This window comes from Gymnoscopelus braueri, assembly GCF_963280865.1.
Source record: "Gymnoscopelus braueri genome assembly, chromosome: 9".
In the NCBI taxonomy this organism is placed as follows: domain Eukaryota; kingdom Metazoa; phylum Chordata; class Actinopteri; order Myctophiformes; family Myctophidae; genus Gymnoscopelus; species Gymnoscopelus braueri.
The window spans coordinates 33,508,810-33,619,165 of NC_137610.1; the positions used below are offsets into that span (position 1 = coordinate 33,508,810).

The 110,356-nt window shown below is 41.9% G+C and overlaps 5 protein-coding genes across 5 annotated transcripts; 1 reads left to right on the forward strand and 4 right to left on the reverse strand.

The window, feature by feature from the left end:
* Positions 1-4,344: 4,344 nt before the first annotated feature.
* On the forward strand, positions 4,345-48,302 carry cep290 (centrosomal protein 290). The gene is made up of 49 exons (XM_080437507.1): positions 4,345-4,416; positions 4,546-4,592; positions 5,236-5,379; positions 6,323-6,376; positions 9,425-9,571; positions 10,125-10,307; positions 10,989-11,078; positions 11,682-11,804; positions 12,258-12,381; positions 14,713-14,885; positions 15,765-15,927; positions 16,111-16,211; positions 16,324-16,390; positions 17,254-17,351; positions 17,747-17,831; positions 18,015-18,145; positions 19,131-19,295; positions 19,874-19,978; positions 20,360-20,463; positions 21,609-21,711; positions 22,140-22,370; positions 24,746-24,919; positions 25,305-25,416; positions 25,736-25,944; positions 26,167-26,318; positions 27,060-27,171; positions 30,397-30,852; positions 31,110-31,274; positions 32,738-32,845; positions 33,256-33,390; positions 33,702-33,971; positions 35,086-35,193; positions 36,109-36,308; positions 36,835-37,048; positions 39,288-39,425; positions 40,263-40,484; positions 41,049-41,180; positions 41,316-41,458; positions 41,765-41,920; positions 42,104-42,227; positions 44,339-44,473; positions 44,754-44,840; positions 45,096-45,260; positions 45,375-45,413; positions 45,661-45,782; positions 46,341-46,482; positions 46,673-46,746; positions 47,415-47,506; positions 47,656-48,302. The coding sequence occupies exons 3-49, from the start codon at positions 5,236-5,238 to the stop codon at positions 47,898-47,900; spliced, it is 6,822 nt and encodes a 2,273-aa protein (XP_080293633.1). The 5' UTR covers positions 4,345-4,416; positions 4,546-4,592; the 3' UTR covers positions 47,901-48,302.
* Positions 48,303-48,379: 77 nt separating this feature from the next.
* Positions 48,380-54,890, reverse strand: rlig1 (RNA 5'-phosphate and 3'-OH ligase 1). The gene is made up of 7 exons (XM_080437868.1): positions 54,695-54,890; positions 52,744-52,861; positions 52,227-52,322; positions 51,957-52,073; positions 50,719-50,916; positions 49,911-50,080; positions 48,380-49,052 (listed from the first exon to the last, which is right to left on the reverse strand). The coding sequence occupies exons 1-7, from the start codon at positions 54,788-54,790 to the stop codon at positions 48,864-48,866; spliced, it is 984 nt and encodes a 327-aa protein (XP_080293994.1). The 5' UTR covers positions 54,791-54,890; the 3' UTR covers positions 48,380-48,863.
* A 1,985-nt stretch (positions 54,891-56,875) lies between these two features.
* On the reverse strand, positions 56,876-63,991 carry LOC308092285 (uncharacterized protein; the record flags this gene model as incomplete). Its single annotated transcript, XM_080438133.1, has 5 exons — positions 56,876-56,946; positions 58,726-58,804; positions 59,427-60,369; positions 60,979-61,118; positions 63,954-63,991. 4 exons carry the CDS (start codon positions 63,989-63,991, stop codon positions 58,795-58,797), a joined length of 1,131 nt encoding a protein of 376 aa, XP_080294259.1. The 3' UTR covers positions 56,876-56,946; positions 58,726-58,794.
* Positions 63,992-77,519: 13,528 nt separating this feature from the next.
* Positions 77,520-89,001, reverse strand: drc1 (dynein regulatory complex subunit 1 homolog (Chlamydomonas); the record flags this gene model as incomplete). Its single annotated transcript, XM_080438134.1, has 16 exons — positions 77,520-77,653; positions 78,494-78,596; positions 79,321-79,470; positions 79,682-79,791; positions 80,482-80,568; positions 81,526-81,615; positions 82,230-82,662; positions 83,030-83,164; positions 83,492-83,631; positions 84,146-84,268; positions 84,836-84,922; positions 86,098-86,235; positions 87,210-87,393; positions 87,543-87,655; positions 87,837-87,924; positions 88,865-89,001. 16 exons carry the CDS (start codon positions 88,999-89,001, stop codon positions 77,597-77,599), a joined length of 2,175 nt encoding a protein of 724 aa, XP_080294260.1. The 3' UTR covers positions 77,520-77,596.
* Positions 89,002-89,959: 958 nt separating this feature from the next.
* On the reverse strand, positions 89,960-97,202 carry LOC308091922 (enhancer of mRNA-decapping protein 3-like). Its single transcript, XM_080437677.1, has 7 exons — positions 97,066-97,202; positions 96,456-96,623; positions 95,181-95,410; positions 94,522-94,863; positions 94,253-94,406; positions 93,414-93,631; positions 89,960-92,625 (listed from the first exon to the last, which is right to left on the reverse strand). The coding sequence occupies exons 2-7, from the start codon at positions 96,617-96,619 to the stop codon at positions 92,291-92,293; spliced, it is 1,443 nt and encodes a 480-aa protein (XP_080293803.1). The 5' UTR covers positions 96,620-96,623; positions 97,066-97,202; the 3' UTR covers positions 89,960-92,290.
* Positions 97,203-110,356: the final 13,154 nt, after the last annotated feature.

The following is a 110,356-nucleotide window of genomic DNA, read 5'->3' on the forward strand; positions in this document are numbered from 1 at the left end:
CCTGCAACATACTAGTGTCATGTCCAGGTGTTGTACTTGTACATCAAGCTGCCTCATGCTAAAGAAACAGGACATAGGCTCCTGTCCTGATCTATGTGCCACATGGCTACTTACTTACAGTACTTACTTACACACGGAGCTATACAAATTAGAATGCTGCTGAGATGAATCCCTCCATGAAAGTGCATTGCATGTTCTATGGCAGTGGTTCTCAAATGTTTTAGCTTCAGACCAAGAGAAATTTGATGTCTCCCCGGGATCCAAACTAGTGAAAATAGCAGATCTACAAGCTCACAACACGTTCAGCGCGTTGTTAATTTTTAAAAATCTTTTGAATTAATATTTCTTTTCGTGACCCACACCGTGACCTAATCGGTCCGTGACCCACAAATGGGTCCTGACCCACTGTTTGGGAAACAGTGTTCTATCGTTGTATATGAAATGCATGCAATGTATGCGGTATCAGCCATTCTCGGGCTATACCTGTACCACTGCATACTGGGACAAGCTTGATCTGGACAATGCCCTGTTCGTTCCTCTCAAACAATTGCATTTATCAACACTGTCTGTGTTGATAATGAGATTGTTCTGCATAAATGCACTTTATCCCTCTACAGTCAATTACATATTAACTTGGGTTCCGCGCATATAAACTAGATACATTTACTTTGTTGTTTTGTGGTTATCTTAAGTGAATCAGAATCAGAATCAGAATCAGTTTTATTGTCACATCACAGGTTTACAAGGTAAAAAAGTGGGTGAAATTCTTTTTTGTACATCGTTCCCATCGCAACGTTAGTTTCCATAGAAAGAAGAGGGGGGGGGGGGGGGAGAAGAAGAGGGTGGGGGGCAGGTGGGAAGGAGATCAAAAACAAGAGAGCAACAGAAGGCCAGACAAGTTATCTACATATTTACAAATTACCTGAGATAATAAAAAAACTAAAAAACTAAACTAAGGTGCCTGAGCATAGCAGCAATGTATTGTATACTGTGCATGTTATACTTATACTGTGCATGATAGACAAAGGACGTTAAGGTGCTTAGAGGAAAAGGAGCACAATAAAAAGACCCAAAAAAAGTCAGTGCGTTATACAAGGGATTAAGGTGCAAAAGGTCAGTGCGTGTCCACCTAGAGTGGACTGACCCTAGTATAATCCGCATGTAGCTCCATGAGGGAGTGCAACAAAAGTCATTTGTACCTGGTGTAGTCCACAGGTGTGTCCGAGGGGGGGCTAAAGTCCAAGTAATTGTCCCTGGTATAATCCACAGGTGTGTTCAGGAAGAGCCAGAAAAGTCTGCGCCGCCTGCTGTCAGGCTGCTGAACTCATCCAGGCTTATGCCCCATTCAGCATTCTGACAGCGGCTGGATTGAAACTACACCAAAATCTGGTGGTGGAACTCTTGATACTGCGGTAGAGCCCCTTGCCCGGTCGCGGTCGTTGTAGGGGGTTGAACAGTCTGTGACTTGGGTGGTGCTTGTCCTTGATGATGCGCTTGGCTTTGACCACGCACCGCTTTTTGTACAGTTCCTGGAGCGCTGGGAGCTCGATTCCCATTATCCGCTCTGCCGATCGCACTACTCGTTGTAGGCTGACCTTTTCTCGGGCAGTGCAGTTCCCGTACCAGGCCGTGACACAGCCTGTTAGGATGCCTTCAACAGAACTGTTGTAGTACAGCCTAAGGATGCGACGTCCTACTCCGAGCTTCTTCAGGCGGCGGAGCCAGTACAGTCGCTGCTGAGCCTTTTTCCTCACGTGTGTGGAGTGCGTCTCCCATTTGAGGTCCTCCTCGATGTGTACTCCGAGGAACTTGAACTCGCTGACCCTTTCCACTGCAGCACCGTCGATGAGGATGGGCGCATGGTCTCTCCGCGGCCTCCTGAAGTCCACGATCAGTTCTTTGGTCTTGTCGACGTTGAGAGAGAGGTTGTTCTCACGGCACCAGTGTGCCAGTGATTTGATCTCCTCTCTGTAGTCAGACTCGTCGTTGTTGACGATTCGGCCTATCACTGTCGTGTCGTCCGCGTACTTTATGATGGTGTTGGAGACATGTGTGGCTATGCAGTCATACGTGTACAGGGAGTAGAGGAGAGGGCTCAGCACGCATCCCTGGGGTGCTCCAGTGTTGAGGGTCAGGGGGTCGGATGTGATGCTGCCCATTCTCACCACCTGATGTCGGTTGGACAAGAAGTCCTGTATCCAGTCGCACATGCTTGGGTGTAGCCCTAGGTGTCTGAGCTTTTTGTCAAGTATTGCTGGGACAATGGTGTTGAATGCTGAGCTGTAGTCCACGAACAGCATACGTACATATTTGTCCTTCAGCAGCTTGTTGTCCATGTGCGAGAGGACGGTGTGGAGAGCCATGGCAATAGCGTCGTCGGTGGATCTGTTTTTGCGGTATGCATACTGCCACGGATCCAGCGAGGCAGGTAGCGTGGAGCTGATGTATTCCCTCACCAGTTTCTCGAAACACTTGCTGACGATCGGGGTGAGAGCAACAGGTCTCCAGTCGTTCAGGCATGTCACTTTGGCCTTTTTGGGAATGGGCACAATGGTTGACATTTTGAACCCTGCAGGGACCACAGCCAGGGAGAGGGAGAGGTTAAAGATGTCAGCGAAGACACCCGCCAGCTGGTCTGCACATGTCTTAAGGACCCGGCCTGGAATCCCATCAGGTCCGGCTGCCTTGTGGATGTTGACCCGTGTGAAGGCTGTACGCACTTCTCTCTCCGAGATGGTTAGAGGAGGGTTCTCCTCTGCTGGTGCTGCTGATGGCCCCGCTTGGCTGCCGCGGTTGGAGCTGATCTCAAACCGGCCGTAGAAAGTGTTCAGTTCGTTGGGGAGGGAGGCAGGCGGGTTCACCTCGCTTCTGGTTCTTGTTTTGCAGTCTGTCAAGGTGTGTACTGCCTGCCATGTGCTCCTGATGTCGCCACTGCTGAGTTTGTCTTGCATCTTTCTTGTGTAGGCCTTTTTCGCCTTCCTGATGGCGCTGTTTAGGGCCGCGCGCGTCGTGTTGCGCGTTTCCACGTCGCCAGATTTGAAACCAGCGTCCCGTTCATGCAGATGTGCACGTACTCCGCTGTCCATCCATGGTTTCTGATTGGGATAGATCCGAACTGTCTTTTTTGGGACTATGTCATCTATGCACTTGCTGATAAAGCCAGTGACTGAGTCTGAGAGTTCGTTGATGTTATTCCCAGCGGCGTTCTTAAACATCCCCCAGTCAGTCTGGTAGAAGCAGGATTGTAGCATAGCGTCTGTGTCCTCAGACCAGATTCGGATTTCCTTCTCAACGACCGGCTCCCTTTTTAGCCTCTGTTTGTAGGCAGGTAGCAGCTGGATGGCGTCGTGGTCAGAGCTTCCTAGCGGTGGGCGGCGGAGAGCTTTGTATCCATCCTTGAAGGGCGTGTAGCAGTGGTCAAGAATATTGTCACCACGGGTACTGCAGGCGACATGCTGGTGGAATTTGGGAAAGACCTTTTTTAAGTCTGTCCGGTTGAAGTCGCCTAGGCAGATGACTGCGCAGTCCGGGTGGCGATTTTCTTGTGCACTGATCGCCTGGTGTAATTCCCTCATAGCTGTGTCCTTATTAGCTCCAGGATGAATGTAAACAACGGCTACAATCACGATGCTGAAGTCGCGTGGTAGGTAGAAAGGACGGCAGGCTATGATTAAAAGTTCAAGGTCTGGTGAGCAGTGACTGTCTAGGATTTTAACATCTTTGCACCAGAAATAAGACCAAAGTAAGTTCACCCAATTTTCACAGTTAACTATGCAACTCTTTGCAGGTTGAAGAACGGGAGCTGAACGATAAATCCTCAGAGCAAATGATCCAACTCTTCAGAGTTACTCGGGCCCTGCTGAAGGTGTTGTATCTCATTTTCAAAGTGAATAATTTAGGGTCAAAGAAGCAAAGCTCCACAGGAAGTGGAACCCTATTGATTTTGTTCAAGTCCCCACTTCAATCTTCTCAATCACCCAAAACGTATCTACAGACTTCACTGATCTTTTGTTGTTAAAGAAATTCAATCTGTTTCAATTATAGAGGCCAACACATTTTTCTTATTTTCCACAACAATTGAAGTGATGTGAAACACATCTTCTCTGAAGGTCATGAGCTACAACAAATGTTTCTCAAAGGAGATTTGTATTTCTCAACAGCATCATTCTAGTGATGACCATGATTAATTAAGAAAATCAAGAGCTTTCCTTCTTGTCAATTAAGAAACAAGCATCCAAATGTTCACAATCTGCTTGGACCATATATTTATTCAAATATTAACTTTGTACATGGTGACAGTAATGCTTGATCATTTCACCCACCCCCTCTCCTTTTCTCTCTCTCAGAAGAAGGATCGGGAAGTTGCCCTAGCCTATGATTTCCTTGATAAAACAGGCTTAGAGCAAGCGCAAACTGGTTAGTGGAGAGAAATCTTTTAATTTACCAAACTACACATTCTCTGTTAATTTGTTTGTTTGTTTTTTCAAATCAGCTTTTTTTTTTTAAATCAGCTGCAGTCAAAATATGTTTGTATGTGCTTTGTAGAAAATGAATTGCGCACCAAGGTGTCAAAGCTGGAAGAAGAACTGGAGGTAACACTCAGCCTGTTTCTCTCTCTGCCCTTTTCTCTCTCCTTTCTCTGATACAACAATAACTGTGAGATAAAAAATCATCCGCTGACCAATTAACCTTGACCAATAGAGTGCTACATAGATTATGTCTTTTTGTAGGCCAACCTGGTAGCTGTCGCCACTATGGGTTCCCACCGCACATTTCTAATAATAATAATTGTGTGTTTTGCTAATTATTTGGGGGCCCACATGCAATATCTTCACGGCCCAGCAGTGGGCCCCGGCCCACAGTTTGAGAACCACTGCTCTATTCAACTTGGACAGTAGATTACAGATTACAGCTCACATATGTCTGGTAACAGTGCTTTGAGCCAATGGTGGAATGAATCTTCAGCTGCAAAGGAGATTGGGTGTCCTTAAGAAGATTACAGCTAATTCCTTGTATGCACACAGCCATTTGTCGTAGTTACAACTTTTCTTTTTTTCCATTTCTATTCTTCCCACAGAAGTTTCTAATATGAAATTGGTTTCCACTGCATAGAAGAATGGGGCTTTTATCAATTAAGAATGCATGCACAAGCTAGCGTTGTAAACAGATGGACATGAAGGGCGACTGAGAGTTCTTCTTACGTTGTGTTGTTTATTTGCCTTGCTTCAGGTCCAGATGGCTCAGCGCACAGGCACCGGGAGAGACACTCGCTTCATGCGTGATGAACTTCGGCAGCTCGAGAGCCAACTGGAGCAACGGGAAAAGGAATACTCTCAGTTGAAGAGGGAGATGAGTAAGGAGAAGAAGACCAGTGAGGAGGTATGACCCATTGTTATCCATCATTTAGCTGCATGCTCTCCGTTTCATGGTATTCCACATGCAGGGATGGCAGCATCTAGGGGTGCAACAGTTAATCAAACTAGTACTAGTACGGACGGTACCGTACTAGAATTATTAAAAAGTATCGATAATTTAAATTGTAGGTGAAGATTTTCCCAAAATCTAAAAAAGAAAGTGAAGATAGACGGTCTACAGTACATAGCTCACAACATGTCTTAATGTGATGCATTGTCAGCTTGTAGATCGACCTTTTTCACAATTTCTGCAAAACACTGTTGTGCAACAGTCGATTTGTTGATATATACAAAATATATCAAAATTAGCTTTTCGATTCATCAAAAAAGTAATTGATAGAATAATTGCTAAGAAAATGATCGATAGTTGCAGCCCTAGTAGAATCGGATGACTCTCTTTAAGAATATTTCACATTCTTGCTGTTATGAATTTGATTTGATCCCCAAAATGTTTTACATTGCAAGTGATTTGACTCATTAATTATATCTTTAACATTTTATCAAATGAATTCTTATGGTTGTTTTATGGTATTAGACATCCCAATAAATAAAATTTGCCCTGTGTAACAAGATTATTTAAACCTTTATTAATCCCGGAGGGGAGGGGGGGATTGGTAATCTGGTCATTTCAGTGGCCAAAGAAACTCATCTCAATACAAGATTCAATAAAACAGAAAAAAACAAGAAAAAAGGTGTAAGGCCCCTGACTGAACATGACTTAAATCTGTGATGTTTATAACATGGAAATATTGTTTTCCTCCATTTAAGCTCGCATTAAATCTTTAGGGACACAGTAATGTATGTCTCTCACGTACCGTCCGTACTAGTGTGTCCTTAAAGTTCAAGCACAGTCATCTCTACCTACAGGTTTTTATTAACCCTCGTCTATTTCCACCGTGTTCTCTCAGTTGGTTGTGCGAGCGGAGGAGGCCGAAGATGAAGTCAGGAAGCTCAAAAGAGAGGTTTGTTGCCCGTGAACACATCATACAATTCATAAATCTTTCTTAAACCATGACATGGTGTCCGCGGGTTAGTCAAATGTATTAGAAGGTAATAAATCAATTTAGAAAAGATCGATTTTGTATTTTGAATTTGCATATTTATTCCTTAAGGCGACGTGGTTGTACGGCAATATTGCATGAATGTGTTTTAGCGCTTGTGGGATTTCTGTCTGTGGGGTGGATTTAATCAAGTTGTGAAGATACAGCTGTAGGCCGCAACAAGAAAGGAATGGAAGTTAATCAACCCAAAAATGTAAATAATCATTGTTTACGTTATTTTTTGGGTTGATTCACTTTCATACATTTCTTGATGTGGCTTACAGCTGTATCTACACAACTTAAACTGTTGGATGTGGACTGATCTCATCACAAGACTACATTTGGGCTCTGAAAACATGTGACAAACTTGTTTGTTTGGTTAGAGGCACCCTTTAAAGGTACTGATGTAACCAGTTAGAATTCGAAGTGGCATAAAGGTCTTAAAGTTAAAATATATTGAAAGGGTCTTAAAAATGTATATTGAATTAAGTTTGCTGATACCTGCAGATACTCTGTCATGAAGCTCTGTGCTGTCTTTGGGTGATGTACTGTCACTGTGCCTTCCTTCACTGTACTGTCACCACTGTATGTACCTTCCTTCACTGTACTGTAACTAACATTTCACTACAGTGTTCTGTCATTCTTTGTGCTGTCCATATTAATCTTTTCCTTTCATTTTCCTTTCATCTCTTTCTGTTCCGTCGATATAGAATAAAAAGCTTAATAAAAAGGTAAGAGGCAGTCAGTGTAGTTTAGAAGTATTTGTAAGATTTCTGAAGTAAGTCTCCATCAGGTAGTATTTGAACTGTAGTAGAATTGGGTTGTAAGTGAGACGGGGTAGACTGTTGATCGTGTGGACCTTCAGACATATTTTAGAGATGTTGTGAACTTGTGAAGCACCATCTAGTAGCTGCTTCCGTGTGTTATAATGTCTGACAGACTGACCTGGGTCAAATGCCATTCAAAAACATTTGTACGTTAAAACCCACTGTCATATGTTTTTAAAGGATACTTCATTTAATTTAGCCACATGAACCTCATTATCTGCATTATACAATTGGAATTGAAATATACCTATTTTTGGTGTGTTTCAGAGGCGACAGTGTGTGAGGCAAAGCAAATGTCTTTGCATGCAGAAGTCTATTCAAAATATCCCTGAGGTTAGATATAACTTCAGAGGGGTTGTCCTGTACCACACAGGGGACAGACGGTTCATGACCTTGAAAAGTGCAGCAGTACCTAAGAAATATTCTCACCACTTTCAACCCCTATCTTGTTGACGGAATATTTCACACGTTACATTATATTGCTTAACACGGAAGATAATGCTTTTACATTGTTATTTTGAGAGGGCAAAGTAAATCTTTACCATCTGACTCATACGTATTAATTTCCTTGGACTTACAGTATGTCATAAGAATGAAATTACCCCTTATTTTTATCAGTCACATTATTGTATAGGCGTATGACATGGCTCCTACTAACACAGTATGCTTGTCTGAGCAAATATGGGAAATTGTTAAAAGTACACAATGGGGTATTATTACAATTTCACTCTTTACCACACAAATCGTTACCTCCATGAGTCATGTAACAGTGTAATTATAAAACGTCCTTATATGTCCTTGTAAGACGTGGGCAGCTACAACTGAAACATAACACAACACCACAATGAGATATAAGAATGAAAATTATGGGGGGAAAAAAGCTATATTGTATTATTTCCCTTATTCCCTGCAACTTGTTGTCTTACTCATTGTAAATTCCAGTTTTATGGAATGATGACTAATCATTCCATAACATTTCATTTAGCTGTAACTACTTTTAATGTATTTATTAAAAATTTAGAGTAGCAAATGTTTTAGTTTAGTCATTATGCCAATCATGCCAGTCGTGATACAGTTTTGTGATTTGTTACTGCTCTTTATCCCCACTGGCTGCCTGCCATTGGCTCGCCTGCCAGTGATCCAATTCAACACCCCCCGTAGACAAGCGCCATCCCAGCCCATAGGTCCATAGACTGCCCTTATTCCCGCCCTGCTTCCCTCCCACGAACACAGCCAATTCTGTTCGTATGGATGTCCGGCCAAGCCTGAGGCACTGCAGAGGATGCAAACCCGTAGTCTCCATGGTGGTTAGGCGTGTACTTTATTCCTGCGCAACCCGAGCAACACCAGCAAAATACTGGTCAGGTGTCACTGTTTAAAGTAACATCTGCTTGTCTGCTGTCTGCCACAGGACGATGAATTGTCTCCACCATTCATAAGCTGGAGAAGTAAAACAATGCAATATATTTGCAAATGCCATTTGACCCAGGTCTTGTGTGAGCGTGCATGTGTGAGCACATGAATACACAATAAAGAAATTAGATGACTGCTTCATTATGTAGTGTTGTTTTAGAGCTGGGCAATATATATCAAAGTCTCCAATATAATGGATATATTTTGATTTCAAAGATACTGTATCAATGAGGTTCCTATTTGCATTGTAACTTTCAACAGTAAGGCAAAAGTTATCACAGTAATCAACTAATCATCACCTCTTTGTGTGTGTGATGCTGCCATTTTAACCTGTGTTATCTAAAGTAGTACATACTTTGTTTATAGAAAGTTTAAAGAAAACCTGACAATGTCGAGACGTATCTAATATCAACTTTGGATCCATAATTATCATGATAACAGTTTTAGCTCGTCTAGACCAGTGGTTCTCAAAGTGTAGTCAATGGTCCATTAGGGTTCCTTAGGGGGGTTCCAAAATGGACCTTTACAGATCTGTAACTCTGAGAATGTACAAATGGAACCAAATGGACCCTTATGGGTCCATTTGGTTCCATTTGTACACTCTCAGAGTGATGGGGGTCCTTGAAATATTTGTTGGCCAGTGGCCTAGACAAGTGGTGCAGTCTTAGATGACTCGGGCTGGGTTCAGTTCCTCTCCTCTAACTTCCCTCTGTCCTTCCTGGCTGGTCAGAACGAGCAGCTACAGCAGGATGTTGACTTCTACCACAGAGAGCTGGCCCAGAAGGAGCCTCTGTCCTCCAGGGATGAGAGCAGTGAGACCCAACGAAGGCTCATCTCAGCCAACCGTGAACTGTACCAGTGCATGGAGGACCTGCAGGTAGGCCGACTCTCACTAGTGGGTACATACTGGAAAAGGGATTTGCCTCAGCTCAACTCAAAACAATGTGACAATTTAGCACAGGGCTTCCAACACGGTACATGATAATAATACATATTAACACGCTTTATTTATAGAGCACTTTGTAAACAACGTTAGGAAGTGCATCAATCCAATCAAATAAAATAAAAAAACTGGGAAAAAAACATGACAATGTATGCAAAAGATGCAGTGTGAAGACACTCAACAAAAGCAAGCAATAGCAAGATTGCAACGCAACTAAACAACACCCACATGAACATAACACGACTGCCATTAGTGCAATGTCACATTGCAGAACCTACAGACAGTGAATCAGATCAGACAGTGGACATACTGTACTATACAGTAACAGTGTATATGATCATCTGTGGTGAGGATAATGTACTGTAACGGTACTAGACGTAGCCATAATCAATGGCATATATTGATGCACTGAGCACACTGCCAGATTCTGTAACATTAGCCAAGTTCATATCAAAGTCATGTCACTGTACATGTCCGTGTCTGACAGCGTGCTGAGGACGAAGTCCTCGAGCTGAAGACGCAGAACGAACAGATGCGACAGAACCTGGAGGAGTCGGTGGTGGACATGGACAGGATGACGGACGAGTACAACAAGATGAAGATCGTGGTGCAGCAGACCGACTCCATCATGGACCAGCTCAGGAAAGAAAGGGACCAAGCAAAGCTACAGGTTTGAAAAAGACTTAAAATAAATGTAAAAAAAGGCCCACAGTGAATCTTGATCTTGTCCAGAGTTAGATCTTACTCTTTAACCCTGTGGTAAACGCTGAGTCAGTCCGTGGTTTGTGATAATCTTTGTGCTCCCCAACTGTGCTATATTACCTGAGACCGCTCAATCAGCCGTTTGTCTGGCTTACACATGCTTACAGTAACATAGACTGTATTTTGAAGGGATTGGTGTGTGTGTGTGTGTGTGTGTGTGTGTGTGTGTGTGTGTGTGTGTGTGTGTGTGTGTGTGTGTGTGTGTGTGTGTGTGTGTGTGTGTGTGTGTGTGTGTGTGTGTGTGTGTGTGTGTGTGTGTGTGTGTGTGTGTGTGTGTGTGTGTGTGTGTGTGTGTGTTTATGTGACTAGTGAGTGTTGTGTGTCCTTGACTCCTTGTAGCCAGCAATATGCGTTTTCTCTGTCATTTTTTATTTAGCCATCTGCTGGTGAGTGTTTACATGCATTTGTGGGTATGAGGATAATGTGTCAACTGTGCATGTCTGAGTGCCTTGGAGGTGCATGTGCGCACAGAGTACAAAGGCCCAAAGTGTCCTGCCCCGAAGCATCAGTGAAACATCTGTGCCATTGCGTGTGTGCGTGCGTGCATGCATGTGCATATGCGTATCATAAGTGTGTGTTCCATCTGCAGGTCAGAGAGTTATCAGAGCAGATCCACAGCAGGTCGGAGGAAGATGACCAGGTCATGGTCTTGGTCAACACCAAGGTGGAGGAGTGGAAGGTAGACATTATTTCAAAAACACATTTTCATTTGACTTTCTTTCACAATTTACCTGTTTAGCTGATGGTCTTATCCAGTGGGACTTGCAAAGAGCCCAGCAAAGAAACAGCTAAATGAGCTTGAAATCCTACAGTAGATCAGCAGAGCAGACAAGGAGTCTAGCAAAACCTGGGCATCACAGCTTCACGGATATCTGCATTCAGGAGAGAATGGCAGTTTGCCTTTATTTGCTGACACCATTGTAGGATAAAGTATAAAATAGACCTCAAGTGGTTAGTCAGACTAATCGATTTAGTTGAATATGAAATAATCAATCATAAAAATAATATGCTAGAATAATCGCTAAGAAAATAATAATTGCAGCCCTAAAGGAGTCTAGCAAAAGCTGGGCATCATGGCTTTGAGGATCCTGGGATATCTGCACTCAGGATAGTTTGCCTTAATTTGTCTTCATGCTAATTTAAATAATAGTGATCTGTCGTTATAGTATGTATCCATAGCTCTGGATACAAGGACAAATTGAGGTGGGATGTTTTTTTATTTTCTAATATTCTGCCTGCTATCTTGCCATCATGTCAGAGTCTTAACACTTTCCACCCGCAGAGACTGTTTGCTGCTAAAGATGAAGAAATCGTGGAGTACCAGCAGACCGTCCGCGAGCTCAGAGACAAGCTTCGCTCAGCCCAAATGGACTCGGACAAAAGCATGATTATTGCTCTGCAGCAGGTGTGTGTGTGTGTGTGTGTGTGTGTGTGTGTGTGTGTGTGTGTGTGTGTGTGTGTGTGTGTGTGTGTGTGTGTGTGTGTGTGTGTGTGTGTGTGTGTGTGTGTGTGTGTGCGCATGCGCATGTTTATGGGCCTGTGTGTGTCTTTGTGGCCAGCAGCGTGTGTTTTGTCTGCCATTTTTGTCCTGCTCTGTTTCTCTTCATCTGCTGTGCCCTTTCATCACCTTCTCCTTTCTTCTGTCCTCAACCATCTGCGCCATGTGACTCCAGGTCATTTATGAACTCTGTGCCGTAAGTTTCCTCTGTCCAACACATACCTCTTTTTTTGCTGTGTTTTCTATCCATTGCCACTTCTTTTGCTGCACGCGCTCCCATTTTCATCTATATATGATCGGTCCTACTCACATGAGGTGATGACCGATCACGTAGAGCGTTTTATCTGTTTCTACCTCCAGGCAGTCCAGGAGAGGGATGATCAAATCAAGTTGCTAAGTGACAAGGTGGAACAGCACACAGAGGACATGGACAAGAACACAATGCTCCTGGAAGAGCTGAAGAAGCCCATTAAGAGGGACAGAGGTGAGTGGTGTAGGGAGCGTACCTGTGTTCCCCAGGACACACAGAGGGAGCGCTCGTTTTGGTCCACACGATAACCTATTCCATCCATCACGGCTTGCCAACTCAGACGACACACGCTATACGGTGTGTGAGAGCATCGGCTTCTCCACCTGCGCACTCACTCGCCTGGCAGCTTGCTTGGCCGTGCCTCATGAGCCTCAAGGCTTTTGTTGAGTGGACAAAAACGAGTGCTCCCCCCAAAAAAATATTGGCTTAACCCTGAGAAACATATGGCCCAGGGAACATAGGGAGGACCCCTGTAAAGACCCCTGTAAAGTGCTCACAAAAGGATGGGAAGGACTGGATGTTGTTAACCCTCTGGCGTCTCACATTTTGTTTTATATTGCAATTTTAATGGGTTCTTCCTGGGTCATGGGTGGGGATGGGCCGACATGGAAGGATTCAACTTTTTTACGATGAACAGCGGTGGTCTGCGCTAGGTTGACGTTCAACATGAACCATCCTTGTTATCTGACGCCAAATCTGTCATGTATAACCCCATGGATTTATATTTAACCATGACACATTAAATCCTTTTATTTATTTTCATTTTTTCGTGACACATAACTGATTACATGTTAAACATATGTTTAACATGAACTGTACATTTTAATAGGCAATACTTTGGAGGTTGGAAAGGGCTGTGATGATGATAAATGATAAACACCTGTACAACATCTTTATTATGTGATGGATCACTAGACAAAATAACTCTCTCTTGAAGTATTTATTGGACTACAGTATGTGAGTATCAGCAACATGTTTCGGCCTCTGCTTAAATCCTAGCATCCCAATTCTGGGCATAATAGGTGAACATTTGGCAAAAATAAGCAAACATTCTGCAAAGATTGCAGATCTGCAAGCTCACACCCCTTTGCAGCAAGATGTGTTGTGAGCTTAGAGATTGGCTATTCTCAGCACATTTTTGGAGTAGAGGGGAAAAAGGAAGGAGCCAAATATAGACACCTCTGGGGGACCCTAGTCAACGAATAATATTAATAGGGTTTAAGTGATTAATTTAATTAGGAAAAATAGTCAATTACAGATATGAAATAAAAATGTATATCCATTATTTTCATAGTCCAGTACATTTCAAGAAAATCATCATTATTATCCTCATCATTTTCTTTATGGCTTATTCATACCAAATAGTTTTTGGGGGTGCCCATGGTCTACCTACACATACTGTATGTAAATGGAAGAGACAACTAGGCTACCTTCTGACAAAGGCATTCTTGATATTTCACATAATTATTTCCTTTTTGAACATGATGATGAGTGATAACTATACCTAGAAGTTGTATGGAATTTCCAGTATGTTGGCTGGAACAATCCTTGATTCACAACAAAAAAAATCCCGTCTTTGAAAATATTGCTCTATAAAAAAAGATTTTTGGACGATATCTTTGTCACCAAGCACCAAACAGAGACTCCAAGCTTTTGTGTAGGCTCATATTGACCCGAATCTTTCATTCAATCCAATAACTATGTTTTTTTTATTGCAAGAGAGAAGTACAGGATGCGGTCTTCCCTTTACTAGTCAGTTACACACCCAATGACCTGCACATTTTATGAGTGTGCATTCTTTATTTAATTTAATTTCTATTTGATGGAACACGTTCAGCTAGAGCCAAATCTGCCATGTAAATCTGTCAAATAACATGAATTATGAGTGTGTTTCATTAATCTTATTACCTACAGCCGCTATTTCTATTTGGTAGTGTCAAAAGTCTATACACATCACAGAAATAAAACTCCTTGACAGTCTCTTGGATGCACTAAAAACATGTTGAAACATACAAAGTACAATGGAGCGGCAGCGGCTCAGTAGGTAGAGGGGCAGCTTGGGAAAAGGAAAGTTCCCAGTTTGAAGAGTTGGTGTCTGAACCCCTAATTGCCCCCGATGAGCTGGTTGGTGCCTTGTATGGTTTCCTCCACCGTTGGTGTGTGAATGTGTGTGTGAATGGGTGAATGCGAAGTTCATTGTAAAGCGCTTTGGAGAAAAGCACTATATAAATACAGTTAATTTACCATTTACCATTTCTGCCATGGTTTGAGAGAGAATCTCAAGAAGAGTTTGTTCATAGATTGTGTTATGAAACAAAGTGGCTGGGGAATTAGGGATCATTGGCATTAATTTCAATAAACTGACCTACTTCATTACCGTGGCAGCTAATCAAGCATCTTGACTTTGCATCATTTATTTGGCTGATGGGAAGTAGTGGCTAGTAAGCTATAGAAACCACCAATCACTATGGTTTAAGATGCATGGATTTCCTCCGCTCTCTCCAGGCCTAACGTCAACCATCCAACAGAGGAAGTTGGAGGAGATGCAGTCTAAGCTGCTGGCGGTAGAGACCCGTGCAATGGAGGCGGAGCGAACAGCCGAGCTGGCAGAGGCCGACGCCAAAGAGAAGGACATAGAACTCAGCGAGGCCCTGAACCACTTGAGGATGTATGAATCTGTGAGTATGAATCACTCACACACCTCTCTGCTTCCCACTCTTATCACTGTGTTTAAAGTGGCTATATGAAGAGTCTGCAAGGTCACCCTTTCTCTCTCTTTGTGTCTTCTGGCACCAAACAAAATGGCTCTCTTAATAAAGAAAATCCCCCCTCCCCCTGTTGGATCAATTAAGTGCATTCAATCAATCAATCAATCAATGTATATCTCCCATCTGTGATTGATTAAATATTTTTGATCAATGTTAAGAAACGTGTATGTCAACTTGTATTTTGCTTTTTAATTTTCTTGCTCTCTCTCTCTCTCTCTCTCTCTCTCTCTCTCTCTCTCTCTCTCTCTCTCTCTCTCTCTCTCTCATCTGTCTCTCATTAATGTACAAAGCAGGCAATTGCGGGCTTTCATCAAAGGTTTAGTTGTGTTTTTACATTTTAGCCAAAATCACTCAATATCTCATTCCCGAGGCATTTATTTGATTGGCTGACAGTTAACCTACGATAATTACAATAGCCTTTTCATTTCAGTTTTTGTTGTGAGAGAGCAAAATATAAACACAGCCTATGTTTTTTGGATTTTATTTGGTAAGTGGTCATGGTATGAGCATGGTAATGCACTCCGAGTGGAGGGTCATCTATTGTTCTCCTATTACAGACCTCATGTGTATTATGAAATACGTGTCCAACTTTTATTTTGAAAAAGAGCCAATGAAACGACTGTATGGCTCTGGTTCGATTGACTCCAGTCTGTGTCCACAAAGACTTGGATTTGATTATCCTTCATGTCACGCCACACGGCAAACATAGTTCCCCCAAAACACCTTCAGCTGGTGACAAAGCAGGAACCCTGTTGACTCTTTGGGTAATTGGGTAACTTTACACCACAGGGCACTGATGGACTTGAAGCAGCCATTGCAGAGATCAAACAGTGCAAAAATCAAATAAGGCTCCGTGACCACAACGTAGAGACCATGACTAAAGAGATCAATCAGCTGGAGATGCGGATGAACGACCTGATGGATGAAAACGAGGACTTCAGAGAAAGGCTGGGTCAGCTTGTTTTTTCAAAGCTTTTTGTCAAATCAAATTTATAGTGACTCATTTTGTATTCAGTTGAAAATGCACCTCTAGCTGAGATGTTGTACTGCCGCCTGTTGACACTTTTTAATTTTGTTGTGTGTACTTGCTAAACATGATGACAATAAATGAATTGAATTGAATTGATTACCCCAGGTCTGGAGCCCAGAGAAGAAGTGGATCTGACGGAGTTCAGGCGGACCAAAGAACTCAGACAGCGGCAGTACAAAGCAGAGAATAAGGTCCTCACCAAAGAGGTAACATCAGAGTGATGGGGGCTTCAGAGGTTATCATGGCTGCTCTTGAATTATCCTTTTACAAACTTAACCTCTCCACTTGAACTTGATCTCTCCACTTGAACTTGTACAGATTGAATGGCTGGAAGAGGAGAGGTTGGAGCTGAAGAAACAGATCAGACGAATGGTGAAGGAGAGAGGTAACGCAAAACCACTCTTTGAATAGCATGACACCTATTATTATTATTTATTAAAATGTCTTATATCAAATAATGTGTTTTTCCTTAATAAAGTGATAGTGATGTGGGTAAGCCACCACATGATTAAAGGAATCCAAAAATAATAATATTTAGAATGCAGTAGCAATAGGTTGATCTTAACGTTATAGCAGCCATGGGATGGTTTGGTTTTTTTGTGCAAAAGGAACACTTTGTTCTGTTGTCAATAACTGAGATATCTCAACTCCGAGGGGGTTTAACTTAGCTTTGAGAAACGGGTCAACACATTTAAGCTATAGAAATTCTTTACAGTAAAGTGTGTCGGCCCTTTGGGTGCACTGCTGCATTTGCTGTTAGCACCTTTCATGAGCGCTACTCTGTAGCATCATTTGCATATGGGCTTCCCTCATGCTTGTGACGGTTACATGCTGTATATTTTGCCTTTCCTTGTTCATTTGCCTCAAAAGTGAAGTATTTCCAAACAGCAGTCCTTCTGTTTAGAGAGAGAGAGAGAGAGCGCATCTGGTATCGAGAGTGCAGAAAATGAGTATTGAAGTCGTTTCAAATATTTTTCAGATTGATCTCCAAAATACATTTCACCACTAACACACATCTATTTTAGTCACAAATGCAAGGGGAATGGTTGCACTGTCAAGCCATGATTATTATAATATATTTTCTTTTTTTAATCTCATTCAATTTTTGTATAACCCTTACACCCCGTATGTGTTTTTAGAACTATATTCTGACCAGGCCTAAACAAATATTACAAACTAACTGCTCGTGCCCCTTATGTCCTTCTTTGTCTTTGTGTCAAATTATTTTCTAACCACTTCTCTCCTTAGGAGTGACTGTGTCCAGCTCACTGTTGGAGGATGATGCCAGGCCTAGCCGTCCAGTTCAGCAGAGGACCAGCTATGCGGAGGAGGACCTCAGACGCAAGGTCAGCTACAGTACACAATAACTGCAATCATTTTAGCATGGATGAGAATGAAACCCTCATTTGTTGGAAGAAAGTACTGTTCTGCTTTGCGTGCATGGTCATTTATCTCTTTACATTTTACGTTAGAGCTGGATGCTCTCTTATCCAAAAGACTGAATTAGACTGAGCGTAAACTCTTTCAACATTACATGCAGTCATCATAATCGTCATAATCATCTTATTGATGCAGAAGGTGCACTGGTAGCTTAATGGTTAATGCGCAGACCACATGGTCAATAAGTCCCTGGCTCAATTGCAGCTGGAGACATGTGTTGCGTGTCATGTCCTGCCTCTCTTCACTTTCCTGTCAGAATAAAGCAAAAACTCCCGCCAGTGATGAATGTTTGTTTTTGCAGAATGAATACTTTCAGATGGAAGTGAACAATAAAGAGATAGAGCTAGAGCTTCAGCGGGCTCAGTCAGCTCAGTTGCAGATCAAATGTGAGTACTGTGCAGACCCAGGGGCAGTGGCCCCTCAAGAATGTCATTGTAAAACCCCCCCTTTAAAGCAGACCCTCCAGGTCCACTCATGATATTTGTGTCTTGATGTGACTCGTGCCTTAAGGGCAAGATGTTTGAGGTTTGACAAGTCACTGTTCCCCCTCCTGCTCCATGTCTCCATAGTGGATGAGCTGTCAACAGTGAAAACTGACCTGGAGGCTGCGTTGACAGATATCCTTAAAACCATGCGGGTCAACCAAGTGTCATCACCATCTCAATCTGTGCTCATCCCCAGCCTGGAGAGGCTGGTCAATGTAAGGGAAGCAATTCATTAGCACCAGTCCGATATATCAGCCATTATTTGACTTTTATGACGACATCGTTATTTGCAAATATGCAGTCGATGTGTACCGATTTCTAACCACTTTCGACTTGGTGTCTCTATTTTGAGCATGTCATAATAGGCAAAAATGAAGTCTTCACAAATAGCAGATCTACCAGCTTACAACATGTTGCATTGTGAGGTTGTAAATCAGCTATTTTCTTTTTATAGAGTTTAAGTGGTTAAATAAAATTATTTTAATTTATTTGTTTGCTTATATGTTAAATATTCTCAAATAGAAACTTTATCGGGATCAGCATCGGTCTAGACTGCCCCAACGCTCCGGATTTCGTGTATAGAGGGGCGGGGGTATAGAGCCGGCGAGAGATTGCGGCTGATCCCATTGGTTCACCGATCTGTCCGTCAACCCCCGCCCCGTTAACACAACATTACGAGCGACGCCCACTGCACTCTGGTTGGTTGGGAAGTGAAACACTTCCTCATACCCAGTACAGGCTATGGTTGGGCCAGGCTTTTATTTTTTAGCAAAACTAAACAATAAAAGTCTGGAGATCGAGGCTAGCATCGGTCAGGCTCTACAATTCATAGCCATCATCTTCAGGTTTTAGCACACAGATGTACATAGGTTTTAGCACACAGATGGACATAGGTTTTAGCACACAGATGTACATAGGTTTTAGCACACAGATGTACGTAGGTTTTAGCACACAGATGGACATAGGTTTTAGCACACAGATGTCCATAGGTTTTAGCACACAGATGGACATAGGTTTTAGCACACAGATGTACATAGGTTTTAGCACACAGATGTACATAGGTTTTAGCACACAGATGTACATAGGTTTTAGCACACAGATGTACATAGGTTTTAGCACACAGATGTTCATAGGTTGTAGCACACAGACAAACTATTCTGACACCAGTTTACCTCGCCTTCTCCTCTTCCCACATCCCAGGCGATAGAAATAAAAAACTCAGGTGGGCTGGCTGATGTCAGCCTCCACCTCAAGGCACAGGTCGACCAGCTGACGGGGAGAAACCACGAGCTCAGGCAGGAAATGAGGTTGGCTCGGGGGGAAGCAGCCAGCACCTTGAGTCAGCTCGTCCAAGCCAAAGAAAAGGTACGTGAGTTTGTTGTTTGTTTTTTACCAAACAGACAAAGACATAAGACAAAGTGATATCTTATGATAATCCCAGAGAGTGCGCGTCCTTCACTTCCTAAAGCTCCACATTAATTAACTTTTTTAAATTTAAATGTATTTAAATTGTATTTTTAACCGTTTTATTCCTTTGTCCATGTGATTAGATTGTTTTATCAAGATGGTGCGTACGTGCACACGCACGTGTGGTTGTTTATGTGATAACATGCTCACGGTAAAGCAGTTGCAATTCAGCGTCTAGGGAAAATGCTCATTATTAGTTTTAGCTTTGCTGTCAATTATATCCACTTATACAAGAATGAGATCATGTCTAATAATAAGCCCAAAAAATATGATTGTTGGAAGTCAGCATTGCTTGACATTTGGTGGTCATTCTTTACTTAGTTGATGCATCATCTTTGTTCCAATAACCTCAGTGAAGAACAGCAGATTTTTTTTTAATCTCTGAAATGAGGCTCACGATTCTGTTTTCTTTTTTAAAGTGCCACCTGAAATGTCTTAAATGCTAAACTACATTTTCTCTCACCTCTGCTGGTCAGTTGAGTCGTTTGGAGGGTGAAGTAGCGAAGCTGCCTGATGGCCTGGCTCCCTCCAGCACGGAGGCCAGCAGCTCCCTCAACGAGTACGCCACGCAACTGCTGCAGGTTAGAGGCTCTCTCCACAAAGCTGGATAGAACTTTTATTTCCTTTTCCTTTAATTTAATCATTTACTGAGTTTTTTTTCCAAACTTGTAAACATAAAAAAAAATAGTTTGAGGTGGAACAGGGGTAAGTATCTCCACCAAACGTTGAGGCCGGTGTTCGATTCCTCCACAGTGCCTCCGGCATGGTTGGGTGCTCTGACAAACAGAATTGGCTAATTGAGGCAATTGGGGGTTGACAGTCACAGAGACTGTGTAGTTAGTTATGTCATTGTTCAAAGGGAACTGTAATAAAAATGTGAACTATTATTGATGCTTATGCTGTTAAGTTTTTGTATTTTTGTCTGTAAAACTCAAATAAACACAAATTAATATGTACTGTAGGAACTCAGAAACAAGGAGGAGTCAACCAGTGAACTTATCACGTTGCTGGAGGAGTACAAGGGGAAGGTTGCTGTACTTATCCACCAGCAGGAAGAGCACCAAAGGTACAGCCGAGGGCTTCCCATACTTTGTTGTGTGTAATGTATTTTCACATTTCAGTATGTAATTCATCATTGGCCAATGCAGTTGTATGCCAAATTGGCCTCATTGATTGACGTTTTTATTGACAAAAATGCATATACATGAACATAATATTTACATATCTGTCAATAGGATAAAACACAATGAAGCTTGATAATTTCCATTGCAGTCCTTTGAGTGCAAAAGTACCATGTGTTGGGGGATGGGGGGGGGTAGTCTAGCAGGCTGTTGGAACGATAAATGTAGTCTCGTCATGAACCATGAATTCATAAGCAACATTGTGATGAAAGCCTGTTAACAATATGTATTACAGTTTCAAGCACTTTGTTTTATTCAGTCTCTCTCCCTGTTTTACTTCTGCTGTACTCGTCTTCCTTTGTAGTTTTCTGTTACTTTGTATAGCCCTTTTACGACTCCTATGAAAGTTATCATGGAGAATATAAACTGTCATCAGTATTGTCTACTGTTGAGTCAGTGGTTCTCAAAGTGGGGTCCAGGGACCCTCAGGGTTTCTTGAGGGGGTTCCAAGGGGACCTTTTATAGGTCCATTTGGTTCCATTTGTACACTCTCACACATTTGTACACATTTGTGGGAGTCCTTGAAATAAAAAAAATTGAGAACCACTGTTTTAACTCATTCAGTGCCAATGAAATTTAAAAAAATATTGTGAACTGTGCCAGCAATTTTTCAATTTTCTTATACCTTTTTCAAGTAGTCACAGAATATTTATCTCCAGTATAATCGATCCCCTGATGGGTGCTAATCACTGAGGGTTGCACTGTGTGGTTTCACAAATGTCAACGAGGTCATTGGACCTTGTTGACATTAATTGTCTGCCTTTTGAAAATAACATAATAACATTGAAAAATACATAGTAAAAAAATCTCTGCTCAGGAGCCGAGATACAGCCTTTTTCAGTAATAAGTTAAACAAGAAGTGAATGGAGCAAAAAATCTTCAAATGATGATATATATATATATTTTTAAACTTTTTTTCAAAAACACGTCAAACACGTCATTGGCACGTTGCGCCAGTGCGGTAAAACACGTGAAACACGTCAATGGCACTCAATGAGTTAAGTCATCATGTCACTGTGTGTTTGCCCAGTGAGGAAGAGTCATGGCAGAAGGAGAGAGACGTTTTTGAAGAGATGAGGAACAAGCTGGAGGAGCAGAACGAAGCTGATGCGATCAAAATCCAAGATTTCCATGTGAGTCTGTTCAGTGCCATTTAAACATACTCTAGACAAGTGGTGAAAATAGACTCTCAGTCAAAACAAAAGGCCACATGGCGGAGGACCAATCAAGCAGGTTTGTTTTGCCACTACTACAGTATGACTCTTTATACAATGTTTCACAAACATTTTGGAGTCATGGTCCCCTTTATAGCTATAGAATGTTTCTGAGGAGCCCCTTTGCAGGAAATGTGTGGACTACAGTATGTACCCGATGTGGGGGGAAATATTGCATTGGCCTGCCTAGTATAATTTATCAACATGTGTTGAAATAACATGTGCTCAGTGAAGTGGAGCCTACCGTTAATGTAAAGGATGGACCTGCGCTTTGTACTGCAAAGAACATGTGTTAACTTAAGTGTTTATCAGGTTTAGTAATTTCTCCATCCTTATCAACACAACAGACCCTGCTGGACACGTTACAGATGGACCCCGAGGAGATACGGAGGAGGGTGGGCGAGGCAGTGCGCAAGCTGACGGTGCTGCGCGTGAACGAGAAGGTTCTGACGCGACGCTACACCATCCTGCTGGAACAGGAGCAGCATCTCCGCAAGGAGAACAGCAGGCTGAAGGATGACAGCATCCGCATGCAGGCCTCTGTCACAGAGAGGATGGGTTACCTCCAGAGATACAAGGTAGAGGGACATTCTTCGTGAGAATAGTTATATATAATAAATATATTATTTCATTTCAGGTAGTCCCTAAAAATATAGAAATTCCTAAAATGTGTTAGATTTGAGATATCTTTTTACTTAAAGGAGTAGTTCACCCAAAAAATTACTTATTTTCCATCAATTGCACACTCCATGAAGCCTTAAATCCATGGATTTATTTTTGTTTTTGTGGCATTCCTTAGCCAATAATTTGATTCCCGTCTCCTACCGGCTAATGTATCCGGTAGGAGACACAAAGTAGATTATTTGTGTCTCCTACCGGATACACACCCTGTCATCAAATTATTGGCTTAGGAATGCCACAAAAACAAAAATAAATCCATGAATTCAAGGCTTCATGGGGTGTGCAATTGATAGAAAATAAGTCATTTTCTGGGTGAACTCCTCCTTTAACATTATTTCCTCATTTGGTTAAGTGATTTGTTTATTTTTTCCTGTGTGAAGGTCCTTACACACTGGGGGTGTTTATTTTGTGTAGTTAATTCGCACAAAATGTTCAAATGGCTACATCCACACAGAACGCGGATATTATGCAGCGATATAGCGAGGCAATTTGTGTTCAGAAGATCTATTTTTCACCACAAATAAAGGCATCAACCTTGATCAATGAGGCATCAACTATATGAATAGTTTTGAACATACTCTGCAGCGATTTTCGCATTGTTTACGCACAACAGAAAAAGAACATCTCTTTTGAAACTTTTGATACTTCTCCTTTCAAGCTTGCTACATACATCTATCGATCCTTACTCTAAAGTCTGTCTGGCTAGACTTTGTGCCATTTTATATTTTTGGAAAAAACAATTTTGGACATTTCCTCCTAAACTGTTGGTCCAATTGCTACCACATTTTCTGTGGATCATTATTGAACCAAACTCTTTCAAAAACCACTTGAACCCTAGCATCCCTATTTAACATTAGTATTGTCTATCCGCTATTTTCAGCAGATATTTGGGGTAGAGGGGGGCGGGTGGACCAAGACACAGAGTACAGAGCCAATTCAGGTCAAGTTTACTAAGTATATTGGGTTTAAAGTGGTTTTAAAGAGCGGCTTGTCCAAGGGAGCAGCCTCATGACATGATGATCTGCTGATTTAAATGGCACACTAGACACTTAAAACAGGAAACATAAAAGAGAATAGTTCCCATGTACCACATAAAAAGCCCAGAGTAACCACTTACTTATTTATTATCCCTTTTATCCTGCATTTTATCCTGTTTCCTGTAAATCGCTTTGAATCTTTGTTTTGATGAACTACACAAACAAAGTTCATTAGGCCGTACAGGCCTGAAGGGCCGAAACCCTATTGTTTTGTGCTCATTTTTCTGTGGTTTTGCTAATTCCCGTGAGATGGTAAATGGTAAGTGGAACCAACGGTTCCAGAGCCATTTGGCTCATACTGTAAGTAAGGAGCCTATCTCCCGTTTCCATAGCGTGAGGCAGCTTGATGTACAAGTACATCCCCTGGACATGACGCTAGTATGCAGGGACGGACCCCCAATCCAACCCTTGATGCCGAGTGCCAAGCAGGGAGGCACTGCCACTGGGTACCACTTTTAGTCTTTGGTATGACTCGGCGGGTATGGTATGAACCCCGACCTCCCAGTCTCAGGCGGACACTCTTAACTGCAAGGCCACTGAGCTGGTTATTGTAAATGGTAGAGAAGTGATATTATCACCATTGATTGGAAATTGTGTGCATTACTTGCTCAACAAATATGACCTCAATTGGTCTGATTGGGTGCTATAATTAAAGGTGAACATTTTAAAATCTTTAAAAAGTCAACTCCATGAAACATGCTACTTACACCCACCTACCCTCACTCTGCCAATTTGCCTCAAGAGCTACAGTACTAAAGACCATCTGGACTAGTTTTTCTGAAAAACACTTTGACATCTCCCAAACCGTAGGTCCGATTGCTACCAAATTGTCTGTGGATCATAATTGGACCAATCTCTTTTTCAAGAGGAGCTTGTCCAAAGGAGTAGCATCATGACACAGCTATTGCCTTCATTCATCTGCTGATTTGACTTACATGTAAATTGCACACTGCACAGCCAAAAAGCCAGGCAGGCACTCTGCATGCAGTCTGTACTCAAATGCCCTAACCTGGACTAAAACAGGAAACATGAAATACAATAACTCCCATGTACCACATAAAAAGACCAGCGGAACCACTGACATGAACAGACATGTGTGTGACTGATCAGTGTAACAGCTACCGCTTTTGGGGGGAATGATGCTTTCCTTCTGTTTCTAGGAAATGGAAAACTGAATTTCAAACTGGTTTCTTGCTTGGGGAATGAGACACATGATGCTTTCCTTCTGTTTCTAGGAAATGGCCGCCCATAAGATTACAGCCCTGCAGAAGGCCTTGGAGGACAGTGTCCCCTCAGTGGACCTGGAGAGAGCTAACAAACAGTACAACGAGCTGACAGTGAAATACAGAGACACGCTGCAGAGAGACAACCTCCTCGTCCGCAGGACTAGTCACCTTGAACATCTAGAGGTATTAAAGCACTGTATCTGAATGAGCGTCTGTCTGCTTGCCGTAAAACCTTTGACCTTTGACAGATGTTGGAAACTGTCAACGGTACTCTAGAGACCCCTCGCAACTTTAATTTTCTATCAGTCTGTCTGTGTTTGTTTGAACCCTGAATCGCTGGTATGTGGCTATTTATTGTTATTGTCATAAAATTGGAGTCAACTACACACTTTGGCTTGAGGACAAAATCTCTTTTCCAGCACTGAGATAAAGGAAATAACTTCTTGATTTATATGGATAAATATCTAATTATGTACAGTACACTGTTATTGGCACATTAACAGATCAGATATTCTCAAGCTGCACAAATACTTTGATCATTGCATCTTTGCTTCTATTCCACTTTCAGAATGAGAACAGTTCTCTCCATGAGCGAATCTCGGGCCTAAATAAAGAGCTGGAGATCACCAAGGAGAAACTGCATACTTTAGAGCAAGCGTGGGAGCACATTAATTCAGTTGGTAAGCAAAAAGTCTGTTTTATTGTTGCATCGTGTTTCAGTATTTCAGATTTCGTCACACAACAAAGTAGATAGATAGATACATACATACATACATACATACATACATACATACATACATACATACATACATACATACATACATACATACATACATACATACATACATACATACATACATACCATACATACCATGCATACATGCATACCGGTACACGCATACATACATATACCTTTTATTACATTTTTTGGTGGGTGAGCAGCTCATTAGTTCTTGAACTCTTTAAAAGTGCTCGCCATGTCTTTCCCCTGACCATCAGGTGTTAGTAGGGACACCCTGGATAAGGCAGACAAGGCCATGGCAAACAGCGAGATCGTGTCAGCCTCCAGACGGATAACCACCCTGGAGATGAAGGAGCTGAATGAGAGGCAGAGGGCCGAGCATGCTCACAACATGTACGAGCACACCAGGAACTCCCTCAGACAGGTGGAAGAGCGGAACCTGGAGCTGGAAGCCAAAATTACAGAGGTAGGTCAGTCAGCACATACTGTAAACAGTAGATATGCAAAGCTCACAACGTGTCGCGATGGGACGCGTTGCAAGCGTGTAAATGTGCAGTTTTTCATTATTTGTGAAAATCTATTATTTTATTACAATTGATATTTTTTTCGATTCAATCAATTAGTTAAATTAACTGTTGCAGACCTCGATTACATACTGTAAAATGATTTTGTCCTTCTGGTTTGTCAGCTGATGACGCTGAACGTTGGGGCCCAGAGGGTGGAGAGAGAGCTGAGAGATGAACTGGCGGACAGCGTGAGCAAAGCCACGAGCGACGCTGACCGCGCCAGGGTGGCAGAGTTGGAAAAAGCAGAATCAGAGCTCCGCATGGAGGCATCAAAGTATGTCTAGAAGTGTTAACCACTTTCATTATAGGTGAAAATGTTCAATTCTTCATGATGCATCAGTATGTTAACCACTTAAGCCCTGTTTTATACTTATCATATGACAGTGTAGCTCTGCAAAAAAAAGAAAGGCATAAATAGCCATTCTACAAGCTCAATGCAACACATTGTGTGCTTGTTTTCTATCTTTTAGTTTTATTTTCGGGAATTTTGGGGATTTCTTTTTATGTTTCACCTATAATCAGTATAATGACATGCCCAAAATAGGGACACCAGAGTTAATGTGGTTAAGTTAGGTAAAAATTCTCATTCCATTAGAGCTGCAATCCGTGGTTTTTATGTCCTACCCGGGTTTCAAACCCAGGTCTTCTGCTTGAGAGACCAAACATCTAGCCCTCACCCAAGAGGCAATACCCGCTTGGCTGGGGGAGATATTGCACTTGAGCTTGTACTATTTGTGAACCAGTAGGTGTCCCACCCGACACGAGTCTAAACGTCTCAATGGAAGAGTAGGTAGACCACCTCCAACCACTGCAGATGTGCTAATTATATAATATTAACATATTCTACCAGTAGTTCTCAAACATTTTCATGCAAAATAGAAAGTTCAGCTATTTTTGGCGAAGAGATTTGGTGTAGACGGTAAAAGGCGGTCCAAGTACAGAGCCAACTCGGGTCCAGTTTACTAAAGCTAGAGGGTTTAAGTGAGTAACCTCTAACCTGTGCTTATTTCTGCAGACTACGGGAGGTGTCAGACGTGGCGAAGATGCAGGTGTGTGCTCTGGAGGCCAGACAGCAGTCCAGAGAAAAGGAGGTGGATGCTCTGAGGAGACAGGTCCAGGATTACCAGGTAATGAACCTACAGTAAACATTGTACATGTCAGCAATTCCACTGACCTAGAAGAACAAGATTGAATTTCTAGTTCACATTCCTAGGTTATGTGCAGAAAAAATGTATCTGCGGACCCCCATCTGAAAGGATTTTCTGCCAGATTACAGGCATAGTAAATTTACGTCAGATTGTACTGTAAGCTCAGTCTTATGCAGACTGCCATGTTTTGACCAGCCTAAGGTTTCATTACATTAAATGGTGTTATACATTAGTATAATATTTAACAATTTCTGTCCAAACTCCCAAATGTCTTCTGATCTACATCACGTTTTGGCATGCCTTCGCTGTATCAACGCACGCTCCTAGACCAAGATGCAGTTGTATATATCTAGTCTCATATGGTCAGAATCACAAGTCAGCATGTCCGGGTTTTGACAGATTAAAGTCCAGGGAATCCTCTGATTGGCTGGGCTGTAACGGAAGTCCATGGTTAGTCCATACAGTAGTTGGTCTAAGGAGGTCTGTGGTTGCTCGTTCATATGTCTGTCACACATTAGTGTCCTTGTCCACGTTTCAATAGTTGTGTCCTAGATGTTCCATATCTGTCAAATTGGCTGGCTGCTGTGAAGCTATTTCATGCTTGAAGTACTGCATACTGTTCTTTACCAAACCTCATAGATTAGACACTAGTCTTTCTGCATTTGATGAAGCTACAGATTTGATAAAGCTACGGATTATTCATAATTTTGAAATGTTTTACTTGCAATGTGTAATTGTTCTATGCTATTCACAAAACCAAGGAGGGTCTTATGTTTGTGGGAAATGTAAACGAGATATAAAATATTTACTAGGAAATGTATTGAAACATTTTAATATACATTGTTTTATTCTTGTTGACGGTGCGTTCATGCTCATATACCACTGTATGTTGAGGTTGCATGCAAGGCCCAAGGTCACTACTGTAACCTTAAGAGGTTTAAATAGGGATATTAACTGTATAAAGAGCTTAATTATTCTGAGCTAGACCTCAAATCCTGGAGGTGTGTGTGTGTGTGTGTGTGTGTGTGTGTGTGTGTGTGTGTGTGTGTGTGTGTGTGTGTGTGTGTGTGTGTGTGTGTGTGTGTGTGTGTGTGTGTGTGTGTGTGTGTGTGTGTGTGTGTGTGTAATGTGAGTAATGTGACACCTAGCACCACTAATAAAAAGTTCAACATTATATTGGTTCTTCTCTTGGCTAAGTCTGTTGATGTTTTTAATCATACAGCAAGGTCAAAAGGTTAGTGGTGGAGGGGGTAAATCTGTCATCATGCCTTTAACTTTATACTGTAAGCTGGAATGTATCACCTGGACACGATAGATCTCTGTGTGACTGACTGGTATGTTCAAGTTCAAGTATGGTACCGCCATACACTTCAGATTCAAATCAGAACTGGATCAAATAGTAGGATTATTGGGCTTGTCTGGTTTCCTTTTTGTAGTTTTTTTGTAGTGTAAGTCCACTCATTCTGTAAATCAATAACTGCCAGATATTATCAAAGAATAAAAAGGAGAGTTATCCTGTTCGATTTTAATAATATGGACAATAAATATTAAAGAGGTGGTGCCATGGTTTTGCACTTTTTCTGTTTTTCATGTGTCTATGAGGTTGATAGAACTTCATTAAGCCCCCCGGTGGTGTTTTTATGGTGTTTTATGTCTTCTCTGACTATTTGGAGTTTCTTCCTGGAGGCTGAAACCTTGAGGGTCAAACGTGCCAATAGAGAAACAGAGGCATTGTGACATCACAATGCCATACCCTCCCCCTCATTATCATAACACAACAGGTGTGGGCATGAGGAGGAGGAGGGACTAGGACAGGTGGGTGGTGCTAAGGTGGTAGAGGAGGTGCTAAGGTGAGAACCAGGTATACTTAATGAACTGGAGGCGTGTCCACATAAAAACAACATTTTACACTTACTGTACACTTTTATTTTTTTTGAAAAAAATCCTTACATAATAATAATACCTTATGATCAGGTTTTAAGGTTGAAAAATATCATGGCACCCCATCTTTAAGGAGGCTGAACACGTCATTTATTTTTAGCCATTTCATCCATTTTATTATCCGCGATAACAGCAGCACATAAATAACTTGAAAAGTGCGATCCTCGGAACACAAATCCCCACTAGGCTAGGTTGCCTACTCAGGGCTGTGCTGCAACCTGTTATAGCGCCACCATGAGGCCGATTTGAAACATCTGGTGCCAATTGGACACTGCGTTCATGATTTGTGCTATTTTGTGCAAAATGGGCCCATCCCGCAAACTTTGAAAGCCAATGGCTGCCAAACGGAATGGAATCTGAAAAATCTGGCAGAGACATCTTGATTACATGACTATAAAGATAAGATGTACCAATTTCTGTGTGAGGTTTGGACAAAATCTGTAGGAGAGGCAGCAAAAAATGTGTTTAGTCTCATGGTGGCTCTATAACAGGCCAATGTGAAAAATGTGGAGGCTTTAAAGTACCAATCATAAAAGAAAAATGTGGAGGCTCTTCCTTGGCCTACTGGGAGTGTGCGTGCAAAGTTTCATGCCGATCGGTCCAACTGTGCCCAAGATTAACTGTTCACAGACGGCCGGACGGACAGACGGCCGGAAGGACAGATGGACGGGGTCACACGACTGCAGGGATTATAATATACTTTTGAGCATACTGCATACACTCGTGAAGTTTCTATATTTCTGCATAAATATGAACTAAAACATCACTAGAAGTTATACAAGTAGATACAGAGAACTCAAAAACACATACACACAAATAGAGTAATAGGTAATTTATTTATTGAGAAACATTATCCAATATTACATTGAGTATCAGTATACTACTCCAGTGAAGTTTCACCGTGGCCAACAATGTAAGACTGGCTGTAATGGGCAGCTCCCAGTTGTGAATGTGTAACTGTATGACTGTGAAGCAGGTGGTGCTGAAAAATAGCATTTGTACTCAGTGAACCTACATGGATAAGGTAAAAAGGTAAAAAAATTATAAATAGAAATGATGTAAAAATAAATATATATTCTTTTGTTCTAACAAAAAGTACACACATTATGTTGGGGTGGAACGCAATTACGGAAATGTTAAAATACTGGTTCTGCTTGGAACGAACCGATTGAAAAAATATTCCACTTTTCAAGCCCTGATTCCATCTATCTGACATTACCTCCTATGTCATCTTCAATATCCACTGTTTTACTTCTTCCTCAGTCCCACTCAGACGAGAAGGCCCTGATCGCCAAGCTCCACCAGCAGATCTTGGCGCTGCAGCTCAGCGAGGCGGCCGCTCTGCGCAAGCTAGAGGCCGCCGCCACTCGAGTCCAGCAGCTGGAGGCCTACAATCTCCGTGCCGAGCAGCGTCTGGACGCTGGGGAGCGGGCACTGTACCTCGCCCGTCAGGAGGGCAGGAACCGAGCCAAACACCTCCGGCAGACCATCCAGGCGCTACGCAGGCAGTTCGCCGGGGCTGTGCCGCTAGACCAGCAGGAGCGCTTCTCCCTGACCATGATGAGCATGCAGGAGGACAGGGCAAAGGCCCAGGAGGAGAAGAGGAAATCGCAGGAGGAGAGGAGGAGGGCAGAGGGGAAGGCGGAGGAGCTGGAGCTCAAGCTGAGAGGGCTGCATGAGCTGATCTCCACACTCAAGGATGGGAAAGGAGCTCAGAAAGTGGGTGGGGAGGGGTGTAGCTATTAGCATGACTGGGTTCATCATCTTGTGGATTGTGATTGGCTGACTTACTGGCTCTCTGACATGTTGACTTTATTGACAAAAAAATATTTTATTGACAAAATGTCACGATTATTTGAAAATATAGAAACTTGGACAAAAACAGAAAAAAGTTTAAAAAATATATATATTGGCTATTAATAGTCCCAGCTTTCTTGTTGGCGACCTTTCGTAACACATTATGTCACGACCAACAGGTGAACGAGTGGCACAAGAAGATGGAGGAGACTCGGCTGCATGAGATGAGGAGGGGCAGGGAGCTGACGGTGCAGAAGGAGGAGGTCAGATACCTGAAGAAGCTGGTGGAGGAGCAGGAACGCACTCTCTGCTCTCTGGAAGAGGACGTCACCCAGAAAAACACTGTGAGCTTTTTGAAATCCACCCACACACACACATGAACACACCTGTTTACAAGCAGCTGGTTTCAAACTCAACCAATTTTAGGACCTCAATTTGAGGACCTAGTTTGTCATTCTCATCTATGTCGCTCCACAGATTTAAAAGCTGTATGGGTAAGGAGGACTAAAGGCGGTTACACACCGGCGAATATGCGAATATACGCAAAATTTTGACTCGTTCCGAATAATTAAAAGACGCTTTTTTCGCTCCGCGAAACTGGTGTGGAAGCTTGCATTGACTTTATAAGGTTTTTAAAAAAAACGTATTATTCGCATGAAAAGAATCGCCCCGGTGTGTAAGGACCTTAAGGAGTCGCTTTTATACTCCTGCGAGCCTTTTTTGACAGATATGTACTAATCTGGATATCACCAGATGTATCAGTAAGCGGAGATCTGTCATTGTCTCGACGACATAATAATACAGAGCAGAGAGTGCTGAATGCTCGGGCGCTGGGGAGAGTGAGTGTCATTCATAGAAATGCATGACAGACAAGGCGCTGGTAGCTAAACAAAAACACGTACTGTGGACACGGCCCCTAAGACTAAAAGAAAGACAGAGTCAACAGTTTCATCTGTCGTTTATCACTGCATTATGTTCCCCACCACTGACCTGATGCTAAAATTACGTGAACGGAAGTGTGGAGAAAGGTCTGGCTGTGAATTTGAAAAGGCTCCCAAGAACGTGCAGTCTTGCAAAACACAGGAGGTGCATATGTTCACCATGTTCACTTCAATAGCTCCATTTGGAAATCATTTATCACTCTAGCAATGATTAGGGTGATTATTAGAGGGGGGAAATAAGGCAATGGTTCAGTACTCTGATAGACCCAACATGTGTGCGTGCTAGACCAGTTACCAAGAAATCGTTAAATCATTATGTTATTTATCAGATGGTCTTTATTGTTTTTCTTCCAGATTAGTCATGAAAACGTTTTTTTGAAGAATTTCAAAAAAAGATTATTTTTTGTACTGCTTCTTTGCCTTAGCTAACCTTTGCAAAGTCACTACCGCACGTGTAAATTGCAATGTCGTTGCTGAAACAATATATTGTGCAGGCCTACCCCAGTCTGACACGGAACAGTATTTTTGTGAATTGTGTCAAAATCATGCTAGGTTTTGGGGGTGCAGGATTAACACAATTGGCCACATTCTCAGGTGGGCAGGTCGATATCTGTTGCTGCACTCGCAACTTCTACAGGTTGGTCAGGGCACCTGTTCAGCAGGGAAAAGAACTAGGCTGGTCAACGTGGTCCTCCGCATGTGTTACCTCACACATGACCAATTGTATAGGGGTCAGCAGTGACAGGGGCTACTCATGTGTGGGTAAACTTGGGAGAAAAGGGTGTGAGTGGGGGGACAAAACAAAAACATGTTGTGTTTTGTTTCTTAGCTGATACTCAGAGATACGCTCTTTGTCTTTCTCTTAGCTTTACGAAGAGCGCCAGCTGGCTTGGGATCAGCGAGAGGTGGACCTGGATCACCAACTGGAACACTATGAAAAGCAACAGAATGAAATTCTGGGCACTTCCCAAAAGGTGCCTGCTTACAGATTTAAAGGTCGTTATCTGGTACTGAAATTGGTTTTAGACCATCTAGCACTGCCTTCTCTAGATATATACTTTTGAGCTTAAAGTAAAATGACACTTTGGTAGAGTTTGGGTTGTGTCAGTTACCTTGCCATGATGTAACTGATAACTCTGGTGAGATATCTTCAATAGTTTATCAGGTGATTAGGAATTGATATTCCAAAATGGTCTCCTTATTGACTTGCATTACACAGTGAAACAGATCTCAAAGTCATCCTTTTAGTACATAAAGAAACACAAGCAAAGCAGATATGGAAATAATTGACCAATTTGAGAATACATTTTGTGCTGCCTTGGCAGAGGTCTACTAGGTGTTTTGTATTTGAGTTCTGTTTCTTATTTGTACCCTTTTCTTGTAGTTTGAGGAGGCTGCCGGTGCCCTGCCAGACCCGAGTCTGCCCCTGGCCCATCAGCTGGAGTCTGCCTTGCGGAAAATCAAGGAAAAGTCCCGCACCATCCTGGAGACGCAGGCTACATGTAAAACCCTAGATGAGGTACAGTACAGTGTGTTTTCTCCCTGTTGATGTCACTCATTCAGATGCATCTAAATATGCTGTGTGTGTGTGTGTGTGTGTGTGTGTGTGTGTGTGTGTGTGTGTGTGTGTGTGTGTGTGTGTGTGTGTGTGTGTGTGTGTGTGTGTGTGTGTGTGTGTGTGTGTGTGTGTGTGTGTGTGGCGTGCGCCACCCACCCAATTTGTGAATAGTGGCAATTGCAGCCACAAGCATCAGTGTCACTTGGACAAACTCCTGTACATTTAGAAAATGACCTGTCTTTAAAGTATTCCAACTCTCTTCCATCATGCAGAAGCTGAAGGAGAAGGAAGCGTCCCTATGGAGGGCGGAGCAGAATATTATGTCCAGGGACAGGGTGATCAATGAACTGCGTCTTCGTCTCCCTGCATCCGCCGACAGGGAGCGCCTCCTGGCTGACCTCACCAGCCACGAGGAGTTGCAGACGGAGAGCCAGCCAGCCCTTAAGGTCGCACACCAAACCATCATCAACCTGCAGGGACGCCTAGACCAGAAGGAGGATGTACTTAAGAAATGCCAGAACCTCCTGAGCCGGGCCAGACAGGTACGATGGCTATTGTAAATCCATAGACACAGTGAACATGGTTAATTTCACAGGATGAAAGAGTTGTTTCATTCAACCTTTATTTATTTTCTCGGGATGCATTGAGGGCAGAGCCCTCATTTTCAATGATGCCGAGATTACAAAAGCATAATACAACAGTGTAAATAATAGTGATGAATAAAAACAACAGGATAAACAAGTTATGTATGTGAAAATAGCAAAACAACAGAATAAAACAGTGATAAAGACAGCTTAATTAAAACAGTGACAATCTAAAACAACAAGATTAGCTAGTAAGTTTTTTAATTGACCCAGTGAGACCATGGAATCCATTTTTAAAGTGCGTTGTAATTCGTTCCAAGTGAAGGGAGCGCTAAACCTGAAAGCTGTTTTGCCTAGCTCGGTGTTGGCCTTGGGGATCAGTAATGGGATGTATTCCTGAGAGCGTGTTTGATGGGTGGAAGTATTTGGTTTTAATAGTGATGAAATATATGTTGGTAATTTATTTAATAGAGCTTTATAAATATAGATGTACCAATGATGGTCTCGTCTCATGGAGAGAGAGGGCCATCCAACTGTAGTATATAAAGTGCAATGATGTGTGTTAAATGGATCACCTGTGAGTTGTAGTTTTCACATTCACAGTTTGTACTCAAGTGACATCACTGTGGTAAACTTTTCAGCACATCTGCGTTATTTCAGAGAGACGCAGAGGACTGCTTAGTTGTATGGCTGGTAATGGAACGTTAGCTTAAAATCATCATAGTGTCCCATTAACTCAGAAAACAGAGATCAGTGAAATTGGCTGCTGTAGTATTTGGTGGTACTGTAGTGTTTTTGTCTGGCATAATATGATTGGACACCATTTTACTAATAATAACACCAACAATGAAGATTACCCGCACACTGCCACTTGCACGGTACATAAAGGATTTATTAAGCAACATTTCGGTCACACACAACCTTCCTCAGGCATGTAATAATAATAATATGTGACATAAACTGAAATGAACTGTTTATATGCAAGGCATAACATTAAAATGCACAGTAGGAGAGGTATGCAGGAGTATAGATTTTGTTCTATCTCTTGACACCTTATTACTGGTCCTCCCAGGAACAGGAGGAGATGACCAGGAGACACGAGGAGGAGGTGAGAACGCTACATCAGAAAGTTGACTTGCTTACGGACACCTCCCTGGACCGCTTCAAACGCACCACACTGGTACGCCCCCTGTCTTTCATTTTCAGCTGTCAGTTTGTCGTCTGTGTCATAGTATTTTCTGTTCAGTCAGACTGTGTTGTGTGCAGTGTTGTCTGTTTAGTCTGTGTTCTAGTACTGTCTGTTTAGTCTGTGTCCTAGTATTGTCTGTTTAGTCTGTGTCCTAGTATTGTCTGTTTAGTCTGTGTCCTAGTAGTCTATGTCATAGTATTGTCTGTTTAGTCTGTGTCATAGTATTGTCTGTTTAGTCTGTGTCCTAGTATTGTCTGTTTAGTCTGTGTCCTATAGTATTGTCTGTTTATGTCATAGTATCGTCTGTTTAGGCTTTCTGGAAGTGGGCTAAAGTCTCATTTATATTTAGCTGCACAATGAACCAAATGGTTCCACAGAGAACCTACCATAAATGAATTGAGCTATGGAATCTTTTGAGTCGCACTCAGAACCATTGCCTGGTAAGCATAACTAGTCAATCCTGGTCAATGTTGGTAAATAGTTGTATAATGTGGCCTGCCTAGTATATCACTATCCACTAGGGGCAGGGGGCTAGTGAGCAACCTGTCAATCATAATAGGATTTACATGTGCACAGTCCAGGATACACAATGTTTGGACAGCTGAAATGTATGTGGCGATAGATTCATGAGCCCCCTATCATGTGTTTATTATGTGTTTTATTGTTGTTTGGGGATGTGATAGATGTGTGTACAGGATGTGTGTGTTTGTGTCTATGTTTGTTTGTGTCTGCAGTTCCCCAAAGCTCAACACCCCCCCTTCACTCTCTCTCCTCCTCCTCTCTCATTTCTCCCTGACGTTTTCACACCATCCATATATAACTACTTTTGTAATCCAGCCAAGGTTTGTTCGACTGTCAAATAGAGTCAATAGAGGGCCAACTAACATGCAAATGTCAAATGTCCAGGAGCTGATGAAGAAGCCCTGTATCAGCGTGACAACCTCCAAGCATCTGGAACGTCTGGCTGAGATGGAGCAGACGGTGGCAGAACAGGACAGCTCACTGTCTTCCCTCACAGACAGGCTGAATGCTGCTACCGCAGAGCTGGGGCGACAGAGGGACGCAATGGCATCGCAGGAGAAAGACCACGCCCAGGAGTGGATAAAGTGAGCATTTATTCACAATGTTATTCACATTGTCATTGAAGCAAGTATTTCTTTATTTCTGTGTATATCTGAGGGTATAAGCACAGTGTATGGCGCTGGATTTCTCTCAAAGAAGGTCTTCAATTAAGCATGACCATTCTGTGATATTCTTCGAAGAATTTAATATCGGGGGGTAATCTGGGATCCGACCCCAAAGTTTGAAAGATCTGTATCAAACCACGCGACCCCCAATGAAGACAAAATATCGCCTCAATTGCTTCAAAGAAACTAGAATGCTAGGAAAACCTCAACCTTGTGTCTGTCTAAACAACATGCTATCTAAATAACATTCTTAACATTGTGGTGAAGCAAAAACAAATATAAATGACAAAAACAATCCAACACAGTACAAGGGTTTACAACAAACACCACATCATGTGTCAGATGGAGGAATGTGAGAACCAAGTGGTTTTTTGGTTTTAGTTTTTTTGTCTCAATCGTTTTTTGGGGCACCAACCGGAGCCTTAACAGAGCTGATGTGATGCAGGCTTGAGGAGCGCCATGTGGCCCAGGTGAAGGCTCTGTCCGGGGAGGTGGAGGAGCAGCGGATCCAGAGGGCCCAGATGGAGAAAGAGCTGCAGTATCTACGTGTGGAGCTGGAGGCACAGAAGGAGGCCAACACGCGCTCCCCCAGCAACACCATGAAGAACCTGGTGGAGCGACTGAAGGCACAGCTCAACCAGAAAGAGAAACAGCTCAAGGTTGACCATTCTTTTTATTGTGTTGATTTGAGGTTGATATTTGATTGGCATTTTGGATAAGCTTGTCAACATTACAAGTAACCAATCATGAGGAATGTGAGGTTCAAAGTTACAGCACAGAGGCAGCAGACGTAGCCTGGCATGGCCAGACTAATATCACTGCATAGGTATTAGTCTGGAATCTAGTATGTGTGGAACCTGCATTTCCAAGGGCCTTTTTTTAAAAGAAATGCCTCTGGTGATAAACCTGCCCCATATTCCAGGCTACAGCAGACGTAACAAATAATAATGTGTGCTTTGACTCTGATAAAGAGCTGCCAGGTAAAGAAACAATAGCTAGGCACTTTAGAACACATACTGATGTTTTATGTTTTTGCAAGGATAGGTGAAAGTTCAATTGTAGGGGGATTTCTTTTTCTTTTTCCCATTTTCCCAAACATTGTGTACTCAAAACCTTGGCAGCAGGCCTACAATAAAATAGTTGGACCAACATTGATATATGCTCTGTTTTATATTTGGATTAAAGCTGACACATGGTAAACATCATGAGTGAGATTTAAGCCGGTTGACTTCAAACACTGCATTCAACGTCCGGTGGAGATCTTCCAAAAAAGAGTGAGCTCTCGAGAGACATAACGCATCAGGAAGTGCTATTGTATGTCAGATGTCAGATGTTTCTGACTGAGTAATCCTATGTATTACATGTGTGTTTGTCTGCACCAATGCCAAATCATATTCCTCGGCTGTTCTTGCACATCCTGTGTGTGAGTTAATACAATGTGTCAGAGATCTGAGCCCTTTTGACATTTGTATAGCCATAATGGATAACATGTCCAAGGTCCAACATACACAATAGATGTTCATGGGTGGGAAGCCGGCAGGGGAGGTCAATCTCTGTCACTGCAATAGCGACTCCTACAGGTTGGTCAGCAGGAGGTGGAACTGGGAAGGGATGGTGTGTTCCTCCACATGCGATAAGCTCTCCTGGTGCAACTGGCAAGTCCAATGTGTATCGGACCAGTGACCATAACACATTTTATTCTGTGAAGATTTTTTTTTTTGAAAACCGCAAAACAAAAGGTATTAATTAAATAGATTATGTCATATATATATATATATATATATATTCAAAGATTTTTGTTCACAGAATCAAATGTTTTATGGTCATGATTCACCAGGAGCCTGGATGGCTTGATTCTAGGCTTAAAATAATTTATATCAATATTTTTGGAAATCTCTATGGGAAAAACGAATGGCTGCCACTGCTATGCCCTATATAGACTGTGGGGAATTGGCAATGACTAAATGGAAGGGGGAAAAAAGAAAAACCAATGCTCAATTGCATAATTTTTCTGGGCTGCATCTAAGATGAATCAGAATCAGCTTTTTTGGCACATCACAGGTTTACAGAAGTAAAAAAAAGTGGGTGAAATTCGTTTTCGTGCATAGTTCCCATCGTATCGTTATTTCCATAGCAAAAAAAGAAAGGGAAGGAGGGGGGGGGGCAAGGGGGAAAGGAGATCAAACAAGAGAACAAAAAACAAACAAGTTATCTACATATTTACACATGGTACCTGAGATAAGATATAAAGGTGCGTGAGCATAGCAGCAGATGTATACTGTGCATGATATACTTATGGACGTTAGTCAAGGTGCTAGAAAAACACACAATAAAAAATACAAAAGTCAGTGCGTTGTACGTGGGATTAAGGTGCAAAATGGCAGTGCGTGTTGACCGCATAATCCACATAAGGTAGACTGACACTGGTATAATCCGCAAGTAGGTCCATGAGGAAGAGCAACAAAAAAAAAGAAGAGACTTATATGCATTGCACAGCCAAGCATTCAACAGCTGGCGCCAATGCTGTGTACATCTCTAGTCTCGTGTACAGTAGGCCCCTTTATCTTTCCTGTGTGAGACCCGAATGCATGTGTCTAAAAGAGACATGACTTGCACGCTAACAGGGTCTAGACACATGTATTTTGACGCAGTAGTGGAAAAATATGACCCACACACTAAAATACTCAAGACTTATTCATTCCAGCAGTGGACATTTAATTAATTTCATTTAATTTAATGCTCTGTACATCAATGTCGACACTGTGTTCTGTGTTTTACATGTCAGTGTGTCTGCACCAATGCCAAATTGTATTCCTTGCCTGTTCTCATATATGGCAATAACGTGTGTCAGAGCTCAGAGCGCTTTGTCTTACATCTGTCTGTGTCTGTGACCCTCAGGCTCTCAGTAAGGCGCTGTTAGAGCTGAGAGCTGAGATGACGGCTCACGCTGAACAGCAAATAATCACCGGCGCTGCACAGAGAGAAGAGAGCCTCAATATCCAAGTGCTGATAGATAGGCACACCAAAGATCTAAAGGTAAGGAAATTCATAAATCCTCCACTTGTTCTTCCACATGCATTATCCATGTCGTTGCCCTACTTCTAGAATTTTTCCATCACCACAATAGAGCGGTTTGGGTTTAAGTACCTTATCCAAGAGCAGGCCCGCCAAAAAGGTTGACGGTACAGATACCCATGATGAAACGAGCACGTTTTGACATTTTGGCCTTACGAAGGCCAGAAGATCGAAAGGCATCTGTGTCTGTGTGGATGATCCTTTGATATACACAAACATTCCATGATGACGACATGTTATTTCGGAGCATCTGCCACTGACCTTTAACCTGTGCACCTATGAGCCATGCGGCGCATGTATTCATTCTAGAATCTGCTTATCTGTCATCGTTGTGCTGCTGAGGTCAAGAACGTAGTTACTGTATTATTCAGTGTTGATGTTTAACAGTGTACTGTTTCAACCACATTAATCTTTGTGACAGTTTAGTCAGTTTCGTCGACGATAGCAGATCTGCAAGCTCACAACACCGTTTCCTGGCGTTGTGAGCTTGTAATGATAATAATACATACAATTAATATGGCGCTTTTCTAAGTACTCAAAGACGCTTAGATTGCCTATTTTCTGCAAAGAGATTTGGTGTAGAGACAAAACGGGAGAGGACCACCAAGTATAGACCGCCGGGGGACCCTTTATTGGGTTTAAGACAGTTAAATGGCAGACAGTAATAAAGGCATTTTGTGAGGTCCACATGGGGGTGCAACTTTGTTATTTTGCCCTGACTATGTGAATGAGGGGGGGCCTAATGGCGGGAAAGCTCAAGAGTACCAACGTGTAACAGGAGATCTCTCTCCTCTACAGGCCCGCATGCAGGAGCTTAATGAGGAACTCCACGCTGCCAAAGAGTCTGTCAAGGGAGCCAGGGGCCGGGAGACGGCCATCAAGGAGGAGGTGGAGGTCCTGAATCAGGACTTCCAGCGGAGTCAGAAAGCCCAGAGCCGGATGCAGGGGGAGAAGGAGGAGAGGGAGAAGGAGATCCAGGATCTCAAACAGCGAATCAAGAGGCTCAGCGGTGGCCTGCAGGTAAGGGGGGTCACTCACAGACACCCATGTCCATCTACTGTATGTTCTGCTGCTTCATGGGGGCCAATATACAGTCAAATCCATGGGTATATTACATACAGTATATCAGTGTATTGGGTATTATTTTACAGTTACAAATTACATGACCTTCTCCTAGACTCAAAAACAGAAGACCCTCCCTCGGCCTCAAATAAAAAAAAAAAGCTTAAACCTCCCCTCTTTTCATCCATTGACCCCCTCCCATAAATATGTCCCTTAGCTTTTTTTTGTAGTTTCATTAGTATTTAAAACCATTACTGTCAGTGTCAACAATAGCACATGTTTCCAAACTGTGAATATCACAAATGGATTCTTGATAAGTTAGATGCTTCTAAAAATGCTTAAACGTTCCTTATAATCGAACAATTGCTTATTACTTCATTTATACTAGGTCGTCCAACAGAGTTGCGTGCCGCAAATAGTAGATCTACAAGCTTGTTCGAGCTTGTAGATCGGCTATTTCCGGCACGCAACACCATCGTACGAATAAGTATAAAACAGGCTTATCTGTATTTTTGCACGCAGAAACAATCGGAGCTTGATGGTAAGGGACCCACAGTAGAGGCTCTGCAGAAGAAAATCAGGAAGTTAGAGGCTGAACTTGAGACGAGAGCTCTGTCTGAGCCATCAGAACAGAAGAGTATCAAAGATGACAAGGTATTCCAAATTAATATCTGCATCTTCATGTTATTTGCATTAGAACCATCCACTAAATGTGAAATCTTTATTTTTACAAGTTGAAGTCAAAAGTGGTTCAAGAGTGAATATGTTTATGTTTATTCCAACTCCCAGCCAAAAGATGATGTTGTGCGATGGGAAGAGGGCAAGAAATGGCAGGCCAAGATGGAGAAGATGCGGAATGAGTTGAAGGAAAAGGAGAGGGAGGCCGATGGTCTTTCTAAGAGGCTCGCCACTCTCAAAGACCTCTATGCCAGGTACTCAAAGACCTCTACGCCAGACCCTCCCAGGGTCTTATACACTGTGTCGGAAGATCAGGGTTTTTTAAATCCCATAGTACGTTAAATGTGCAAGAACTGGGCATGGTGATGCTGATGATGCAGAGACATACTGTATACTGATAACTTAGGGCCTAGACGGTGACACCGTACTGACATTCATGGTGGAAGTTCCTGTATTTGTGAGTTTGTCTATGAGGGTTTGTGTGTGCGTGTGCCGTGCGTGCATGTCATGGATGGTTACAGCTCTATTAATCTGGCTCTTTTCAATGTCGCTTTGTGCAGACTAGAGCAGGAGAAGGTCGCCTTGCAGAAGAAGCTGAGTCGTCGTGGGGTTACTGCAGACCAGGTGGTGGGGGAGAGGTCAGCTGAGACCCAGAGGGAAATGGACGAGCTGAGACGAAGGAACGCTGAGCTGGAGACAGAAATACACAATATAAAGTATGTCCTGATAAGACGACTTCTGTCTGTTTTATAAATACTAATAATAACTACAGTACATTGGATCCATTGGAACACAGGTTATTTTTCCATTTCCTGAAAAGTAACAGTTTTGGACATTCAAGGTTTCCACCTGTCAGTGATCTACAGTAACTCTAACCTATTCCCTTATTGCACTTCCAGGCAACAGCAGGCCTTGCCTCGAGATGCTGTCATGGAGGACCTGACCCTAAGAAACCATTTTCTTGAGGAGAGACTTCACTCTCTGGAGAGCCTGATGGCAAAAGAGGAACTGTCAAGACCTTCTGTAAGTCCTGGAAGGCCTGTATAATATCCGTTTCACTGTTTACTTCATATAGACACAAACTGGACAGGACACCAATGTTTTCATTTACAGTACCTGATGCAGTAGTTGGTGATTTACAAAATCTGCCAGCCACGTTGAGTGTGTCTTGTAAAATACATGACAACCTCTGAACAAAGGTTAGTTAGAAAGATCAACCAGTCCATACAAAAACTTCATCATACAGTATGTAGTCATTTCCAACCCTGGACACAATATACAGCAATGTAGCTTATGGTCTCAATTCTTTTCATTCTGCAGTACAGTATGTTTCTCTTAAATACCCAAATTCAAAACAGACCAGTGTCAAATGGTACTCAGAAATAACTGTGTTTTAGCATGTTTGTAGTATCAGGAAAATTCAGAATTAAACATCAATCACACAAAAGTATATTGACATTTAAATTATTTACTGTGATTGTCAGAATGTTCTAGTAGGCTGTAAGTCTGTAAGACAAATCATGAATAGCATTTACTAATGCTATTTATCTTGTGCTCCTCTTGGCACCAAAAATGTTTCTCTCTCTTAAGTTTTGTTTTCATGCTTTCTCCACCTCTCTTTTCAATGCCTCTCATTTCTCACTGGACTTCATTTCATTCTATACATATGAAGGGGGAAAGCACCTTTCTGAGGGGGATTCACTCCGGTACCTTTGATGTTGAGGATAAACCCGGGAAAGGGAACACAGAACCCTGTTTTATCATGAACCGTCAGTCAGTGATTGTAGTAGACCACCCTGGCATGCAGAGGGCGGTAAAGCAAAAGCTTTGCCGCCAAAAGGAAACTCATGCCAGCTTTGAACAAATAGTGGCAGAGGAACAGCCACTGAGCTCAACAGAAACCCCAGAGACAAGCGAAGTAGACGAGACAAACAGCTGTAGCACAGAATATACTGAACTTTTAGATGCAAGAGATGAGGGAGACCCTGAATCAGACTGTGGAGGTGCTGAGCAGCAGAGTATAAAACATGCTGTGGGGAAGGGAGAATTCGGTACATCGTCTCCAGAGCAAGTCAAAGTGACTGACAGTGAAATGGAGGTGAATCCAGAACATGCTGTGGCAGAGAGAGATGGTGGACTGCAGGACACAAAAGAATTAGGAACTTCATCTCCAGAACAAGTCGAAGTGACAGGCAACGAAACGGAGGTGAATCCAGAAGAGCCGGGAAGTAGAGATCCAAATGATGGTGGACCGCAGGACCCAAAAGAATTAGGTGCATCATCTCCAGTGCAAGTTGAAGTGACAGGCAACGAAACAGAGGTGAATCCAGAACAACCGGAAGATAGAGATCCAAATGATGTTGTGGGAGATGGGACAAAAACCCCACCAGAAGCTGAGGAAAAGGTGGAGCTGAGAGATGAAGCTCAAAACGTTAATACGGAGATGGCTGTTGAAGGGTTCCTCTTACCTGAGCTGGATGTGGACCCCAGAGCCATCTTAAACGAAGACCCTGATGAAGTCATTGTGGCAGAACCTGACATGGCCTTGATCGCAGAGAGAGAAGTTGAAATTACAGAGAGACTTTCCCCTAAATTTGGGTCTAAGGTCTTTACCAAGGCCTGTGTGCAAAAAGGAAAATCAAAACCTCCAAGCCATTTGAAGGTACTCTCAAGGCGTTCACTGCCGTTATCCGTGGAGGTGGTAGTGTCAGACAGTAGTGCTAGCAGATCCACATCCAACAGCAGTGATTGGTTTTGTGTGTACTGTGTACTCCTTGAGTGTACTCCTTCCTGCAGTTTGTGTCTGTGTCGTTGTCGTTGTTGGTATGACCTTGCCTGTCCCGTCCATCTCTTCAGCTGAAGCCTTCAGATAAAGAATAAGTCAAGTGAATCTTTTATAAATTATAAACCCAGTCCAAATAATTTGGTCACTTTAAGTGTACAACCTGTAGTGTCCACGACCGAACACAATACTGTACTTTAATTTAGTCTTTTGATGATGAACCTTGGAAACATTAAACCAATTAAAACTAATAGTAATATTATTCTTGACTGAAGGCTTCATTTTAATCAGCTCTTGCCAATTGTGGCTGCATGCTGTTCATGACAACATTTTGCTCTTTGCCTTCCGATAGACGTCAGGACGAGGCACTGGCACCCCATCACAGAAAGATCAGGACCTCTGGAGAGAAAACCTCAGGCTTTCCTCTGAGAACCTGGAGCTTCGCTTTCAGCTGGAGCAGACAAACAAAGACTTGCCCAGACTAAAGGTACAAACAATCGTGCACATACAATAAAGTCGCTCTCTCCACTGTTAATATTTTGTAAATGTTTTATTTAGCATTTCTATAGCCTTTGAACAGCATATGGGAGGTATACACATATCACATTACAGTAAGGCTCCCAAAAGGTCACAATAGTTTCATAAGGAAAGGTGGAAAGCCACTTATATATATATAGCATTGAAAAAAAGATGATCATGTGCGTTGGAATGTATGACGTGAGTGTGTGAAGAGGTGTTTAATTCTCGTACGTTGTGTTCTTTGACAGGATCAAGTAGCGCACCTCAGAGAGATGTGCAGTGTCTTGAAAAAGGAGAAGGTGGAGGTGGAGAAAAGGCTGTCACTCATACGTGGAGTATGTCGACTCAACCTCACCCTCGACCTTTTACACAGAATACAAGTTTCCATTTTTATCAATTTGCACATACTGTATAAGGAAGGGGTGGATTCAGAATTAACAACTTGAGATGCCAGTGCTAAACCTGCACTGTAAATATACTTTTTAACCCCTCACCTGTTGAGGCCTGTCACAGATAGAAAACACAAACATAAGAAAACAACCCCACTCGTGATTGTAGCTCAAACTCACTTTTAACCCTTTACCATCCAGGATGGTCATAGCGGTAAAACCGTACCTGAACTTGAGAAGGTCATTGCTCTGATGAAGAAGGTGGTGGATAGGGTGCAGCGGGAGAATGAGATGCTGAAGAAAGCTTCTGCGACTGGCTTCCAGGAAAGGTTCTCTACCCTTCAGCAGGAACATGAGAAACTCAAGGTTAACACATAAACTAGAAACATATTTCATATAATTAGTTTGTAACACAAGATTATTAAATATTTCCACTCTCTCACCGGGTCCAACTTTTGTCCTACTGTATGTTCCCTTAAGACCGACCATGAAAAACTGAGGAAGCAAACTGAAGCAGAGGTGAACTCCAGGCTTGAATCCAAAACCAAAGGAATGGAGAGGATTTCAATGGAGAACGAACGCTTACGAAGGGAGATAAAAAGGGCAAGTTAAATACCATTGGGTAGCCAATATATTAATTTATTCATTCATTTATATTTCCATCACATTTTTGTTTCCCTCATTTTCATGGATCACTTCTTTTCCTTTTTTTCTACAGGAAATGGCGGCTTCCGAGAGGTTGAAGGTGAAAAAGACCAGCCTGGAGGTGACCAATGAGAGGCTGGAGGCTGAGCTGGAAGAAACAAAGGAGAGGATACGTGCTGCCTATTCCCGTACCATCCCAGAGGGGGCAGACAGCAAGACTTGGAAGGCTTCTGTTGTAACAAGGTCAGCCAATGGAAATTACTCTGGGAAATGCGCTCAGTAGAGCACAGTCCTCCGCCAAGGAGTAAAGTTTTGGCCAATATTCCTTCATGACCAGTTAAACAGTTCTTACTTTTCTCAAAGTATTGTGGTGTTAATGTTATTCTGCTCATAAGTTATGTGCATTTTGTGACATGTCATGCCTACTGCCACAACCGCTTTTGGCAAATCATTGTAAATCAGCTCCTCGTTAGCCCCCAACCAACCTTTTCACCAAGTTTTGTGCAAATCCCTACTCCCTAACTGCTAGAAATATCCTACTGACAGACATGTGAAAACATGACCTCCCTGACTTTGGTATATGAAAACATGGCATTATTTAAGATTAAGTCACATTTACCAAATCCACAGGATGTGACATAACGATCCATTGTTCCAAATACCATCTACTATTAAAATTCTTAAACGACGAATGTGAATAAATCCCTGTCACTTTAGGAGGTCAAGTAAAACTCAAGATGGTGTCTTCAGGACAGAGTACATTATAAAGGGTGTAAATCAGCCATGTTTGCTGGTCCTCAGGATGTTTGAGAACAAGATGAGGGAACTAGAGAAGGAGCTCTCCCAGAAGACGTCCAGTGTCTCGGAGCTCAAACAACAGCTTAAGGATCTCAGCGACAGGGAGGAGAGAACTCTTGAGACTGTACAGCAGCTTGAAGATCAGGTACAACCTTACTTAATATATTTTAGTTATTTTTCTGTTTCACCTTATTGATCTCATCAACCACACTACACAGCAGGATCAGTTTAATCACTTAAGGCCTATTTTGTTGTATGACAGTGTTGTGCAAAAATAGCTATTCTACAAGCTCACAATCATGGTGAATCATGTGTTTATGGTTTACATTCTCCAGGTTGAGATGTTGAAGAAACCCCCTACCAGGGGAATGACGGAATCAGGCCTCACTACTGAGCTCCAGTCACTACGGTAACACTGTGTTCTTGTACTGACAAACATCATGTGGGGATGGAACTGTTTTGTTCCACAGTTTGTTAAAGCTCAGAATTCACCAAATACACAATGTAACCACTTTGTATAGTACTGTGTAGACCCACTAGATGAATATTACTAAAGCCTGAAACATACTCCACTCAAGTACGCAAATGACACCACCTTGTGCCCAGCCAGCACAAACCGGCATCCCTGGTGCACATACTCAAACATGTGCCCTTATGTACCGGAGGAGGTAATAATAGTTACATTTGAAACTGCTACAGTATATTATGAAAGAGAGAGCAGAACATATATAATACAAGCACAAATATAATAAGACCGCTTCATTCTATTGTTGCTTGGCTGCTATAGAAACTCTTGCTCCAAGCATGTCATGCTTGTATGCCGTTACAATTTTGAGGTGACCCATAACAGAATGCAACAACACGTGAAAACGATTTTGCGTAGCGTGTCCGCATTCAGCATTCTTGCGTGGAGTATGTTTGAGGCTTCATGGTGGTGTTTATCGGCTAGCATTTCACTCTTGAGCTGCTGGTTTCCCTCATTCTTTTCATGTTCTTTTCCTGCCTCTGCAGTGCATTTAAATAGTTTAAAATACATTTGCATATTGTAATAGAAACATTTCCCTTTTGTGTATGAAGATTGGCCAACCGTAAGCTGGAGCAGGAAAAACTGGAACTTAAACAGAGGCTTAGCAATCACATCGAACATGGAGAAATGTCCTCTCAACCAGGTGAGGTTGCCATTTAGCAAAATGCTCCTGTGTTTTAGTGTACTGTAGGTTCTCTTTGATTGTTAGCCATTTTACCGTAAAGAAAATACAAAATCATACACGATTTGGTAAAGAATCATCTGTAACACGATACTGCTCTGGATTCTCAGGTTACGGTGAACTTAAAACCTTTCTGAATTCATCCAAGAGGGAGAACACACAGTTACAAACTGAGGTCAAAAGGCTAAAAAAGGAACTTGAGAACTTCGACCCCACATTTTTTGAGGAGATCGAAGACCTGAAATTTAACTACAATTTGGAGGTGAAGAAAAACATTCTGCTGGAGGAGCGACTGAAAAAAGTGTGTCAACGGTTTGGTGTGGCAGCTGATATTCCCAGCGTGTCAATCAGTTAACTACTGCGAAAATGTCTTTTCAGTACCTGTGTTAACAGTGTAATGGCCATCAGCCAAATTCTGATCAATTTTGACTGTGGCTCATGATCAATACCTCGGTAGGTATAACCAGCCCTAGTTTAGATTTTGTTTTAGGTTATTTTTATTCTAAAATAATTTTACTATTTAAAGGTTTTGGAGATCCCAATACCCGGTTGTCAGAAATTGGTTGTTACTCTTATGAACCAGTGATTTGCTTGAAACCTTTCACTAAAGGGGTCACTAGAGGTGAGCATTATTAGTGAGCCATATAGCTGTGACTTAGACCATAAAGAATGTAATGCTTCTTCTCAAAGGCAGCTGCTTTTTATACCAAGTTCAGGCGAGGTAGCCGTTTTTTAAAGGATATATTTACAGTATGAGATTCCTGCTATCTGTATGCCAATAAAACAATTTCATGCAACCTTCCGTCTCTCTAAATATTATGTACATAAAACAAATCTCTTTACAGTCTCGTTTATTTGTGTCCACCTACAAATATAACATCTGGAATACCATATTTACAATATATTGTATGCAACATTTCTTTGTAATTTAAAGTTCAACCATTTGGTCACTTAGTTTACAATATCACTATAAACACTTCAACTTACCAAATTGAATACAGTCTTCACCCTTCGCTTCATTCTGATGCTAATGATAAACAAAATTATAAGCCTATAGTATAGAACAGAGCAGTGCAGTATACCTCTTTTGCATACTGGTATATTTGTCCAACATTAGTTGAGCTTTGAATTGCTTTTAAATGAGAACTTCAACATACTCCAAAGGGATAATTAATGGCAAAACCAGGTATGGCAAAGTCAAAGAGGAATTGGCAAATTTTCAAATCCCAACTATGTAAACACAAACCGTATACTTCACAGCAGCCTGGAGGCTTTAAGGAAAAGGAATGTTGCCCCCCTTCTCAAAGTCTGACTGGATTTAAGAGTCAAAATGGACGTCCAGCAGCCGGCTGAAGCGCTGTCCGTTCAGCCTGGAGAAGGATGTGAACAAGTCCTTGGTGCCAACATCGTATTCCTCCACTGTTCCTTCAACATGAATGACCAGAGGCCTGCTGCCGAGCGACGTGTTCCCATCTGGCCACCCAATTCCCAGGTGGTGACGATGAACCTAGAAAGGTCATCCAACCAAAACGTTAATTTCTTGAATTGTAATATTCAGAAATGCATGTAAGACGATGAGTGGAACTTTTTTCATGACTTAGTCAGCTAGGTACATTTAAAATGGCAGGGTAGTCAACAAAGGCAAATATTTGGAAAAAAATTTAAAGCTTGAGAAAAGAATTGTCTGCATTTTCTACTCTAAACCACAGAGATCATAGTTGCAGGATTCAGCTAGACTTCACATTTAGGTTTTTTTTCTCAGTATTGTGCTTCTTAATTTTGTATTGCACATTCTTACCTTAATTTAGTGCTAGGTTATAATAATATCAACATTTTAGTGACGTCTTAATATTGTCATGTTTCCTCCTAACATAGTTATACAGCTCAACAATGTATCTCTGTATTACATACTGAAATCACCTCAATAACAAAATATAAAGGAAACTTTCAATAGAATATAAGGCATAGATTCACTTATTCTCTAGTAGAGATAGTGGACAGGATTACTATTAAGGGCAAGACAACTTAGAGGCCAAGAGGAGAAGATTGTTTAACTATTTTCAATAGTTTGTCATTACTTTTTTTTGACAATGTTTGTCACATAACTTTATCTCCATAACCACTAAGCCCTACAGTATACTTTATCGTTAAAAAAAATAGGGAGAAATTGTTGATAGATTTACAAGCTCAACGTGTTGCGATGTGTTGTGAGCTAGATTTACAAGCTCAACGTGTTGCGATGTGTTGTGAGCTTTTAGATATTCTAATTTCACTAATTCAAAATGTCTGTATGTATAAAGACATGCCCAAAATAGGAACGGCAGGTTCAAAGTGGTTAATCACAATATCCATATCAGAAGCATACCTTAACCATAGTGCCATTATTACAGTGCCACACGATGCCCTCAACACATCCTTCTGGACTGTTCTGGAACCAGGAACACAACTGATGGAAGTCCACAGGCGGAGGGTTTCTCACACACACACTTCCATGAGACACCAGGACATGGATGGGCTGCTTCTTACTTCCCATTCCTCTCAGGAGGAAAAAAAAATTATAGTTTATTAATTTGCACTATTCTGAAAAACAGATACATATACAGTAGACACCAAACTATAGAATAGATGCATACACTCATTCTCACACGCAGGAGTGCAAGCACTCTGCCAAATACAATATGCATACGCACACGCTTACAAAAATACACGCCCCTGCAGGAGTGTCAGTAATGATGTTGATACTAGTTTAATAAGATGGGTAATAAGAGATAATAATATTCTACTCCATCTCTTTCGTGATGGGATATTGTAACTGAAGGCACTCTAATTTACATTCAGGTACCGTCATCCTTACTACTAGAATGTTTTCAGATATGATTTGGGTTTGAGAGGTGGGTGATGACGGGCCTATGTTGCCGTTGTTGAGTTGGCAAAGGCCTTGGATTTATTACCAGGTATTATGCACCAGAGTTGGCATTCATCATATATTTGCAAACTGTTCATGATGTGACAGACAATGTAATTATGAATGCAGCATCAGCCTTCCTGCAAGACTGCAGGAACATCTGATGGATTTTACAATGACCGTGGGCTAAAGAAGGCACATGCTGAAAAGTCATTGACAGACTTTATGACACTTACCATAGGAAGACGTTATACTGTATGACACTTACCATAGGGGTTCCCATTGATGTTGGTTCCAATTAGCTCCAGTGTCTGTTCCAGCAGATCAGCCAGTGGAACCAAAGTGATTTCCAACAGGTCTTCATTCTCAGAGCTGGGCCTCAGAACAACCGCTACACCAGCATCATGGTCCACAACAGAGGAATGCCAGCAGTACTGTTTGTTGTCTTTCTCTACTGGAATCCAACCTAAACAGCAACAGTCCATCAGTCCAGACCAGAACACAGTGCGAGGCTTTTAACAGGCAACAGAAAGGTTTTGTTCTCCACCACATAAACCCTAGCATCCCGAATCTGGGGCAAACATTTTCGGCGCAGATATTTAGTGTACAGGGGGAAAAGGAGGGGGCTTAGTATAGACGACCCCTTTGGAGTAAATATGTAAGGATGAAGTGGTTAAAGAAAAGAAAGGCAGCTTAAGATATCCTTTCTGAGCAGTAAGCTATTCAGGTATGGAGATTTAAGCAAAAATAAATATATATACCGGTATTATAATCTATTCCACATAAAAGGATTTTTCTTTTCTTTAAAAGCAATAGAGATTCTACACATTAGACTAAAATGTGCACACGATATTTAAAAAGATATACAAAACAAGCACAATATGGAATCATCTCACTCTGACAAGGGCACATGAGCAGCACAGCTGGTAAGCACAATGACCACTTCACCTCAATTTCCCAACCATGGCATCCCCTCCTCCCTGCCCTCACCTTCTCATCTCTCCACTGCCCTGTCTCAAATCAATCAAATCTTTTAAGCTGCAATCCGTAAGTCTTATGTACATTGTCTCCCTCTCCTGGCAGAGAGGGGTAATTGCAATGATGCCTAACCACAGAAAAGATGGCTGCACATCTACAGTCTAATGCGGTGCAACTTTAACATTGTCAACCAGCAGGTGTCCTACCAGGCAGGACCCCAAGTCATCTCTCAACAGAAGAGTAGGGAGACCATCTTCAAACGACAGCAGATGTGCTAGTTATACTGTAATAACCTACTCACCACACAGATTGGTTAAAATAACATTTAACTCAATAAAATAAGTCCTGGATTTCAGCTTTAACTGATAAACTTCAAATTTCGATTACATTTTTGTTTTAATAACTACAAATAATGTTGCTATATACTGTATATAGCGACAACTACACACGGAGGTGTTACCGGCTTGAAAGGTATAACAACATAGGTGTTCCTGGTCTAAATGGGTTCTTCCTAAAGCATTGAAGGACCTGGTGTGTGTCCATGTTCATCGGGCAGAGGGTGTCCGTTGTGATGTTTGACCCTGTGAGCTGGGATCCATGTCGCCGGCACCGTCTTAAAATCCTCCTCTAAGTTCCATGTGAAGCCTATGCAGAACAACAAGATTAGAGTTATCTTACCTAACTGCCTTCCACCTTAAAAACGGTCCAAAAATTCCAATCATAGATATTTGCTTATGGCTGCACAGTTGACTGATAAATACCATTAGAGAACTTAAAGAAGAATTACATTTGCTATACCTTTAGAACCCTTGTGAGAATGTTGATACTTTTTGAACCTCTTGTCTGCTTGTTTGTTGGGCTTTCTGTCTAGTCGAGCCCAGAGGTAAGGCTGACCTAGAGACAGAAAAACATGTCCATTTTATTTCAATTCACTTCAAACAAGGCTTCCTCTCTTTCAAGTCAATTATGATCTGGACATTTTTAATAAGCTAGTATTTGTTACAGCAGGCCACCAGTTCCACTCTTCTTAACAATAGCATCCTTATAGGCTGGCTATATATATATATATATATATATATATATATATATATATATATATATATATATATATATATATGTATATATATATATATATATAGAAATAGCAGATCTACAAGCTCTCAACAGGTCAACGCGTTGTGAACTCATAGATCGACTATTTTCAGCAAAGCGATTTGGCACAGAGGGGAAAATGGAGGGGACCAAGTACAGACTGTGGGGGACTCCAGACAACAAAGTTTAAGTGGTTAATTATGTCATTTTAAAAACAACTCACCTTTATACTCTGAAACATAACAGCACGTGCCATCCAGTTTTTCTGTGGCAAGTGCACAATCAATGTGAGCTTCCAATGCAACAGGATTCACATTTTCAGTTGCAACAACCTGAAATGGCTGAAGAGACAGACCAATAATAAACAGCATTAATTTAAGGCATTATGTCATCAATCATCAGTCATCGCTACATTTTAACTGACCAGCTTTTTCAGTTTGGTCTGTTCTACTCTCTCACTTAATGAAGACCCAGCTGTTTTGCAGCTCCACAAAGAATTAACTGGAAAAGACAACATGACTGTCTGTCATAAATTTGTAGTTTTACTCTCAAAACTCACAAAATTAATCACAACAACCAGATAATTCAATCGGTCAAATTCACACACATTAAAGTTGACAGCCTAATTCTCTAATTCAGTGACACTGAAACTTTCTGATCTTCAAGGACCCCCAGTTTGATTTGCATTTAGGCCATGGACCACATTTGATGAGATTATAATATCCGAGTACCCGACCCCAGGGGTCACTGAGCACCATGTTGAGAACCAGTGGCAAAATACTAATTCACTGCTCAGTGCAACATAACAGATTAGACGACACTTATTGGGCTTGGTTTAACTTTTGTGGTTTCTCAAAAATGTTCATAATTGTCCTCAGCCATCAGTCCACCTCAGTCAACTGTACTGTACATGTGATTTATTTAAATGCTCCACAGCTGCAGGCCATACAGCAGAAAGATGACTTTAGTAAAAGTACAAAAGTATTGGTATCAAAATGTACTTAAATTACCAAAAGTAGAAAGTAGTTATTATGCAGAATGTCCAAAGTTTTCAAATGTATAAAAAATCTTATTGAAAATAGCAGATCTACAAACTCACAATGCCTGCCCTGCATCACATGCATTGTCAGCCTAGGCTTGTAGATCGGCTATTTTCAAATGGTCAAAATGTATATAGTGGTTAATGTATGTTTTGTAATAATAATCCAAATCTACAAAGTAACTAGTAACTTAAGTTTTCAAATAATTGTAGTGAGTAAAGTACAATATTTGCCTCTGAGATGTAATGGAGTAGAAGTAAAAGTACTGAAAAATAAAAAAAGGACCTCAAAATTGTACTTAAGTGCAGTACTTGAGTAAATGTACTTAGTTACATTACACCACTGCAGAAATTAAATCTGCATTCAACGCTGCAGCGGTGATGAGATGAGATGACATGCAGTGCCTAAAGACTATAGTCATTTGATTTAACCTCAAACTAAATAGTAATAGCCGTGTACAGCAATCAAAAAACTACATAGGTGGCGTTTTAATTATACGACTTTAATTATATTTCTGTTGTCAACGTGCTAAATGCTCCAATCCGTTTCCTAGACCTAGATAGATCAACATCAATGGCTGCGGTATCGCTGCGGTACGCACAAACCTAGCCCTTGTCATATCATGACAGTTATGGATTAACTTCAACCTGGTGTTTGCACTTCCTCCATTTACGGCCCGTACATCTATATAAACGTTCAGATTTCAAATATAAAGTGCTTACCCCGTGGCCACGGATGTTAAAATTATGTTCGGCCCGCAGAAGTACCCGTATCTTCTGTATTATTCAATAAAAAACATTTAAATCCGATCGGTGGCCATTTTCTCATAGTGTTATAATGTATCAGAGTGCAATACATCTCCCAACCAATAGGGTCGCGTAGTTGAAAGCATATGGCAAAAAAAACTGAGAAATTGTCCACCGATCGGATTACAATGTTTTTTATTGAACAATAAGGAAGATACGTGTACTTCTGCGAGCCCGTACATAATTGTAACATATGTGGCCATGGGTTAAGCACTTTATATTTGAAATCTGAACGTTTATGTAGATGTACGGGCCGTAAATGGAGAAAGTGCAAACACCAGGTTGAAGTTCATCCATGACGGTCGTGTGATCCATGGCTAGCACAAACCTGACATTCGCGTTTTCTGGATTGTTCTTCTTTCACCTCAGTCTGGAAAACACACGGTATTTTCTCCTGGACGGAGCCGAGACGTCGCATTTTCATATGTTTGTTTTGTATTCAATAATAAAAGAACGACCAGTAACGTTCGAACTTCGATCGTTTGTTGTGATTGTAATCTGCTGCTCGATCCATGTGTGGATGACTGCTCATATCTGTGCGCATGCGTCGATGATGAGAATTATGGGTATTGTAGTGTTTCTCAACCTTTCTGTGACGGGTATTGCTGCAGTACAGTCTTGACCTCCTTTTTGGGCCAGTCGGACGTCCCATGTGGTGGAAAAAGTATTCAAAGTTTTTACTTAAGTAAAAGCATCAATACTGCAATGTAGAAACACTCTGTTACAAGTAAAAGTCCGGAATTCAAAATGTACTTGAGTACAAAAAGTATTGGTATCAAAATGTACAAAAAGTAGAAAGTACTCATTATGGAGAATGTCCCATTTCACAAGTTCAAAATGCATTAAAAATCTTTTGAAAATAGCAGATCTACAAGCTCACAATGCATCGCATCGCAAGGCATGTGAGCTTGTAGATCGGCTATTTTCAAATGGCCGAAATATATATATAGGGCTGAAGTGGTTGATGTATGTTTTGTGATAACTGGTAATAATCAAAATCTACAAAGTAACTAGTAACTAAAGCTGTCAAATAATTGCAGTGGAGTAAAAGTACAATTGTGGTATATGAACAGTATGCAAGTCAAAACATATTAAGAAATGATACTATACTAATCTAAAAGTCAGTTTACTAAAGTAAGAGAATCATGAATGTGTTGTGAGCCAGCCTGCCATCTGCTACTCAGAGTGTGACTGGTGAAATTGCTATATTCTAACGCAGCAACAGCTGCAGCTGAGCCAAATGGTCATTGTGTTGCTCTTATTTTAAGTACATACCTTATATGGCTATCATTGACCCCCACCCCACATGCTAATGTTAGCTACCTACAGTGTATAAGTGACTGTAAAATTAGTTAGTAGGTCTGTCTCACACGACGTGAGGCTGTGTGGAGTCAGGGCCCTGTCCCTGGCTCTCTGGATTCCATGATGATGCTGTACTTGAATGAATAAATGAACATGGAGAACTTGGAAACCTGACGTCTTCTCTTCTATTCTCCTCCATATTATTACCACCAACGGGCCTGATAACACGCAGTTAATGACTCAAATACACGACACAATATTTGCATCTGAGATGTAGTTGAGTAGAAGTAAAAGTATTGAAAATGGGAAATACTGCAGTAAAGTAAAAATTCCTCAAAAGTGTACTTAATTAAGTACAGTACTTGATTAAATGTACTTTGTTACTTTACACCACTGACGCTAAGGACAAGAGCTATATGTTTCCCAACCTTTTTGTGACTGGGTTTTGCTGCAGTACAGTCTTGACCTTTTTGGGCCAGTGCCCCCTATATTCAGGTCAGTATCATGGTTAGGGTTATAGTGCTGCTTTGCTCTTAAAAAAACATTGCTTACAAAAACAAGCACCCATTAAAAGGGTGGTATTAGTTTTTACACTGGAACAAAATATCACTCCCGAAATAAGAAATGTATACTATGTATTTATTAATTGAAAAAAGATCATCAGAGAGAGAAACACACACAGTGTGTGAGCGTCTAATTCACAGCCTAACTAAAAAAATATTGTATCTATAAAACAACCATTTAAAACAACCAGTACTGTACACACACACACACGCACGCACGCACGCACGCACGCACGCACGCACGCACGCACGCACGCACGCACGCACGCACGCACGCACGCACGCACACACACACACACACACACACACACACACACACACACACACACACACACACACACACACACACACACACACACACACACACACAGGCACATTAACACATGTAAATGGAATCATGGCACCCCCAAAACAACAGATGAAGGCAGGTTGAAAGAAATGTAGCCATGTAGCTATTGTATGTACAATTATTTCCAAAGTCAAAATAAACATGCAGTACAGACATTCCCATACTAGCGAACACTAGCGCTATTATGAAGAGTTTGTTTTGTTGTCTGGATTCAAACAGGCGGTGACGTCGTTGGAATACTTCTTGTCTGCTTCCTCTTCTTGATTACCATGGAGATCCAGGTCACTGTCGGTGTGTTTCCACATCTCTGTCTCTGTGTCATCCTTCTGCTGTCTCCGAGACCAGGATGGGAAAACCTGCTTCTTCCTTTAAAACGCACACACGCACGCACGCACACGCACACACACACACACACACACACACACACACACACACACACACACACACACACACACACACACACACACACACAGCAAAGTTTGGTTTGTGAAACAAAATTGCAACAAAATCTGAAGGCAAGGTCCTGTCTCATGCACATACCTGTACAGGAGCATTTTTTTTTGATTGCCTTCATAGGACAACATGCACTTTTTTATGCCTGCATAATTTCTCTCATATCTTTCTTTCTGAACCACAGTTTTGCTCCACCCTGCTCTTGCAAAAAAGTAAGTAACACTTTTGATCACGCACAGCAGCAGAAGGAAACGGATGATTTTTTTTCAGCATTTCTGAGAAATATGTGGGTGTAAAGTGAAAGTTGTTTTAGGAAATGCTATATTATGCTTGTCACACCCAAACATGTGAACTTGCTTGGCTTCGTTGATAGGGTTAATTAATTGTTTACTATTTTGAAAAACATTTTAAAATAGTGGAAATAGCCTATTTACATCGACACGTTGTGAGCTTGTAGATCGTCTATTTGAACGATTAATTATTTTTTCAAAATAGCAAAAAATGCCTAAAAAGGTTCAGGCATAAGGGGTAAGGTGACGTGCAAGATAGGGCCCTTATGGGTTATAGCCTGTCTATTTATCCTTTATTCCTTTAGTAAGTTCAAGGTTTTTTTCAGTGTGTGTTGCATGTATGTAAAATACTTTCAATTTAGTTTTATGGCTGTTGTACACTAACACTGGTATTACAATTTGGTTAGAGGTGAAATCAAATTACTACCTAGTCTTTAACCATTTTCATCCCATGTCAGCTGCAGCGTTGCCGTTGAAAGTAAATCTCATCTTCATCTTTCTGGTGTTAAAGGCCCGCAACTGTCGGTCATTTAAACGGAAGACTATTATGAAAAAGGTTACCATAGTAAGAAACCCCAAAACCAAGAGTGTCAGCTGTAGGTGGTCACTGGCCACAGTAGGTGGCCAGTGACCAGTTTCACTTTCAAACCCTTTGCATCATGCATGTCACACAAACAGAATGCGATGCTTTTTGTTGATATAACAAGTTTGTTCATATACTGTAGAGTCCTATCCACAAATCCACCATTTGACTTCCACAATCCACATTATCAAAACCATGTGTTGTTGTGTTGTGTGCTGGATTCGAACAAACATCATCTCGGGTCACGCGCTCCATGCAGGAGGTGTGGAAGGAAAATGGCCAAAGTCACTGGCCACCTACTGTATGTTGTATTGGTTCTTAACATGGGGTCTGGGGACCCACAGGGGCTCTTGAGGGGGTTCCAGGGGGTCTGTTAAATTATTGATAATTAGACAACAAACGGATCCCTATACAGGACTGTAACTCTGAACTCCGAGTGTGAAAATGGAACCTCCTGTGCATGGCCTTATCCGGCCTTGTCCTAATCAGTGTCTCCCAGTATTTTGCAGAATCTCTGGCCTGAGAAACCCGAGCGTTAAAGCTACAATCCGTAATTTTACGTCCATTGTTTCCCTCTCCCTAAGAGAGGTAATTGCAACAATGTCCGACCTATAATAAAGATGGTGGCGAATCTAGTGTCCAGTGTCAACCAGTCAGTGTCCTACCTGAGAGAGTAGGGAGACCACCTACACACAGCACAATTCAAATCATGATCACCAGTACTCAAAAAGACAAAAATAATTAATAGTTAATATGATGACCCAACCCAACAAGTATATCCAGTTCATGTCCTATCTTACAGTGGGAAAAATTACTCACAGTAGGAAGTACCACACAGTGCCACACAGTGTCAGGATGAGGAGTATGACTGCAACAACGATGAGTGCTCTATGTACTCCTAAGAAAATAAAATAAAGTGTACACGCTGTTAGGAGACAACCTATCAAATGTATTTGTCATTTTCTGGCCAAGCCTCAAAGCCAACAAGTTAGTGCTCACAAAATGTGAATTGTTCTGTTTCTCTTTTTGAGTTCAGGAGACAAACTCCACAATGAGGTTGGGATAAGACTTTACAATACAATAGAATAGAATATTTAGTGTCAAATTGCCTTTGGCTTCACTGTGGCAGAGTTAAAAACATCAAATACTAATATACTATAGGACAAAAGTCCTTAGTTAAGTGTGCTCTACTGACAATACTTTAAAGAAAGGATGGACCGACGGGTGCTGACTCACAGCTTTCTTTCAAATGCCAAGACAAGACCATAGTGTCCAATTCAGATGTCAGTCTGCTTCTATTAACTTTACTGACATTGTCAAACATTAGTGTCCTACCCGACACCAGGGTCAAAATCTCTCATATGGAGACCACCTCCAACCACTGCAGATGTGCTAGTTATAATTGTATTAACATACTCTACCATACAAATTGGTAAAATAAATTTGTATTCATTAAAAGGAGTCCTGGATTTCAGCTTCAGAATTAATGACAGATAGCACATGACAACGTGAACACGTACCTCCCAGGTAGGTGTCTGCAGAGCTGACAGTCTGCAAGCCTCTGGTGTGGCTGCGGGTGACTGGAGGTGAGGGAGATGGAGTGAATGGGGACAAGGAGGTGGAAGACAGGACAGTCGAAGAGGAGGAGGAGGAGGAGGGGGAGGAGGAGGAGGAGGAGAAACGAGCAGTGATGGAGGTCAGCAGTAAGCGAGAAAGCAAAGAAGGTGCCGAGGTGGAGGAAGCAGATGTCCTTGTAGGAGAGGTTGAAGAGATGGAGGAGATTGAGATTGAAGGTACTGATGTGAGAGTGGGAGGTGAGGTTGAGGTTACAGGAGCCAGCTTCCAGCCTGGTGGTGCTGTTGATGTTATTGAGACTGGAGGCTTCATTTTGGTTCTGACTGGGGGAGTGGGAGGTGAGGTTGAGGTTACAGGAGCCAGCTTCCAGTCTGGTGGTGGTGCTGTTGGTGTTATTGAGGCTGGTGGCTTCATTTTGGTTCTGACTGGGGGAGTGGGAGGTGAGGTTGAGGTTACAGGAGCCAGCTTCCAGTCTGGTGGTGGTGCTGTTGATGTTATTGAGGCTGGGGGCTTCATTTTGGTTCTGACTGGGGGAGTGGGAGGTGAGGTTGAGGTTACAGGAGCCAGCTTCCAGTCTGGTGGTGGTGCTATTGATGTTATTGAGGCTGGGGGCTTCATTTTGGTTCTGACTGGGGGAGTGGGAGGTGAGGTTGAGGTTACAGGAGTCAGCTTCCAGTCTGGTGGTGGTGCTGTTGATGTTATTGAGGCTGGAGGCTTCATTTTGGTTCTGACTGGGGGAGTGGGAGGTGAGGTTGAGGTTACAGGAGCCAGCTTCCAGTCTGGTGGTGGTGCTGTTGATGTTATTGAGGCTGGGGGCTTCATTTTTGTTCTGACCAGGGGAGTCACTGCTGTCGAGGCATGTGCCTGTACTGGCAGTGTAGTGGTTGACTTAGAGGTCAGTACGCAGTCGGTGGGCATCGTCGGAGTTTGCTTTAAATCTGCAGGTGATGAGGTAAAAAAAAAGAAGAAGAAGCTGAGTGTTGACTGTTGGTACAAGAAGAATAGGGGTGGCGAAAGCAATATGTCTCTACCAAATGAATTGATGTTATCCAATATTTTCCAGTGAAACAACTGTTTTAAAAAAAGTTCTGATGTATGTTGACTCCAAAATTACGGCAATTGAATGACAGGGTCACAAGTGTCATATGTCCGTCCCTGACTTAACAGGGGAACTAACACTTGCAATTGCTATGGATACCACCCGATACCATAACAAACACATCTTCATATGGAACGAAAGTGTCACAGAACCCCCCCCCCCCACTGATTGATTGCTTCCTCTTCCGTGTTTGACATGGATGTGCACTGTGCAGCATTGCTATGAATAAGAGGGTCTGATAAATGCCTAAATTGTAAAACTGAAGTCCATTCTATATATTTATTCTTATGGTTGTTAACCTTTTTTTAATCGAGATAAACTAAAACAAACAACAGAGCAATGGCATACAGTAAAAGTGACTCAAACAGATTTTGAAATGTTTTGATTGATAAATATACCTGATGTTTGGAAGCAGAATGCAGCAAATTGTCTGGTTAGTGCTGCCTTCCATTCCACCAACCCCGTTTTGCCCTTGCCACATTTATTGTCAGCTGTTATACGTGGGATGATGGCAGTCTGTTCATCTATCCAGCCGTATCTGTTTGGACAGTAAAAACAACAATGAATGGGCATGTTATATTTATGTGACAATTGGCTGAAAGGTTGAGAGGGAAACAGCATGGGAGATTCTCAAATAGAACTTTGACCGGATCTAATCATATTCTGTAATCTGTAAAGCACTTTGAATTTCCTTGTTGTTGAAATGTGCTATATAAATGAACTTGTCTTGCCTTGCCTAGGCCAGAAAAGGGGTGTGTTAGTCCGGAAACAGTAACCACAACATGTTAACAGACACACCAAAAGTGTCATCTACACACCCATCAAGGCAGATGGCAACCCACCCACAGTTCGAGGTTTCTTCCTGTTACTGTATATATTCAGTAAAGTATATACAGTGTGTGTGTGTGTGTGTGTGTGTGTGTGTGTGTGTGTGTGTGTGTGTGTGTGTGTGTGTGTGTGTGTGTGTGTGTGTGTGTGTGTGTGTGTGTGTGTGTGTGTGTGTGTGTGTGTGTGCGCGCGTGCGTGCGTGCGTGTGTGTGTGTGTGTGTGTACACTATATACCGTATATACTGTATAAAGATTTTTAGATACTCTTAATGTAAATATCTTTGCCATATTCCTCTAGCCCCACCACACTCAGCCTACTTGCATGTCTCCAGTCCATTTTGAAGTGCTTTGTCCATCTGTGCTTTGGTCGCTAAGGCAGCATTCTGACACCTGCATGCTTCTCTGGCTGTACTGGCATTATATTTGTATTGGCCCCCCTCAGGATACATGAAGACCCCAGTGACTTCTGGACAAGACAAAAATACAATATATTTAGTTTTGTCATAATATTAGTATGATATGACAAATGTATGCTTATATCTAATCAATATAAAATACACAGTAAAAGCCCACACATTCTATGATAAGTATTTAAAATGTTCTATACAGACGTGTGAGCTGGAATATGTACCCACATGCAGTATAAAATATATACACATTTCCTATTTTACGCATTTCCTATTACATATCGTAAGTTGATGATAACATATTAACAATATAATTAATATTATCAACCAAATATGTAATCTAACAATGTTTGGCTAATCTTATTTGTCTTAAATGGACTTATTTGCTGCGTGCAAACCGTTGCTGAGTTTCCTGTGAAATGTAACTTCCTTGCACATATGTATAGCCTACACAAGACAAATATCCTACCTTTAATTTCTCTGCTGTCCAATGCCAGTGTAAAGACTGCAAAAAACAATAGCAGTGAGTACATGAAGAGCCAGTCCATTGCCATGGTTTTTCTGATAGCATAAAATAAATCTGTAGTCGTCTGGATCTGAACAAAAACTCAAGTGAATGAAGGGGGTGGCTGTTGCAACAGCACTAGATGTGTTTGGGAACAGGAAGCATGCAGGAAACCAAGGTCAAATCTGCTTGATGCCCCACTATCACAGAACACACACCTCAACACCATCACCAGTAGCTCTAAAATCCGTTAACAAAAGATCTCCCACCTCTCCCTCCCTCTCTCTCTCTCATGGTAATGACAACAAGCCACATTAAACATTTTTACCAAAATGAATAAAAGGCCTATTGTAAATTATTGTTTTTTTTTGTTGTTTTGCTCCAGGAAATAATAATATAAGGCATATACTCTATTAGTGAGCAACTCGCACATTTAGGCCTATAACAATACTGTATATTGCAAATGGTGTCCTTCACAGGAAAAAAACAGCCAAAGAACAACAGGTCACACAGTGCACGATTTCTCTTTGGTTTCTGCCAGCATCAGCATCTTTCACACAGTTATGTTTGGTCTGACAGACCCACTGCAGGAGGCGGGGCTTCCTGTGCATTGTTTCTCTCTATCTCTCTCTCTCTTCCGCCAACTAGTTCTCTTACACTGTCTGTTCCTCTAACTATTATTCTTTCTGTCACATTCTCTCTCTCACTGTATGTCTACCTCTTGCATGCACCCACACGCACGCGCATGCGTGTACACACACAGGCACGTGCACGCAGGAGCCAGTCAGTGCCCGAGCACCTGCCCGATTGCCTTCAAAGGGTCTTCTTTTGTGCCTACATAATTTGATATCCCTCCCTCATTTATATCTCTCTTGCCGAACCAATCCAGTTACTTTCCGCATGTAGGCCTACATTTATACACACACATCACATCAAGGTCCTTTAGCCGTATATACAGTAGACCGTAGGCCCATAAAGGCTAATTGTCACAAAAAAATGGGAACAATAAAAAAGATATAATAAAAAAATACTTACAACTAAAACAAGTGATTTGTCAGTTAATCTAATCTACACATTGTTAGAAATAGTAAACAATGGTGTATCATATGACAGATTAACAAACCAGATTCAGAAGACATTCACACAAGTGATGTGACCTGGAGAACCATTGCTGAGTGCTGCTGCCCACCCAAGTTTGAAACAGAGGAAACAGGTCATGAAATGAATGCTGTCATAGGTGAGTCTAATGCAAACCCCCCCTTATGTAAGCAATGGACTGGGAATTCAGAACAGAGTGACTTGTGCCCAGATGAGATGTAATGTGCCCACTCAGATGTTTAATACATAACCTCTCTAAGATGTAAAATAAATATTGATTACATCTGTGGGGGGGGGGGGTTATTGTGAGATTGAATGAGTTTTTAAATCTGTATATGCAAAAGAATTTTAGCAATAATTTTTGGGGTATTTTTTCCTATTTTTCCCAATGTATGTACGTAATTTCCAATTCCCCCTTTTACTGTAGTCCCTTGTCACTGCTGAACCGGCCCTACTGATTGTTTCTTTATGAAGGGTGCAGATGAGCACATGCCTTCCCTGATACATGTGATGCGACTAGTCAGCTTCTTCACACCTGACAGTGAGGAGTTTCACCGGGAGGACGCAACACATAGGAATGTGTAGGAGTGTAGGAATACATAGGAGTCACTAGTGCAGCTACAGAGGTCACCGTCCTCTAACAGATTCACTCCCACCAACACAGCCAATTGTGTTCGTTGAAGCGCCCCGGCCAAACCGGATGCACCGTGGCGTGGAGGATTTGAACCCCTAGTCTCTGTGGTTGTGAGCAGGAACTTTACCCCTGCACTGCAGATGCCCCTATGCAAGTCACTTTCATATGAGACTCTGTTATGCATGATCTTTACTGTGTTTTGCATTCTAGATGTGTTTCTATGAACATAATGTCCTTGCAGAAATGTGGACCCCAGCTGCTACAACCATGGACCCGGGGTTCTCGATAATACTACACATCCTCTGCACCAGTTTTCCAGTTGTTACTTGTTACTGCATGAGGCACATCCTTCCAGCTATCAGCTGGTTGGCTGGTTGTCTTGGTGTCAAGGACACTATGTTCCTATCCAAGCATGGACAGTGCTCTGCTCTGGTTTAATCCTGTGTTTGCTAAAATGAACATTTACGGTACAGCACTGTTGTCTCTTTGAAGGGTGACTAGCACCGTAATTGACAGCTCTGTGTAATTACACTCACAATAAATTTGTGTCAAAAGTTATACACTTTTTAACTTAATACATCATATTGCTGCTGCCGGGCATGAAACATTTATAGGCCTATTTTTTGCGAAAGTCGCAAAAATACAGTAGATCTGCAGCAGAATGACTTGTCCTAGTTTAGAAAGAACTTGTACTAGTTTAATTAAAGCTGAAGGAACTGATCTCGTTTACATTACATTACATTACATTACAGTCATTTAGCAGACGCTTTTATCCAAAGCGACTTACAATAAGTGCATTCAACATAGGTAGGGAACGAAAACTACTAATCACCAGAAGTCTTAAGTGCATTTTCTGCAAAAACAAGCAACCAAGAGTATACCTAGCGCTAAGGTAAAAGTGCATTATATCAGCTACCTATTTCCTTAGACAGATGAGACAAAAATAGCTAAATCAAATGAGCAGGAGCTAAAACAAATAAGTGTATCCACTAAACAAGATCCAATAAAACAATACAACAATAAAACATGCGTTCGTACAACTAGTTAACAACAAGTATAGGCCAGGCAGAGAGGATGGGTAGCGTTTCCTGAAGAGGTGGGTTTTCAGCCTGCGGCGAAAGATGGGCAGTGACTCTGCTGTCCTGATATCATTGGGAAGTTCATTCCACCACTGTGGGGCCAGAACAGAAAAAAGTTGTGACCGTGTGGATCGGCCAGAAGGACCCTTGAGTGACGAGGCAATCAGTCGCCCCGAGGTGGCAGACCGAAGTGGTCGGGCAGGGGTGTAGGCATCGACCATAGCCCGGAGGTAAGAAGGGGCTGTTCCTTTCACTGCCCTATAGGCTAGCACCAGGGTTTTAAACTGGATGCACTTGTGACTGCATGCTTCCTCAGTTAGTGTTTTAGTTTTCTTATTGTATGTTTTCTAGGGGTGGGACGATATGGGTACCTCACGATACGATATGTATCACGATATTAGGCCCACGATAACAATATATATCACGATATTCGACGATGTTTGATATATTGCGATATCACGATATTCGATATATATTGCAAGAAATTTCACCAACGATATATCACGATAGTCCTTGTATTCAATTCATAAACACATAAAATAGCACCAAACAGTTCAAAATCATCATTACACAAATACAGAGTAGGAAAACAACGTATCACAAAAAAATATATATATATATCGATATATCGATATATCGTCCCACCCCTAATGTTTTCTACAGCTGCTATTATTGTTGCCTGATTTTTGGTACACTGTAATTTAGTTTTTAATGTACCATTTTTCTGTTAAAATAAAATTTAAAAAGCATATTGTTGAAACTGACAAGGCTCCATAGAAAAAGAGATCTTGTATCTGTGTATATAAATAAAGGTAAAATAAATAAAAAATGTGTGTGTGTGTGTGTGCGCGCATGTGTGCGCGCGCGTGTGTGTGTGTGCGTGCGTGTGTGTGCGACTGTGCGTGCGTGCGTGCGTGAATAATGGATCTCAATTGTTTTTCTCTGTTGTCTGCTCCAGGGAGCAACGTGGGGGACTTCAGGAATACAATAAACTAAGACAGGCAGGACCTTATTGGAAGCTGATTAGTCACACTTTCCTAGTCATGAGAATTTAGAACTTACCTAGTCTACTCTCTAGTCAATCATGGAGCACCATAAGGTGGCTAGTAGAGCTCAGGGAGGAGATATACTGTACGGCTATGGTTGATCTTTGAACAGAAATACTTTTACAGCGCGGCTTTTATATGATTTGTTTATATGATAAATGTTAATATGCGGATTTTATTTTTTAAACATGTCAAATTAGTAGTAGCCTAATTATTCTGCCAGTATGTAATTTACTGGCTTCATCTATGGTTGTTTTAGTATGTCAATCCCTTTATAATACCCCTTTGAACAATTCTACATGAAAAGTATAACTTTTTACAGCCATGGTGGTCCGGAGGACTGAAACTGGCTCTGCAGCTTGTGAGTAATTAAGCACCACTAGGCAGCACTCACTGGAAGGTGTCTCTATAATGTGAATACTCTTTCTAGCTCTCTTCTATCGCGCAAAAACTAGCCTATCATGTTACCTAATGAATGATAAATGATGCCCCACGAGGGATAGGATCTGCCTGGGGAAGCAAACATGAAACCGGACAACCTTCATTTAGGTTATCCTCGCAGAGTAGAGAGTCTCTTCTACATTCAGAGCACCATTCCATCTGAAGGCAGAAATCTTGGGACCTGTGCCCGGTCCTGCCCTTCGATATGTCCCTACGGGCCACATCTCATGGAGACCTGCAGACCTTGTCTTCCTCTATGGGGAGGACCTCGCTGGACAAGCCTTTCTCCATGAGCAGCAGTAATGTCAATGGAGTGAGTCGGTTTGGCAGGGGGGGACGAGTGGTGGAGGAGGTGAGTGTATTGCCGAGGACGTGCCGGAGGCCAGTGCGAGCCGTCCGGCCGATCAGCGCCCTCAGCAATGGTGGGACCTTCCTTCAAATCAACCACCTCCAAGGAGAACTAGTGAGGAAAAGAAAGGTAAGAAATGATGTGTGTGTGTGTGTGTGTGTGTGTGTGTGTGTGTGTGTGTGTGTGTGTGTGTGTGTGTGTGTGTGTGTGTGTGTGTGTGTGTGTGTGTGTGTGTGTGTGTGTGTGTGTGTGTGTGTGTGTGTGTGTGTGTGCGCGTGTGCATGTGCGTGTGCGTGTGTTACGTGTTCTTGACATTTTGTCTATGCCAGTATATAGGGTAGCAAGGAGGGCAACTGGTTGCGGAGACGTGTCCTGTAATGCAAAGTCACAAGTTTGAACTGCACAACCAAATCAGGTGTGTCCTTCAACAATTATGAGACCGTTCAAAGTGCTGGTGTCATTAAGAAAGACACTGAACCTGCTCTTTTGTCAGCTAAACACTTGAAATGTATTGAACTGTTTGGTTTAACCACATGAACCCAAGCATCCCTATTCTGGGATTCATTAATGCGTCGCAAGTCGCAACGTGGCTCGCCTATTTTCTGCAAAAATATTTGGTGTACTAAGGACCAAGTACAGGGCCGACCATGGTCAACTAAGCACTCATTTAATTAAGTATAGAGGATTCAGTCACTCTCAACAGCCTATCAATGCACTGCTGTATGCGAGTGCAGAGGATTATATAAAAAACACAGAAATTTGAAATATTGTTTTGATCACTGTGTGGCTTGATCTTTCCCCAAGGAATGTGATGATCTGAGGAAGGAAAACAAGTATTTATCTAATGAGATCCACATGGAGAGGATCATGATGCGTACAGAGAATGAGCTGACTATGAGGAACCTGAGGAACCTGAACCAGGAACTGCAGGCGCAAGTCAAAGAGGTACGCCCTGGGGTGCCTGGTGGCTCAAGCATTTAGAGCACAGACAATAAGCTCCCTTTGAGCACAAGGACCTGGGTTCAAATCCACTGTCTTGTCTTGTCTTGCATATGTATCCTCTCTCTGCCCTTTCCTGTCTCTCTATACTGGCCTGTAATCTGAAATAAAGCATACAAATTACAAATAGGAATCTTTAAAAAGAGCTGTGCCCCCCAAGTGGCCTCTACTCTTTCTTGACCTAGCCCCCGTTCACTACTGTAGAGTCTACAGTGTAGACTCACAGCAAAATCTTGCAAAATCTGTTACTGTTAATTTAACTCTCAGATGCTCTGTCTTTATCTGTATGTATATATATCTCTCTGCTCTCCCTTCTCTTTTCCTTACTTTCTCTCTTTTTGTCTTCTCTCAACCACTGCCAGGCAAAGCAGAAGCTGTACCAGAGTCAGCAGCGGGCAACGCTGTGTTCGCGGGCGGCAGAGCATGCCGACGTGTCTCGAGAGGAGGCAGAGAAGACCAGAACTCTGGCAGAGGCCCGCACCCTGAGCTTCAAGCAGGAGTTGGAACAGACAGTTGTAGAGAGGAACAGACTGAACGACGAATTGCAGCATCTTAAAAAAGAGGTTACACACAACACACACATGCACACACACACTGTATAAGCAGATGTATGTATACGCAAATGTATGTATACACACACACACACACACGTACACACACGCACACCAGTAGGTGTCCTACCAGACACCAGCATCAACATTTCTCAATGGGAGAGTAGGGAGACCACCTCCAATCACTGCAGATGTGCTAGTTATATTAACATACTCTACCATGCAGTTTGGTTACAATTGTGTTTTATTAATTAATATAATTCCCAGATTGCAGCTTTAAAAGCAAAAACATGCACATTAATGGAGGGAATCACACACATGCACATTACACAGACAGACAGACAGACAGACAGACAGACAGACAGACAGACAGACAGACAGACAGACAGACAGACAGGCAGACAGACAGACAGACAGACAGACAGACAGACAGACAGACAGACAGACAGACAGACAGACAGACAGACAGACAGACAGACAGACAGACAGACAGACAGACAGACAGACAGACAGACAGACAGACAGACAGACAGACAGACAGACAGACAGACAGACAGACAGACAGACAGACAGACAGACAGACAGACAGACAGACAGACAGACAGACAGACAGACAGACAGACAGACAGACAGACAGACAGACAGACAGACAGACACACACACACACACACACACACACACACACACACACACACACACACACACACACACACACACACACACACACACACACACACACACACACACACACACACACACACACACACACACACACAAAAGCAAGAAAGGTCATTGACACTTGACACAACTGCCTAATTACAGTACATCCCAATTATGGGGCGACCCGATAGCCGAGTGGTTAGGGTGCGTACCACATGGGCTCTAACGCCTAACAGCAAGTTCCCAGTTCCATTCTCGGCCAGCCAAACCATTTGCTGCATGTCACTCCCCTACTCTCTCTCCACTATATACTGTATGTATTAGCACTCACACACTCACACACACACACACACACACACACCATAACAATCATGATATCCATTCCTGTGTTGTTAGTAACGATGCAGAGTAACAGCTTCAGTACAACTTGTAACACAATACACTACCTCAGAGCTCAATACTGCCTGTTTGACTTGAAACCGTCTTTAATTTAGTCTATAAAAATTGAGATCTTCACTTGCAAAATAACTGCTTTTCATGTACTACTACTAATAAAGATAACTAAATGCAATATATCCATATGTACATACAAATTTCTATATATATACAGTATGTCTCAATGTCTATATATTTGAGGGCTGGAGCAATGCATTGTACTTGTTCTTTCCTAGGGTCGATTAGAATACATTTTGCAGTGACATTTTGCCATCGAACTCAAAAGGAATAATCTTACAAGCCAATCTGTTCTCTCTTGACCACAACCACATCTATTTACAGCAAATAAAATAATAACAATGATGTGACGATGACTTAATTTATAGCTTGTGATAACATAGTGGCCTTCTGTCTTTTCTTGTAGCACACAGATGTACAGCTACTGCTTGCGCAAACAGAGAAGAACTACTTTGAAACTAAGCTGAAGCTGGAACGAGCGTCCGGGGATAAGCGGGCTCTGATGGAGGAGAAAAGGACACTGGAAGGAGAAAGAGATGAGCTCAGACACAAGCTGAGACAACTCACAGAAGAAAACATCCAAGTTAAAGACAAGTGAGTATACAGGTCTGAGGTGGGCTGAAGTTAGAGCAGTGGTGTCCAAACTTTTTTCGAAGGGGGCCAAATTAGAAAATATGAAAAAACCCAAGGGCCAGCTTGTGCGCGCGCACGCGAAGATTTTCGGTTATAGGCAGATTTTGGGCGTAAATGTGCGGTTTTCAGGTGGATTTGGGGCGTTTTTGGGCGTTTTACTGTTACTTTATTTCGGTTTTAGGGTTAAGCAAGAGCTAGAGAAGGTGCTTGCCATCCTGAGGCGAAGGAGGAAAATGCAACTTTCACTTTTATAAATGTTTACATTTTTTTGAAGGTGCAGGCGGGCCGTTCATAATACAATTTAGGAATGAAACCAAGGGCTGTATAAAATGTGTCCTCGGGCTGCAAATGACTTTCACATCATACCATTGTTGGATGGGTCACTATAGCTACACTAGATATTTGCTAGTCCTAGTCGTTAATATGGATACCACCGTGAGTCAGAGTATATCACAGAATGCCTGGAACTCCATAGCACATATGGAGCTAACTGACATATCTAAGTCTGACATCAATCTTTGGGCATGACCGATATTAGGACTCCATATATGGATATGACTGACTCGTATTGACATCACTGGGATGACACAAGCACTGTAGCAAACGATATAAAGGAAAGGGAATCTCAGATCCAACGATGACCCCAGAGTCTTCAACTATATCCCAAACTCAACTAGACTTCCTCTTTCACTCGATCTTCAGACCTTTAACCAATTCCAAGCTCACACCTGGAGAGATACGTACCTTCTGTACTAACGTATTTGGCCTTACCAGAATAAGGACACTAGGGTTCATGTGGTTAAGGAATTATTAGGCGGGTAAAAAGCACCTTACCCAAAAAAAATTGGAACAAAAGGTTTCTCAACTGTTTTCTGTAGTATGTGGTGTCCTGAATAACATACTAAAAGTCTACCAAAGTTTGATCACTGGAAAGGTGTTATTTTCAAGATGGCGTCCACGATACCCAAAAAAATCATTAAAACAGCCTAACTCCTTCATTATTTATCCTAGACAAGTACTTTTTGTGTCTAACCGTATGTTTTTGGGGCCTAGGAATCCATTGGACTTGTCCAAATTGCAGAGATACAATTAGATAATTGTGAATTCCAATATTTAGTTTGTGACTCTATTAAAACCCTTTGAAATGGTCTCCCATTTCAAGTTAACTAGTACAACAATGCCATGCAGGAATTCAATGATCTCATCTACACGACCAGTGAGCAACACAGAGAATCCACAGATTCCAGGATGAAACGAGATCACGCTGACCAGGAAAAGATCAAAGAAAAACGTGGCACTTTTAAACCATTCTCTCTAGACCCATCTCTGAGAAACATTGTGACTGGTGTAGTCGCCAAAGAAGACGTGAATATTCATGAGTTTGAGACTGTTGGGAATGAGTTCATTGAAAAAATTGTTGGAAAGCCCATTTTTGGGATCTCATTCAAACGCAAAGACCGGGCAAAAACCCTTGCAGATGAGTCTAGCATCAAAGTTACCAAAGACCGAACCATTGATCCTGCTCTGTTGTTCCAACGATTTCTGATTATGTCAAAAACCGGAGACCTTTCACTGGAAGATGTAATGACCTATGAGCTCAGCCCATTCCCTGCAGCCCTGTTTGAAGCCAAATAAATATTCCGTAAGGCTGACAAACCCCAACTAGCTCAGGCAGTGACTGAACTGTCAAGCGAGGAATCAAAGAAAACTATACTGGATTCTATCCCACCAACTGAACAGTATGTCCTTGATGGTGGCTCCCTGATTCATCGCTTGCCATGGAAAATGGGTGACAGTTATGGTGTCATTGCACAGTCCTATGCTGACTTTACCATACACCAATATGGTGAATGGGTTTCTGCTCCCAAATCTGCTCCCAAATCAAGCAAAAAATGTGGTAGAGGACCTTGGGAGCAAGGCAATGGCAGTTATGTTTGGTGGCAAGAATACAGATTCACTTTCATCTTTGCGCTACAAACTTCTTAGCAAGAAAATTGTGTCTGCCAAATCATTTGTCAACCCAGAACATCTCCCTCCAACAGAGTCCTTGACTAAATATCACTGCCAAAGAGTTTATTACCAGATCATGGTGTGGACTGAAATGGAGAGTGACATGAATCCGGTGGATTGGGGATGGAGATTGGAGGACAATCACTTTGTGCCAGTTATGACCAATAAAACTGCTGCCCCAGAAAGCCTCCTGCATATGGTCTACTGTAATTGCAAAACTGCTTGCCAAACATAACGGTGTAGTAGCAGACAATACGGACTGCCATGTATGCCTGCTTGTGAACCATGTCAAGTCGAGAATTGTGAGAATCCGCCAGGAAGAGTGTGATAACTCATTGTAAATCTGGTGTGGATCCAAGAAAAATACAAACAAATATAAAAAAAAATACAAAAAATACAAAAACAATATCTATACTACAATCCGCAGACTGGCTGAAAGCGGGAAAAACATCAGTCACCGGTGTCAGTTGCATGTTAGGTTTCGCTTTTGGTTTGCATGATGCAGTTAGGTTTCGCTTTCGGTTTGCATGCTGCAGTTAGGTTTCGCTTTCGTTTTGCGCTTTGTACAGTACAGTACAGTACAGTACAGTACAGTACAGTACAGTACAGTACAGTACAGTACAGTACAGACCGTACAGTACAGTACAGTACAGACCGTACAGTACAGTACAGTACAGTACAGTACAGACCGTACAGTACAGTACAGTACAGTACAGTACAGTACAGTACAGTACAGTACAGTACAGACTGTACAGTACAGTACAGTACAGTACAGTACAGTACAGACCGTACAGTACAGTACAGTACAGTACAGTACAGTACAGTACAGTACAGTACAGTACAGTACAGTACAGTACAGTACTTTTTGTTTTTATCCCATGATTTTGTACCCCCAAACGACATTTGGGGGTTCTGCCCGCGTAGCGGGCAGAAAGAATAAATTGTTGAAAGCTTCAACAGAATTTGAATTATAAGTAAAATCACCAATGCTGGGCATTATGTCACGTGGAAAAGGAGAAATGTCCTGTTATTGGACTAGTTTCTTAATTCTTTACATAAATACCCTTATAACCAATTTTTTAATACATAATTGTACTTATCAATACATAATTGTACTTATAATCACTTCACTATAATTTATATAAGCTAATTGGATTCCTAGATCACCAAAACATAGGGTTAGACACCAAAATTACTTGCCTAGGATGAATAATGGAGGAGTAATGGTCTTTTAAGGAACTGGCGGCGGCCATCTTGAAAATTTTACATTTCTAGTGGTCCAATTTTGGTAGACTTTTGATATGTTATTAAGTACACCTGATACTACAATAAACCATTGAGAAACCTTTTGTTCCAATTTTTTTTGGGTCAAACCATATCTGCACCCGCCTATATGGTCTATGCTGATGACGCTGTGTTTGGAGAAACAGCTTTAACAGCTGGTACCCGCTTCATAACCTCAGTCACTGTCACGTGCCTGCTCTCACCCACCTCCGTTATTATGATCTATTTGATTAAGTTCTATCAGAATAATACTGTAACTACATGAGGATGTTGAGCATCTGAACAATAAATATGTGAAGAATACCAAGGCAAGAAAATGAAAACTTAGAGATAACATGCAAACACGTAATGAGGAGCAAGACTTGAACCCAAGAATTTGCTAAGATTTACTCAGTGTCTGTGTGTGTGTGTGTGCGTGTGTGTGTGTGTGTGTGTGTGTGTGTGTGTGTGTGTGTGTGTGTGTGTGTGTGTGTGTGTGTGTGTGTGTGTGTGTATATGTGTGTGTGTGTGTGTGTGTGTGTGTGTGTGTGTGTGTGTGTGTATGTGTGTGTGTGTGTGTGTGTGTGTGTGTGTGTGTGTGTGTGTGTGTGTGTGTGTGTGTGTGTGTGTGTGTGTGTGTGTGTGTGTGTGTGTGTGTGTGTATGTGTGTATATGTGTGTGTGTGTGTGTGTGTGTGTGTGTGTGTGTGTGTGTGTGTGTGTGTGTGTGTGTGTGTGTGCTCGTGCGCGTGTGTGCGTGCACATGCTTGTGTATCTCACAGAGAGGAGAACTCCAGGCGCAGGGCCATGGTGTCAGAGGAGCATAGCAAGAAGGCCAACCAAGCTCAGCGGGAGGCAGAGCAGGAGAGACGTCTGGCTGAGAAGGAGAGACAGGAGCGCACCGGCGAGTGCCTCAACTGGAGAGAGAGACACCAGGTCCTGGCAGACAAGTTCAGAGCTCAGGAAGACCTTGTGGCAATGAGGCAGAACAAAGCAGTAAGTATACTGTAGTGCAGTGGTTCTCAACCTTTTCTGGATCAGGGCCCACTTGAAAATTTGTTTTGTCAATTTGTCACAAAAGTGTTTGTGGGCTGCCGTGTTAAGTGGTCTGATGGGTGGGCCACGGGCATATTACAAATATTTGCTGTAGAAGTAAATAGGGCTTTCATGTGTAATAAAGAAGTCGGTATATTGTACTTTAACACGAGCAGCATTAACTGGTACTCAATGTGTCACTACCCTTTCTTTTATACTTTTCACACCTACTGTATATTGAGCTAAAATATCTCTTAAATCTCATATACAAATAAGTTTAGTATTATTGTTGTTGTTGTTGTTGTTGTTGTATCATTGTCACTGTTCATATGTCATATTGTTTTCTCACAGTGTCAGGCCAACATCAAGAGCTATTTCCTCTGCATGACAGAAAGCGATCAGAGGGTTAAGATTCTAAAGAACCAGGACGGCAAACCAAGGAATTTTACAGTGAGTTTGTACTTGCAGTGTACTGTAATTCAATGACCTAAGGCAGGGGTTTTCAACTGGTGGTCCGTGGTCCGTTTTTATATTTTGGATGCATTCAGAGTAATGTAGGAAAGTGAAGATTGTTTTATTTATTATGTTATTTTTTTGTTTTGTTTTTAATATTTTGGAGAAACTTAGTATTTGAGAACAGAGGAATTAAAGACATTATCATCATTATCAGTGGTCTTTTGAGGAGGCTTATGCTTTAATTCCAAAATTACAAGCATAACTACTACATAACTACCAAAAGCCCTTTTAGTTATCTCTGTGACAGTAATATTTTCCTGCTGGCATACCTGAAGATGTTCCCTGTGGCCTGTATGTCCAGGGCAAGGTTCAAGCCAGAAAATGGTTTTCTGTCCCTGTCCACCACAATAGCCAAGAAGAGACAGACATGGACCACCCGTAATCATGACCACTTGAGTTGAGAAACAGTGCACTAAATGACCTAGTGACCTAAGATGACGAGTCAATGTTGTCAGTTACTGGGGAAGTAGAAGGTCAAGAACTTCCGCAGAAAGGGGAGTTAGAATGATTTGCCTGGTTGAGTCATCATTATTAGGAAATGTGCCCATATAATTGCATGTGTCTGCTCGCTCATACATAAGTTACAAATCAGTATCAGTTAACATGAGTTTAATATGGAAGGCTGGATAAAGTAACAGAACAGAATAAGGGTAATCGTAGGATAGGAATGTGGTTCTCAACCTTTTTTGTGCTCTGGACCACTAGCATAATATTTCAGTTAAATAATTACTGTTAATTAAGGGCTTGGTAAAATGTGTTAGTATCGTGCAACAAATTATGTTAAGCCCTTAACAGTCATTTTTTAAGACCATGTGTCCATGGACCGTTGGTTGAGAAACAGTGTTATAAAGGGTTATGAGTATTTGAGTTTGTATAACTATAATCGTGTTATAAGCCGATTATAATGCATTATAGACATGGGATGCATAGCAAGTATTATCGCTGTGGTTAATTTTAGGCATGTCATTATAGGCAAAAAGAAAAAGGAATCTTTCAAACAATTCACGTGAGCATGTAGATTGAAATAATTTAGAAAATGATTTTTTGTGAACGAGTCTGGGACCACATCCAGAGAGGGCCCTGCCTCCCGAGTCCACCCTACCACCCAGTCTAAAAACTATAATAATACAATAAAATGCTACGGGTTCTGTTTAAGACACTGCTGCTGCTCTATCACTGTATTCATAATCCCCCCCAAAACATGGTCTTCTATCAGAAAATAAATATTTCATTCCAAAGAGGTGAAATGTAAACATTAGTGTTGTGTCCATCAATCTCATGCATTGTACCTCCTGTTCAGGAAGGAGACCCTGTTTACATCTCCACCCCTGAACCTGGTCCTGAGGACGCTGACAGGAGCTCATCCAGGTAAATGACTGACCAACACGTTCCCAAACCGTTCCATACCAAGGACCCCCAAAAAGCCATGGCCAAAAATAGAGCTGATCTACAAGCTCAAAAGCGTTCTAAGCTTGTTGATCTGCTATTTTGGCAAACATTTTGGAAAGATTTTAACAAAATAATCTATAAATAGATTTATTTTTATTTTTATTCTCCTTTCAAATTGCCCCACCATACTACATCTATACATATATATCTGTCTGTCTGTTTACACATTAAACAGAGACAGACAGTATTCATTTAACAAATGGACCCTTATGGGTCCATTTGGTTCCATCTGTACACTCTCTGAATTAAATTAATGCTGATTAATAAACACTGAGTAGTTGCCATGGATTGAAATAAAAATTTAACATTTATTGACATAATTTAATGATGTTAACACACACTTTATATACTGTATATGATATGAGCTTTACTTTGGTAACATTTCAGGAGCATGTTCAGGGTATCAGCCCCACAAACGGGAAAGGACACGGGTCCGTCCCACTTTGGAGACCTGCCTGCCATTGGAGGGGACAGACCCGACAGACCCGACTCTGCCCCGCCGAGAAGAAGTCGAAAAGTTGTGGAATATTTCTGGATCAACACAGATGAGGAATGAAGAGCTGGTGACGCTCTCCAAGCCATCCGGTCGCACCAAGACAACAAATAAAGCCATGACATCCTAAAATGTGCAACATGATACCAGGCTACAGGAATATATGAAGCCAATACAGCTGGACAATCAATATTATATCCATATCCATGATATGGGATTAGATGTCATCTGGGATTTTGGATCGCAATGTCGTGATATGGCATAAGTGTTATGACTTTTCCTGGTTTGACTTTCAAATGTCTACAAGCTCACAAAGCGTCGCGATGAGACTTATTGTGAGCTGGTAGGTCCGGGTACTAAAGTATAATTGGGGTCCTGCATGACCCAATTATACTTTAGTACCCGGACCCTGGTAGATCTGCTATTTTTGCTATTTTGGGACCTTTTTGAAAACAAACAAATCAACAAAAAGCCCTACCCCATGTTTACAATCGTGATTACTCCTTGTCTGTAGAACTGTAAATGTTTTCATTCATAGAAAATGTGACAAATAAAAACAATTAGCCGTTCACTTAGGTCCCAGTTGCATCACCTGGGTGGGGGGTATCTCCAGCTCTGCATTGACCTATCAGAAAGCAGAATGAGAGATACAGTAATGTCATTTTTTTGTTTCAGTTGTCGGGTTTGATTTTATGTCTATTGTTTTGTTACTGTGTAAAGGAGGAATATTATTATATGGGTTGCAATATTGCCATAATTTATATACATTGACATGAAAAGTGTGATCATATCTCTATGCCTGCTTCTCAACAAGCTTTCTTAAAATGATCCCTGGCTAATAAGCCTTATTATGCCGTAATACATTCTAATTGCCCTCCATAACACATTTTTTAAACTAAAAACACCTTAAATAATTTGTTTATTTTAAAAATAGTGCATTTTTTACTAAAGGGCGATAACGGAAGTATTAAGATGTTTTTTAGAGCACATGCATTCCATACATTCCATAGGGCTGGACCACACATGGACAAATGACATCATCAACCTGCGACAGGCGTTGTCCCCCTTGAGTAAAATATGAACTTGTAAAATAAACAAAATATTGAAGGCGTTTTAAGTTCTATAGGGCAATTAGAATGTATTAAGGCATATACTGTATGGCTTATTAGCCAAGGATCCTTTTACAACACGAACATCAAAGGAAACATCCGCACTCAGAAAACAGTCTTCAATGTGCTGCAGCACTTCTTTTTGTTTGGGGGGGCGGATGTTTTCTTTGATCTCTACACACACACACACACACACACACACACACACACACACACACACACACACACACACACACACACACACACACACACACACACACACACACACACACACACACACACACACACACACACACACACACACACACACACACACACACACACACACACACACACACACACACACACACACGTACCGCTGAGTTGAGAGACTGGTGCAGCAGCAGGCGGAGCTCAGCATTCCTCTGCTTCAGGCTTTGTGTGTCAGTGATGAGTTTAGACCTCTCTGCCAGGACCACTCTGGATGACATGATGAACAGAGTATGAGAAAACACTGTGTGTGTGTGTGTGTCAGTGTTGATTTTGACAACACATTTTGATTTAGTCATAGTCTTTTGAATAAAATTCCATTTAGTTTTAGTCATATTTTAGTCATCTGAAATGTTACACTTGGTTGCATGCTGAAAATAGCCGATCTACAAGCTCACAACGCGTTGTGAGCTTGTACTGTAGATCTGCTATTTTCAGAGCGCAACATCCGAGCGCAACCAAACATAAAATGACTTGTCTTAGTTCTACTGGATCTCTTCTCCACTAGTCCCTCCCTAACGGTGCGTTTTAACAGCGGGCGATCAGGATAGTATTTTCCGGAAGTGCATTATATGTCTATGAGAGCCGGCAACTACTGGCGATAGGGTGAAGTGGGCGGGGGGGCGATGAAAGATGGATTTTCTTCGATGTCGTCCGGCGATCGCCCGAGAGTCGCCCGCTGTTAAAACGTACTGTAACATTTGCGTCTAGTTTTTATTTGTTGACAAAATTGTCAGTATATTTAGTCTCAGTTTTAGTCATCATAACTTCGTTTTTATGTTTTCGTCAAAAATGTTTTAGTTGACGAAATCAACACTGTGTGAGTGTGTGTGTGTGTGTGTGTGTGTGTGTGTGTGTGTGTGTGTGTGTGTGTGTGTGCGTGTGCGTGTGCGTGTGTGCGCGGCGCGCACACTTGTTTGGGGGTGCAACTCACTGGTACTTGTCCAGGGCATTCTCCAGCGCGTCCCAGACCTTCAGTTTGGCCTCAGGAATGACGTTGGCCAAACTGTCCCAATAGGCTGCATCTTCACAGTCATCCCAGTTGTCCCAGTCATCCAGGGCCCGATGAGAGGCCGATCGCTCCCTGGCAGGACCAACATGAGCACTTATAAGCACCAAATGACCACCCATGTATGACCACTTCAGTCATAAAGGTCTAAATATAGTATTCATTTAACTGTGGGTGTAAACTTTTACCCAATTGACTGGATAAATAAACACTGACAATTTTACTGTGTAATATTTCACTCTCAGAGTTAAATGAACACTGAAGATTTGACTGTGTGTGTTCTGACCTGGATTCTCTGCACTGAGCAGTGAAGGCTTTCAGAACTGCCAGGACCTCGTTGGGGTGTATGAGGTCCTCCTCTCCTTCTGCTGTACCACCAGACTCACCCGCCCCCTGCTGGAAAAGATAACACTGCTGCTAGTTGTAGAAAATACACTGGACTTCAGCCGCCTAAGTTAAAATCATATTTATTAAAGAATATAGCACTAAAGATTAAGAGAGTAAAATATTTACTGTTTAAACTACTTCTGGGCTAAATCGTCTGGTGCACGAATGGCACAATGGTTTATTGTTTCTTTTTTTGCATCTTTATTATTAGTTTGTATCTCCTTTTTATTTCTTTAACCACTTAAACCTTATATACTTCGTTGACCACAGGGGTCTACTTGGTCCCCTCCTATTTTCCCTGTACACCGCATCTCAAAGCTCACAACGCTGGTAGATCTATTTTCAGCTAATGTTCGCCTATTTCCACCAAATTCACCTTGTGACATGCTCAGAATAGGGATGGTAGCGATCACGTGGTTAAATCTTCTTGAACCTCTATATTTGCCTACTCTCCCAGTTTGTCCAAAAGGTTGAGCCGCTTAGCAAGCCCCTTTGTTTCTTTGTTGTAGTTTTTGGCCTCTCCTGCATCCTACTATATAATTGGAGTAACCTCTGTCTGTCTTGGTGGGTCGTCGACCGGGTATGGGCTAGTGTCTGTAACTACTGTAATGTACATAATTGATTTGTTGTGCTACGTGCACTCAACAGACTGAGGTGCAAGGGCCATCCATCCTCTGAACTTGCCATCACTTTGCTTACCTCAGACTGCTCTCTCTGCTGCTGTCTGTACTTGATGAAGAATTCCGCCAGTTTGTAGACATCATCGTCACTTTCAATGCCCAGGGCCTGGAAGACAACATAACAGGAGTCTATACTAACCAGTCTTGGAGCAGCACTTTCAAATAACTTTTGTGGTTTGTAGAACAACCACATGGGTGAGGTTTGCCATGTGGGGCCACATAGTCAGGTAGGGCTGGGCAATATATTGATGGATATTATATCGATGTCGTGATATCGTCTGCGATCATAATATCGTGATATGGGAAGTGTTGTTTTTTTTCCTGATTTTAATCACTTAAGCCTTATTTTTATACTTTCAAAATTTGGCAAAAAAAAGCAAACTCGAAAAAAAATATATGCTATTTTAGCTTATTCTGAAAAATTAAAAATACAATTATATTACAAATAAATGCACAAAATCTCTGTCCGTCCGCCTGTGCGTGCGTCTGTAGTTCACGTATCTCGAGAACCGTCCGACCGGCGACGACCCGAGGGAGGGCCGTGCCTGGTATCGAGTCAGTCGGATAGTCGGTTGTCCAAGAACGTCGATCTGACCGATACGCCCATATATAGGCATATATGGAGATCCGGTTGTCCAGAACCACCGATCCAAACAATATGGTCATATATGGGCATACCCATATACCGTATGGGCATATACTGATGACATCAGGGATCTCCATATATGGTCATAAAAGGAACACAGGCAGACATATACAGGTACAATGGGTATTGCATAACCGGGTGAGGCATGCACAACTTGCATTGTTCCCGGCTTGCATCGCTCCCAAGTAGGCCGGTGCTCAACGGGCACCTGTCTAGTCATTACGGTACAATATTATCGTATCGATAGCGGCATTTGGTCAAATATATTTTGTCCATATCGCCCAGCCCTGTAGTAAGGTTTGTAATTAACTATGTAGTAAACCCCATCCATCTGGTACTCCAAACACACCAGCTAACAACAAGCAGCCTATCTTCTACATTACAATGAACACTGATGGCCGTACAATAAGAACTCACAGAGAAGATGGAGTCCAACTTCATGAGAGACTGTTCGTCCTTCTTCAGAGGAGACAGCAGCTTTAGGAGTTTGCTCTCTATCAGGAAGCCCTAGACAGGAGGATTAGGAGTCAAATCCACAAATCAACGATCAATAGTGAAGCCTCGACTTGTCGTCATATATCTTTATTCTATTACAGTAGAGGACTGGACAAAGGAGAGGGCACACAAAGCTCCAGTAGACCTGTCCACTCCTGGTTGCAGGGTATAGGTGTCATCTGTACAGTATATTGCTACCTTGAGCCATGAACCAGGCTGCATACAGAGCATGACTGGCCTTCTGGGTTCTGTATCTATCTTTTATGTCCTTGTTTTGTAGAGCAGTGGTTCTCAGTGGTCTGGGGACTCCCAGGGGTCCTTGAGGTGGTTTCAGGGCGTCCACAGCTAAATGACTGTCTGGATCCTTTAAGGTCTGTAACTCTGAGAGTATAAAAGTGGAATATTTGTACGTTCTCAGAGTAAAATCTAAACAGACCAGAGGATTTTAAATTGTAAATTGGGGTCCCAGAGATTTTATCAAATGGGGGTCCGTGGCCTAATGCCATATCAAAGTGGAGGTCCTTGAAATGAAAAAGGTTGAGAATCACTTTTTTCAGAGTGCAGATGAACACATCCCTTATGTTAAAGTGCAATAACACCCCTTCACCTTCGGCTGTGGAACTCACCGCCTCGTCGCACAGCACCTCCAGCAGTCTCTTTACCGTCCGCGTCGACACCTTCCCTCTCTCTTCCCCCGCGCTCCACTCGCTTTCCTCGTCCACCTCCACGTGGCTCTCGCTCCTCTCCGCGGCCACGCTCTCCGTCCTCCCATAAGCCGGTCCCGCAGACGCGTCCCTTGTCCCCGGGCCGCTGTGCCCCGAGCGGACGAGGTGGGAGGCGGCCCGCAGTGCGCTCCTCTGGGCTCGGTTCCGTTCGCGCGTCCGGGCGTGTCCCGGGCGCTCCGCGAAGGCCACGGGGGGCCGCTCCCAGGCCACACCCAGCTGCTGCTCATGGAGTAGTCGGTCGATTTCCAGAGCCTGCTCCACCAACAGCTTCACCTCGGCCTCGCTCATAAGCCACACCTCCTCATACCTGCCGGTGCTGACGGCTGCAAAGTGCCTGGAGCGACAGAGTGGGTCAAAGGTCACTCACTGTCAAGTGTTTCCTAAACATACTGTAGGTCGGCGACCCAATTTTGAGTCGCAGACCCATATCTATGGGTTGCAACTTGAAGTAAATAAACCCTCTTTTAACCTTTCCCAAAACATTTTATACACAGCTTTTCTGAAATTTTCGAAAGAGCTGGAAATAGCAGATCGGTTATTTTCATTATTTTTGAAAAAGGACATAGTGGTTAATTGATCATGTATTTCTGATACACCAATACACGGGGATACACCAAATTTCTCTTTTGCGTTTCAAGCTGAAAACGTTTATCAATCCCTGATTAGACAGAGAGAGTCAGAGAAAGAGCGAGAATCCCCACCTCTTTTTCTTCTGTATGTCTTTACACTCCTGCACGCTGCGTTTGTAGTCTCTAGTCAAACTCTCTATCTCCTCTTTAGACAGCTTCTCCTGGGCGCCACACCTGCTCTTCAACTTGTTCAGCACATCCCACAGTCTGCAATACACACACAGCACTGGATCATTTGAGTGTGTGAGCACGGTTACAAAGATCTTGTATCTCAATTGGATTTATGGTTGAAAAAGATCTTCAGACTTAAGGGTTATGAATGGTAACAGTTTGGGATTAGGAGGAGCATTTACGAGGTTTAGGGGTGAGGGCTTAAGGTTATGGTTCGTTTTAGGATATGCCAGGGTTATGGATTTTGAGGTTAGGGTTAAGTTGTCCCAGGCCAGCAGGTTAGGGAAAAATGCATTTTTTTCTTAAGTGGTTTTGTTGTCCCCACAAAGATATTAAGATATCAAGTGTGTGCGTGCGTGAGACCTGCTGATCTTCCTCTTCTGCTGGGACTTGGTGATGGTGTTCTCCTCGTCTCTCTTTTTCAGCACCTGCACGTTGTATTCCAATTTCTCCTGGTTCAGCTGGTAGGTCGCTTTCATCTGCTGTAGCTCCTGCTCCAGCACCTGTTTGTTTGTTTATTATTAGCACTATTCTTAAAAACAAAACACCCCTCAAAAAAACTGCACAAATACACAAGGAGAAAAGTGAAGTAACAAAAATGGGCTTTTGAGAATAACTTTAAAAACCCAATTTATGAGTCTAAAAGTACCATTAGCAGCCCCTAGAGGACATGCAGCTCCTTATACACCCTTTGATAGCTTCATTTTCTCACATTTTTGCGTTTCAACATGATGTCTTGTGACAATTTTCAGAAGACTGCAGGATCCATTTAGCCTGATTATCAGAGAGTGGGCGGGGTCTATGGTCTGGATCCAGGATAGGATCCATTGCTTTTGAGTAGAGCCCTCCTACCCTGTTGTTATGTTTTTGGGACCATGGATTCTTCACTCTGTGATAAATAGTATAGTATTGTATAGGACCCCCTCTAAAATGAGATGCTGCATCTCAAGGGGCTATCCTTTCAATAAATTCTGACCAATAAATTCTGACCATAAATGAAATGAAGTGTTTATTGACCTGAACATCTGTGTCCAGTTTGATCTTGATGGTGTTGTACTCCTCAGCGCTCTCCAATCTCAGCTTCTGAAGTGAGGCCTCAAATTCCTCCACCTTCTTCATCCTCTGCAGCAGGTTCTGCAACTGGAGGCAGCGTGACATTATATTGACATGGGTGACTGTTAGGACAGTGGTTCCCAACCTATTTTCCCTGGAGCACACCCCCCCTCCCCCTCGCTTGTTGCATCTGACAAATGCTGAGACACCCTAAACGTGCATCTACGCATTTGTGATTTTCACATGTTGCCTGACATACTTCGACAGCAAATAGTGAAAATAGCTGATCTCCATGCCCACAACGTGCCACACGCGTTGTGAGCTTGTAGATCTACTAATTATATATATTTTTTAAAAAGACTATTATTGACAATTTCTATTTACAACAATTTACAATTGACCAAAATTCTAATTTTGGACTTCCTCCAAACAGACATGGCCTCACACGGCCCTGTGATCTTTGGCGCCCACCCCAAAGGGGAGCCCGGACCCCAGATTGGGAACCACTGAGATAGGGGAAGAAACCTTCAGTCTGTGCAGTGCACCGGTCTATGGGTGGCAAAGAGCAAGGGAAAGACAGAGTGAACGTTTAAGAGGAGGAAGAGAGCGAAGGAAAGAGAGAGTGAACGATTATATCACTTCTATCATGCTTACCTCCCTGTCCCGTCTCTCTTTCATAGACTGCTCCCACTTATTTCTGTTTCCAGTCAGCAGGACCTTCCGTTCCTGCATGTAGGCGTTCTGGGAACGGCACAAGCAGCCCACATGCAATCATTAGCCAGGCTGATAGGTGATAGCAGTAGGCTGAAATAGTAGAATCTCACCACTAGCACACACACACACACACACAGACACGCACAGATGTACATACAGTATGCAGGTAGCACTAATCCCAGCTGCTGCCGTGATCAAAGACCATTCAATTGGAGGACGGCCAGTGTGGCTACACAACCACTCTAAAGTCAGGATGAAGAATTTCCAGTGTTTTTATGCATAGTACTCCCACTCATGACGCTAATAGGATCTTCCTCAGATAAGCTGTGTATAAGATGTACAGTATATGTGTATATGTGTCATACCACAATGGTGCTCTGAAGGTAGGGGTAGGGGGACTGATGGCCAAACAGTCAATCACTTATAACTACACGTACGTCTTAGTTTGACTGAAGATAGGGGAAAAGACTGCATAGTGGAAGAATGGCCTTTGGTTTCCTATTTTAGATCTGTATTTACCAGTTCACGTCCTAGTCTATGTGTCCCTGAGCAAGACACTTAAGCCCTAACTGCCGGACACTCTTATCCACTGACTTACAAAGTGCAAGATCATAATAAACCCTAGTCAACAAATGAGGTTAATGGTCACATAAGTAGAGTGCAAAGAAAAACAATGAAGTGCAAGGTACAAGCTAAACAGTTATAATAACATAAGATCTGGCATCTGTCTAAACAACATGCTGTCTAAATGACATACTTATCATTTGTGGCCAGTCTGGCCACACATGTCTATCTAAATAATATATGTGAACACTGAACAACACATATAATAGTATAAAGCATCAGGAAATATGCAACAGGAAGTGATAGTATTGCTTAATAGTTTATATATTTTGATGTAATATCACTATGCTGATATTAAAGGTTTAACAGAGACTATCATGGTTGAGTATATGATTTCAGTAGCTTGCACCCTATTATGCTGGTGATACCACATCCTTTTGTCAGATTTTTGTCTGTGCCCAAAAATGGACAAATGCACATCATCTGGGTTGATCAGATTACTTTGAAGGAGATAGCAATAGAGTGGTACGTACAGCATATTCATCTTTGAAATAAATCTTAGATCTTGGTGTATGCAGACCGCTGCTTTTGAGGGTGGCCGTAGCAGAGTGGGTAGAGAGAGTCATGTCACATCCTACCTCCATCTGGTCGAGCTCCTCCCTGTAGGTCTTCTTCAGAGTTCTGACCTGCTCCTCCATCCTCTCTATCAACAGGTCCACCTCCTCTGCCTGCTTCTTCAAGTCCTTAACGTAGCGGTCATCACTGGCTTTGAGCTCCTGTCAAAACACACAAACAAGTGTGTTGCGAGGTGTCCCCAGCTAAATGACTGATGACTAGGACTTTTAAAAAGACTAGAGGTTCGGGCCGATACGCAGCCCTCACATGCCTATAGGCATGCCCACTTTTGTGCCCATATATGGAGCTGACTGATTTGTTTAAGTCATGATGACACATTGAGGTTAGACAACACACTCCATATTTGGGCGTAGCTGCATTGGGAACTCCTAATATGGTTATGTCTGAGTCTGAGTGACATGGCCGTGGTCCGCCGCCTGCACGCCTACCCATTTCCCCCCCCCATTGTTTTTCACCCAGTGCCAATTGTCTAAGTAATCCTGGGCACTACACTCCCTCTGCCAGCCTGGGGTGAGCCCAGAGCCGAGCTCATGCCTCCTTCAATGCATGAGAGCTAACAAGCCTTCTTATCACCCGACTCCCGGGGGATTTCCCCGGTAGGACGTAACGCGTAGAAGGAACACGTTATTCCAACCAGTTCCTTTCCCCTCCATCAGGCACCCCGGATGACCAGGGGGAGGTAGTATAGAGACCAGGATCACTGCATGTTTTTGTGAGGGTACCTACCCTTGGGGACACGGGGAGAACATGCAAACTCCACACAGATATTTTAATATAGGATTAGAATGGTAGTTCTTGCTTTAAGGTTTATTTTTTATTGGTGTTTTATCATGTTTCGTTGAATTTATTTGGTCGGTGACTGTTAGACTTTTAAACTTCAGGGACTCTCAGTGGAGCATTGTTCGGTAGTCAGTATGTATGTTTCTTTTATGGAGGCTTGTGCTGTATTTGTCTATTTTTACGCATGTTCTAACATTTCTGCCTCTTGTCCAGTGCATTCTTGCAAAAAAGCGTTTGTCTCAACGTATTTGTTACTGGCTAAATAAAGGGTCCTATTTGGCTCCATTTGCAGACTCTCAGAGTTAAATGAACACACAGGGATTTGACAGTGTACCCGCTGCAGGTCGGTGATGAGCTTGTTCTTGTCCTGGAGCAGCTGAGCACACAGCTGCTGCTGGCTCTTCAGGGTCTCTGCCACCTCCTGAGGAATCACCTTCCCCTCCGCGCTCGTCCACCTTCTGTTGATCTCCTCAAACTTGTCCTGGCTGGACTCGGCCTCGCTCTCTATCTCCTCCACTCTGGGTGGGCAGAGGATGGAGGGAAACAGGGATGGACATGAGTTCTAATCCCATGTAAAATGTCACCTAAATACCAGATTTGTAGAACAGTTTTGCTGAATGTTCGCACCCAGAATATGGTCATGTGTTTACTAAATGTGGGACATTACCTTAGTCTTTGAGTCTCTCTCAGTTGTGTCCTCCGGTGAGACTCTCTGGCATGGAGAGCTGTTTGTATGTTGGTGACTATCTCAGTCCCGTCATTCAGCAGGGTGACGACTCTCTAAAAGGGAAGTAACGAGTCAAGAAAGGAGCTGGTCTTAACGGTCTGAACAATAGGAAGAATTGGCTTTATCTGAATTCACAAAATGCTGTTAAATCTAAATGTTGTGAAGTGAATTTCCTTGTTAAAATATGTTTTGTAAACAAGAAAGCAACTCAATCATGTGAGCGCCTCAACAAACCTTTTGACTTTTATCCACTTGCTCTTGGCTTCTCCTCTCCTCTTTGATCTCTTGCTTGTCACCCATGAGGTCACCTCCCTGCTCTTGTCTAAGGAGACAGGTGGGTGCATGGTGTTGAATGGGGTGACTGACGTGGGAATGCGTGCAAAGTTCTCCAATATGCGGATCACATGCCGCATTGCACCGAAAATAGCTGATGTAGCCTACAAGCTCACAACAGATTGTGGTGAGATGTGCTGAGAGCTTTAAATCTGCTGTTTTCGTTGCGTGACTCTGCTGTACTAAAAACGAAAACCACACCAGTCCCATGCCTTAACTTAACCATAATATAACCTAATGTATTTTAATGCATTAAATTATAGATGCAGAATGCTTATGTGAGATTAAATATATATATATATAAATAATGGGTAGCCTACTCTCTCCTCCTGATTGAATAAAATTGGTGCCCCATCTGAATTTTATGTTCAGTTCACTAGAGCTGGAGAGAGGAGGAGACCCCTGTTAGTGAACAAACATTCTATATCAATTATTTCAGAAATATTACTTAGGCCCCCGTTAAGGCACAGGGTTGGTGTGGTTAAATAAATCCAGTTGTGAACACAGTACTTGAGTCAAAGTATTAACTCCTGGTCAAATATTAGCCTACTCAACTTCAAGTGAAAGTTGCCTATTACCAGAAATGAGAGATGATGCATCTCAAGGGGTTTATCCTTCTAATAAAGGTACTATATATAATCCTTTTAGCATCCATTTGTATCTAACTGTATTTTCTGTGCTTCAATCAATAAAACAAATGGCTCAGGTTTGTACTTGAGCTAAAGTGCTGGAGTACTTTCTTTAAAAAAAATACTTACAGTAAGTATTCAAGAAGTACATGCTTTTAAAAATACTTAAGTATTCAAAAGTAGGCTGCTTTTGGGGGGGGGGATCAATAATAGTTAAAATAGCTTATCTACAAACTCACAACACCTGCCTGACTGTCACCAAGTGACAAGTAGCACAACTCGCCAGGCGGTCAGTTTTACCTTGTATTGGCTTCATGTCGTGCTGCTATACGGAGGTGGCGAGCAGCTATTCTCTCCTGTGGATCTTTTGAGCCCAACGAAGGTCCTGCAGCTGCTTCTTCTGCAGCTTCAAGCGGAGGGTCGAACGTTTCATTCATACTTTAGTTCACGTGGGTGTAAACGTTGTACGATCTGCTATTGTTAGACTTATCCCTAAATTCACGGAGGAGAAGACGCTAGAAGTACAGCAATGCAGAGCACAGCAGTTAAGGTTATGGACTGTTATGGTAAACGTTGCTATGGTTGCGTCGTGGCCCCCAGGCGGTGAGGTTACATTTGGCCACTAGATGTCGCCATGTGATGGTTTGGATCCAGTCTATGGTTTGGATCAAGTGTAGCCTACACCAGTAGTACTCAACCTGTGGGAAGGGACCCCCAGGGGATTTTTTTTTGTTGGGGGCGGGGGGGGGGTCCCCAGAGGACAGTGAAGTTGACAATTTAAGAACTTTTAAGACCTTGTTAACACCTCAAAAAGAAAGAAAGACCATTACTGCATCAAAAGTTATCAACAAACTATACTATAAATCTGGTCAAACATATAATATAAGAAAGAGGCAAAAATTGTGAAAATAGCAGATCTACAAACTCACAACTGCTGCAGATCGGCTATTTTCACGATATGCATCTGTGGAACCAAAAATGTAATGCCTTAACTCCTACATTCCAAGTGTTTATCAGGGTGGGGGTCCCCAGTTCAAACATGATTGTTTTGGGGGGGTCACGGCCTGAAAAGGTCGAGAACCACAGGCCTACACAGTGAATTAACTAGAGAGTCTATGGTGTTCTTTTGCAATATCAATTGATTTTATTGAACTCCTGATATACTGTATAAAGGTGAATAATTTTACGAAGATTATGGGATGGTATTGATATTACGTTTTTATTTTTTTACATGATCAATTTACCCCACACTGGAGATAAGCCAAAGACACTTTTTCAGTGATCATTAAGTTATCTAGACAAAATGTTTTTAATTGTAAAACTACCTTTACCACGGAGTCAGGTCAGACATTTTGACTAGTAAACACAGCTTTAGGTAATGACATTAACTGTGGGCTTCATAATAGGTGTTACTGTGTAACAGCAGGGACAGTCACAACAGACACACCTAAATCAAAGAATTAACATTTAAGCAAAACTGCCACAAACCCTAAGACAGACAAAATGTATTAAAGTCAACAAAATGGTGAATACATCTTTTATTGTTCCAGTTTAAACCCATGACAAGATGGTATTTTTCACAATAATCATGGTTCTCAAAAGCAGTGCCAGGACATCTGCTGAAAATACTGCATTACTTCCTGACTGCCAATATAAAATTGGCCAAATGTGCACTTGCTTAGCTGAAAAGCAAACTCATTACACTCACATTGTCAAGATTCTCATATGCAGATCACAGAATTAAACACTTGTAAACAAACTTAAGTCACCAAGCACATCTTGCTTAAAAATAAAAAAAATATTGTAACACTAAGGTCAACTTCTTTCACATTTCTTGGAATTCCTCTTCTGAAACAACTTCAAAACAAAGAATGGGTATTGTAGCAGGTTAATAGAAAATATACCATCATCTCCCTCTGGTGACAGTGGAAAAACAAAGCAGTCATCCCATGTCTGAAAATAAAGCACTAATCCCATGTCGCAAAATAAAGCACTAATCCCATGTCACAAATCATAGCACTTATCCGATGTCACAAAGCAAAGCACTCATTCCGTCACAAAACAAATAACTCAATCCATGTAGTGCTGCCGTAACATTTGATGACCGTTTCAAATATGGTTTCAACATTGGTCTTATCAAGTGATGTGAACATCTCACCAGTGGAATGTTTGAGTAACCAGGAATTCAACTTTGATCCAATAACGGAACTTCCCAACAATTCACTGATCTAACGAGGTCTATAATGGGCATGAGAGCTTACACAACAAAGATGACTTGTGCTGGAGGTCAGTGCTTTTTCAGATACCTACATGAACATACTATATTCAAATTTCAAACCAGGATTGGATCATGCGTCATGTTTTACACAAATCCTGGTTTAACATGACTTAATGTTTCATAGTTTTTGGAAGCCCAGTGTAGAACCAGTGGGTAGACATATCTGGTACCATGAATGGAGGTAAACTTACAAAGACAAGTAAGAGCCGCCTAAACAGAGGGACAACCCCAAGACAAAGCAAGACAAGCTCCTCTCAGCTTTTGTGAGTATAGTTAGTGTTTGTAGATCACAAGGAATAAACCACCAATAATATTGTAGGATTCATCACAAATAATGCACCTTGCTCAAAAGTCTGCTCCTCAGTGTAGGGAGTGTACGGACTGATTTACAATCTTAATTTATCCCTCAGAGAATAAAGTAGGTTTTAAAGTGTGGGATTCACAACTCCGTTTTTAATGCTAGATTAAAAACAAGATCACAAGGCAGTTAACTATTTGCACCTACAAAGTTTAACGTGAAAAACGGACCATCATTTATCTGACGGTACCTTGGTGTCAATATTAAGTTAGTTTTCTTCCTTTTTTTTCACCTAGTTTCTTTTATGGAATATATCAGCTTAATTCCACAATTCTTGTTGAAAGAAAACTCATACATATTTTTTTTATTATGCCAATTCCCCCCGGACGTTTAGTCCATAACCGCACCGTGGAGGATTCTACCCATAGCTGCCTGATACATTATATTTTTTAGCTTGTAAGAACGGCATGTTTATACAAATGCCAACTATGAAATGTTTAAATTAAATTAAACATTGTACTGCATATAATCACAATTCCAAATATTCTGGCATTTTACAATCTAAAGATAGAAAAGTACAATTTAAGTGTCACATTAAGTGGCAACAAGAGCTTACTGCTTTAACATGTCAGAAAATACTGTGTAAAAAAAAATGCAGTCAACACTGTATTAACCTGAAATACTTCAGTGATTGCACTGCAGTTAGTCAACGGTTAAGTTTGAGGAATTTGTCATTTAACACTAAAATTGTTTAGTTATTCTTCCCCTTTAATAAACTATTTCACTTCAGTTATTCTACCAATGCAGAAATGTAAATGATGCATTTCCAATTGTACCACCATGTAAATACAATGGTATCTACATACCGACTGCAGCTTGCATAAGAGAAACTTAACATCTTGTCAAAGTAAGACATTAACAAATGTTGTTAATCCATGAAAATAAGGAAACAGATGTTTTCTAGCTCTGGAGCTAGATGTTCTCATGTCTCATGCAATTAAATCCCTGTAAAAGTGATGTACCACACAATGGTCCTAAAGCACGAGTGGGACAAGTCCTAAACATAAGCAACGACTTTCATGATAATGAAATGAATGAAACACTTTCAAGAATTTAAGGCCCCAAAACCCCAAATGGTGCATCAGTCCTATTATGCAGAGTGCAAGGGAATGACAAATTTGCACCCAAAGGGAGAGTGATATTTGATCCCTACTTCCTGAAATACATGGCAGGGAACCCCTATATCACAGAGGTAGACCCTGCCAGCCCCCTCAGCCAAGGGGAGCGGGAGACATGGAGAGAGGGACCACTTGGCCTCCACCGCCTGCCCCTGTCCGCTCACTGGCGGGTCTATGCCGAGTACTGGAGCCCGGTTCTGGTTGGCCCAGTTGGCCGCAGCTCTGTACCAAGGCTGGTCCATCAGAAATGTGCTCTCGTGGCAATCCAGGCAGTTAATGATGAGGTCCACGGGGCTGTCTGGGAGGTCTGCAATGTAGGAGAGAAACAAGGTGACTTGGTTTTTAAGTGCTGGTTGACCTGCTGACATATCACAGAGTGTGAATAATTGACCCATTTAGACGTGAGGCCGATTTTAAAAACGTCTTCTAAATTCTCACACAGAGGTGTTCCCGGCTGGAAAGGTTTGATTGATCGATTGAAATTTGTATTAGGCAAAAGAATGTAAAACAACACTGTTACATTTATAATACTTTTGTCTAAAAGGTCCGACCAAAAAAGTCCTTGCGGACCTTGTTTCCGTTGGAAACATATAGGTATTCCAGGTCTAAATTGGTTTTAAAAGGAGTATTTCAACCTTATTTCCAGTTATTAGGCATACAAGTGGCATACACATTTAAAAATAAAAAGTTTATAAAGCACACATATCCAAAAGAAAATGTAATTACATTTAACAGATAAACACCAAGACACCACATATAACATCCACAATACTTGCAAATGTTCTCTGTATCATTGTAGCAGCCTAGTTTCCACCACCCACCGACGAATTCTGACATCAGTGGGTGGCAGATGATACATCTCGCCTGGCCGAGCAAGAGATTAAGATACAATATTGGGTATAGGACATTTTAGTATTCATTGTTTGGTCCAGGGAAAGTCTTTGCAGCGACACTGAGCGATAATATGCGTTTCATAAATACATTGAGAGACAAGCTTGAAAAAAAGTTCTGTGGAAATATAAGCTGTCATAGTTGCAGCTTGCCATCCTCCGTTTAAGTAAATAATAAAATCCCTGCAATAAAACATAGACCTACCTTTGATATTTGACACCAGTTTAGCACCAGTTTTGCTGAAGAGGTTGAGCTCACTGGTGACCGACTCAAGCATCTTGACAAATTTTGGTAGAAACAGGATGACCTCCACTTCATGATTGGCGAGGTGACGGCCACAGCTGATGCCTTGTGCCCCCTGGACATGGGGGCCACACAGCAGCGCCACTGTTGGACGCTGGTGCACATTCTTAGGGGTCAGTCTGCAAAGAACAAACTACAGTCTTACACAGTGTACACACAGCGAACGAGCAAACTAGAAGCGACAAATTGTCCTGATATATGGCGTCCGATGTTGCAGTAGACATGGACTGAGATACAGTCTGAATGCCTGAAACAAAATGTCCCATCAGCTGTGACTCTGTATTTGATTGGCTTCAACTACACAGTGTAAAGTTTAACTGCAGAGTCACTGTTGGAGACAAGTCTAGGTGAAATTATTTTCACCCTTCCACAACCGAAGTTTTCAACTGAGAATTTTCCTAAGCCTAATTTAAGTGATGAGGTCGTAAATTGCTCTGCCGTAAGTCTCCGACACTATGTCCAGATGTGCTCCCTTTTCTTGAGGTAAACATTACCCCAGCATACGTCAACTGACAGACTCATCGGACAATGTGACAGGTAGACCAATTCGAAGTCTGACAAACGTGGATTATGAATAATATATCTTATCCCAATCACACAGTGCTACATGTAAGGAACGTACAAGACAGCATTCAGCAGGGACCTTTAGGCAATACCTGAATAGTGCCAAGTTGCTCCTCACTCATCAGAAAATATTTTTTGTTGTACTAATTAAGCACAGTATTTAATAGATTGCTTACCTGTTGGGCCCACCCAGCAAAGTCAAGGCCATCTGACTTGCACAGACGCCAGTCATCTCTAGTCTCCGCTCTAACGAGAGGCCGTGGCGCTCTGCTACCGACAGTAGGCGCTTGCGGAAGTCATATGATATAGTAGGCACAATGAGCCCTGAATCTGTAAGGAAACAAGGAGGGAAAAGGGTACTTAATGACTGACAATACTAAACACTAAGAAATACTAATTAATATGTAGCACTACAATTCATAAAGTAAGCCCATTAAATACTAACCAGTGCAAAATTCTTTGTCTCCAGGGTGTGGTACAGTGATCTGTCTATAGACGATGGGTTTGACCTCCAGTACGTTTTCATCGTGGCGATAACGTGTCGGTGTTTGCTCCTGAGGTGTACCGCGCGACCGTGCTCCGTTACCGCGGCGCTCTGACGTGTCGATCTCTGAGAACACAGCCGCTTTGTCGAACAGCGCCAGGTTCCCCTCAAAGTCAAAGTCCTCCATGCCATCATCCATGCCGTCGCCAAAGCATTCGTCGTCTCTGAGCTTCATTTGACCGCCGTTCTTCACCCCATTCTTCTTGGGAGTGACCTGGTTCGCTCCCCGACTACTTGAAGACCCTGAACAAACAATTACAGATAGGTTAAAGCCAGTGGTTCTCAAAGTAGAGTCCGGGGACCCCCAGGGGTCCTTGAGGGGGTCACAGGGGGACCCCAGCAAAAATCTGTTTCACCACTTTGTACATGTATGTAGTAAGTAACAGATGCTTTCAATATGTTGGAATATTATTTAACACAAATCTTGTCCCTGTACACCCTCACGGCCAAATATAAATTAATTTGGGGGTCCTTGACATGAAAAAGAACCACTGCGTTAAGCATCTTCACAGAAAAATAAGGTGTCTGGCCACGAATATGTTTATAACACTAGAACTTACAGGAGTTGTGTCTGCGACGGAATCCTTGTTTTGGCTGACCAGGTAAATCCAGGTGGCGTTCCCCATAACTTTTGGAGCAGTGCTGTGGAGAGTTCAGCCTCTCCTTGGTCCTGGGGTCATCCCTCGGTACTGCAACTGGACCGCTGCTTAACTTTGCAGACACAGAAGAGCCATTCCTGACATTACCATTAGTAATGTCCAAAATCTTCAGTTCCTTGATGTCCATGGCACTGTTTTAAATAAGTGAGAAAGAAGAGTAAATCAGGGATTGACACTAACACCTGCCCGCCTGCCCGGGGCAGGTAAATAAAATGGTAGGGCAGGTGAAGTTTGCTATCTGGTTGCCCCACGGGCAGGTGCACATGTTGTCTCTTCAGCTCTTTTTATTAAACAGAAAATGCCTTTTCAAGTCAGGATACCAATTTTATCGAATCAGGACAGAGAACTCAGACAGGATACAGATTAAACAAGTGAAATTGGAAGTGATGACACAAAGAAATGAGCATGTAAAATCGGAACTGGAACATTATACAAATGAAGCTGATAAATGGGTAATCTCGATTGGCTGAAATGGTGTCACCTAACTGGAAATTTATTTTCTGTCTATCAAAGAGCTGGAGAGACAGAGAGACCCCTGTTACTGAACAAACACTCTATAGCAATGAGTACTATCAGAATATAGAGCTTTAACCCATAACAAACCCTTTTTGTTTTAACCAAAATATATCACTTACCCTACCTTCAACCCATAGTCATATTCATATCTATTTAGATATTTGGCATACATATTGAGGTATGCCATTTTTTATCGTGAAGCCCCATAATTCGCAAGTAGAAAGTACAAAAATAAGTGTTTAATTGAATGGTGATTCAAATTTAACCTATCATTTTTATAAAGGACGATTTACTTTTCAGGCAAGTGGGCAAGACCTGTGGGCAAGTAGAAAATGACCTGTACTTGCCCGACGGGCAAGTTCCTCTGAGACCTTAGTGTCAACCCCTGTAAATCAGTCGACTCCACACTCAGTCAAGCAAACAACGGATATCGGAAATTACTGCTTTAAAACCGGGAAAGCATCTCTGTCATTTTAGATTTGAATGATTCAAAAATATTCAAAAATAGCAAGCTCACAGCACTGCGAGCTTGTACATCTACTATTTAAAATATATATATTTTTTGTAAAAAACTAAAACGTTTGAGAACTACTGAAATTAGAAGGCATTTGAAGAATCGGCATCAGCAGGTCTTTCTTAACGGGGTTAACTTAACTTTACCTGAAAGTGACCTCGGGAACAGAGCACTTAACCCCATTGTGGAAAGGCTGCCTGAGGGAGATGGTCTGGCTGCTTTGGTCCACAGATGACACTTCTCCTTGATAGACCCCCAACGTTGGACCACAGTTTATTGACACCAAACTACCCAACCAATCTGCAGCCATTCTTCTGTATGCACAACAATAGACAACAGAGAGGGAATTGATTGATTGATTGAATACTTTATTAAACAGAAATGAAAACAGCACGAGTACAGTCATACACTTGGTCTAAAATGATAACCCCAAAAAGTCTTGAGGACTTGTTTCCACTGAGGTCCATGTATTCAATTAATCAACACATAGCATAAAAAACAACACCAAAATACCATATCACCAGCAAATATAAAACACTATGTCTAACACCATCAGAGAGGGGGGATGCGTTTGCTGCTCTGCTGCGTAGTGCGTACACAGTCCTATATTTTCATAATCATGTAAGCTGACCATTTAAAAACATTGATAACTTGATTCATTGATGTTAGCTAACAACAACAATTAGCTATGGTGGCCTGTTGTCCGCTTGAGAAGCAAGAACGCAGCGTTTGAGTTCAAAACTAACGAAATCTTACCTTTTGGGAGTTTATTTCAGCAGATTATTATCTTCAAGGGACAACAAATGTAAAATGTTGAACATTAACACGTTTAAATACAATAGATAATATTTGCGCCTGTCCGTCGTGAGCAAATGACTGTAACATTAAATAAAGCTGCTGCTAACGCGTTTGATCTGCTACTTCCGGTTGCTTTCAACATAAGGGTTCGGTCGTATTTCAAAATAAGAGTTCCAATATATCCAACTTTATTGAACAAATCCATTGTACAATTTAGGACAATGGACCCCCAGGGGGGTCGATCCCCAGATGACAGTGAAGTGTTGCGAGGTGTTGTGAGCTTGTAGATTGGCTTTTTTCACAATATTTATAGAACCGAGTCAAACTAAATGTAATGCCTCAACTCCTACATTCCAAGTGCTTGTCAGGGTGGGGGTCCCCAGTTCAAATATGATTATTTTGGGCTTTGGGGGATCACGGCCTGAAAAGGTTGAGAACCACTGACTCAGGCTACATGTTTCATACTCAGAGTATAGGCTATCTAACTAATTATTGCATTCCAACAAATTATGAAAACAAAAATGGATATATGATAAATAAATAAATACAAGTACATGGATCAAGTTTTCTTAGCATACACTTGTTAATAACATTGTAAGAACACCATAAGAAGTAAAACGGTTAATTACCAACCGATGAATCTGATATGATGTACGCATATATATGTCATTTAGTGATTGAAATAGTCTCCTTTTTTTTGTTTCATTGCTGATCTACAGTATTAGATCAAAGTCTTATTATTTGAGCAATAACAACAAGTGGTACAACTGGAAAGTTTTTGGGTTGTGTTTGAGTGATGATGACAATCTTTTTCTTTTCCTATCTGACTTTGTGAGGAACATGCAGTATTTCACACTTTGCCAGCAGAGCAACAGCTCATGACGTGACACGTCCCGAGCTTGTAGATCAGCTATTTTCAGCCAAGAGATTTGGTGTAGAGGGAAAAAGGCAGGGACCAAGTAGGCTATAGTATAGGCTATTAGGATTCAGTGGTGTAAAGTAACTAATTAGCCTACATTTACTCAAGTACTGTACTTAAGTACAATTTTGAGGTATTTTTTACTTTACTGTAGTATTTCCAATTTTCAGTACTTTTACTTCTACTCCACTACATCTCAGAGGCAAATAATATGCTTTTAATCCACTACAATAATTTGAAAACTTTAGTTACTAGTTACTTTGTAGATTTTGATTATAATTACAATGGGACATTCTGCATAATGAGTAGCCTACTATCTGCTTTTGGTTTAAGTACATTTTGATACCAATACTTTTGCAATTTTACTCAAGTACATTTTGATTATTCATTATTCCAGACTTTTACTTGTAACAGAGTATATTGCAGTATTGATACTTTTACTTAAATAAAACATTTGAGTGCTATTTCCACCACTGCTAAGGAGTCACATATAATCTGTCAAAAGTAGTGTAGTTTAGTTGTTTTATGAGAGAGGCGTGGTTAACAACTCATGTCAACAAACAATAACCTGCCCATTGAGGATCTGCGTTCATGTGGAGAAAATCTGAGCAGAGATGGACTATGACACTCCCATCCAACCGCGTTCTGTATACACAGGTTACCATGGATACGTTCCTTCAAGAGCTGCACTCAAATGGCCAGCTTGCAACCAAAGCATCTGAGTGGCTTAAAGGGGCCTGGGAATGGTTATGCTGCAAGGTTCAGCCAGTCAGTAAGTATTATAAAGATAATCATTATTTTTAATATGGTATACCTTTTGCATCCCCAGTAGCCTGCAAATCATTCGTTGTCAGCTATAGTTGACCGTGTAAATTAGGGCTGGATTGAAAACGAAATCACGATTATCATTATTTTTACAATAAATGGATGATTTTTTTTAAAGAGTGAAAATAGCAGATCTACAAGCTCACAACGCGTCGCATGGCGACGCATTGTGAGCTTGTAGATTGCCTATTTTCACTATTTGTACGTCACCATTGTACAACAAACTGTAATACAGGACTCAAGTGGTTAATCAGACTGATCGATTTTGTCGATTATTAAAAATGGATTAATTATTTTGTCTCGATTCGTTAAGAAATCAATAAAGAATTATCAAATAAAACCCTGCTCCTCGATTAATCAATTAACCTACATGAGCAAGATTAAAGTTTCAATATATTTTCGGTTAATTGCCCAACCCTAGTGTGAATATTTTATTTCTGTTTCATATTTCTTAACATTGTGCTCATAGAGTTCTAGCAATGCCTAACTATTGGAATACAGGTAAATATAGAACAAATGATAGGCTACAGAATATCCATCCATCACCAAAATCTCTATAGATCTCATGAGATCTATAGAGTCATGTATATATGCGTTGTTCATATTTGTTTGTGGCTGCTGAGCACACAAACACAGGAAATTCCAGGACATCAGTTCTAGGAATAGATGCCTCCTCAGAGCCACTGTATGTACCACTGTTGTGTGACAACTAGCTATCCCTGTCTCTTCTTCCATTGGACAGAGCCAGGCCGTTGACATGTGGGAAGATAAGGATTGTGCTCTCTCACTTACAAAGAGCAGTGAAGATTGGGATTCAGGAGGAATCTTTAGACGCCCATTCAGGTCCACAAGCCCACTTTCTCTTACTGATCTAGATATGTGGGACACCAAGTCTCGCTTTAAAGCTGAGGTAAGGACCAGTTATGTTTTTTTGTTTTGTTTTTGTTTTTTTTGTTACAAACAATACCTGCTTTGAGTGGAATATATTGTTATTGTTCTTATACATTTTTATGTTAGTCCTCAGCATGGTGTGGAATGGCAAATATCTCTGGATCAGGCTATCTGTCCAAAGTCAGCACAAGGTGAGAAGAAGATGCACTTTTGTAAATTGCATTTGCATACAGTAAACTGTATAATCTCAGACTCTTAAACCATGTAAACCCCAGCATCTGTATTGTAGGGAAAGCTTTTGGAGAAAATATGCTATTTTCAGCGAAAGCCTTCCCCACAATAACAGAAAACTGAAAAAACACTGGTATAGACCCCTGAGGGACTCCACCATATGGGGTTGAAGTGGTTAACACATTTTTTGTTCAAATGGAACTTTAGTTGTCATCGTTATCGGTGTGATTATGTGTTGCTTCTAGCACATCTGGTAGCAGTGGTGGCTTCAGACAAAATGAGCCAGCCATGAGACGGCGATGGCACTCAATGTCCCGCCTGGCTCCGGAGGGCGCTCCTCGATCCTTTACTACTCCTTCCCCTGGAGCTGAATTGCGGGCTGCCCTGGAGGAGAGTGGCTTTAGACGATCAGAGCTAGTACAACGGCTGCGTGAAGCTCACGGGCGTCTAGACAGCAGTACAGATCTGCTTAAGACCAAAGAAACACAGCTTCACCACAGTACGACCACCACACAGCTCCTGGACATGAAACACAAGGTATATGACCACACACAGCTCCTGGACATGAAACACAATTACGGGATATGACCATCACACACTCTCTTTTTTATGGTGTGCATCTATGATAGGGTTGGTCTGTGTGTGTGTGTGTGTGCGTGTGCGTGTGCGTGTGCGTGTGCGTGTGCGTGCGTGCGTGTGTGTGTGTGTGTGTGTGTGTGTGTGTGTGTGTGTGTGTGTGTGTGTGTGTGTGTGTGCGTGCGTGCTTGCGTGCGTGTGTGCGTGCGTGCGTGCGTGTGTGCGTGCGTGCGTAAAAATCTCATACAGATAATCTTGCAAAACGGCACATTTTCAAATGTGTTTATATACTTTGAAATATGTAACTTTAATTTAATAATGGAAGTCAATAGGGCTCAATAGGGTTCCCTGATTCAATTTGATTTTAGATTCTTATATTCTGCCTTTTGTTGGCTGTTGCCTTGATAGGAATGGTTCTAGATCATTTCTCTCTAAACCTAATCTACTGTATATCGTACAACCTTGTCGCTAACTGATGTCCGGCGAGCGACTCCGTCTCATGACAAAGTATCAAATTAAGCTTAGCTTGCATTGTTGTCCATGTCTTTTTATTTGTGCATCCATCCCTTACTCACCTCAGCACTGTGTTTCACAGCAGCTGGCAGAAGCGGTGAGTGCTCTTGAGCAAGAGAAGGAGGAGGCTGAGCTGTCCCGATTTGAGGAGAACCGACTGCGTGGAGAGATTCAAGAAAAGTCAGTATGAGGACCCCATTTAACCACATGAACCGTAGCATCCCTATTCTGAGGCAAACATTCAGCAAAAATAGCAGTTCTACAAGCTTAGCTTACAGTATGTCGTAATGCGACATGAAGCGTTGTGAGCTTGTAGATGTTAGATACCATTTTCAGCAAAGAGATTTGGTGGGTATAGGGGAACACTACCTGCCCTAGTATAGAGCCCTGGGGGACCCCGGTCAGCTAAGTATATAGGGTTTAACTAGTTATAATGCCCTCCTGATAAATCTACCATGATATTGAGAACAGCTTATTATTCTGACACAGAGGAGTCCCTAATTATCAGTATTTGTTGTGAAATCTTCTTGCAAGGGTCCTGCAGCTGGAGATGGACATGTTGAACATGAGGTCATCTTTGGCAAAAGGAAGCATCACCCAACACTCTTCAATTGAAAGAAACACCAACCCACTTACCAGAATGTTACCTTTACCTATAACAAAAGGCCTTTACAGAGAGGTGTGTACAATGTAATGAGTTATATCCTGCCATGCTACCACGGTACAGCTCTGATAGAATAACTGACTTACTCAGCCAATCTGATGCCACTATTGCACATTGGTCTTGCACTGCTTTCCTCCAGGAGAAGCAGGAGGCTGACAGAGAGCTGAGCAAGCTGAAAGAGGCTCTAAGGGCGGCTGAGGTGAGGTCAGCAGAGACAAGTCAAACCATCCAGCAACTCAAGTCTGCTAAAGAGATCAGTTTAACAACGGTAAAGTGAAATCTAAACTCCCCATAACGCTTAACTCTCCTTTTGCGATTGTTGCAAGGACGTCTGTGGTAATAGGTGGCAGCGAGATGCAGGAGTGAGAGAGAGAGAGAGTGAGATCGAGAAAGACACTGAGAGAAAGAGAGAGAGAGAGAGGGCATGGCATGTGATGCTGCTGTGACATTACTGTTTGGGTGGTCAGAAGTCCTTCAACCAATTCACCATCCATTTTTAATTCTGTTGTATAATTTCATTCATTTCAATTTGTTCAAATACAACATAAACTAGAAAATGTGCTCCTCGGAGCACAGGTCTCCGCCAGGTCAATTTGTACTGGAAAGTACTGTTCCTGATTGATTCTGTCTTACCTATTTATATTACATATTGTGATGTCACGTGAAGCTTGACCAATGTTAGGTGTTCACAATAATCCATATATGGAGCCGGACGGACACACGGACGGACAGAGGGTAAAACATACTCTCCACCATGCCTTCGGCCTGGCGGAGACAACCATTCGCATGAACCACATGGCAGCAGAGTTGTGATAACAGAGTAGTATAAACAATAACTAAAATACTTACATGGCAGGTATATCATACCTTACCTACATATATGTATTTTAGTATACTGTATGTACAGTAGTGCACACATACATTTTGTCTACATTTGTGTCCCTGAGCAAGACACCAATTAGGGATTAATAAAGGTCTACCTTTGATTTGTCTCGTAGGTGCAACAGACGTTGTTGAGTCAACTGGATGAAGCGAACCAGATGCTCAAGCGCTCTGTGCGGGCCCACAACGAGGTACAGGATGAACTGAGCGAGGCTCGTAGCAGACTGGGACAGGCCTGCCTGGTGAGCGACAACCTTAATCTCACTCATCATACCATTCATAGACATGCCACACCCATGCATACACGTTCAGACAATTGAATTAACACAACACATTTTCAACCTGGAATCCATGTCATGTCGCAAAGGAAAAAGACCTGTTGTCCAACCAAGTGCTGAGACTGGAGGACAGCATAGAGGACCTGAAGGCAGAGCTATCGGGATCTCAGACAGAGAAGGACCGCCTTGTTCAGGTCTCACGTACAGAAGAGTCATTTTGCGCTATACCTAAACTCAACTCAACTCAACTATGTTACCGCCCGGGGAGCCGATGAGATATTTGTGCGTGTGGATGTGTTTTCATAGGAGAAAGCAGATCTGCACCAGGGGGCCCAGGATCTGGAGCTGCAGTTGCAGCAGAGAGCACAGCAAGGCAAGGAGGGCCTCACTGACCAAGCGTGTGAACTCCATAGGGAGCTGTCTGAAGCTAAGACTTTCAGCAACAAGAAGGAGCAGGAATCTGTTCAACTGAAGAAAGAGCTGATGTTTGTCAGAGAGGTGAGAAGCTCAGGAATGGACATAAGATGGTGCTGAGAACCAGCTGATTCCCTTTCTTTGTTGGGTTAAATCTTTCTTCATGGAGATAGATCATTAATTTGTCAATCAGGCTTGGGAATAATAAGATTACATTACTTATGAGATTACTGATTACAATTCTCAATTTAAAGTTTGAAAACAAACATGTTGCCATGTTTCTGTGCTTTTTCCATGTTTTTGTTTTAGTTTTAGTTTTTCTGTTTTATTATGAAAGCACTTTGTCCTACATGTTTTTTTTACTCACTTTCGCCTTGAAATCAGGTAAATGAAAAACTGACATGTGAGCTTGAACTGGTCAAACGGTGCCTGGAGACGTCACAGATCCAGCTTCATGACCTGTCGGCAGATAAATTCATCCACACCAACCAGATCACGGCTCTAGAGGCAGAGAGCTCTCAACTGATAGGAGAAAATGAGGACCTGCATAGCAAAGTTAACAAGGAGGTACAGGCAGAGTTAACAGAGATGAGAGAAACCTGTCGCCAGCTCAGGTAAGATACTGAACAATCGTTACCCATAATCTCAAGACATTCATTTGCAATGAAAGTCTTTCAGTGGGATTGCTGTTTAGTTGAATAAGAGCTCTCCTTTGGGGCAGGCCCTTTAGCCCGAAGCAATCAAATTAGCAAGGGGCATGGCCATGAAGCCTAATTTCCTGTTATTCAGGCATTGAAACGAGCTTTCCCTGTGAGGTTGAAAAATAAAAAATTAAATAACAGCATATTTTGCTTCCTAAAATGAGCTAATTCTTGGGGCACCTGGTGGTTCACCCGGTAAGGGTTAAGGGTCAGATGAAGTTGGAATCTGATCCGAGGCCCTTTGCTGCATGTCCTTCCCCATCTCTCTCTCCTGCCATTTCCTGTCTCTCTCCACTATCAATATCAAAAGAAAGGCTTGAAAATGCCCCTTTCAGACAGTAAATAAAGTATTGGACTTCCCTTGCTAAGGCTCGGTTGAAATTTTCTGTCTAACTAGAGAATCTCAGGATGGCCAGGAGTTGGAAAAGCAGAGGCTGCAAGAGCGCTGCCTGCAGTTGGAGTCCGAGGTCCTCGAGAAGGAAGAGGATCTGCACGTGAAGCTGGAGGAGCATGAGAAACTAGAGGCTCAGAGGCTCCAGGGTATGGAGGAGCTACGAGCTGTGGCCTCACACTGGAGTGAGAAGTGGCAGGATGTGGCTTTGGCCCTGCACTCCACACAGGGTCAGCTGGAGGAACTCAAGCAGAGGGACCCAGGAAATAAAGTAAGTCTAGTGTCTACCTACCTTCCTACCTACAGAGGTTGGCCGGTAAATCTAACATAGATTTTTTTATTTTATTTTATTTTTTAGCTCCAAGAGGAAGTTACTCGACTGGTGGCAGAAATTGAGAGACTCCAAAGAGACAAGAAGAAAGACGGGTGAGTGTGTACTATGTTCATCATTTCATATTTTAAGTTCCATATCGTATTAAATTGAATTATTTTACAGCGAATCTTTTCCTCCTCAGAGAGGACATTGAGAGTCTGATGAGACACAAAGCCATTGTGGAGACAGAACTGAACAAAGTTAAGGTAGTGTGCTGACTGAGAGCTAATCCTTGTGTAATCATCACAGGATTAGAGGCTGCAGTGGTAGATTTATTCAGGTCATATCACTATACATTTTTGTCCCCTGCAGAAGGACTCTGATTCACTGCTGCGGGTTGAGCTTGACGCCTGTAAACAAGAACTGGAACTTGAGAGGAGCAGGAGCCAGTCACTGCTTCACAGACAAAAAGAGAAAGGAAAAGGTTCTTGAACTAAGATAAACATATATTTTAATAATGTGTATGGCTTGCTTTTAATCTCTAATCCAGATGAAAAAGCTTGCATTATATCATTATTATCGTGTAGTGTACAAAGTAGTGAGAGAACTCATGCATCTGAAGAGAACATGTTAATATCAGTACTAAACACAAGAGGACGTTTTACTGACATGACACTGTATGTATACTGATATCTGCAGGTGACAAAGCTGTGCAGACTGGAGACAAAGAGACAGGCACCTCTGCAATGTCACAGAAGTACTCAGTTCAAAGATTGGAGCAGCAATTGACAGAGAGAGAGGAGGAACTGAAGGCAAAGTACGTTTTATTCAATTAATTATATAAATTGCCGAAACCGACCATTAAAGATGCTGTCCAAAGGGCAAGGCAATTGTTTCAAAGATAATAGTATGGTGAAATGACACATTCATAAATATCCTATATATTATGTGGCAGGGAACAGGCTTTGAAGAGCTTGGAAAGGCTAAGAGAGCAGGAAAAAACTGAGGCTCAAATCAAGATTTCTGCGCTGGAGCTCAAGGTAATTACAGCCTAAACTGAAACGCTTTCCCATTAACTAATACATATAACTGTCTGTGAATAAAGACTGTCGAGAAGAGAATTATACCGCAGAGCAAATCCCCCATTTCATCTTTGGTTCACTGTCTGTGATTCGCTGTCAGCTTTTGAAGTCCAAGGGAAAGGCAGCGGCAGATGGTCAAGCCGATGGAGGTCAAACAGATGTCCCAGCCAGCCACACACTGAGGGCTCAACAAGAGGGTATGAGTGAGCTGTGCATCGGGGAAGAAGGCTACTTGGGACATTGCATCTATTGCACTTAATGGATAAACATAAATATATATGCTTATAGTCTACATACAGTGTGATGTAATTCTAGTTCGTGTCCACATGGCCCTCGTTCTTATGTCTCTATATGTCTGCAGACAGCAGAAAGCAAGCCAACCAGCTGCAAAAGGAGAATAACCTGGAAGTCCAAAGACTACAAAAACTGAGGCAGCTTCAGCAGGTAGACATACTTCACAAAAATGTCAGACGGACAGTTTTTCAAAACGATGTGTTGTGACCGGCTACTGAGCCATAATACATTCTTAGCGGGATCACAGAAAAATGAGCCACTCAAATTTGTCTCTCAAGTAAAAATCCATTGAGAAACTCCACCCTAATGCATGACACACGCAATGTGGTGCAATGTGATGAGTTGTGATGCGTTGTGAGCTTGTAGATCTACAATTTTCTGTGAGCAACAAGATGTGCAACCAACATAAATCAGGTGTAAGTTTCTCCCACAGTGGAGACATTAACAAAGGATATCTGTTTTTTACTCACAGGGTGAGTCTCTCGAAAGCAAGAAAGATAAAACAATCTGTCCAGTTAATGTAGACCCCGAACAACAGAGGAGAATGGTCATGCAGCAGGTATGTAGCCTATAACAATATACCCAAGAATAAGTTTAAATCAACATTATCTATATTGTTAAATAAATTATATTTCTATGCACTTTATTGCTTCTCTGCACTGGATTGATGCCACCAAAATACATTTGTTGTACATTATTGTCCAGTGTAAGCCTGCTGTGGATACAGTAATACTGTATCCTATCACATATGTGTGTAGTTGAAGAGTCTGTTGAAGGAGCGAGAGGAACAGGGGAAGATCAATGACAGACCAGAAGCTGCTCCGACTGGGCCCCCCCTGCAAGACCAGACACCCAAGTCTAAGGTAAAGCTTTCACCCCATTGTTTTCTACAGAAATTATTTTATATTTAATACTTGTTCATATGTTCATATTTTGTCATTAAACCACACATTCAGGACCGAATCCTGGATAAAATGATGTATAACACACATTTTCCTAAATGTAGTACCCAAAATGGGTTTCCAACCATGAGGTTGACAGAAAATAAAGCACTGTTCCACTGCTCATTCAGAATGCCCTGGACACACAGAGGAGTCAGAGGCATCGACAGCAGGAGGTGCTGAGGGATCGAGGCCAGCAGCAGTGGCCGGGCCTGGAGCCTGTGTTTGAAGAGGAGGAGGAGGAGGAGGAGGAGGAGGAGGACCTAGCCTGGCCAGAAGGGGTGGAGGGAGGGCATGAGGAGATGGAGGAGGTGGCGCTCCTCAGGGAAGAGCTCCACAATAGAACCCAGCAGGTTTGAAACTATTCAGTTAGAGTGAATCGCTGCGTGGGTGAGGGGTTATTGGGTCACAGGTTCAGTCTGCTATTACAACCAGCATGTCATGATTCAGTGCACTTTAGCAAGACGCTGCACCCCCACAGATGCTCTGAATACACATGCCAGTTAAATGGCTAAAATAAGGCACCTGATTGTATTTGAACAGCCATCACTAATTTTCTGACTGCATGCCACAAGATGCAGTTATGCTGAATGATAATTTAGCATCCGCACCTCTAAGAATTAATATAATTAAAGGCTTGATCATGATACTGTCATCTGCCAGAGAATACCATTTGGTTCTCATTCTGAGTGCATTACACTCACGCACACACGCACGCGCACACACACGCACGCGCACACACACACGCACGCGCACACACACACACACACACACACACACACACACACACACACACACACACACACACACACACACACACACACACACACACACACACACACACACACACACACACACACACACACACACACACACGTACATATATACACTTTGCTGTAAGTCAATATGGCTGATCTACAAGCTCACAACATATTTTGAGCTTGTAGGTCAGCAATTTTTCCCGCCTAATTTTGCCAAATGTTTGTCTATTGTCGCCTATTATGAAATGCCCTGAATAGGGACACTATGGGTTCATGTGGTTAATCAACGACCATTCAAAGTAGTGCTAGGATGCTGCAGGGGTAAAGTACCTTCCCACTGCCGCAGAGTCTATAGGGTTTGAATTCACGCAGTGCATCCAGTTTGACTGAGCATGAACACAAATGGCCTTATTCAGGGGAGGGAAGGCGGGCGGGGAGGGTGATGTCACTGCACATAATCCTAAAGGCTGGGGTGGCTAAATAATTTTGTTATAGTGTCTTCTGTTGAGAATCTACCATTACCAGTTAATGACAATACAAAATAAAAACACTTTAAAGTGATGTTCAGAAGCCTTAGTTGGTATCAAAATGTCTTCAATTTATTGATTTCAAACCAATGTCTTAAAGACATCAACAATTGTCAGCCATCCATGCAGACATGTGTATTCCAAAGTATTTTATTGTTGTTTTTTGCTTGGTGAAGTTGGTCTTTCAAGCTTTATTGGAACTGGTTCTAAAGACTTTGAATGTAACTTTCTAAAGACAGCAGACAAAGTGACAGAAAATGTAATAAAACTTATACTATCAACCACTGTTCCCCCTGCCAGATGTCAGCTATGAGCATGGAACTCAGCAGTCTGAAGGGCAGAAATGAGAATCTACTGCAAGGTGAAGTCGTGAATGAAGCAATATCACCATCAGTAGTCCATTGTTGCTAGGAGACAATGTGAAAACCCTTGTCAACATCCGGTCAGCTGTTTACAGCACTATGAAGCAAATAGAAAACAATCCGACCTGATTATAAATGTTTCTCTGAAAGTTTATGCTGTTACAAAAGGATGTTCACAAAGGTTGGAACATTCAGATCAGCTAGATGTGTGCTGTGACCTGTGTTTTGCTGTGTGAAGGGAGATGAGGGTCTTGCCTGCCTCTTTGGGAGTATTCTGTGTGCAGGCCACAGTATTTACAGTTTCATAAACAGAGACATGTCCACAAATGGCCACATACAGTATAATTGGACTGTGCTGAGTGGAGCGCTTTTTTTTTTTAATGAAGAAAACAACTTTTTCACCACAGACAATCCATTGAGTGGATAAGTCTCTGTTCAAAATGTATTTGATTTCTTTATCCATATGCACCTCTAATCACTTACACCACACCAGTGGTTCTCAAACATTTTTATGTCAAGGACCCTCAAATTGATATGTGTTTGGCCACAGATCCCCATTTGAAATTATTTTGTGCCAGGGAGAGTTTAGTCAAGATTTGTCCCGATATTTCAAATTGCAGGTTTACTACTGCAAGCTAACAACGCATTGCATCATGGCACGTTGTGAGGGCTTACATTTTTTAACTTTTCCTAATTTTCCCCATTTTGCCCCCCACCCCGGCACCCCCTCAAGGACCCCTGGGGGTCCCTGGAGAACACTTTGAGAACCAGTGGCTTACACACTTAGGAATACCCTATATCCATGCGGATATACAACATGACCTAGTTTTATCTGCGTACATTTCTGTCCCATATGTGTAATTTAGTCAAGCTAAGACTGCAGCAGCAGATCCAGGGCCTGTGTGGAGCTGCGCCGCCACAGCTGACAGCCAAGAGGTCATCAGAGAGGTCAGCCTCTCTGGGGGAGCAGGACCTGCCTATCCTCTGTCCAGATGGAATATTCCTGGCAAGGCTGATTGAAATCTACAGCCCTGATGAAGATGAGGAAGAGGAGAAGAGACGCACAGCCTGAAGACTGATTGTTGTGACTTATATTACTGGGGCAAAACGGTTACATTTGGGGCAAACCATATTAAATTCAACTATTCAACTTCTCTTTTATTTTTCTGCATGTCGCAAAATGAATTTCTGCAAGGACTAATAAAGAATCTATCTATCAAGTAATGATAAAAAATATAAATGGTCTTTTCAACCAATTGCTTGAAATTTACAAATACTGATGATGACAGCTCTAAATTGTTTATGTCAGTCAGTAGTGCTTATGTAGGCAGAAGTGTGGTTTGTTTTTACACAGTATGTTTAAGCACATAATTGTTTATATACATAAAACCCAACCAAGAGAATTAAAGTTGATCCAAAGGCAAATAACCCTACACTATTATACTGTATATCTAAAATGCTTAAATGTACCAAACAATTCAGAGAATGGAGCTTCATAAATTACCACTATGTTTTGTAAAAAAAAAAAAACGTATGGATATGGACCAATGATCACGAGTGAAAAGATTTACCCATGGGCTCAGGTTAGTCAGCATACCAGCAATGAAGTCCATCTCTAATTTGAGATGGACAGCTACAGTAACTGTTTAGTTTAGTATAGTTTAATTGATTATCTTCACCAAAC

Bases quoted from the DNA above. Each gene is read 5' to 3' on its own strand.
- cep290 (XM_080437507.1), top strand. From the start codon at position 5,236: ATGGCTCAGCGCACAGGCACCGGGAGAGACACTCGCTTCATGCGTGAT. The intron at 12,382-14,712 runs GTGAGTGGTGTA...CGCTCTCTCCAG, and splicing joins GCCCATTAAGAGGGACAGAG to GCCTAACGTCAACCATCCAA. The intron at 16,212-16,323 runs GTAACATCAGAG...GAACTTGTACAG, and splicing joins ATAAGGTCCTCACCAAAGAG to ATTGAATGGCTGGAAGAGGA.
- rlig1 (XM_080437868.1), bottom strand. From the start codon at position 54,790: ATGAAAATGCGACGTCTCGGCTCCGTCCAGGAGAAAATACCGTGTGTT. The intron at 50,917-51,956 runs GTCCTTCAATGC...GTTGCTGTTTAG, and splicing joins TGAACATGGACACACACCAG to GTTGGATTCCAGTAGAGAAA. The intron at 50,081-50,718 runs GTAAGTGTCATA...TCCTCCTGAGAG, and splicing joins CATCAATGGGAACCCCTATG to GAATGGGAAGTAAGAAGCAG.
- LOC308091922 (XM_080437677.1), bottom strand. From the start codon at position 96,619: ATGGCTGCAGATTGGTTGGGTAGTTTGGTGTCAATAAACTGTGGTCCA. The intron at 94,407-94,521 runs GTTAGTATTTAA...GTTTCCTTACAG, and splicing joins AGACAAAGAATTTTGCACTG to ATTCAGGGCTCATTGTGCCT. The intron at 92,626-93,413 runs GTAGGTCTATGT...CCTACATTGCAG, and splicing joins ACTGGTGTCAAATATCAAAG to ACCTCCCAGACAGCCCCGTG.